Consider the following 117,769-nt stretch of genomic DNA (forward strand, 5'->3'; position numbering starts at 1 on the left):
GTGAGTGGTTCATGGCAACTGTTTGTAAGAAATAGAGATTTTGACCTGTGCTCATGATTTTTAAGGTGTGATGAGGGCTAGTTTGGTGTAGTGACAGGTCACTGTAGGAAAATCCCACATGATAATTATCAAATTAATGATTTGGCTTCATTTAGCTTCATCAGTTTGAGGGTGCATGCTGGTTCACTGTCTCAATGTCCTGACTTGCATGAAATGAACAGAGCCATTGTTAATGTAATCACTAACACCTGCACAAAAATAGCTACTACAATGAGCCTTGTGATGTTGATAATGTTGCATGTGTTTTCACCACACACTGGCATGCAATCCACAGCTTCCAATTACATCATTTACAACTGACTCTACGGTCAATTGTTTTTTTTAAACCGTATAGAAAGGTGAAGTGAACATAATTTATTTACAGTTTGCATGAAACACCAGAAAATATCTGGGAAAATAACAGTTGCTAACACTTTTTAGATTTAAGTAGCTACAAAACTCAGTCAAACAATTGTGCAGTATGGTATCTGAAGCCGGCGGCTTCAAGCACACATCATGTGTTTACTTTGACAAACACAACGTTGAATGAGACCCAAAGGAATTCATCACGACTCAGTTTACCGGTGACCGCGCATGTGGCAGATGACAGCCAGGCTTGAAGCTGCATTAAAGGGACTGCAGCAGCACACTGGGACAAAAACATGTGCTGGCAAAGCAGCCCGACGAGCTGCCGCCGGGCGATAGCAACTAATTAGAGAGTTTCCTCTCCCACTCAAGGGGCCGTCTCATGATTAAGAGAGCCCAATAACTATGTGTACAATATGAGCACAAGGATGATCTAGGTCAGGCTGCTGGTGGGTGATGAGTTCCCTGTGAAGTGAAGCAAGGAAATGTGAGGCAACACAACGGTATTCAGAGAAAGTCTCCAGAGGCATGCAGATGTGAGAGGCCTTAACTTTTGCAGATTATGTCTCTAACAAGTTGATGTGCTCTTTTAAATTCAGAGGACGGCCGTTCATCCAGCTGAGAAGCCCTAAATGACTGTTCTGGGCATCATTTCTGTCTATTAGGGCTTGGCATTTAGGCAGAGCAACTGGGAACATTGATTGGTCCATCTAATGAATGTGAAGCAGATAGTTACACACGCCTACTGAAGTGATATCATCCATTCGTCCATCTTCTACCGCGTGGGGGGGGGGCTGGCTGGCTGTGAAAGGCGAGGTACACCCTGGACAGATCGCCAGTACATAGCAGGGTGTGGTGCCATATAAAATGTGAACAATTTCATATGTTTCTAAAGATGGTTTGTGCTCACACTGATCAAAGTAAATAGAGTTAGGTGGAAAAGAAGAAGGAGGAGGAGCAAGAACCGTGCTGTCATGTTTAGGTGCTTCATCTTGCTGACCCGTCAGTTGTCTCTATGGCAAACCGTGTGCAGTGCAGATTTGCTAATGATGTTTTTCAGTTCTGTTGTCTCTGCGTGTCTCTGCGTGTCTCCAGGATCATTACTGCTGAAATTGCAACAGCTAACAAATTTCACAGCTCATAGTTTTGCCACAACACATTCCTTTGGTTATTGTTGGCGGCATCAAAAATCAGATTGGTCCAACAAACTGTGATCAATGTTAAAGTTTGCTTCTCATATGAGGTTGAAGAGAAAAGACCTGTCTTTTGAAGTGAACCTGCCACACATTCGTTGGCTGTCACAGATGCCTAACAGAGAGATCTATCAGAGGATATGAGAAATGCCCCCAATGTTATTGGCTGTTATTAAAATGTGCAGGCATTTGTTTCCTTCTACCAATCACAGTTGGGAATTATAAAAGGTAATATGATTCTGTGCTGCATGACAGCTCTCAATAAATATATCTTATTTTTACCTCCACCAGGGAGGTTATGTATTTGGTCATCTTTGTTTGCCTGTGAGCAACTCCACAATTACAGGATGAATTTGGATGGATGGATGTACTGTAGGTTATGGCACAAGGATAGAATTATTCAATTTTGGTGGTGATTTGGATCAGGGAGTGTATTGACACTGTGGGAAACTGAGCGACCTTGGTGGAGGTTTGCGCTCTGAGTGCTTTCAAAGTATACTTGGACATTTACAACTAAACGTGTGGCTGTAACACTCGACCTATTATCACAGGAAAATGTCTGAGGTCTGCAACCCCAAATGGACAAGCATACCGACCAAATGACATTCTGAAACATCGTATCTCTTGTGCACTCTATAACTGGAAATGCCTCGACTTAACTAGACTATAAATCGCTTTTCCAGCATAATAAAGTCCCTGACAGGGAAGAGCCAGACCTTCACCACAGTGAAACACTGTTTCACCAGCACTGAAAACAGCCATGCTCCAGTTTTTCACTGTCGACAGTGCAGAGGCTGCCAACGCCACATTTCCTGGTTTTCAATCAGTGTAGCAAATGAGTTTCTGCTACAGACTATGGTGCTACATGCATGTGCTCTTACACATGTGTCGTGCCTCTACAGACACTTCCATTAAGAAGCCCTGAACTGTGATGCCTCCTAAGTGTCTCTCTTGAGCAAGATAAATGAGCCAATATCTCGCACCTCTTAACCTTACATTTTTTGATGAATCTCTATTCTCCTCATTAGTGCTAGTGCACGCTTTTCTAATGGTTTTTGTTTCTTTTCAGCACTGTTATGTTTAACTGGAGATCCACTCACAGCTAATTCCACAGTAATCAAATCACCTGAAATGGAGAATGACAAATGTGCTTCCAGCAGCTCAGCACAGGGACATTGATGATTTAGAAGAATGCCGTAGCTGTTCTTAGTGTATAAAGCTGAACTTCCACAGCCCCAGGACTTCTTTCATACCTCTGATTTCTTGGTGTCAAGAGGCTAAGTTGACTCTTCACACTTTCATTGTGATGTTGTTGGATATATAGATAAGTCATAAGGTTAACTACAAAAGGATACAGATCAGATACAAATACACAAGGAACCACATAGTAAAAATAAAGCAAAAACAAGGAAAAAGCTAGAAAGATTAGCATAGTAACTGTAGCCTATTCACTAAAACATTTTACCACAAACATCATGCAATTACAAAGAATTCCACGTTTTTCTTTGCACTGCTGACATCAAAACACCATTTATTCTCAGTATTCAGAGGTATCCAGAAAGGTAGTTAGGGCTTCGGTGAATTGCACAACAGATACAAAACAAAAAAACACCTTTGACACAGTTTGCATACCTGTCCTTGAAAAGTGTCTGCTTTTCTCCAGATCTTGACAATGAAACATTTTATATCCCTTCATTCAGAGAATGTAGCTTTACAGTATTTTCAGAAAAATATAAAAAATACTTGATGTTTCGCTCGTCTTTATTGCTATCCTTTTCAATTTAAAAAAAGGAAATACCAGCAGCACACAGATGCTCGTGCTTTTCTGAATGTCACAACCCTCAGTGGCAGAACAAACATTCAGCGGATTACAGATTAAGTAACTGTGGTGGTCTGGTGACGCTGCAGAAAAGAACTTGGTTCAAGGGTAAAACAGTTCACATATGAACATTTATGTAGAGGGAGAATAAGGTGTATAACATTAAATTTGCCTCTGTGATTTAACTGTTAACAGTTTTGCCTTCATACATATTGTGAAGGTCATTTTGAGCAAACCTTGCCTTATATTACAGACATATGATGGTAGTGATGGCTGATTCTTTTGACGTTTTCATGTCTCTCTGCAGGTGTCAGAAATTGAGGATTATCACTGGATTAACAGTTTATTGGTTTGTTCTAAACTATTGCTGCGTGTCAACAAAAACAAGTTTGACCATCTGGGAAATGTGCTTACTCATTTTGCGTATTGCTTATCATTGTCTTGTGTAGACTTGGATGAGAAATGTGATTCTATATTAGTGAGTTGGTTGTCATGGCGTAATGCAGTGACTTATCATCTTTTAAAACTGCAAGACTCCAGGAAGTAAATGCACATGGGCATAAACTGGTCCAACATTTGCTTCTCTTAAACTTTGAATCTAAACTAGTGATTTTTCGTGTTAGTTTGACAACTTTAAAGCCAAACATTTCCTGTCAGTTGCTTCTTGAGTGTTATTGATTTTCTCAACTTTGAGCAAGAAAGCAGGTTGGAATACTTCCCTAAAATGTTGACTTATTTCTTTAATGCTGTTTCTTGTTGTCAGTTCAGATAGTGGACTGTGTACACATAAGACAAGTGACATCACAATTATAAAACTTTTTATATACGGTACATGTTTACACACCAGTGTAATGGAGAAATCTTAAATCTCCAGAGATAAGAATAGTGAGGTGTGAATGTAAATCTGAATTATTGTTTGTCTCTGTATATGTTGGTCCTGTAATAGACTGGCCACCTGTCCTGTCGTGTGTGTGTGTGTGTGTGTGTGTGTGTGTGTGTGTTTGTGTACACTGCTTCTCGTCTAATGTCAGCCGGGATTTGTTCCAGCTCCTTGCAACACTTAAAGTTAAAGCAGTATAATATATTGATGGAATGTCGTGGCATCGTAAAGTTGCGCGGAAAAAAAAAAGTAAACCATGCACAAGAAGGTAGATATAGTTACATAAAGTATGTCACGCTTCTGCTGTTGCTGCTGTTTGATACTGCAGGTCACCAGTGCTGTCATGGATTTTATCCCCTGTTGTCTGGCTGTCCTCCCCTGCTTATGCTGACACACGCACACGGAGAGGGTTCATACAGCACTAATTATGCTCCTGCCAGAGCTGTAAGGAGTGGTAGGCTGCAGGAGGGGAAAGTAGAGATTCACTCAGCAGGCACCACAGTGAAGGGAGTGCTAAACCAACCAACCAAGGGCCGTCCTGAGGCCTAATTATAGAGTTAATGAAGCCGTGCTCTGGTGGTGCTGTGTCCAAAAATGTGCAGCCCTCATCACCCAGTTGGCCATAGTTTCACACTCAAATGTATAACTTAAGATATAGCAGCAAACGGAGTAGACCTCCCACAATGTTTGCTGCTCAGGAATGATTCTTGGAGAATAACTGATGGCTTGTAGTGTGAACCACATAACTACAGTTCCTATGTTCCTGTATTAACATTCATGTGGGAAGTCTATGGCGAGTGCTGCTGTAATGTAGAGTGTGAGGCAGTGTCTGAGTTTAGCTGTTTTACCATAAGAGGATTGTTTTGCCTCTGGTAGTGAGTTTGAGGCGACAGTGACACGGTCACTGATTTTAAGTGTGTGTTTTGCAAGGGAGAAACAATCACTGTGCTCAGTGATCCTGTCCCCGGTGATTTCCTGGTAGTTGTTTGCTGTGACTGATGATAGTAGTGGTAACCCCAATATGATCTCTCTCTCTCACACACATGTCTGTCTTTGTGTAGTTGTGAGGACATTCATACACTGTAAGACATTTTTAGTCTGTTCAACTTGCAAACGGAAGTTCACCTGCTGCCTTAGAATTGCAATTCAACTCAACTTAAGCATTATCCTTGTTTTGACTAATAAACTCAAGTTAATAAAGTTGAGTAAAGTGCAGTGGTATAGTTATCTCAACATTCATCTATTAGTTATAAAGTTGATTCAACTTTCAATCGCTTTGTGGTTCAACTCTTTACAGCAAGTTCAAACAAATAAATGTCCTATATTTACAGAGATGTAAAAGTCACTTTCTGCATTATAATAAATTACAATTTCAAGTTGATACAACTATTTTATATTGACACAACTTGTCCTATCAAGTTAAGAAAATTTAAATTTCATTATTTGTTTTAATTTGAATGTCTATTTTATTTTGACTGATGCTATCAAGCTGAATGATTTGAAATAATCACAATCGACTCTTGCAGTCATTTATTTGAACCACGTTAAACAGCAGCTTAAAAAACAGCTGTGCTAACAAAACCAGACAAAATGTCTAAACCACACCAAAGACAAGTTGTTAAGTATCATACATTTCCATATTATAATTTGGCCCAATGTGGTGTGGGTACTGGAGGTTCAGGCATATGTTGCTCCCATCAGCATGGCGAAGCCTGTGGGCACATCCTGTAGGTCATGAAGAATGATTGTCTCTTATACCACCACAGCCACGTTGAAGACTTTGAGAGCAAATGCACCGTGCAGAGATTCCTCATGTCCAATTAACAGTCCAACCTGCATTCCTCTCATCAAGGGTTTCTCCATGAGCCTGATGACGAAGATAAAGACAATTAAAGTCTCATAAAGGATAACATGTTTTTTTTTCATTTTTATGAACGTCAAAATATACTGATAGAACAGTTGTGACATCTCATTATTTTATCAATACTTAAAACTTTTACAGACATAACCCCCTTTAATACAGCCTATTGAGGGCCAGGTTGCTGCATCTTTCTTAAATTGTACTGTTTTGTATAACATGTACCGATGCTGAACAGTGGTTGAACCTTTATTCTGACAGGGTCTGCACTAATACTCAATCTCAAATAAGATTGAGATACAGTCTGACATTAGCCAGGTTAGTCCTACATTTTATTACTGTAAATTCTGTGTAGAAGATTTTGTTAAATATGTTAAAGACTGACAGTTTCAGATTAGTCCTTGGTAGTTGGAATATTGTATATATTTTAATTATGGCAAAAAAAAAATCTGTATAAAAGACTAGGGCTGCAAATAACAACTATTTTCAAAATTCTTGATTATTCGTTGTTTCATCAATTAAATGTCAGTAAACATTGAAAATGTTGATCAGTGTTCTTCAAACCTGGAAATTATATTCCCAGTGAATATTCACATTTAAGAAGCTGAAAAATCAGAAAACTTTTTTTTTCTTATTTAAACAAAAATACTCAAACCGATTAATCAATTATCAAAGTAGATGAAGATTAATTTATTAATCGAGTAATTTCTCCAGCCCTAGTAAATACATTGACTTACATCACACATCCTTATTACGTCTGACGAATCCTCAGCCAGATAGTGCGAACGACCAAGTAAGGCAGCTGTTCTTTTGTGTTGGTTTGTGTCCTACAAAAAAAGGCAAGAGTATGTAAATGCAATAGAATCCTCTATAATCATCTTATTTTGGTACATACTTATAAGAAATTAGATTTGTTTTCCTGAACAGTCCATACCTCCTGTTGAAGACACTGTAGAACACTGCTTAGGTTTGACCTCCTCTTTGATGCCACCCCAGCTTTGTAGAGCTCCAACAGACTTGCCATTGTGGCATCTAGTCCTTCCAGAAATGACTCCAGCAGGTTTTTGGTGACAACTCTGTCGAACTCAGCACTCAGCTGAAACAAATGACAAAATACAGAAAAGGGGGCATGAGAGAAAGAAATTGGAGCTGCATAAAGCTTTATAAAGACAATGAAAATACATTAAAGGCTCCTTGAGCGCTGAAGAATGGACAAAACTTACATTTCCACTTCATTAAATGCCCATTCTTGCAGATATCTGAAAATTGGGAAAAACATATATTAATTGTTTATCTGTAGGCATATTACACAAAATTATCAACACATTTACTTTTGTGTTATGCAGTTTTGCTGTTGGTGACGGAGACAATAGACTGATTTAAATTTTGTCCCATTATTTTTCTCATTTCAAAGCTCTTATCAACATAGAAAAGTGGATCAGCTTACTTTCTGCAAATGTTTTTTTTAATTTAAACAATATTGGCATATACTGTAGTGTAGGGCTGAACAATTAATACAAATGTTATTGAAATAGCAATACAGCTTACTGCAATTTCAAATTGCAGGAGACGCAATATTTGTTCAAGCCAAAATGTGTCAAAATATTATTTTAGATTAATTATTATTACACATCTTATTCTACGAAGAGACATTACATAGCACATATACATACATGATATCAGACATATATTAGCCAGCTGCAGGTGAATATCTCTGTCACCCTGCATATTTTTGAGTTATTCCTCTTATTGTGAGAGCCGCACAATAATAAGAGAGGCTGTGTATCACCCTGCAGTGCTGTGAACAAAGTGCAGTTCTTCAACGCAGACAAAGTCCCGTGATTTAGTGTGTTGTTGCCGTAACGAGGTAACCCGAGCTAAAGGAGCTAGCGGTCTTTGGACGTATCCTTACTACGGTTTGGGGGGGTCTGCCAGCTTAGTTGATAACACTGCATACATCATTACTTGGATGTAGGGAGTGCGGCGAGAAATGATCCAGGCTGTGTTGGATACGCAGAGCCCGCTTGGAGACGGAGGAGCGCCATCCACTCAAAGCGTAACGTTCACCTACTACTCTTTCCGGTCTAGCTATATCCGGTGTGGTGTTGTAGTTTTATTTAACGTTACTAGTTGTTGCAACAGTATGTGAAAAAACTACAAATTTTGCTCGGCCAAAAGGAACGTTGATCTCGCGATAAAAAAAATTGCCGCCGTTAAAATGAGGTTTGCTTTTACTCCGCTAATAACGTGTTTAACTGACAACACAGGTTTACATTGGAAAAAAAAAAAAGAAAAATTAAACGAAGGTCTGACGCAAATGAAGGTCTCATCTCTCCGTCTAGCTAAAAACCAGACATATTAAATATATATAAAACGGACCTAATTGGTTAATGTTTTTGAATTATGTACTTTTTTAGAAAAGGCGCGGTTAAGGAAATGTGCCCACAATGAGTCTAACAAGGTCACGGTAGTTGGCTTATTATCGACTTCAATTAAGTTTTCAGCTACAGTTAAAAACTAAAATCTACATTCAAACATCATTTTAAACAACATTAAGATTGATTTACACATACTTAATCAAAATATATATATAAAAACTCACCTTCGGTAAGGTAAATCAGTAGGAAAGTTCCTCTCCTTTAGGGGTCCTGCTGCTTCAACTCGATGAGAAAATGAGTCCGCCTCTATTCACAGGTTGTTATCAGGTAGCGCTGCATATTATCCATCCGCCATGGAAAGTAGTCCTCTTTTGTTTACCACTTTTTTCTATATTTATAGATTATAGATTCATAATTGTGAACACAAAACTTAGCTGTATGTGCAGACAGGTTATTTTATATACCTTTAAACTTTGCCATGGTTTAAAGACAATTTTCTTTCAAGATTAAAAGTAATAGCTGTTTTTTTTTTTTCCATCTTGCCACCTGCCATCCCCCCTCACCCCTGCTCAATGAAAGCCCGCCCTTTTCACCACCCACGCACAATTTAATCATAACTCAGAAATTCTAGTTAAGTGAACACATCAAGATCAGCCTAAGGTGTCAAATTGTCAACACAACATAGAACTTAAAGTTTAAATTCAGAAAACGTGCACACTTAAGTTTAAAATCCAAAACTTGTCAGAGCTCTTTGAGTTAAATAGAAGTATTAATTTGACATAACTAAAAGGGGCTGTAGCGTTTTACAGTGTAGTAACAATGTATTCCTTGGTGTCTACCCTTAAAGCTGGAGTTTGTAAATTCTAAATGGAAGTTTATATTTTTGCCGCTGTCTTGATTTACTTGTGCAATTTGCCTCCATCAGTTGGGACATAAATTATTATACTGAGAAAGACCTGAACTCATTTGACAATGTTTGAGTGGAACATTTGTTCATACTTAAAAGTTACACACCTCTCTTTTAACCATAACATAAGCCTAATTATAACCCTGACCCTAAACCAAATCTGTGTCATTTAAAAACCATTTAAAATTCTGGCATCTGGCAAAAATGTCCTCACAAAGTCAGCATGACCTCACAATCACGGAACACCACACACACACACACACACACACACACATGTTCGACATTCATGACTTGAGGGGACATTGCATTGACTTACATTCATTTCTTGGAGACTTACTCTAACCTTAACCACAATTACTACTGGCCTAATCCTAATCCTAACCCTAACCCTAACCCTAACCTAACCATGAAACATATCTTCACCTTAAAATGTAGTAATTTACGTTATGGGGACTTGCTTTTTGTCCCCACAAGGAGGACAAGTCCCCATAATGTGACTGTGTAAACAGGTTTTGGTCCCCACAACATTAGTAATACCTGGTACACACACACACACACACACACACACACACACACACACACACACACACACACACACACACACACAGAGAGGTTTGCGCAGCTATTCTTTTTAGGACCCTGCATTGAATTCCGTTAAGTGTTATCCCTAACAGTAACCAGTCAATGCCTAACCATTACCTAACCAAAGCCGAATTCCTCAGAAATGAGGTACTGAATTCTAATGACAGCTCCCGTGGGTGAACACGGTCTCCCATCGGTGACGAATATACAGTACACTTGTCATGGAGGAAATAACGGATAAATGATTTTTATTATTATTTAATTGGGAAGATAAGCCGGGAGGAGACTGTGACTGAGGCTGCAGGAGTCAGAGGAGCTGTCCAGATGCTGAAACAGCGTCAATCTGCCTTTCAATTAGCCGCAAGAGCGGAGGCTCAGGAGGAACTGATGCCATTTTAACAAGCTGCAACAACAATTAATTATACAGTAAATGCCACCTAAAGGTTCAGCTTGAACATTTATTTCGTCATTAATTTGAGCCTTAGGTTTAGAACAAGACAGAAGTGGCTCAATGAAATAATAATAAAAATACACGACACGAGAGCTTTTTATTTTTCCTAGGGAAAGAAATATCCACCTCTGTGCTCGTTTAATATCAATTAGAGGCTCTCATTCCAATTTGGACCAAAATAGGGCTCCGTCAGCCACAGATCAATAGCTCGAATCTGCAACGACTGTCAGTCGCAGCCCGGCGGGATGCATGAGAATGCAGACCGGAGGGGTGGAGTTCCAGCTTTTCTACTTTTCTAACGCTCCTCAGGCAGAGGTGCGCATTCTTTGCCGGAGAAGGAGCGGAGCTGGCGCTGGCGCGTCCTGGCATGTGATCCCTCTTCAGTCCGATCAGTCACCTCGGCGCTGCAGCCTCTCACTGAACTTTCCATGCTGTTGACAGCACAATGGACAGCACTTAGGAGGTTCGCCCGGACCGTAAACCCGCTCCCGCTCATCAGTGCGCTGCGCTCCGCCTCTCCACCGTTGGCTCTCCAGGTTCAGAGGGACTCACGCGGGTCGGGGTTTTGGCACCGACTCTCCCGCACACATGGAGGGAGACGTTATAGACAAAGTGGAGGCCACGGCGACGGTCCGGGATTTCGATCCCATTAGTGGGAGCATCCCGGCCACTAAAGTGGAGATCACCGTATCATGCAGGTGAGTCCACTCTGCTGCTCCGTGTGCGTCAGGGAATGGGGAACTCCGCCGCTCCTGCTTTGCCTTTTCTTTAAGAGTGGACGTTATAATGAAGAGGCAAACGAGCAATTCAATGTTTTCTTCCTCATTTCGTCACGAGAAAGAACTATTTTCTTGAATAAAAACTTTTAAGGAGGTAAAACAGTGATTTTGTCTTTGCTGCACAACCAAGACGTCGCTGTACTATTAACACTCTACAGTCCTTATTTTATCATTTTTAACATGCATGAATCGGATATCCTGCTAATGATTGCAGTGCATCACTCAAATTTTTCCTGTTTTAGTTTTGTGTTCTGATTTATGAGATTTGAGGATATGGTATTTATTTAGGGAAAGCATATTCTCAGTCTACAGCACTGTGTGTGTGCTCGTTTTTGTTTTTGTTATCTCTCTAGGACATTTTGGACCAACCTGACCTTGTCGGGACCAGTAGATGTTGTGGGGACCAAAGTCTGGTCCTAATGAAACAGAACCTAATTTCTGAAGCTTTGATTAAAGTTAAGGCTAAGGGTAGGGATAAGGCTGTGGTTAGGCTGCCGAAATGAATGGAAATCAATGCAGAGTCTCTATTTTAGTGTGTGTGTGCTTGTGAGTGCGTGGCTCATGTCACTTGAGATATCTATAGTTTGTTGTGGTGCCTGTGAGGTTCCCCCGAGGATGCATGTGATGTGTGCGTTTATGTAACCAACTGCTTGTAAACGTTAGTTCAGAACGTGAAGATCAAAATATGATCTCAACTGGCTCTAAAAAGTAAAACCCCTTTACCATCATAGCGTTTTTTTTCCTGCCCCCATAACCTCCCAACACCATAGATGTGGGAAGTGCTTTGGGTGGGGCAGGTAGTTACTGTATATGCACAATACACTGCTGCAGCCGAAAGTGGTCTTCATATTGTACTGTAGGTACAGTTTTAATTCCAGTATCTCACTGAGGCTGATATGATTTATTATTTTTGTTTTGTTTCCATCAGCAGTGAGTCATTTGTTGAGCCCCTTGTACCTCCCGGCTACATCAGTGCAAGTGTATATGCATGTAAATGATGTGTTCCCATGTGCAGTGCTGCTGTTGAAACAGAGCACGTATAGCGATTTCAGATCTACATAAGCTACAGGCAATATTTTGTCAAACAAACACCCCACTGCCATTGTTTTCTCCTCTCATTTGCACTCCTTGAAAGGAAAGTCTTTAAAAACACTTCTTTGTTGCATTCCGCTGTTGTCATGCAGACAAACTTGTCACCCGTTCTGGATTTTAAAACAAATCTGTTAACCTTTACATGGTGGAGAGGATGAGGGAGCTGTAGGTGAAGGCATTAATCCCTCCTCACTGTAGGTCAACTGAATGTTTAACAGACATTAGAACAAGTGTGTGTGTGTGTGGCATATTGATGTTGACTATTTAAGGTCTTCGGTGTGAGTTGCAGCTGGACTTGTGTTATTTCCCACTTGGTACACAATATTGCTTTTTTTTTCTCTCTCCATAATTTAAGATGAGTCTGTATTGATACCCATGGGGTGAAAGGATCCAGCTCCATTGTCAGTCATTAAACCTTCCAAACAAAGCTCCAGCTCAGAAATTAATAAAACCATTTGTTTTGTTACAGCAGGTCATATTTATAGACCTTTTAATGGCTTCTTAAATTCTTAGCAACATTTCTGGGCATCACAAAAGTTGAAAAAAAGAAATACACAGCCTTGTATGCAGCTATGACCTTCCACTTGTCAGTGTGTGTATTCGGTCCATCCAGGAGAAGCAAATGGCAACTGTGGATGTTTTGTGTGAGATGCACACAGGCTCCTCTATTCTGTAATTGATATAGTAAGCCTTAGACCTCAGAGACTGCAGTGCACATGGAGCTGAATTGCAGTGTGCAGCCCTACAGGCATTCTCATAACCCTCTGCCAATATTGCAGCAAGCTCCCTGACAAACACTAGAGGAACTGAAGCAACCTCGCGTCAAAACAAGTGTACAGTATATTGCTGTGATTGGCTTTGCTCACAGGTCATCCAGTGAGTCCATCTGCCTCTCTGATGCAACGGCTCCACTCTAACCCAGTGATGATGAGATGGCTCTTCAAACTCAAGTTGCATCTGTCTCTTCATCTGCTGAACCAAGCACAGTAAATACAGTTCAGTGGGCTAGGGCCAAGTGTCTCTCCTGCGCCTTTACAGGCATCTTACATGGCAAAAATAAAGCATGTTTTCATTAATTAATATTTAAGCAGCGCCGTTAAATATTTTAGGAGTCATCTATGCATTTTGCTACATCATGCTTTAAATATGAGAAAAGTAGTAAATGTGATTCCTCGTGGGTTGTAGAATGTGCCCTCTTCTATATCTCAGCTTACCAGAGCGTCACAGAGTTCCCATGTACAAAGACTTCAGGGAAACTGGGGCTTCCTGAAGCACAGTTTCAGTAATGAATGCTGCAAAGAAATTTATACAGACACACACACACACACACACACACAAAACCCTTTAAAGCTTAGTAGATGGAATTTTATTCAATAGTGATTTTTTTTTTTTTGGTTTATAACGGGGATCCATGTCCTGGATTTTGGAAATTAATTTTAAATGTGCCGTTTATTGAATGTGACTAGTGACCAGTGAACAGAATCAGAGTGAAACATCTTGCTGATAAGATTGAGATCTTTTTAACACACTTATCAGAATGAGAAAAACAATAACATTTTTCCACACAGTTATAGGATTTGAGTTCTTTCACACACACATTTAACCCATCCTTATTACACACCAGTAGTGACTACGCAAGAGCAGTGGACCGTATACATCTGTGCCTGTGGAGCATTGGGGGGTAGTTACCTTGCACTGGGGCACCTAAGCTCATGACCCATGTCTGGATTTCAAACTGGCAACCCTTTGGTTACAAGCCCAAATCCCTTCTGCTTGGCCCCGGGTTCCAGTGGTGAAGCAGTGGCAAGAAAAGAGCAGACTGATCGGATGAAAAGGCCATATACTGTGTTGTATCATACATGATACGCATTTAAAGTGGGAAAACCCCCAGAGATATATTATATTAACAAGGTATGGAAATTAAGGAAATTAAGTATCAAGTATATACTTCACTGATAACAGTCTCACAATTTCAATTTTCATTTGGCCGTAAACTCTCTTAACTGTTTGGTGTGATGTTTTGTTGCACCATTCAAACAATAACACAGCGGATGGCACTTTGACAGCAGAGTTATTTAAACACAGCAAACTGCAGCTATGTGACAGAAATGCAGAACTTTACCACTTTCCCTGTCCAAGTTTTACATCTTGACCAGAAAAGGAAGGAAGAACAAGTGTCTGTAGTGCATTCAAATATAGACGACTGAAAGCCTCGAAGAAGTTGAAGACAAACATGCTAGTGTCGGTATTGTTCTCCAAGATGAGGAAGGAGCTCCGGCCAAGGTTATAGCTATAGTTATAACACTCTCGCTCTTTCTCTCATAAATGTTGATGGTGGATATTTAACTTGTATGTTTTTATAGCCTGTTGTCTTGTTTTCTTGACATGAAGTTATTGTTCTCCACTGCTGCCTGCAACCAAATAAACCAAATGGTAATAAAAATTCAACAGATGGTAGGACAGTCATGTATGTGTATGTGCACAAACACAGTGGGACACAGTAGTAGAGTATAAGAGCAGCTTTGTGTTTTGGAATGCTGAAAGGTCTCTGTTGTACATAATGTTTTATATCCCCTTTAAGTGCAAGAAAACCTTAAGGCACAATGATGTAGCTTGATTTTTATTTTTTGAAACTTCTAACAGATCAACAGAGGGCATGTAAAGCAATGTGTTGGGCATTTGCAGCAGACCACATGTAGGCTGTTAAAAGCAAAATTGGCTGACAAAGCCTCCCATCTTTTTCCACTGCCCTCAGCCTCCCAGAGCTTGAACATCAAACTTGATCTGCTTATTTCATTAGGGTAAAGATGCTGCATGTTGTTCACTGCTGCCTTGTCTCTGCTCTGCTGTCACTCGGCTGCTCACGCTTACCACTCATTTGCTGTGATAGATTGGTTGTAGTGGCGCTGCATCCAATCAATACATTCCCTGGCTTGGGGATCTAACTCAGCCAGGTCACTGTGCTCCCGAGGGGTCCATTACCTGGTGAAATACACGGGAGGTCGCATGACTGTCAACAACGTGTGATAAATGCTCGCAGGAAAGGATTCCTGCTACATGAAGCCACCGATTGCTGTTCCCTGGGGGTCAGTCTGAATACTGTGGGCATGCTTCTTGATCTGTACTCTTCCTGAGGTAATTGTTGGCGCAGAGGGGGAGCTTTTAATGAAATCATCAAGACGATTAGGATGTGTTGCGTTGTTCTTTGGTCTGTCAAAAACAATAGGTTGAGTAGGACAATTGGGATTCAGGCTGCGGAACTAACCTAGTGTTTAGTCGAGCGTGTTGTTATGTCCTGTAAGTCGGATGCTGTTTTTGTGTAAATGGCTGTTCGAGCTGTTGATCCGATTCACGTATGGTTACACATTCAATTAAACTGTGTTTTTTCTGTTTGAAATGTTTATTCTCGGTGAAGTTGGCCTTGAGATTTCGCATTGTGCAAGATTGAAAATGATAAAAGATCTCTTTTAGTAGGAGAGAAGTTTCTGTTTTTTTTGTGTTATACTTTTTGTACCATGCTCTGGGTAAAGAGTGACCTCAGGCAGCTTTTTGCATGTATTATGTCTCGTGTCTGTCAGCAATGTGCCACATTTTTTTTGAGGATCAAGGCTGAGAGGCAACAAGGATGCCAAGATTTTTTTTTTTTTAATTTTTAATCTTGGGGATGTTGGGATTGGGTCGATGAAGCGGATGATTATGCATGAACTCCTGACAAAGTGTGAAAATGAGTTTGGATCCCAGACACTTGGCTTGTGATGGTGTCAACGATATTAATATATTCTCATCGGGAAGGTATGACAGCAGAGGGGCATCCCATGGAAGCACAGTTGTGGTGTCATGCCAGTGGTTTATAACACTCTGCGTGTTGCCTTTCATCCCAAAGTGTTGAACAGAATGACAGGAAAAGTCAAGAGTGTGGTGTCGCAAAAACAATTCAAAGCGCTCCCTCTCGGCTCAGAGGTATCAGGCTGCTTTTGCCACTATTTTCAGAGAACCTTAAGGGTCAGAAGTGTGAGTCAGTGGACAGCTGTGTCAGGCGACAGTTGACCTAAGACCACAGCTTGTCTGGGAAATATGAGCGCTTGTGGTGGATTTGTACCAAGTGTGACAGGTTACTCACTGAAGTTTTCACCACGTTATGTTACATATGCTCAAGGTCTTTCACTTGTTGACAGTCTTATAGCCGACGGCATAAACGCGACACTCATTGTCGGAGTGTTAAGTCTGTTGACATTATCTGAGTGAGGAATTGTTCTGTTAGGCACATTCATGCTAAAGTGTAGATTATACTGTAGCTGTCTGTGTTAGTGAGGAATGTGTGTGCATTTACGGCAAAGATATGTATACAGGTTTTGTTGGCTAAACAAAAGGGCATTCTAGGTTATTTACATGTTATGTTACGCATAACAAATCAATGACCGTGGGTTGTTCAGTGCAGGGTGACTAAAAATAGTTAATAAATGTACTAGAGCTGAAACAATTAATCGATTAATTGATTATTAATCGATTACTAAATTCATCAACAACTATTTTGATAATCGATTATCGATTAATCGGTTTGAAGCTTTTTTCATGATTAAAACAAGATTTCCGATCGTTTAAGCTTCTCAAATGTGCATATTTTCTTAATTTCTTTGCTCTGATAAGAAGTCATTAAAAGTGAATAATTTTGGTTTGTGGACAAATCAAGACATTTGAGAACATCATCATTTCCAGGTTTGATGAAAACCGATCAACATTTTTTAAGGTTTTTTTCCGATATTTTATGGACCAAAACCAAAATGACTCAATGATTTACTCTTCACTATTTTATTTGAATATCTGATTGGGTATATTTATTCTTCCCTGGGTGAACAGATGAATGATGCATTCCACAGTGAAATGAAAAATTATTCATGGCACTGCATTCAGCACCACTTTTTGCTGACTGTCGTTTCACTGAAGTGAAAAATGACGACACGGTGTGAAGAATATCTATCCTGGGGGAAAGCGTATCGGGAAGCTGAAATCAGTTATGCCCCATTGACCGTGTAAGTGTGAGAATGCCCTTATTGAATTGAACCTGTGATTTAGGCCTTTACTCAGCGCATAGAGTTATGTGACAGTTTGAAGAGGGATTCTATACAGACATTGAAACCTTTATAGTGGGCTTATCTTGCTATTTTGAATTTTTTCATGCGTTTGACTCACTTGAAATAACTTAAAATTGATACAAGTTGCTTGCGTATCCTATTTTTTACTTAACTAAGTTTGTTTTGAAATTTTAAATATTGTCTATGTGTCATTTAGGTCAACAGTGGGTTTTAGAAGCTAGGAATGTAATTTGAGTTGCTCATATAAGCATGAATGGATGCTACATAAGCAATTTACTGAATGGACAGCCAAGAGGAAAGGAATTGAGCTTGTAACTGGAAGGTTGTTGGTTCAGTCCCGGGATGGGCCAAGGGCCGGGGTGCCCCTGAGCAAGGCATTGTTCCTTGGGTGCAGATAATTGCTGCCACTTGTATGTGTTCACTACTGATGTGTAATAAAGATGGGGTAAATTCACTATCACTAATTGGTGTGTGCGTGCGTAAAAATGACTAATTCTAATGTTGAATAAATGTGTAAAGAAGTCAGATTAATTAGCATATGTGAATTTTCTTCTCCAGACAAAACAAGGCAATGTGTACAAGGCTTGGGTCACGTTTACCATATTCACCAGCAGCACAGTGCATGTGAACAGCTCCTCTTATGGAATTTCTTACTGTCTCCCTCATCATTTCCTATAATCTCTGCGTTCATGTGACGTGTTTACAAAGGTTTGAAAGCAGTGGAGAAATCATAACTTAGAAAAATGATAACGTCCCCATCCTTGATCAGATTTACTAAGCTACACCAATGGAAAATAGTGTTTTTCATATTTATGCAGACTGCTAGTTAGTTAATGCTCATCACAGTCGGTCTACAGTACCTGCTGTGTGTGCTTTCACCTCTTTAGGCACCTCGAGGCTTTTTATCCGAACAGGCATCTAATTCCCCAGTAACATCAATTATCGTTATACTCTAACCCAAGTGCATTGTATGCTTTAATATTATGATTACTAAAAATTGAAATTGACTCCTCTGCTCCACACTTGACTGACTCCGCCCAGTTTCTTCTCATCTCTGTATAATTATCGTTCACTGTCACTCCAAAGAAACAGCATGAAATTGGAAATACGAACCGTGCCTGGCTTGTTCCCCGTGTTGTAATGCTTTACTGTATGTTGCCAGTCGGTGAAGTACACGGTAATGTGCACCTGCGATCATATTTGCAGCGTGTTTTTTTTTTTTTTTTTTTTTTTTTTTTTCAGATGGAATGTGGAGATAAAATTGGCATGAATTCAGCATAGGCTAAGTGCACTGAGCACTCTGAGCTGTCACCGTGTGCAATTAGCAGTGATATTATTCTCAGGTCAGACATTAGTCACACACCGAAAGCCACCCCGACGCAGGAAGTCACAGTGTACACACATTACATTTATTACACTGGCAGAAGAGCAGTTTTATGACTGAGTTTCTGTCATTGCCCGTGAGACAGTCAGCCGTGCAGAGTGATCCCAGATTGGAAAGAAACTGAATAATAAAACAGATGGAGGTGAAGACAAAGACACCTGGTGGCATCGCAGTAAAGGTTGGCAGCTGGGGTTGTTGCTAATAAAGACAGCAGCATTGGCACTGAATGTAACCAAGTGGATTTTGAAAGATTTAACAAAAACAAAAACAACAATACACTTTAGCATATCTGGGAATTCAATTATATTACTCTGATTCAGTGTAGAGATTTTCACTTTCAGCAGTTTAATGCGTTATAGGGCTGGCAACAATATGCTTTTGTCACAGACTCATGCTCGGGTGTGTTGTGGTTGTGATTTAATATTTTGAATCCATAGGAGCAATTACTGTGATTTTCTTAAAATTTGAATGATAGAATAACCTATGAGTCACAACACACATCACAGTCAGTGACCTTTATCGTGATTGAATGGGACAGTGGTTTCTGACATGTACATGTTTTTAAAGTTAACTGCCAATAATAAAATGTTTGTACATGCCATACACATGGAAACGTCTGTGTCTACCATAGAGCAACATATTTTTCTACACTACCATATATGATAGCTGCAATTTGTGTCTTTAGTTTGTTGGCATTTTATTGTGTGTATTTGGCACTAATGGATCACGATGACTTACTGCGTTTGCTGTGCATTCTGCTGCTGAAGAATACGTTACTTTAATTGCATCGACTGAAAGACCCCACGCTGTAGAAATTACATACTGAGTGTTTAAATTGTGAAAATGCCTCCAAGGAATATTTCAGTCTTAAAGGAATTCTACTGATGTGTAAAGGACTGACTAACCTCTGCAGCTGCATACATGCATCCCATTTAGATCTCGGACGTTCTGACCCCCGAGATGTTGCTTAAAGTTGCATTAGACAAAAAGTCGACTTTCTGACCCTGTGGTGTGTGAGTGGAAAAGAAAATGTCTATTGTCAGTCAAAATGGAGAGGGCCAAAGGCAGGAGAGAAAGTGAAGAGAGATGGAGTATACTTAAAATCCACTTCTAATGTTTTGCTCTTAGCCATTTTCCCTGGTTTGTGTTGTAAAAAAAAAAAAGAAGCAGGTCCTTCCTTTTAACTCAGTCAGAGATTTAAACTCGCATTTGTCGTGTCCTTTTAAGAATCAGTGAGGCGGCACTTCCTATTGAAATTAGCCAGGCAATTTGAAGACAATTTAAAATGACTTTCCCCTGAAATAGTGGCCGTTTCTCCAAGGTGCCAATTATGATTTGGACAATTCGTAGAAAGTGGAGAATTAAGTGACTGCTGACTGTGGGTGCAGGAATTAATTCCCACATTTCTTAGTTTGATAATCAGTCACATGGAGGAAGTAGCTGCCCAAAATGTCTCTGGGGACCTGACTGAAAGTGAGAGCTCTGCACTCTGGCCATGTTTTGGAGGTCAAATCTAAATCACTCTTGTCTGGTAATTGAAACATTTTTCAATATATTACCCAAATTAAAGGAGTTGACACATTCATATAACCACCAAACTGAGTTTAATTAGCTCATAATGAATTGCAGCGTACATGCACCAGGCTAGTATTGCTAATGCAGAAGTGAGCCAGGTTTTGTCACCAACCCTCTGTTGGTGATATTTTAAATGAATGGATGGGATTGACCTGAGCAGTTTTGGGACAGACAGAAATTGGCCTGAATGGCATTTGGGTCAGACATTTCTACAGGGGGGAATAAACATCAGCGAGCTGATTGGTCTAATTTCCACGTCGCTAAGAATATACTTCTGCACTTCCAGCAGACATGGCCGGCTTAATGGTTTACCACGGTATAAGGAAGTCGTGGTATCAAAACTGGTACACGGTATCATACGGCGCTATTTTTAATGAATAGTACAGGAATGACTCAGTAGCTGTGTCCCAATAGTGGAGGCTGCGTCCTGCATTTGTCATTCTAGATGTTGTTGAAATGCGTCACAACACTGCGACGTGGGCTGTCCCAATTGTCACATGAATCATCGTCTCCTTCACATGCGGCTGACGTCTGCCCATTCATGAAGGATACATCTGGTGTGCCCCAGCGGCGGAGCAATGAAGATGGCGCTAATGCACCTTTCAGCTATTTTGACAACCGCCATAGAAATCTTAAGAAGCAGCTTTTTTTTATCTCCCTTAAATCATAAAACACCACAACAGGTTTAGTGGAGCCTGGAGACAAACAAATGCAAACAATGACTCATTTATTGAACTCTAACATAATAACAATACAAAAAGAAGATATAATAATTATGATGTAACTGTAAATGGTTGACTTATGGTGCTTTTCCACTACATGGTACCGGCACGACTCAATTTGGCACGTTTTTGTTGCTTTTCCATTAGCGATATCTGGTACCTGCTCTGGTGAGGTTCCAAGCGAGCTGAGCCGATACGCGTGACGTCGTCAAACTATCTACCACTGATTGGTCAGAGTGTTGTCACTGGAGGAATCATGAGCAAGATGTCCGACACAAGAATCAAACTGAACAATGCCGAGTTGTAAATCAGTTAAAAAGACAACAATCCTGAAAACGTGCGTTAATCTCCAACATTTAGCAAAGGAAAGGTCTAAAATGTCAGTATTTCACAGAGGAGTCTGGTGTATTTAGTGACAGCAGTGCTGAGAGCCAAGATTTCGAGCGGTGGGCCATGTCACAAACCCTTCCGCCATATTTCAGTTCAGTGACTGTGTCCGGACATGCAGGAAGTACTGAACCATTCTGTGAACAAATCTTTTAAATTAACTGATTCTAATGATTCAGAAAACAACTGCTTTACGAGTCACTAGTCAGTATTTGTTGTGTCGCTTATTAAACAAAGTCACGTTAGTTTCGTGCAGCTGTGCTGTGGTGACCCCGCCCACGTTGAGGAGGTACTATATTGTAATGGAAAACCAACCAAACCGCGTAGAGCTGTGCCGTGCCGTGCCGGTACCATGTAGTGGAAAAGCACCATTACATATGTATATGATGTTGATAAACTTCAGTAGAAGTTGTGTTTTATTCATAAATTATTGAGGAGAAAAATTATATTTCTAAATCACATTTGTTTATGGAATGAAGAGATTGAAGGGAAATGATTTTACTTGTCCGTGGTTGTGTCTCAGTCTGAGATACATCCCACACATAGCCAGAGGAAGTGACATTTTAGAGCTGTAATCACAAATACCATGATACCATCATCTTACCATCAGTTTCTTGTACTGTCCCATAAAACATCTATATGGTTTCAAAACTTGTAATTTGGATGTTTTTTAGCCACTAAAGAGAGTCTTGATGAGAAGGAAGAGACATTTTAAAAGCAACAACAATAGACACCCATATTTAATTCTAGAGGAGGTCTGATCAGCCACAACTTGAGTACCAGTGTCAAATGTTAGAGTTTTTAGAATAAAAATGGTGTCAGCGTGAATGAATCCCCAGAATTCATAAAACATTAAATACTTGAAAGAGGAAATTATCATACTCAGATACTTAATGAAGGTGGTGGGATCAAGAGGAATATGGAAAGTGATGTTGGCCATTTTTTGATTCAGATATTTGAAGTTTTGGGGATCAGAAGGATACACGACAGGCAGCTGGATCTAATTACCTTTGTCCTACTTTTGAATACTTTATCCTAATCAACAAACCTTCTCTGCATCAGCTGTTGGGATAATGATCTTCTCTTATCCCACTGAGATCTGTGGAGAGAAGAGGTTACCCTCTAGAATGGGCTGCAAATCTGCAGTGAAAGCAGACGGATTATCAGAGATGTTAATACCCATTCTGCTCTACCGCTCTGTGCTCTCTGGCCATGTGCACGGTGAGATGGTGGATTAATATGTGTATTAATATGTATACTAATTATTACTCCCAGGAACAGACATGTTCTGCTCACAGAGGTTAAACAATGCACATGAAGTCTTTGTTGAGTAACACAAGAGTGAAACACTGTATGTCATGTTGTGTGTCGCACTCTTCCCCGCACAACCAGACGGGAGAAAGTGGTCGACAAGTCAATTGTGTGAGGGTAGCAGATGGCAGACAGTAACAGGTGGATGTAAAGAGGCAGTTAGTCATAGATGGCTTTGTTATCTGTTAAGCCCAAGGCTAATGCCCACCGAAGCTGTATCTATTATCCCCACACATATCCCTCTGGCAGAAGATTTTGTGTCCAGGATTGCAGAATTATGTTGTTGCATGAATGATGTCCTGTTGTTTGGATTCAGCCCTGAAATCTCATCAATATTCATTGAATTTCCGTCTGCCTCCTTTAGGGATGGGACCTGTTTTGCTCTGCATGCAAGTTATTTATTGACAGCGCTCACATTCAGTCACCAGAAACAAGAGATATTTACTGCACACTGTAGGCTTTTACCTTTATATTGATATGCTAATGAGGTGTTGAAACCATCTGGAAAATGTCTGTCATCTACGATGCTAAGATGATGAGTGAAGTGAGTGATGGCAGACCGGTCCTAGATTTTGAAGGTAATATCTGTTTGATCAGATCTTGTTATATAAGTGAAGGAAACATATAAGGGAATGGCTTGAGTTTTTGGGGAAAAACGTCCCTAAAGAATACACAGCATCCAGGCTGGAGGAGGCAGAAAATAGAAAATGGCATACATCATATTTGCACTGATTGCGGTTCTCATTCTGAATGAGCCAATCTGTGAGGTTTTTGGCAGCTTGAAAAGGCGTTGGATGATGATCAGTGTCAGGAAACTAGATTGCTCCACCACACCGAGGAAGGCTGTGCCTTATTAGATGACTTTGAGGTTATTGTAGGTATCCTGACATGCGGTAGCCTTGTTTTTTTGATTGTGGTTCAAAGTGTGGGAGATTTAATGGGGAAGTGAGTGAGTGTGACTTACATAACTAACTTCTGCTCTGTGGAACTGGATCAACTTAACAATGTGGCACACATGGATTGCGTATTGGCCTCCTCTGACACCAGGATGCTGCCGTGAATGTCAAATGAGCTTTGAATCTAGTTTAGCCCAGGGATGCATACTGATGCACCTGTTCAATGTATTGATAGTGCCATGTTGCAGTGAGTATTGAAATAAATCCACATGCTGAATGAAGAGTGTGTGATTGTTTGTTGCTCTCTGCCCTGAGGCCAGAAACACCAAAGCAAAAGTAGCTACACTCTCTACCTTCCTGCAGCAATGACACACAACTCCAAAAGTGCTAGTTATCTTCTATGTGCTGTATATTGCAAAAAGTCTTTGGCCACAAATAGATTTGTTATTTTAGCAATAATATAATGACCATACAGACTAATTATTTCTCAATCACCTAACTGGAATACATTAAGGAAATACAGGAAACATGTATGCATGTTCTTAAGGGAAAAAAAAACTTCTACAGGTTGAAGTGTCAAGTATTCAGTGTGACCTCTCCAACATTTGAACAATAGCACGACCCCGGAACCATAATTAATGTTACTGCTAAAACCTGTGTTTGTCCATGGCAAACAAATATCTGGTCCATTACACCAGGTTTATTCAATACATTTTATTCTCTTCTGATGAATATCGTAATTTTTCCAGTATGATTAGAAAGAAGCGCAAACTATACTAAATATTCCATTGTCGGGGCGACAGTAGCTCAGTGGTAGAGCGAGTTGTTTTTCAACTTAAAGACTGTGGGTTTGATTCCCGACTCTGCTAGTCTACATGGTAATAATACATGCACACTCACACACACACACATACACACAGTGGACAGCACAGAAGTGGTGGTGAAGACCAGTGAGAAGTGCTTTTTCAAGGTGACTACAAACACGACTGTAGCACTGAAGTGTAATCATAACCTTCACGAGTAAAAAGCCAGTAAGAGCCCTTTATCACACTGACTTGTTTAACCAAGTATAGAAATGACCACCCGCCATTTTAATCAAACACAGTGCGCCTGTTTGGCAAATAATGAAAAGCTAAAGGAGAAGCTGTCTACTCTGAATGTTGACTTCTTAATTTGCCTCGCGTCTTCAGATACATACAGTATGTGAGTTTTTTTGTAAACTTACAACTACAGGCTGAGACAGCAGCCGTCGTCTTCTTTATCAGCTTTACCTGCAGGAGATGAATCTACAGCAGCAGAGGGGGAGCATTGAGGAGAGGACACCAAGGATTTATGCAGTGTTCTTTATTCAGCCTGAATCATGGTTTTCATGTCATGAATATTATTGATTTTATTGACGTTTTACATTTTTCTCCCAGATAATAGTTATAATAGCTTATATACTGTGGTATTTTATCACATTACTGCACTGTACACCTTTCTTTGAAATCAAATCAACTTAATATGATTTCACAAATCACACTTTCCCCCGGAATAAACGCCCCAAAAACTGTTATGACATTGGAGAAAATTGAGGATACCTCGGGATGAAGCGACAAAGAAGCGATCCTCGATGTTGCATTAACTCTAATTAAACAAAAAACAGAACCACATAACCTGTACTGTACTGATATGATAAATGAGAGAACCCTCACAACTGCACACTCAACACGAGGCCTCCAGAACCTTGCAGTCACACATTCAAACAGCTGACTTCTTAGATGGACCTCTAGAGGCCCAGCTCTTGATATAAATATAAAAAATAAATAAAAATAATATTAAAATAAAATAATAAATATAATAATAATAAAATCTGTTTTCCCAAACCTTGACATGATGATGTTCTCGAATCTCTTGTTTTGTCCACAAACCAAAATGAATATGTTTTGTTTTATGTGTAGCAAAGTAACTTGTTTTAATTTAATTAGTTTTAATAATTGCTGCAGCCCGACACTGTACACATATACAAAAATGTATCATCAAGCATCATCAATTTCTTTCAAATGAAAATAATTTCATTTAAATCAAACACACTTGACCTTTAAGTCTGTTTTCAGTGCCACCTCTGCGTCTGTGTCGCTTCACTGATCTTGAATGGGTTTATTGTTCCACTTACTTTGAAATGAAACTCAAGGACAGTATGAATTTTGTGATGTTAAGTGTGGTTGGGAATCACTGTCACTGCAGATATTCAGTAGCTCTTTGCATATGGATTTTTTTTCATTTAACTGCATAAGAAATGATGTAAAAATTTATCATAATAACACCATATGTATGATATCCATGTTTCCTTCTCCCACAGGAACCTCTTGGACCGAGACACTTTTACCAAATCTGACCCAAGTAAGTTTTCTTTAAATGCTAATTGCAGCTTTGCTTTTTTTTTGACACCATCTCATTTTGCAAGGCTTTACTTTTTTTCCCCTTTTTCTTTTGCTGAGCATGGCTTAGATTAATTCTCAAAGATCAACTGTAATGACATCCTTTTTCTCCCTGGGTGCTACAGAAAGTACCTTAATGCTGGCAGGGTATAAGCACCAGCTTCTGAATACAAATGGGTGTCTTTTGGTGAGAATAGGAATCTACCATTAATAAATTTTCTTAGATCCTCCCTGCAGGACACAGAGTGAAAGGGACATTTTATATAATAGGGAGGATGGTTAAGCCCTTTGTGTAAATGGGCTTCAGTGAAAATAATGCACACTTGCCCTGTTTTGTAATAGCCTGAAGATGAAACTCTGGATGTATGGCAGGTCACGTAGCGGTTTCTCGTCTCTGCTTCACTTCAAATCTAAAAAAAAAAAGAATCAGGGGTTTTGCCTCTGAGCCTTGATCTTTGCATGTGGACATCACACACTGAATTTGATGCAGCGCAGCTTTGTCAAGTTTGGCACTGCATTATGTTGTCAGGGTGTGGCAGCGAAGAAGGGACTAAACAAACACTATGTGAATAAATGGGCTACTTGATTGAAATGATTTACTAACCATTTATTCCTCTGCTCTTTTCCTCTTTACCTCCTCCTGCTCTGTTCTCAGTGGTTGTGTTGTACACCCAGGGCGTGGAGTCCAAGCAGTGGAGAGAGGTAAGGGATCACATTTGTCCCTCTGACGGCACAACTCCATCAGCTTGTCCCCTCTCCATGACAGCATGCTCCCTGTTTACACCCACGACCAGCTCTGCCTCAGGGTAAATGCTGTGACTGCCAATCATTGACAGTCATCTGACCCCGTGAATATCCACGGTGCTGGCCAGCGCTGTGTTAGCTGTGACTGATTGGCCGATTAAGGTGACAGCTACATGTATCGACAAATATTTTTCTCTGTGTCTGAGTCCCCGCTGGCTGTAGGCCTCTGGGATTAAATTTGATCAGAAGGGCAGATAAAGTGGAGAAAGGCCGACATTTCAGTGAGACAGAGGTTCATTCTTCGTCCTTGTAATCTCTATGGATGGGCTTTCACAAGAAATAGCTATTTAAATTACACCTATACCAGCAGGGTATACTATACTAACACCGTTTGAGAACACGAAAAGTGTTTCAAAGCTAAAAGCCAGCAAAGACAGAAATGTTACACAATCAATACTGAATATACACATTTCCTAACAGAAAGAAACTTTACAAGCTCAAAGTGTTTCGCTCCTGCTTTAATGCTAAAATCATTTTTTTTTATTTAATAGAATGTTATTTGACTCCACAAAGACCTTGGTGTTACACTGGTGCATAGTTAAGAGTTACCTCAAATGTCCATTTGAAGTGAATAAAACCACTAATGTTTGACCTGTGGGAACCATCATTGAACAAACTCAACTGGAACCACTGCCAGAACCTCATTTTTTTTTTTTTTACAAATTTAACCAACATTCAACGTTCCTTTTTTTTTTAAAATCTTCAATAAATTCATTTATTGAAGATTGAAAACAATATCAATCATATTTGTAAACTTAATACTGTATCTGTATGTAAATATGAAGCTTGCAGCTCGGTTAAAACAAGCTTTACACAAAGAGTGAAAACAGGAATGGAAGAACCATGTTGCATCCACCATGTATGTGATGCACTTTGATTACACCGCCTTTATGGCAGGAAAAGCGTCTGCAAAAATGAACTCCACCGGTGCCTGTTTCAAGTTGTCAGTTCACTGAACACTTAATATCCTCAGAGATCTAGCAATTTATCACAGATCTTGACAGACTGAATATATCTGACCCCTTTAACATTCCCAGGTGCTTTGCATGAGTATTAAAGCAGCTGGAGTGGACATTATTCCAGGCCTGCAGTATTTTGACATCCTCAACTTTCTGATTAACATTCCTGCTATGGAGAACAGTAGGATATTGCAGTGAAAGCATGTAAAATAAACAGTGGTGACTTATGTACCTGATATAAAATGATCACTACTCAAGTGGAATGTGTTGCCTGTGGATTCCTATCCCTCCATCTTGCGTCCTCAACTGTTTTGGTACCTCAGGGCACAACAGCTATCCACCATCATCACTTTCTATGAATACAGCTGGTGAGGAGACGACTTGACATGTTTGGTTTATATGTCTGGATTTGAACAGCTTGGCCTCTTGCAAAAATGGGGTTGTTTTGATTCCGATTATTGCATAATGAGATTGTGTGACATTATTGTCTTGACAGTATAGTTCTATCTTGTGTATCTGTGATTACTAACCTGACTGCATTATTCATGTCCCAGCTGGGACAATTAAGCTACCTAATTGATTGATGGATTGATCGGTTGAATGTGTGAGTGACTGTAACACAGTGCTTCCAAATCGCTGGATTTAAAACCAAGTGTCACTGTTTAACATGCAAATGTGCTCAAGCATCAAGTGCAGTGTTGGGAGGGGAAGAGCCAACTTACAGCTGTCAACGCTGCTTTCACTGCCTCACCTACAGCTTACCGACTGTGGGTGCAGCTTGACTCTGTCTCCCTGACAGAGATAGAGGCCCGTGTTGTCGCTGCAGACGACATCTGGCTCTGTGAGCACCAGAGCCAAGCTGTGCAGTATTGATAAAGCTGAGCTTCTCCTTTGCCCTTCTGTCGTGTAATTTGGTTCTGTTCTCCTGAGAGCAGATACAGTTGGTCAGAGAACCGTGCACTGTGCACCAACCGTCTTTAATCCAGTTACAAACCCCATCGGCTGCTAGTCACTCAAGTTCCTCCATCAAGGGGAGAATATAAAGACAAATGTTACGGATAAATTGCGATTCGATTCCAGGAGGATGTCATCATCCTCTCCCCTTCAGGACCTGAGCCCCAGTGATTTTATTATGTCAGCATCCATGGATGAATATAAAGAACTGTAGGTGCAGCCCATCATTCTCCTTCCGCATGACACTACAGTCCTAATCCTCAGCTCCCTTGTCTGTTTTTACTCCTAGTTCATGACGGATTTTACTCTGTCCCCCTCTTTCACTCAACTGGGCAGCTGACACTGTGTAACCTGCCTAAATTCAAGCAAGGCCCTTTTCGATTCTAGTCAAAATCTTAGACATTAATCTTTCACCAGGATGAATTTTCTGACACCCCAGCTCGCAATTAATTCTAGTTGGGGATATTGGACGTGAAGAAGTGCACACTGCCAGCACCAGAAATTCACTCGTCCCATTTTTTCTTCTCCCTGGTGACAGTTAATTGTAGTGCTGAGGCAACACTGTTTTTTCAGGCTGACTGTGTACTTGCCAAGGCAGGAACAATATGTGGAGTGGGAGATCTCTTATTTCCTTAGGTGGTTGTTCTTTGTTCTGGTGCTCATTCTTTTTCCTTTAAGTTTTGGCCTGAGACCAAACTGAATCTGCCCCCTGCCTCCCCACTACTCACAGAAACAGGTGCTTGTGGAGATTTCCCCTCCTTTGCATCTGCTGGAACAGAGCAGTGACAGGAGTTCAACGTGAACAAACTTAGACATACCTCAGCAAACCCACTCTAATGTCATTGCATTTGTAGATCCATCATCTACCGCTTTATCCTCCACCAGAGGGTCGCGGGGGATGCTGTGCCAATCTCAGCTGACATAGGGCGATAGGCGGGGTACTATTTAGAGTGTCCAATTTACCTAATCCCCATATTGCATGTTTTTGGACTGTGGGAGGAAGCCGAAGAAGAGGAGAACATGCAAACTCCATGCAGAAAGGCCCTTGTTCCAACTGGGGCTCGATCCCGGGTCTTATTGCTGCAAAGGCAAGAGTGCTAACCGCTACACCAACCGTGTGGCCCGCATTTATATTAATTTGTTAAAATTATAGCACAAGTGAAATGACTCTCGCCTGTTGTCCCATACTGTGCCGCAATTAATGTTCTTTCACATTCACTCTTTTGAGACAATGGTAGTATTCAAATTTTGAACAACAGTTGTAAAAATGGTCAGGAAATACAGACAAAAATGATGCTTTAGCACCGCCACTGTTCCCCTCAACACTGATTAAATGTAATATACTGCTGTGACTGAAGGTTACTAGCTTGCTAATGCATCAAATCCACACTGTGATGTAATATTACAGAGCAGATACATGCATTTAAAAAAGGGTGACCATCCAATCCAAAAAAGTTCAAAGGTTGTTTTGTTGGTAATATACTGAATTTGAAGTTTCATTCTGTCAGAAGGAAAAATAAGGTTGTTTTTTTGGAAAACCTTGACATCTTCCTCAGAATCACGGCGAGGTAATCAAAAAACCTTATTTTTCTGTCTGACTGAACGAAACTTAAGCTCAAAGGTGAACATTATTGGTCCTGCACTGCCAGGAAATCTCTATGATGTGAACACAAAGATACTTTTTAGGAAGCAGAGGCTTCTGTAGTTCACTGTCCGTTTATTTATCAAAAGTAAAATTCCATCACTACTGTTGGAGCAGCTGGAGATGGAGCAGGTGCCTCCTGACTTGAGGCAACTAGTAAGTAAAGTAACAAGTAATTAGTAACTAGTAATTTGTGCGATGTCACAGCAATGATGGTGTCTTGAAAAATATCTATAATTTCTTTGAATTATGCACTAAAAATAGTCATAAAGTTCAGAGTAAAAATCATCAACACTTGACCCTTGATGATTGCCAGCTTTGCTATGTAGAAAAATGGTGACCTATGTTATATACAGTAGTATAAGTTTTATATATATATATGTTTTTATATATATATATATATATCTATCTATATCTATATATCTATCTCCTCATTTGTGGTGACGTGTCGTTTGTCATTTCACATTTGATGTGTTTGATTTGGAACAACGGCACCATGATAACATTCCCACACATCATGCCAGTGAGTATGCTGTGTTATACAGTGCACATGTGCCGTCAGTTTACAGACTGAAAATATTCTGTATGAGACACGGCACCCCCACTGTTTCACCCCCACTGCTTGTAATCACAAAGGTGTGAGCCTGTAATTTCATCTCTTCATTAACCCCGGCCACTGCTATTGCAAATTCACTGTGTCAGTTCTTGATGCCACTTTCTACTGGGGATCTTTTATTTATGCAGCTCAACGTCAGGCCTCTGACTTTGAAATATAAATTTTGCATACAGTTATTGTGAGCGTGCTTGCACAAAATGGTGCAAGACTTTGTGTATGTGTTCATTTGTGTATCCGCACATCATCAGAGGGTCTTGCACTGTGACACTCAAATGCTTTTTTATTTTTACAGTGTCTGTGCTGGCAAGTTCCCATTTACACAATAGGAGAATGTTTGCCATCTTCCTCCCACACAGTTACAGTGTGAAAACATTTTTCCTTTCCTTTGTTTTAGCACATCATCGCCTCATTCCTTGTTTTGAAGTGGATTTGAAAATGACAGTGGTGTGACTGTTGTAATAATACAATTAGTGTAATTAGAGTCAAATAAAGTGCTTCTCTCAGGTCTCTCTATCTGCAGCAGAATGAGAAGAGCTGACGGTGAGCAGTCATTGACTTCTGTTAAATCTCAGGCTATCTGAAGCTGTGAATTTCACTCACCTCTTGGGAGAAGACAGAGGGGCGGGGATGAGGTGATGGAGCAGTGTGTGTAGTTTTGCATGATGTGTTGTCCTAACACTCCGTTTGCTTACATGTTCCTTTTAATCCCTCTTTTTTATTTGGCTCTGATCTAGTTTGGCAGAACAGAGGTAATCGACAACACACTCAACCCGGACTTTGTCAGGAAATTCATCCTGGACTACTTCTTTGAGGAGAAGCAGAACCTGCGCTTCGATGTGTGAGTTTTTCCTTTTAACTGGTCCTTTGAGGGAAATCACTGTGGTGTGTGTTTTTTCAGATGCGATACCCTCCTCTCACACAGTTCTCAAATTCCTCCTTTTATATCCTCCACATGCTTTCACATATTCGTCCTCATTCATCCTTTCTCTTCTTCATCCATCTCTTCACCCACTACACCTCTCATTTTCTCTCTCTCGAGTCAGTTTTTCCTCTCCTCTCTTGAGGAATTATTCATCAGTGCAGTGTCTCAATAGTCGCTCATGAAAAGGCAGATTGGTAAAAGGTTGATAAATATTTCATACAAAGTTTTATCCTTAATCTCACTGCTGCTAAGAAAAGCAAATGTCTGAAAGCAAGTCCTATAGTCTCACAGAGACCCTTCCCTTCTCCCTTTTTCACATATTGCTGTCATTCTCCTCTTGAAAAGGTCAGGCAGTGAGAGGGTCGGGAAAGTGCAGGTTGATATTGAAATCCAAATAATTCAGTCAGAATCATTTCTTCCTTTTCTTCCTCTTCCTTAACAAAAGGAAATATGCTTCTGAAAATCCCTCCTTCCCCCCCTCCCTTCAAGCATGAAGTCCCTGATGGACTTCCAGGATGTATCACACAGCAGGTCTCTGTGGATTTTTAGACATTTAATGAATTAATTAGGCATGCTACCATGATACGACAGTGGAACAGGAAAGGAGGGAGTGCATCCCCTCACAATTAGTGCTCCTCATTTACATCTCTCTTTTATCACAGAGGTGGGAGCCAGTGCATTCTGAGCTTTAATTACTTTTACATTAAGATTGACTGGCAGATGTGCAAAAACTTTTTGTACTGCTAGATTGTTTCAAAATGATCCCACTGGCATAGAGGGGAAATTACATTTAGAAACTATAGAATGGCTCCCTTAATTAACTGTCACATTGTTGCTTACCATTTTTACTGCGCTATTCCATTTGCTCCCCCAATGACCGAGGTGTGTGATTGACGGGCAGAAAATGTCTGCAGACACTATCTTTTTATTAGAGTCAGTATTCGTGAGGCTGTTGTTTTGCCCACATCTTTGCCTCTTTGATTTATGGCCTTTTTTTTTCCCCTTTCAGGTTCGATATTGACTCTAAAAGTCCAGATCTGACAAAGCACGTAAGTGAAGAACTTGCATACACGTCTTTGATAATTATGGTTCTGTGCAAACCAGCGTTTGTAGCAATTTATTTTCCCAATAATGAGTCTACTCTATGCTTTATCTGCCAAAAAGATGTTTACCTTTCTTTGCTTCCCATCTGCTTCAATTTATAAAACAAGCAGCTTTATTTCTCCAGAGCGATAATAATCAAAGTTTCATTTGCATCTGGCATTAACTCGCATTACCTTTTTTGTTAATTGAAAATGAAACCATCTTTATCAAAGCTTTTCAGCACATTTCCCTGTTTGGTGTTGTATGAAATTTAGATTTTCATTTTCAAGACAGCATGTGATATTCAAAACAGTACATTTATTTTTAAATTGAACGCCGACATTGACATGGCTTTGATATAGAATGTTATTCAACAGCTCATTCAATGTAAGACGTATGTCACTGATAGTTCAGTGGTTCTCAAACTTTGTATACCAAGTACCACCTGAGACAAACACTATTAGGCAGTTAACGGCCACAATAAAATAGAGTTTTCCAAATACGCCAAACTGTAAATGTGATTTTCCTCCTTGTACCACTGGTGGTACACGTGCCACAGTTTGAGAACCGTGGTAATAGTTTACTCACAGACACACAAGGATTGTGTTTACACTACATGGTTTACATACTACCCGATGAAAAATGTGATGCTTCCATGTAAGCGATGCTTCCTTGTTATGCGTTTGCATTGCAGTCCATGCCATGAAAACTAACTGTTCCTACTGTGAAATGCTTTCATACTTTGCTTTTTCTCCTCTTGCTCCGCTCCTCTTTTTTTTCTGCTCTTAGCCTTCCACTGAACACATAATCTGCTCTTTCACATTTCCACTCTCGCTCTTCTTTCTTGCACTTGTTTGATGACAGTCTGGTATTTGAGTTGTGTGCCTTCTGTTCCATGATATGCTCTGTTGTGTCACCTCTGCCGCCTGGTCTCTATCTTTTCCTCCACCCTCTTCTCCACCTCGGAAGCCGCCCGACTTTAACGTACGTGTCTGCCTCAGATGTCCCTAATTTACAACCGTACAATGCTTAGCTTATAACGATGCTTAACTCCTCACCGGTTCTCCTTGTTACCCTCCTGTGATCCATCTTGAATTACCCCATCCTTTGCCCCAACCTGTGTCTCTCTCCGTCCCACGTTATGTTCCCCCTCCATGACAGGACTTCCTGGGCCAGGTCCACTGTACGCTGGGAGAGATCGTGGGCTCACCTGCCAGTCGCCTGGAGAAACCTTTGGGGTGAGTGTTTGCTTCAAAGTGTTCTCTCTGATTGAAGCTGCTCAGAGCTGGAAATACATTTTTGCTTCACTTGCGCGAGACAAATGGAATGCTTTTAACTTTGCAAACACAAAGCTTTTTTTGATATCGGATGATAAAAACGCAGAGCCACTCTCAGCCCATTCAAATATAATGCGGCTCTCCTGCAGGATTTCACACATTCCATCAAAGATTCAGCAGTGATGAATATGTCTGCACTCTAGAGCCATCTGTGTCATACATTACACTGTAAGATTAGAACAGTATGCTTGGAATGGTAATGGGTAATTGAACACAACCGGGAGCTTCCTCAGTGCAATTACTGTCATTAGGGTGGCCATCAACCACAGAGAGTGGATTGAAGTCGACGCCTACAGACCTGTGTGTGGCTCTTTAAGTGGGAGTGTGAGATGGAGGATTTTTGACAGACTACAAAGCTTGTGTTTGTGCATGAGACTGTGAAGTGCAGCATGTATGCTTCCGTGTGATGTATGGGGTGAGGATGGCTTCGTTAGAGGGGAGTCGGCGCGAACAGCAGGGCTTTGGTGTCGACCGTGAACTCTGCCAGTGACTGGTGCTTGTGGAATACAGAGCTCGGTGCCTGTCAGTGCTGAATATGAAGATGAGCAGGATCAAGGGACGATGTTCACCAGTTTGCTGTAAATTAGGCTTCACAAGCATAAGACGCAGCCTCAGGCAGAAATTCTACATCTTCAGTGTTGGAGCTTGACAAATGTTGTGATTCTGCACGAATACAACGCTCACATACTGTAATCTATCAACAGAGGTCGATGGTAATGATGTGGTTGCTGTTAGAGTTCAAATCTGTAGAATTTATCACTCGTGAGAACATTCTCTTGTGCTGCTGGTAACTGTGCTGGGCAATATATCGATATTATATCAATATTGTGACATGAGACGGGCTATCATCTGGATGTCGTCATGTAGTGATGTCATCTGTGATGTAGGCTGTTTGGGTACTGATTGTTAAGCTTTTAGTCAAATATTATATTAAATGAATTATCGATTTAAAGAAACCAAGAAGTGACAAAAAAATTATACAAGAAAACACCGTTAACAACTCTTCAGTGTTTTAGTGATTATATTTATTGGTAATTTCATTGTTTCATACACATGAAAAAGTGTAAATACCCCAGAAATAATTTAAAATCAAAGGGAGCAGCAGCAGCAGCTGTATTTTAAGTATGTAATACAGATCATGAACAGCTAGAATAGAGAAATTCCTCTATTTTTAGGGTACATCTTTTATTTAAGAGTATAATACAGTATTTGCAATGTACTGTATTGTCACTGTCCTGTGAGAGGCACAAACCTCTGAACAGCCAGCTTTTTATCTACTGAGATATATCTTGTGCAGTATATTGGGACATAGCCTAAAAAATATCAACATATGATTCACAAATCATATCACCCTGCCCTAATTGTACTTAAAGCCTCTATGTCGGAAATAAGTGATTCAGAAAACTTCTATTGACATTCAGGTTAGGGTGCTGTTTTATTCAGCTTGTGTCTTTCTGAATTGTTAAACAGTATCCATGGGTGACGGAGTTTCCCTCCTGTGACACACGTTGCCTCAGAAGTTGTTTAATAGCTATGTGCTGCATTTCCTTGTCATGCATCCTGACGTGACAGTACCTCGGTGGACCTCAGTACTGCATCTTTGAGGAGCGGCTCCCGCAGGGACTGAGGAAATCTGTTAGCCATGCTTAAACAAGCCCTCCCAAGGCACACTGCATCCAATGACCTGCTTAAGAAGCACGTCGGCACTCTCTTTCCCTATTTTCCACACTCCATCTCTCATTTATTCTCTCAGATTCATTTTTTTTCTCTAGCTTGACCCATTTCTTCTCATTGTGTTCGCTCATCTTTTTGTTCTCCAAACCTCTTACTCTCTGCCTTCTTTTTACCCTCTCCTCCATCACACACACACGGTTTCCATGACTTCAGAGGACATTACGTTGATTTACATTAATTTCCTGGAGACTTACCTTAACCATAACTACTACTGGCCTAATTCTAACCTTAACCTTAACCTAACCCGAACCTCCTAACCATACAACATGTGTGTACCTTAAAATGTAATCATATTTGTTATGGGGACTTGATTTTTGTCCCCACAAGGAAGACATGTCCCCACAACACGAGTAATGCCAGAAAATGTCCTCATACACACACACACACGCACACTGTAGAGACATCTTACCATTATCCATACTGTAACTGCTACACACTTCCCAAACCCTCACCCACAAATCCTTAGTGAGGTGAAGGTTTGGTTCCCAGATTGGTAATGAGTCCCCACCTGGCAGTTTAAATAAGTTTTCCCCACAATGGTGTAAATATGTCTCCTCCAAAACACTACTCATTTTCCATTTTTGAGGAAATGCAGTAGCTGTATGCATTGTGTGGATCTTGTCTTTTTTATGTGCGATGTCCGTATGCTGGAATCATAGGGAGATAGTTGTACTTGCATTGTCCAAAAGATTGGGAGATATTGAGTCTTATATTTCACCCAATTGAGGTTTAAGAAACATCAAAATCAGTTTTTTGGTGTTATTTTAAATACTGGAGTGACGTTGTATTCCTTTCTGATGTCTGCTCGTGTCTTCTTACAAATTAGGATAGTTAGGCTCGATGCCTTATCCAAACAAACGACAGTCACGGTGATTTCTTTGGTCCTTATTAACGCATTTGTCATGAAAATAACACAACAGTCATTCTGAAAGCAAGAAAGCTAGATTTTTGGATTTATTAGGACTAAAATAGACCGCGTTGCCAGCGTTGACTTTTATAACACTTAGATATGCTGTAAGGATTCTTTTATTCTAAGCAGAGTGCTTTGTCTTGTCAAAATAAATAAATAACTAATGCTGTAGCTGCTAATGAGCTGATATTGTGGTTAATGAAAGAAACCATACTTACTTCGTGTTCAGAATGTGGTTGTCGAAAATAGTCTCCCATGAACGAAACTAGGTTAGATATTATTGTGAACTGCATTCACTCCGTCTTCTTTTTATTCTTTTTTTTTTTTTAGACGTGAGCCATAACCACCACTCTTATTCATTTTTGAATCTGTATATGCAGTCACATTTAGACAAATGACAGACAGACACTAATAATATATATGTCGTTTTTCCTGCGCTAATAAATGCATGCATAAGTAAAAAAAAATCAACAATAAACGTCTGTGGGTTAAACCCAGGGTTAAAGAGCAGATAAAGAATCACTAGACGCCGTGGTCATGTATGAATAAATGATGAATACATTATATATACACACATTTTTCACATCTTATTGCCTCTATTGCTTACATTTACACTTAGCTCACGCAGTCATTTTTGAATCTGTTTTTGCAGTACACATGGGAACAAACACAAAGCTTTAGAACACATTTCTGAAGGCTTATCTGTTTTGGGGATAATAACAGGTCAGTTGTAACGTTTGGTTTTCCCCCCACGTGACTGTAATGAGATTTAAACATGTGCACACTGGTACAAATCTTTCCTGTTTATGTGGTTTTAATGAGAGTCATACATCACTGTTTGTGGAAGCTGAGGAAATGCAAAGCTCAGTGATTGATTGACGCAGGTAAATGGCATCTTTTACTGAAAAATACACGTCAACTGTCACGCTGCCTCACCTTCCTGTGATGTTATTATAGGAATAATAATATGGCCGCCTATAGGTAACATGATAATGGACTTCATTATATAAATAATTGGAACCTCTTCTATTGGTGTGGTAAATTATACCACAGTAGATGTTGCAAATGCAGCACAACATTAGCATAATAAACCCATTAGCTGCGAGTGTGCCGTCCTGCTTTATTATAACAAAGAAGTAGGATATGAACTGTAAGCAAAACCACAATGACTGTCGTGGGTGTGTTGGATGCACCATGAGAGTCGAGAGGATGAGGAGTGTAGAAAGTAAAAGCGACGTACAGTAAGTGACTTCAAAAGTGCTTCATGTTTAATTTACTCTTCAGCTCATATAAAAGATTAGCTTGTGTCTACGCCGATCTCTACTTATGTGAGACGTTATAACGGCTCCATCCATAAAATGAGCTAATGGTAGTTTACATTATGCTCATATGCTATTTAATGATCATTTCTACATTTATATGAAGATGAAGTTAAATTCATTCACTGTCAGAATTTACCTTGGACGTCAAGATACCATGCAAGTTTAATGTAATATTGATTTTTATGCCTTTGGGTCTGTTATCAGTGTGACAGTATATTGAGCCTTCATCATAAACTGGTGAAATGTGTTTTTACAGCTCAGTACAGTAGAGTCTGCACCACAGTGGTACTTTGCATGGAACACTTCAAAGTGAAAGGACCAGCAAAATTTAGATTTAAACGAGCCCGGGGAGGTACTAAAAATGAAATAACTTAACAGAAATGAAGAAACTGATAATGCTCTCTTGAATTCTTCCCTTTTTTCCCTTTGAAGATGTAGCAGATTTGATAAAAGTAAAGTGGATTTTTTTTTGTCACTTCGTAGTTGTGGGAAGTTATGGCTTCTTAAATATGTGCACTGTAGCGGGGTCACGGGTCACAAAGCTTTCAGATTGCAAATAAATAAATGCTATTCTATGATAACGATTCAGCTTCTTTAGCCGCTTTATTCCAATAAAAAGTAATCTGTCATTGTTGATGCAGAGCCAAGCTCCAACTGGTTCCAAAAAACTAGCAGAACAGAGATTACATTTTGATCACACATGGTAAATGAGTTCTCACAAGTTTTTTTTTTTTATCGTAGTTGTTATCGTAGTTGTTATCTCGTGCGTTTTGTGTGACATTGCAAACCGAGCTGCAAAGGCAAACGTTGCAAGAGAAATTGTTGGACAAGAATTTCATCTCCAACACCAAACTGCAGGTTGACACTGCTCAATGCATCACCAGACGTTTATCTAAGCTGAGGGCATTATTTCTCTTGATTCCAGAAACTCAGGTATTTGAAGGCTGTTTATTAATGTACTTTGCAGGCTGACTCTGACTCTTCTCATCAGCAGTCACTCTGTGCTGCAGATTCAAATAATGAGTGGGAGTGGAACACATTTTTGCTGTAAGTGAAATAATAACTGTAGCGCTGTGTAGAAAGAGAAGAGCAGGTACAGTGTTTGTTTGCTCTAGTGTTTGAGTGTGAGTTTGGTTAGACAGTGTTTCAGACAGCTTACAGTAATCACAATCCCCTGCCTTGGGCCATCACACACAATTAAAGCAATGTGCTGCCTCGCTAAATGCCAGTTTTGCCTCCGAGGCTGAGCACTAACAAGGGTCCCACTCTCTCTGTGTGTGTGTGTGTGTGCACTTCTGCTTCAGTTTGGAAAACTTCAGCTCCCTCATTTACTGTATGTTTGCACACATCCTCTAATGACATGCCACACACTGAAATATGACAACACATCACAGTTTGAATCTTCAATGGATCTTAAATTCTAATTTGACCCATCCCCTAATATGCAACAAAAACTTTTACATTTTAAAATGTAAAAAAAAAAAAGCCAGAGTAAAGTGTTACCTGCATCTCTGTACCACCATCAACAACACATTCAGAAAAAAAAGAGCTCCATAGAGCTTTTTTTTTATTATTTTAAACATTGTAGTTTTTTTGTTGCTGTAATTGCCCCTTGTGTGATCTCTTGGAAGCCGGGGCAGAAGGGGCAGACGGAGGTGAACTTCCCAGATCAATCTTTTCTCGAGTTGATCAAGGTCTGCTTAGTTCAGTTTGAATGATGTGCGTAGAAAGAAATTGGATGACCAAGCAACACTTTCAAATGACATGTAACCACCTGTTCATGATCCTCTATGATTTTTGGCATCACAAAATCAAAAAAACCAACAAATAAAAACTTATCACATGTATTTTTTTAGATCAGTAGATTTTGGCTTCACAGTAATAATAGAGGTGCAAGTGCAGCAAAGGGTTTTTGTACACTGTGGCTAAGCTTAGCTAATTTGTTTTTCACTCAGAGCAGGAGTCTTCATTCTTTTCATAGCCACAGGCCGTCATCTGCTGAGAAGGTGAGAAAACGTCCTTAAAGCACTTGAATCAGTGCTGTGCTGCCCCAGTTTAACACACCTATATCTAGTTAATCTATTAAACAGCTGGAAACTCTATTGTCTTCTATATTTTGCAGTAACTATCAAACACTAGGTCAGGGGAGGAGGCTAAAGGTGCTGCAGTCTCCTGACATAACAGTTAAATGCAGAAGAGTGGCTTTCATTTGATTTCATACACCAGTGTGAGAAAGTGGCATGAAATGCATCATTTGTGTCATAACAAAGAGAAGTGGGATTTTCTTTTGGCCTCAGATAGAGAAGGATGTTCTGTTCTTGCCAGGAGCAAATCAAAATGCCTCATTATTTTCTCCAGAGAAAGATTTTTCTTGTTGGCAGGATAAAAAAAAAAAAAAAGTCAATTCACTGCCCTAAATTTTCTTTAATCTTAGACGAAGAGAAAAAAGAAATCTTGTTTTTGATTGACAGGAAATTCCTCATCTTTGTGTCTAAACAAGCCCGTTTTGGCTTGCAGGTTGGTTGATGAATATCTAATTGATTTGTAATCCCAATAAATCAAACATTGTTGTGATGAAGTCCCTTGTCAGAATGTGTGTAATCAAAGTGTCCACAAGTATGTCATTATGCCACTACACACTCTAAAAAAATGGAATAAATCCAAAATGTTGTTCTGCTTCATCTTCAGTGTTCATAATTAGAGAACACATAAAAGCAAAACAGAGCTCGCATCAACAACGGGATCAGTTTCACTCCCTGAGTTTGTGGTAATGTCATCATGCAACTGACTTAAAACTGCACAACACACAACACGACAGAGAAAATGAAAGGATAATGTGTTCTGATCGTTCTCTCATCACTTGCATCTCATTGACACTTAGAAAAAAAGAAAGCACATTCTTTTCCCGTGGTTGGTTTGTACAGTATAACCACATTTTTGCCCTGATTACTTGTTTTGCGCCGATTCTAACAAAGCTTTCAGCACAGGCTGCTATTTAACACTCCTATCCTCCTTCTCGTCCTGTATGGGAAACACAGTAGATATCCCTGTGCCCTTTTGAATTTGTACACTTTTAATTCTCTTTTTTAAATCCTTGTGAGGTGAGGGATTATGGATGCTTATCAGTGTGTGAAGATCACGGGGATTATGGGGATTATGTCATTTGAAGCGACATATCATTTTGGCAAACCTTCCATGAGAGGCTTCAGAAACCTAAGGTGTTATTACAATGTGTCCCATGGTTTCTATAATAACAGTTTTCTCCGTGCAATAACCCTGCACATATTCTTTCTGGTGTGGAATAGAAACCACCCTGCAACTCTCAGCTCTCATTCATATTGTTGAGCAGATCACCCTCCCCCACGATCATATGCGTGGCACGTTGCGGCGTTGTTAAATATCACGATCATTTCTCATCCTAATGGCCTAATGTGAGTGGCATCACCAATTGCTTCCTTCTCCATCTTTGGACTTTAATCTCACCCACCTCAATGCACCCCACCTCTGCACTGAAAGGTAGCGGAGAATACGGGCTGTTGTGAATCACCTTTTCGTGACAGCTACTGTCTCTCGATGGGAAATTATAGATCCATACACTGAGCCCGAAATCCATAATACAATATGTCATGCACAATGATTTTTGATGCTTATTTCATGGTGGAATAAATAACTGGCAGCATTCTTATTGGTACGGTGCTGAACAGCAATATCAGGAACTTTACCCATGTAATTGGAGTGATGCTGAAATATGCTGCTTGATCTTTTTTCATTCACTTGATCAAACAGTGGATCTGTCAAGGCAGCTACGGCTATCTCTCTGTTTCAGGGTGAGCGAAGAGCATGATCGCACCGCTTCCTTTCTCCCCCTCTTTGGAAAGAGAGCTACTGTGTTACAAGGCCCACGTTCAATTCTGTCTCTGCACGCGTTTGTTTTCTTCATGAATTTGCGTTTGATCCCTCTCTTGAAAATGAGCAGCAGCAGCAGAGGAGGGTGCCTCACTGACATGACGGTAAATAGGATTTTTTCAGATATCACATATCAATACACATCACCATATGGAGCCGCTGTGGGCCAAGGGAAGCCTGTCGGTGTCGTTATGAATTATGGAGAATTGTGAAAAGTGCAAAGTAGTGTGTGGTTATTGCAGTCACAGCTCACCTGCTCTGCTCTGATGTTGGAAACATTAAGGCCTTTTTATTATATGCCATTAATCATTCACTGCAAGCACAAAAAACATAGATATTGACAGAAAGCCATCAATCTTTTCTGAATGATTCAATATCTGTGCTTAACTCTGAGTTTAGATGCCATTACTACTTCTGCAAATTGATCTTTTCTTACTATTGTCCCACTCAAATTATTAAAATGAAGCAAGAGCGATGCATTAACCTGACATGTCTGTTCTTTGGATAAGTTGTGACTGTACTGCAGCATGTATCACATCACTCAGGCCCGGTACAAAGATATTTTTATCCAATGACTATTCTCTCTTATGTGTTTCAAAGACATTAAGTGGTTGCAGTTATTGCCCTCTTGAGTACCTGACATGGTGCAGAGGAAAATGTTTGTTGCTTTCTGGTATTTTTAGTGTGGCAAAAAAGGTAGTTTGTCAGTATGATGATCAAATGCATTTTGACATGTAGACTTTGCCTAAATGTAATTAGTGACAACAATTGAAGGCCTTGACTTAGTGAAGAGTCAAACCTTTTTACATTGTTTCTGATTCTGTGTGATTCAAGCCACTCTAACCCTTTCTTATTTTCATCAACAAAGACGCCAATTAACTCACATTTTGTTATTATGCTGCAGTGATTAAGTGAAAGTCTAATTATTGTTGTTTTGACCAATTGGTTTGTGAGATTAACTACAATCAAGCAAAGGGTTGTACGTATCACTGCAGAGCAGAGTAGTATTTGTTGAGAGCACAGTCGAGGCGTTTTAAATTATCTCTTTAAATCATCCGCTCTCTTCAGTCTTCAGCCTCTTACTTATGAAATTGAGGTTAAAGAGTGAAGCACAAAGAACCATCTCAAAACAATCTAACAATCATCTATTTTTATCCCACCATCTTACCTACTGTACTCTTCCTTACTTATTATTTATAAAAGGAATTGCCCATTCAGCTCTAGGCTGGAACACACAATAATATATGTCCAATTAAGTTCAAGCACCATACTGAAAAAAACCCCAAAACATTTTGAAATTTGTTACTCTAGATTAATTGCGATTAAAAGTTTGCTTTTTGTCTAATGATTAAATTAATAAGTAATCAGTGTGCATTTCTGACACCATTGTTCAATTGAATCTTTCATTTTAAACACAGAACTATACATAGAACTATGTGATTTCAAAGAGACTCAGGTCTATCAAGTGCCAGGTCATCTTAAAGTAAAGGCTCAACATGGATGAGAGAGAGAGAGATAGCGTCAGCCACACAGGGTAGATGTCCAAGTAGAAGTCTCCGGGCAGCTGCCAGCATATTATGGGCACTGTCGATGCCTAGAGTGGTTCGTTTGCCACTTACTTTCCATTTGTTGACGATGCCGAGGAATTCCTCCGCACGGGTTATGGCAATTAGACACACATCTGTTTTCTTTTGACATTCAAGGCAAAGATCGCAACCTCCAGTCATTGTCGATAAATCGTGCCGTGACACCCAAGTAGTTGTCATAAAACTTATGTTTTAACGATAAAATTAAACCTCACCCTCACCTCTCTCCATCTTTAGCTACCGTCTCTCTGTATCTCCCATCCGACCGACTGCAGGCAAGTGACTATATATAATATATATGTTATATAATATATATAACAGCCCTAATATATAATACAGTATATACTTGATACATGTATATGGACGTGATGCTTTAATCTGAAATACTGATGCTGTCACATTGTTCACATTAGTAGTTTGGCTGAGGATAATGTGACTGCTCAACATCACATAATGACCTGACTGTAGTCATTTCAACATTAATGTCTTAGCCGCAGCAGAATCAATGGAGACGGATATGACACACATTTACACGACCAACTGATTCACGCCAGTCACTTTCTCTTAGCAGTCAGACCGGAGGCCTCATTCACTGCTGACAGCACGGGAAGGACGACCACAGCAACACATTTCACATCATTTCATCATCAAAGTGTTTTCCCAATGAGGAACCGTGGAGCAGGCACAAATAGAGCCCCTTGAAGCAGGAAGCCTCATTCCCAACAGTCACCTGTCAGCGCAGGCGCTGTTCTATCCAGCAAGGAAGTCAAAGCAATAACAAGGAACTCACACAGACAAACGACAGGAACATGATTTATCCATTCAGTGCTCTCTTACTCTCCAAATTAACCAGTCATTGTTAGAGAGAAACGTGACACTCACTTATGCACGCTTCATTTAAAACACTGTTGCCCTTTTGGTACTTGCTCTGAGCTGAGCTGGGTGGTTCAACTGACAGCTGATATTTTACCAATCGGTGGATCTGAAAGGTGTAACGGTCATTGCTGTGACCTGAGGGAAGACCTGTGAAGTATGTGCCGGTTCTGCCGGCCTCATTGGCAAAAGTTTTACGTCTCTTTGAGGCTTCATCAGACTGCGTGGTGGTGACTCAGAGTGAAACATCAATAATTCAAGGACAGTAAATTCACCTTGAGATTGGTCTCCATGGAGCTTGAACACCGAGCCCAAGGAAGAAGTGTACGTGCCCTCTGAGAGTGCGATGGCTTCATTTTACATTTTGCCTCACCGAAAGCTGAGACTGTGAAAGTTCTCCTGCACATACGGGTGGATGTGCAGCAGTTTCAGTTGGTATGCTTTATGTGTAGGTATTGATTAAATATTGATTCATCAGGAGATGCATTTATCATGCATGTTATGCGCTATAGGCTCGGGGAAATCTGAGAGAAGCCAGTGGAGGTTAATGGAAATAACCCATGCAATATCTCTTACAGATACTACTAATTACTTTCTGCAGAAGATCAGAAAGAGTAGCATGTTCAGTATCTTTGTACAATTCCTTTCCATTACGTCGGTTGTGTTTTACGTTTTGAAAAATAATGCAAACCTATGCTGCTCTAGTCAAAGACGTGCTCTGTGGAATCCAGTATTACTGCCAGTCAGATCAACTGCCACAGCCTTGATGAGGATCAATGGCAAGTTTGACCTTCTAACGATTGGTCTCCAGCTAAGGCCGCAGCAGGACTCCTGTGTAATTTCCTTCTTGATCCAGGCAGATGACACTCCTGTCATCTGCTGGAGTGCTGGTACATGATTAGAAAGAGGATTCAGTGTGTTTTCTTGCTCTGTGTTGGGCGGTATAGGCTTCTTCTCACAGCCTTAGTGGATGTGGGAAAGTTGCTCGGATTGGATATCAACAAAGTGTCACTTTGTTCCGTAACAAAAAATAACGGCTGAGTCGCATCAAAAGGGACAAACTCTGGAGAGATTCTGTCTTTGTTTTGCTTGCGTGCCATTGGAAATGACAAGCCACTGAATAGGTAATGTACAGAAACGGAGGGATGTGAAGAATCTGTCGTGTACAACGAAGTGTCTTCATCATCTGTCGACTCAGGAATCAGCTGGAAACAGCAGTAGGTCTACGTTTCTTTACCGTCTCAGTGTGCCGGTGACAAACGGGGAACGGAGGAGTTCTCTATCTTCTCTAGCAGCTTTATTACATGCTTCTCTTTAAAAAAAAGTTTTTACAACATTTATAGCGTATTCTGTTCCACAAAAAAATGTACTCATTAACACTGTCATTGTGTGTTCACAGTGGACGTGGTGCAGAGACACGTGGTTTATGTGTGACGTTTTGTACTAAAGCTGTAATTTTATGCAGACAATACAATTGTGTTATCAGCCTGAAAAGAAAAGAGTGAATGGAGAAAACAGCCGTTAATCTCTGTAATTATTAGGGTTATTCATATAAAGCTAAATGTACTTAAGCCAAAATTGAAGCTACTGCCTTAGGTGTTTTTAATAATCATTAAACATTACTTCATGCTTATGTAAGTTCACACTTAGAATTTATATTTTCTTTCAAACTTGATATACAGCATCCTGGAAAGGACAATTCTCTTACAGCAGCCATTTTTTAGACCTGAGGTTTGTGTGCTTCACTAACAGCACAGTGTCCTGTAAATGCAGTTTAAATACAAACCTGTGAAAGGTTCAGATTTGTGCTCATGAATATTTTTATTGTTGTTGAAAGAGTAAATCAGATCTATTTTGTTTTCACAGTGGCATACCTGGGAAGAAATGTGGGACCATTATCTTGTCAGCTGAGGAGTTGGGGAACTGCAGGGTGAGATAAAAGTACATGTTTAATGTGTGTGTGTGTGTGTGTGTGTGTCTCATTACTATGGAAGCTATCTCCACATGATTAAGTGTTAGAGTCAATTGATCTGATTAAAGATTACATACATTACATAAAATAGTCGTTGTTAAAGACTGGGTCAGGACCAACAGATATGTCGTGGGAGATTGTTTTTGTTTCAAGGCTTTAACTTGATTTATTAATTTATGGAAAAAAAAAATTAATTGGATCAAAATAATATTCGGTGTTACAGCAATGGCAGCAAAAAGTAAATCGGTTTAAATGCATGGAAAAGAACTTTATTTGCCATATTATATGATATGACACCATGAAGGACAAACAATAAAGTCAGGAAATGAAATCAAGCAAAAGGGAACCTCTACAGCCTATAGGACTGCCGACACAAATTAAAACCTGATAAATAGTTTGACTTTTTTTTTTTTATTGTGTTGCAGGACTGATGTCAAAAAACGACATCATATCAGCGTAGTAATGCATTCATATTTCAGACACGATCTGCAGCTTATTAACTAATAATTTGTCATCGTACATTAGACACGACATCATTATGTGTATGATGACAGTGTTCTCTGATCTAATTTCAAACAGGCCCTTTAACAATGGTACATTAGCTGATTGATGATCAGCGTGTTGCAGTGAAATTTTCACACACTGTTTGAATGGTGCATGTCGTGTGTGCTGCATAATGCATGTTTGGCAATCTTTTTCACAAGCCTGCTGAAGGGAAGTGGCTTGTTTAATAGCTTGTATCATTATATCATAACTGTTCCCATTAAACCGGCAGGATACGCCATGTCACTATGCAATTCTATTTGTCACCTGGAAATTGTATACATTGTGACTATGCCGTGAGATTGAATGGATCTTTAACGAGCCAGCATTCATCCCAATTACTAAAGCCAGCTTTTCCTTTTAAGAGTGGTGTGCGCTGATAACCTGTGTCCACTAATGGCCACTGGCTTTCTCTCTGCACTGCTAAATGGAGATAGTAAATAATCACACTACGCTGTAGTGCTGCTAGTAGAGCATGAGAAAGTAGCAAGACTTATTGGCCAGAACACACGACCTCCCTCAGAAGCTATAAAGCCAATCATTGAGCTGCAACTAGAGTATAAATACTTTATGAGGCTCTAATACACTAATACATGTACGCATCGAATATTTCTGAGGTTTAACCTTCTCTGATATGTGACAAGTAAACAAACTTCTATTTTAATGACAGTTTTACTTTCACTTTTTTTTTTTAAGTTTTACTAAAAGCATCATTTGTTCCCTGACAAATGGTCGGAGTGCTGACAGAAAACGCTTGCTGGTAATAAATCTGCCACGATAACTGTCATCGTCTCAGTGGTGCTGGATTGAAGTGCCAACCCTCACAATCATTGAAGTGCTGCGGCGAGTCATCAGGTGCAGTGGATCTGTGATGATGGGAGTTAGCAATATCACCGCAAAGCACCACTTCAAGAAGCGATTTTGCAATATAAATGCAAATGATCATTACTGGTTCAAAACGACCATTTCCTTTTCTCCCAGACTCAATTAGTGAGACAAAGTCTTGACTTGTCACTGCAGACCTGCACTGTTTACACAGATTTAACCCGGTATGGAAATAGCTGTGGGCTGAGAAAGGAACAGCATGAAATGAAACGATAAAATGAAAGAAATGGAGGATTTACTGTTGTCAATAAAATGCCCACACCTGTGAATTACAGCAATTTGAAATTGGCACCATTCATCTGGACGGTGTTTACTGTATAATCCACCTGTGACAAGTACATGGAGATGACATACTGTAGTTGCTGCTTTGCCTGAGGTAAACATCGCAACTCATTTTGGGTAAACTGAAAGAACCAGAGAAGGAATCGAGAGTGTGGAGTGTTCACTGAAAGACAGGATGGCTCTAATCTATATGCATCGATATAACAGATTTGCCAGGTATCATTAAACAGAGCAACTTCCTCTGCATGGTTCAAAGGTTTCCTCTTGGCTGCTGTTACCTCGGGCACAGAAGACATGCTGGGAAGTGACTGGCTCTCCCTCACATCCTCCTCACAGTCCATCTGCAGCTCTGGCTGATTTAAATCTCAGTAAACCACACTGAGGTTTATGTAACATGTATAATACTTGGTCAATTCCTTTTTTTTTATACAACCCCAAATCAGCAAAAATGAATGGGACTGCTGCTGGATTTAACCAGTCAGAATTCACTGTGCACTTTAAAATCCATGTAGATCGACTGATATATCACAAAGCTTGACAGACTGAATATATGTGATTCTTATAATGTCCCGGCATGCTTTATATGAGGTTGGAATCCGCCGGAGAGGATGTTATTTCAAACCTGCAGTGTCCTGACAACTTCAACTTCCTGATTAACTCCCCTTAATCTTACCCCAGAGAGTCACTGAAGTGAGTAAACCACAAAATCTGTTGCTTGATGGGTTCCCATCGCTCCGACTTCTTCTGCTCACTGTGAGCATGTTTCATAGCAGCCAATCACCTCCACCTTTACCGCGAGCCTGTCTCTGACTCTTTTGGTATCCATGGGCACAACAGCTATCCTCACCTTTATGATGAAAACAGCCGGCTAGGAGATGAGTTGTCTGACATATTGCCTGATGTATGTGTTATCTAGTATATACATCTATAGAGGAGCAGTGTAGTATTCTACCACAGACCTAAATGCACAGTATATCAGTTCTGCTGCTTGGGGTCTCTCAATCAAAACAGGAAACGGCGAATCATTGGAATTGTAGTATTGTCTTGTTTGGTTCCCCTGTGTGTTTGTGTAAATGTGGCAGAATGTGCAGCATATAGTAATGTGTAGTTGTGATTTATTACGTGATTCCAAGAAAAAAGAAAAAAACCTTCTGTAACATGAAAACAGGTATTCAGAGTCACCATTGTCTCTGTCATTGCCTCTGGACGACGCGTCCCACTTTCTGTAAGTCACAATATGCATCGCTTTCACCCCATGTAGCAATGTCTTGGTGGAGCAGAGCTATGAGGAGGGGGAGGAGACTACACTCAGTATTCCCCTGCTGCTTCCAAACCTCAGTGGCTGAAATGAATGTTCTGCCTTTTCCTCTACTTAATGAGAACACTACTTGGCACCAAAGTGGGTATATGTTATCTGTGCCTATAATGAGGGCTTAAGGCACCGCGTTGCCATGATAGTATAATTGCAGAGGCTGTGTCAGGTCTAAGCAGGGGAGTTATAGGGTAAATCTATTTTTAAGGGTGTTGATAACTGACCTAAGCAAATGACTCTAAAATAATATGTTGTAGTTTTTTGTTTTGTTTTTAAATCCACAAAATGAGCCACAGTGGGATTATGGCAAATTAGAGGTTCTTCAGGTACAAACTACACAGTGGTTTGCTTGATCCATAGCTCCACAAACTATTTCCATGCTCCCTCCTTAGTGTATACTGTGTAGAAGCACAGATAATGACTGATAATGAGAGAATGAAATGAAATTAGATTTGCTGTTCAATCATCTCTTTTCTTCACTTCTGTTAACATTTCTACAATATAGGTGAGAAAAAAAATCAGCGATCATGGTAAATTATAAGTAATACCATTAAATACTACATTTACTGTGTCATGGTATCCATCTCATTCTTGGTAGATGCTTGTCTAATAGAGGCTGCTTTGTGCTTTGTGTCCAAGACATAAGTGAAGTGTGTGTGTGGGGGGGGGGGGTGTGGGTCAGAGGTGGCGCATCCCATACTGATTTGGGTCAAAGCAATCAATGAAGGCCCTGCCCTGCACACGGATTCAGATATAATAGCTGCACAACAAAATGTAAAAGGCCAAGAGCTCTGAATGTGTCCTCATTTCACACCCTGAGCTGTCCACTAGATGTGTTTTTTTGTTCTTTTGTTTTTTAGGAGTGTGAACCAAAGCTGACTATAGGAGCATCACACTGGTGTATTTACTTTAATTAAAATACTCCGCAAGCCTGATAATGTTTTTCCACCAAAAATATAACTTCTACATTAAAATGAAGCTCATTAAAAACTCCCCACATCTGTTGAAGCCCAACCTTTGCCGAACTCTTAATACAGGGACCACGTTTTGAAGATGACAAACTATCTGACCCATTAAATGAATATAAACCGTCACAAGAGCAGATTTGTGCTTAGTATAACATTGCTGATTATTGTTATTGCCATTTTTGTGAGTTGCACACTAAAACTAACTGCTGTTACAAGTGTAACACCTAATGTTATTTTTGACTTGGTAAATGAGTGGTTTTTCAAGTTATGTTCTACTGCAGTGGTTTCAAACCTTTTTTCCTTGAAGCCCCCTTTGCTTTTGTCCCGAACCCGTTTCTAGGGCACACACACAAAAAAGAATAAAATAAAAAGTTCATATGCAAAAATAAACAGCAATTGTAGGTTTGTGTCCCTATTCTCACAGTGTATATAGATGAAAACTGTACCTGTACTTCCATTAACTGAAAACCAAGGTATTGCCATTGATAAATAGCTTAATAAATTTTATTTGGGTGATACTGACTTCTAATTATTCAGTGGAGCGTCTGATTGGGATGCACAAATATAATTATATTAACCTCACAAACTCAGAGCAGACAAAGCTCTGTGCTCCCTTAAGGGGGGGCTTGGACCCCAGGTTGGGAACCATGGCTCTACTGTACATGTTTGATAAATGAATTCTATAATATAATTTTATGCATGTGTTGCTTCATTAATCTTATGTAAAACTCTTCTCAAACAGTGCTTTTTTTATCAACTCTCTCTCGCATGCCTGTTTTGAAAGATTTAAAGATTTCTATGCCCTAGATATGAAGTACATCACTTCTCACAATATAAGACAGTGTAGAGCATTACAACCCTACATTTTTACTGCAGATTATACATGTTACTCATTAACTGTACACAACTGTGTTATTCCTCTTCATTTGAGCGTCGAATAGGTGGGTCAGCAAACTAGCCACATATAGCCTCTTTTTAGTATTACCTTGACCCCTGGAACACTTTCTACAACCAAGAGCATGAGGACATGTTCATTGTCCTTATAATAATGGGGGTACAGATTCAAATGCTGCATAAATGAGTATAATTATGGTAATACCAGACTTTCTAATGTATCATTAGCTATACTCACACCTGCTACATCCTCTTTTGCACACAGCCCCTCCTCCTCCAGGTCGTAGATCCATTTCTGTGCCTTTTTTGCATGGACTCCCCTGCTATTATTGTGATTATACGTAGCATAGCAAGGTAATTTCAGAATAATATCTTCAATACCATCCACTGTTTTTATGCAGGTGTTACATAACAAAGAAATGGTATTGGTATTGCCAGCCGGTGGCTGGTTTCATTCTGCTCATATTCAGACTTGGTTAGTGCTTTGCTTTTGTGCCATAGTACTTTTATATATTGGCACATGGGCTGTAAAAAACAAACTACAGGAGGCAAACAGTGTGCATGGCATAGATTTATAGGGTCATTTTTTGTTCTTTCTCTGTAGGATTACTCCACCATGCAATTCTGTGCCAACAAACTGGATAAAAAGGACTTCTTTGGAAAGTCAGATCCCTTCATGGTCTTCTACAGAAGCAACGAGGATGGCACGTGAGTTTGCTTCCTGCTTCTGTTTGTCACCAGGGTAATTCATTTTGACAGCAATGTAAAGATCGTAGGATATTATCCCTGGGTTTTTCTTAGAGTTGTGTGTTTTTTGTTTTGTTTTTAATGTTTAATTCCTAATGACCTGAGTCTCCAGGTTCACCATCTGCCACAAGACTGAGGTGGTGAAGAACACATTGAACCCTGTGTGGCAACCTTTCTCCATCCCTGTCAGAGGTCTTTGCAACGGAGACTATGACAGGTAAGAAGACTGACGATATACAGTGATGATGTTTTGCACACACACACACACACATTTTCAGATAGAGTGTGAATTTCCAGTGGAAATAAATCGTTGAATTCTAATATGCAGGGTATTTTTTTTTTTTTTTCAAAATGAGTTGGGTGAGACCAATTTAGACACCATTGATTTTCTGTTATTTTATCTGTTGCTGAAATAGAGAATTATTACAGGCCCAACTCTGACTATATACTGGCTACCTGGCTGTTCATCGATTTGGCCACAAGTGACAATAGCCTTTCAGGTTTCTGAGCGGTATCTCCTGTCTTATCTGAATGTCATCAGAGCAATAACGCCTTGGGAGTTTTGCCAGAAAGTAGAGATTCTATACTCATCAATTTATAAATGTAGACAGATGTTTACTGTGTGTGTGTGTGTGTCACATGTGAGTGTGTACATATGTGTTGACGGAGACCCCAGTGAATGTCTGTAGAAGTTATCAAAGGACTTGTCAAACCTCACCCTCTCCACCACGCTGGGTGTCAACTGAGGTTCTTCACTTCGTTCCCGTCTCGGCTCACCTCTGCTCTCCTCAGAAGCTAATTGGGTCAGACAGATGGAGTGGAAGCATAAAAATGCACCAGGATTTTGACGGCGCGAGAAATATGTAGCAATTTATTGTCTCTCAAATTTTCATAGGAACATGTTTTTTTCTTTATATGCTTTACCTACAAGATGTGCAACAGAGCTCCTGCAATTATATATACAGTATATGTGTATATATGTATATATATATATATATGATAAATTAGTTAGTTATTCTATTCATAAAAACTCTTGCCTGAAAGGACACAATCTCCAGACTATGCAATGGCTCCTATTCTAAGCCCCAGCAAATATGAAGCATATATGGATCCACAAAGACATCAAGGACACATGTGTTCACACAGACCTCTGTTCATATCTGGCATTAAGTTGCGTCTGGGGTCATATCAGAGATCATAATCAGAAAGTTCTACATAAATCACTTCACATCTGACATTAGAGTGTGTCTCTACATGTGAGTGAGAGATGTGGATAAGAAGATGCTTAGCAAATCAATGCGTGGTAAAAAAAAAAAAGAAAAGAAGGCTAGAAAGAGAGTAAAATCAATATTGTGGTCAATAGCTGAATTGTGGCAGGATGCCACCAATAAAAAACACTCCAAAGAGGAAGATATATTCAGTATCATTATAAAACTGAGTAGGAGGTCCTTCAATGTGGCCCAGAATGCATTTGTGTTATAACATCTGAAATGATGTGGTCTGAAAATGACTCCTTTGTCAGGTGCAATCTCAGGTGCATTCACACCTGGATTAACAACTAAGACAGATGTTAAAGCCGGTCAAAGAGTTAAAAGATACAAGATATGAGGCCGAGTCTCCTGGAGGATGAAGATCTAGATCTGAGATGAACAAAAGACACTCCACTCCACATTTATTTTCCTCACGTTGCGCTACATGTGAATCTAAAGCAGGAATAATCATGTTTTCTTCCTCTCCTCGCTCACATCTCTCTGCCTCATGTGTGTCAATCAAATCTATTGTAATGATTAAATTTTATCAGTGATTAGCAAGTGAAATCTTCTCGGTTTCCACTCCAGCACGCTGTGGGTAGAGGAACTAAGATGAAATTGATCCTGGAACTAATTTATCTCCTCCAGTTGATTTGATCATTTGGTGATGCTGCTTATAACCTTGATTATTAGTTGCAAGAATATTACATCACAGAATATGATGTTGAAATTTCAGTTAATTGTCAAAAGAGGATTTGATCACTTCCTCGCTCTGAGACTGTGAAACATGAATTGACTGTGTGTGTGTCTGTGTTGTTTTAGTATTTTGAAAAAGAAAAGAGGTTTAGTTCACAGAACATATCTTGCCTCATGTCTGACACATGTGTGATGTGGGGGAAATATGCAGACAGAATGAGTTCAGGTTATGACAACAGGGCAGCAGCTCCATCATCGTGTGTCCTCCAGGATGTATTGACACATGATTGACAGTAGCTGGTGTGAAGACACTGATCTTGACATCACATTGAGTAAAAAGTCCTCCTTAGTAAATCCTCTCAGGCTTACTCTTTTGGTTTATCCCCCTCCAACTTTTACAGGAAAGCGTGCTTCTTCCCATGAGTTTATGATAAACTGCTCCACTTAGATTTTTGACAACTGATCACCTTTCTCCACATACATAAACATGAATTTGGCTATTTATCAAAATCTTTGATGCCACTTTACTCACTCACTCACTCTAAATAGGCCTCTATTTTTTTTTTAGAATAAGATTAATCTCAGTGTGCAACAGTTTAGCTTCACAGATTTACTAAACTGTCACCGTTATTATATCTTCAGTAAGACGAATCCCTCAGAACACAGAGCAGAAACTAACTTGGAATGATTTAATTCAATCTTCACTAACAACTAATGAGTTTCAGCAGCTTGTTTTGGGCTGCGTGCTTTCAATATTTCCTGTGACGTTTCCCCTCGAGGCTCACGTGTGTCACATAAACCAAGACTTTTTGCTTTGTTTCCCAGGACAATCAAAGTGGAAGTGTATGACTGGGACAGGGATGGAAGGTAAATGATGCACAAACTGACAAACATACTTAACTTCAAACTAATTGAATACTAATCTCATAAGTCTCGCCTTTAACACCACTTCTCCTGAGATACTCAATAGAAACCACAATCACAATGATTTGAATTAAACTCATTTTCATTTTTCTATTAACGCAGATAATAGGACTTCTGCTCTTCAGTTATTATTATTTAATTTGTGTAGCCACTTGATCGTTCACATCTCAGCATTGTCTGCAAATGCAAAGCACAGGCTGTGTTATATTCCCCTTTCTTTCTTCCAGCCATGATTTCATTGGTGAATTCACCACCAGCTACAAGGACTTGTGTCGGGGTCAGAATCAGTTAAACGTCTATGAGGTAAGTGAACACAATATTTAGTCAGTTCTTTTTCTTTCCATTTGAGAGGAGAAACGTCATGTGACTGCCAATGACTCTACATCTCTGTGCTGACTTTTAATTAATGAACTGTGGATATTGCAAGTTATCTTATAAGGGCAAAAGACTCTGTAAGAACTACTTCAATTTAAGAGCAAATCAGTTTCCTCTTTGTCTCAACAAGGCCTTGTTATCCAGAGTTTAATAACAGAAGCTCTCCAGGTCTTGGTTTTTTTTCAGCTACATTGTGGCAATTTGAGATTACCAGTGAGCTGATCCCATCTCCCCTTGTCCAACCGCACATTAAAGTAGGATTTCCTCTCGGGTTCCCCCCGGTTGGTAAATGGTATTTTTTGTTACTACTGTCAGTGAACTCTGCCGCAGAATGCAACAACCATGTCTTTAGATCAGGTACAATAACATATGTTTTAGCATTTTACACAAATATGATTACAGTATTTTATTTTTCAAGATATTAGAAACAAAAACTAATGTCAAAAATGTTAGTGCCTTGGTTTGCATAGCTTGTGTTTTCAACCAAGCCTATATAACCTATGACTAAGTGTATGTATATTGTTTGAGGTTTTTGTTCAGCAAACTCAAAGGCTCCAGATATAGATGATAAACAAGGGGTTCCATGTATGCCATAAAATGTTATAGTTCTTTTTTTGGCATGGAACCAGAACTTACATAGTGCCAGTGCAGATGATGCAGACCTGCACAGGCTTTGACAGAGGTGACATTCACCTTGTTTTTTGCTGGGACAGTTCCTTTTAGGGTCAGATTAGGTATTACTTTTGTTTTTTATCAGTCCCTGCACATTAAAACACTTGTCATGTCACATTAGCCACTGAATTAGTCATGGCAACGGCTTAACGAAGGAACAGCGAATGGAGTGAGTAGATGAAAAAACGGTGAAGACATGGAGAAACAGTAAGGACAGAGCAAAAGTGGCGTGCAGACATGGTAGAGGGAGGTGTATCCATTTCCCTTCATCAGCCTTGTCTGTATTTTAATCAGAACAATGAACCACAGCAGTTTCTTTGTCCTTGAAAGTGTCTCAGAATGTGGCCAACAACTCCACAAAGCCACCTTTTCTCAGCTGACAAAGACTTTGAATAGGTCACAGGCTGAAGAGTTCCTTTGCTCTGTGAGTCAACATGACAGCAGTCTTATATCTAATTGGAGAATAGTTTCATTTAGGGTGATGTCTATGTAAGGTTAATGTTAACCTGGTACAGTGACTGAGTGAGCAATGCAGCATTGGGAGGTAGTGTATCTTTGTGTTGGAGGGGCGGAGCTGTAACCACAGAGGCAGAATGGAGGAGCAGAGCCTACAGATAAGAGGGACAGTGTGGTGTGTTTTTCATCTCATAGCACACTTTGCTGCAGGCTTGTGCTTTATGTTTTTGTTGAGGCATGTGACCCTGACTGCATACTGTCACGTGATTAAGGGTCTATAACCACCAGCCCCTATATTGGTATGTTTTGTGTATCTGTGCACGATGAATGTGATTGCACAATTGGGAACATTTTCACACATATTCCAGTGTGGATGTTTATTACAAATAAACACTTTGGGGAGAGATGAGGGACATGTGTTCCACTATTCTTAAGCATAGTGTGTGTGTACAATGTAAAGCCTACTATTCTGTAGGTGCTCATAAAAATTCCCGAGAATAATCTGAGTGTTGCTGCCGGGTGTGATCAATGCTTTCTCATTCTCACCCACTGCAGTTATTGGATTCAGTCCATATGCTCCATTACCCTCATAGACATGGAATATAGGAGGACAAAGATGTTTTTATTATTTTGCCCAGGGCTGGATAAAAAGAATTGTGCTGAAAGTTTGCATTATACATCTTACACTTTTTTCTTTATTCCGCCTTCATACCAGGTGATGAATCCCAAGAAGAAAATAAAGAAAAAGAGATACGTCAACTCTGGGACGGTAAGTGCAGATTTCTTGGTTACACTCACACACTGACCTTCCTTGCTTTGGAATTCATCAGGAAGTCTCCCCTAAGTGGTTTGCGTGAGGCATTTTAGCTCTGTTAAATGTTTTTGTCCCCTTTGCAGTCTCAGAGCTTTTGAGCTCTATGTGAAAACCAAATCCACAGCTTTCTCACCGTCTAAGTGTTTTGCTGGTCTTGCTGTGTGTGCGCGACTCTGTGTTTAAAATATGTGGCTAGTTATCCGTCATACTGTCATCCATCAGTGCACAGTCACACCAGCCATGAAAACGCATTCTGTGTGGATTAGTCATTTTGTGGGTTGTTAGCTCAGAGCATGACACAATCTGTTTGTATTGTTTTCCTCAGGTTTCCCTGTTGTCATTCAACGTGGAGTCAGAGCACACCTTCCTGGATTACATCAAAGGAGGGTGAGTATAGTGATTGCTGGATACTGTTTGTGTGTGTGTGTGTGTGTGTGTACGTACATGGTATACAAATGTGTGGTAGGTTCCTTGGAGCGGTGACTTGGAAAGTCTGACAGCATCCAATTAATTTTCTTAAAAGTAGTTTTTCTTCTTGTTACTTGAGCTTGACTGTGCAGAATAAAGTATGTGCAAAGTGTTTCTTACTTTAAATCCAAGCTTAACATTACAAGTAGATTTGAAATCAAACTGATCCAATAATCAACTGATATATTTCATGCTCAACCTAATCCAGTATTTGAAGTGCTCCACTGCACACACACTGAGAAACCATTTTAAACGAGTATTTGAAGGAAGAGAGGATATATTTATGTCTTTGCTTTTGGGACAAAACAAACCAGGCATGTGTTTACACAGAATGTATCTGGAGAGAATCTCTAATGGTAGCTTTGGTTCAGTGGTAAAGAGGGATCAACAACTGAAAGTTTGGGGTTTGATCCCTGCTTTCTCTTGTAGTCTACAAGAGAAATATTGCCCAGGGACCCCAAATTGCCACTGGTGTACATAATTGTACGGCTACTGCAGGTCCAAAGCCTAATGGAGAGGTGGTATCAAGGTGGGAATCCCACCTTGATACTACCTCAGAACAACTCAGAAACAGAGTTTTTGTTTTGTTTTTTTAAATAAAGGTTTTGCAATGTCACTAGAAATAATAAAACCCTGGTGAGTGCCACATACCAAAACATAAAGAAGCATTCATCCTTGTCTGACAAAACACAGCAGGAAATTGTGTTTAATGTTACAACAAAAGGAACAAGGCCACTTTTGTTGAGGAGGTGGTGATAAAGAGAATTCAGCATATACTGCACATTTTTGATTCATGTTTTGATACTCTGTGGTGACAGTGGTCTGGTCATTTCTTCAAGGAAATAATACATAAAGGGGAAAATCGTAAGTATATAATGTCTTCTATAGCTACATTCCCATTATTGAGCTTAGGTTTCGTTCAGAAGTAGATTCATATAGTGTTAAATAGTGAAAATGATTTCCATACATTACATACATACTTTGTGTAAAAGTTTCAGTGTTCACACATGCAGTATTGGGAGTTAATAAGTTTGGTGAAGCTTGCTGCAGCAACACAGAACATTAGCGAGTGTTACGGGCTTTGCACACATTGTCGCTGTGACTAATGCATGTAAATAAGGCACGGCCAAATTTAATACAGTGGATTTAAATGCATTACCGTGGCTCCTCTGATTCATCGCTTTCCATTTCTCCTGCTTCCCACTGCAGCGTAAGCACACGTCCATACTTTCCCTGTGTTATTGACTGCAGTCCCTGGTAGTGGAATTTTACACATGCAAGATAAGTGTGGTCCCCGTGTAGAAAATCCTGGCCAAAGCCAAAACTTCAGTGTGAATGAATATGGATGACTATGATAAAATATGGAGAAGATCTGCGAGCTTAATTAAGGGTGGACAACCTGTCACATATGGAAATGTTTCTCAGTGGAATAGTGGTTGCCCTGGTTTTAGGTTTCTGCTGCTTTGCTACTGATGTCTGAGTGTCCCAGATCTGTCCTGCTGCTCTGTTCTCAGCTCAAACAAATGGACACACGTACTGTAACCATGCATTGTACACTTAGAGTAACAGCATTTTCAACCTTACCTTTTGAGACTTTGAAGGAAAATGTACAGTGCAATAATACACCACAGGTCAGAATTTTCATTGGTTTTTGATGCATGCAAATGTCTGAAGTGAGAGATTACACACTCACTGATTTTGGGTTTAATAAATGTTGTGAAATCGAATGAAACCTTATAATTAGATTAATACCTTGTCTGCAAAGACCACATCATCCCATTTTATCAAATTATCAAATTATCAGGAATATCACAACAGAAAAATAGGATTTTAACCATGATGTGATAAAACCATGATTTTTATGCATGGATCTATTTTACGGATGACATGAATATAAACATTCATTTAAAATTGTCTCTGAAATAGAAGGCGAAGGACAACACCATTAATCTGTTAATTTAAATATGTCAGTGCCAATTAGCCTGACAAACTGTCGGTACAACAGAGTCAAGAGGAGAACAATATACTAAGTTCAGTATATCCAGCCACTAGCAGAACACACTTCATAGAAATGGACCTGATTCTATTATCAACATTTCCTGTGCACCTGCTGCACATTTCCACTTTATAATAATTATAAATTAGTATAATTATCGCATTTATTGCGATAACTACTGCTGGAGTTGAACAGAAGGAACAAGTTCTGTTTAGTAGTCAATTAGTAAATACTGTGCAATCATACAAGGTTCCCCTGAGACTGACTCCTCACTGAGGACATACTGGACTCGACACAAGAAGGTGAACACAGTGACATGAGTGGTATTTTATTCTCTATTTCTGAATGAGGTGTTAACAATAATCAGATTCAAATACAGAAAATAGTAAAATGAAGCCCCGCGTTAGTTCATGCAGGACATTGTCGTCAGGCCCGGCTGTAATCGGCTCACTGCCAGTTGACCTAAGTGCAATCTTTTTTTTTTTTAGAAATATTTTCATCTTTGTGTTTTCTCTCATAATTGTCTCTGGAGGCTCAGAGCTTACCATTAGTGCTGTCAACAGTCATTTGCAAATGATAAAGCAATGTATATTTTCTCCATACAGAACATTAAATGCAACATTTGGCTTATTACGCTAAATCACTGATGACCCCCAAGGCACATCTTTTTAAATTTGTCATGGATCCATAAATTAACTTATATGATTATTAACCATTATATCATGAAAGAAGCAGCAAAAAAGGCAAGATGGCTGCAAACAGATTGAAGTATGACTGAAAAAACTAAAGCAACCATGAAAAGCTTCAGAAGTGAATTCTACGTCTCAGAAAACCTGGTTGTTTAGCAGTTTGACAGGAAAAACATTTAATTTCCCCACGGACACCTGATCTACCAGTGTATACAAACAAACACTCCCTCAGTCTGATCTGATAGTATTGCTTGACAGAGTCATTTTAAGATGAAGGACAGATAATGTTACATTATCTCTGTTCATAAAGGACTAAACGGAGACAGAATAACAACAACAATCACCAACATCACACATTGCAGCTTTAACATATAAAAACACTCAGAGGTTGTTTTATATTGACAAAACAACTGTATTTGTTTCTATGCATCATTTAAAAATGCTGTGTAACACCCACTATGTACATGTTTGTTTGATGAGATTTAACCCTTTGTGCTCAAATTGCCGTGGGAATAATACCCCCAAGATGTCCATATAAGGACTTGTGTGTGTGTTTATAGGTTACATCTTCAGGCTTTAAAAATGCATTTTTTGTCTTATGTGTTGTTGAGTCAAAGTTAGGGATAATTGTGTAGAAGTCCCAAAATAGACCTTTTTTAACTGTGTATTAACGTATTTCCAAAATTCATAAATTATTTTGAATAATTTTTGCTAAGGTGTATTTGTATAGTTGATGAAAATGAAAATCATCATTTTGATTGCCTAAAGATTGTGCTGAAAAAAGGATAGAAGACACTATAATATATATACATATATTCTTACAGCCATATGTTTTAACATAGTAATTGTAAAAAAGCAGCCTAAATTCTCTGTTTTAAGGGTTAATATTATAAAGTTTGTTTTCTTATAGTGAAAAATTATAAATATCCATGCTGTGTTAGCAATCTCATGTCATTAATGCCATTATTGTAGGGGGTGGGGCTTCTGAAGAAGCACTGCAGATAGGGATGCATTTGTTTTTTTGCTATTGAATTCAAATATCAACAATCTGCTTACTCTACCTTTTGTGGTAAAAATTGATTTGAGCATGTTTTCCCATTAGCAGAAGCTCTTTGGTTAAACAACTGTCTGTTTGTTTTATAAATTAGATTTGCTTTCAACTCCACTTTTATTTAAATTTTATGCATTCACGTCCACACACGGTAATTATTGAGTTCTAGCCCAAAGCACAGTCACTGCTGCGCATCAAAAAGTTTCTAGGAGTTTGAAAATGTAATCCAACTACAAACAACTGCGCCTGAAACTCTGAAATTCAATGTGACAAAATGACAAATACGAACACCAGACTTAGATTTCTCCTTTCATGTGTTTGTTTTCTTAAAAAAAATAAAGAAAACTATTATAGAACAGACTGGTTTCAAGGCATTATCATTATTATTATTATTATTATTATTGCTGTTGTTGACTTTATGATCAATAATAATAATAATTTTAGTTAGTATTCACTTGGGGCAGAGATTAAATCAAATAGAGGTAATTGAATTCCAAAAGCCTACTGTTCTGAGTCAGAGAGGCTAATGAAAGATTTATATTCTGTTCATTACATGTTGAAACGGTTCTTTTTAAATTAAATCTGAAGCAAGGTCAGCTGTGTAGTCTCTTGGAGCCTCTATCATGTGGAGAGCTTATTAAGATTTAATAGTTTCATCCCAGAAACATTGTGCTGTCCTGAAATGATCAAGTGTATGATCATTTTTGGAGGACGCACAGTAGTTATTAGCTCTGTTAAACTATACTGCTGTAAACAAAATGTGTGTCTGTAATTTAATGATGAATGAAATGCACATAACAACAACACTTGTGCTTTTATATCAAGACATTGATCTGGTCTCCCAAAAATCACATTACTTCACAACTAAAGTGCATTCTCAATTACATTTGTATATTCTGAACCAAAATAAGTTATTTATTTACTCTATTGATTCGTGCAACTCATTAACTGATTTATTTTACCAGGGAGTCACATTGAGATTAAAATATCTCTTTTTCAAGAGTGACCTGGCCAAGGTAGCAGCCGTACAAAATCAGCAAAACGACATTAACACACATTAAGATCAAAGATCAGTACAACATATTGTAACATAAAACACACAACTCACAGCACGTCTTTAAAAAATTTACATTTTCAGTGATCTTTCATGAAAAACACCCTCAGGCGTGGTCTCAATACGTGTATGTAAGCTATCTGCTCTCCTCTGTTCCAAGTCTTTATGCTAAGCTAAGTGCTAATGTAAGCTATGTGCTCTTCTCTGTTTCAAGTATTTATGCTAAGCAAAGTGGTAATGTAAACTATCTGCTTTCTTCTGTTTTAAGTCTTTATGCTAAGCTTAGTGCTAATGTAAGCTATGTGCTCTTCTCTGTTTAAGTATTTATGCTAAGCAAAGTGGTAATGTAAGCTATCTGCTTTCTTATGTTTCAAGTCTTTATGCTAAGCTTAGTGCTAATGTAAGCTATCTGCTCTCCTCTGTTTCAAGTCTTTATGCTTTTACATTACGTTACATGTCATTTAGCAGACACTTTTATCCAAAGCGACTTACAATAAGTGCATTTAAACATTTGGGTACAAATAAGAGCTAGAAGTAAGTAAGAGCTTCAAGTAAGCCAAACTATGAAGTGCTAGTCATAAGTGCGATGATGCTAAGCTTAGTGCTAATGTAAGCTATCTGCTCCCCTCTGTTTCAAGTCTTTATGCTAAGCTAAATGTTAACGTAAGCTATTCCATTGTTGTCTTATGTGGTGGTTGATTTAAAGCACGTTGTGTAGTTGTACAGCTTTCAATGCAATTCAATTTCCCATTCAAAGACATAGTGGTTGTGTACCCGGAGGGAGAAAAAAAGTCAACATGATACTGTTACATTTGTGTCTAATTTAAGCTACTGCTGTAATTTAAGGTGACAGGCAGACTAGCGAAGGAACTGTCATTTTAGCGGAGGAAAGCTGAGCAAGGTTGTAGGAGATATCAGGGACACAGTTAAGCCTACAGAGAATTAATGGCCTCCTCTGAAGGATTTTCACTGAATCAGGATGTAAGAGGCCACTCAAAGGTTGGCATCAGATTTACGAAGTTATGATCAAATGCAGGAAATGGGGATGGTACATTTGACAACAGAGCGATGTATCACTCAAAGAAGAATCTTAGAAATGAGAGATGGCTAAAAAACGACCTGCTTTCAAGGACTATGGATTGCAGGATTGCAGGGATAAAAATGGTATCTACACACGGCAGGTTCTCTGTGAGATGGTCAACAAAACCAACAACACTGTAGTATCAGTGAACATCCAACCATATTGATTGTTTGGTCTGAAAATAAACCAAAGCAAGTCGTGAAATTCAAGAAAGGCATTACATACAGTATGTATGTTGAGAGCTGTAACCCCTTCACCTGCACTAAGCCACAGACAGACAGCAGCAAATACTGCTCCCAGAGTGCAGAGTGTTTTCGTGGTCTGTTGACTTGTTTGTGTCAAAGTGATTTTCTTTGACACAAAGTGGCATCACTTGGGTATGCCCTAATTTCTGGACCTGTTTGTCAAGCTCTCATAAAAAGTTAAACCCTGGACAACTCTGCCAATCCTGGGATTTGCTCAGTTTGCAACTGACAGCTGCTTAAATTTTGGGCCAGTGTTTGATAAATAGAAATGGGTTTTTTAGTACAGGAAAAGCTCCCACCTCCATTTAATTAGAGGGTAAATAAGATTTTGAAACGAAGTTTGATCTCCTACATAAATCACCCTGACTTCCACTTGAATTTGAATAAATAGATCAATCTAGTGTGAATGTCATTTTATTAAAATATGTTAAGACTGAAATATATTATGTTTTATTAAATTGACTTCACCTGAAAATCTGATTAGATGTAATAATTCTCATGTTTAATCTACCTATGAGCTAACCTTATAAATCTATCTACACGGGTGCTTTTATCAAAGTTTATAAGGTTGTTCCTTGTGAAGACTTTGTCTCTTTTTGAACTGTGATCGGTCATGTCATGAGTAATTAATGACCTGTTTAGTTCTTGAAAGCAGCAACTGAAGATTATCTATTGTCAAGTTATCAATTGATATGATTTTTGTTTAGTTTATAAAATATGAGGAACATTTGAATATAAATCATAGAGAACCAATGTATGAAACAGAGAGAATTTGGTTGTTCAATGATTTTAATAATCAGTCTTTTAAATAATCATTGATCTTTCAATATTAATCTGTTTAAACATGGTTTCATTAATCTTATTTAAACTATTTAGGTACTTTTATTGTTGTAATTTGATAATTGTTTATTTTGAAATAATGTTTTCTCTTTATATGCTGAATGTAGCTCTTGATCATGCTGTGTATTTGGTCCTTTAAACTTCCAGACTAAAATGTGTCATATTGTGGGTAGTTAAGGTGACTGCAGATAACCAGCTACTGTCCACACATGGATTTCATCCTCAGACAGCAGCTAATTGGCAGTTTGACTGACAGTTCCCTCATGGATATATCTACAGTCCTGCATCCAGCTTTCACTCAAAATCACCACCATGCTTCTTTCTTTTTTTTTTTAACCAAACATTCAAAACTGACCACAGAAATCAGCAGAGACTTTCAAATCGAGGCAGCAGTCCATTGTTACAATTCCCCTTTGTCAGCTGAGCAGTCCAGCTCAATGCTGATTAATGAGCTGGGGTCAGACTCTCCTCAGGAGGAAGCCGCCATTATCTCTGATACTGTGGTTTTGATCATTTCAGAATGGAGGCAAAGTCGAACAAGGCAATCAGGGCTAATGCCAACGAAAGAGCAAACACTTTGATCTGAGCTCACCTTCCCTTATTTGTCTTTCTAGAGAAACGAGTGAATGCAGCGGAGGTTTTGGCTATCAGTGTAATTTCAGGCCACTTTTTACTAAAAAAAAAAACATGTAGTGAATAGAACACCTATTTTTGTCCTTTGATTACACAAAAGCAACAATGTAACATGAAGAAAAATTGGTGATTATAATGATGAAAGGGGTGATCAGGCTCGATATGGCCGTAATCTGTTTAATATGTTTAATTTGATGCGCGGTGTACAAGATTCTGTAATGGTTCACATATAAACAAGACAAATGACTCTGCCTTCATCAGCGTGCCAGTGATTCTGAGTTTATGTTTGTGGTTTTGTGTGTTATTCAAAGACCAAAATACTGGTTTGGATGCAGTTTGACCAAAGTAAATAAATGTAATAAATGTATCACTGTTTCCTCTGTTTCATAAACTCAATGACAGAACTCCAATTAACTACAGTAAAGAAACATCTTTTAGACATTGTTCGTGTAGAAAGTAGGTCTGTTATCAACACTGTCTTGGGTTTAGTTTTGTCACACCTTGTCTCAGATTGATTCAGAGGCAAAGCCCAGAACACAGTCTCATTAAACTGCAGCCCTGAGATTTCCTGCCTCTCTTTTTGTTAACAGTAACCTTTCCCCTATCAATCTGTTTCAGGACTCAGATTCACTTCACAGTGGCCATTGATTTTACTGCATCAAATGGTGAGTGTTTTGCCTGTGATCAGCCTGCACTGCCTGCATTTGTCATTTGAGTATTGACTATGGGATGACAGAATGATGTTCCTCTGCTTGTAAATTTAAGAGGGTGAGATACAGCAAAGATGATGATAAACACAATTTTCAAATTGCAAAATTCTAACCTGATACTTTATATTGCAGAAAATACAAAGCAAATATAAGATGCGTATTTTAGGGCACTGTGCAAATCAGTCATACAATGGCATTGTACGTCTGCTCAAAATGAAAGGGAACATTCACATCTATATTGTTCTTTTCCAATCTTGACCTACAGAGAAAACACTCAGTCCTCATGTAATAACTTTCTGATTTATAAAGACAGTTCACAGTAACATAACTGCTAAAGCTGGATCTGTCCTGAAAAACAATATATGAATCAGAATTGCACATTTGAGAATTCAAAAGTCAGTGTTACTTATATATTTATTTATGTGGTGCTGGTCTCAATTAGTGGACATTTGTATGTGGTATAGGAACCTTTATTTGTCTAGAGTTTCACTCAGAAAACTGTTTTTGACTTGGACTAATTGTTGAGGCTAAGCCAAGACTTCAAGGCACGGAGGTGTCGCACAGGTGTTTGCCAAACTATGCCGAGTTTATGGACACTAAGAGGCTTTGTGAATGACAATAAATTGACTAAATGTAGCCATTTGGGAATTACGGTGCGACACCTCAGTGACTTAAAGCACCAGCTTAGCCAGTACAGTCAGTGTAGCTTCAAAGTAATAAACATGTCCTTCCCTTCTCGATCGCTAACAACACTTTTCCAACAGAGTATAAGTCAGACACTGCACACCAAACCTCACCTGTGATTTAAAAAAAAAAAAAATCCACTTTATTCATGGTTCACTCATGCGTCTCTCACCGCAGCTGTCAGTTCACTCTCACTCTGACTTGTCTTGAAAGGAAATCCGTCCCAGTCCACTTCACTCCACTACATGAACCCATACCAGATGAATGCCTATGCCATGGCCCTGAAGGCCGTAGGAGAGATCATCCAGGACTATGACAGTGATAAGATGTTCCCTGCACTGGGTTTCGGTGCTAAGCTGCCTCCTGATGGCAGGGTCTCCCACGAGTTCCCTCTGGTGAGGTTCATTTCTGACGTTGTGGTATAAAGTATGTGTCAGGATTCTTGATCTGAATGAAAGTGAAAATTATTGTATGTGGGAAAATATTCCAGTGGAGCTCATTAGTGTGAGCTCTCATTTGTGTGTTTATGCTCTCTCCAGCTTGTACGCATTCGATGTGCCATGTTTTCATGTGCAATATGGATGTGTGTATTTTGCATTGAATGCTGCTACACCTCTCTGACATGCATAATTCAGACTGAATTCCTTTTAACTTTTATAGTGCAAATGAGGTTGTGTAAGGTTGAAGGATTCTTAAATCAATTTGGCTTCTCTCAGCCAGCTAATGTGGCTTTGGCTGTGGCTTAGTGCAGGCTAACAAAGAGTCTGTCTACATCGTAATGCCCGCATCACTCCATATTTCCAGTAGAATTTGCCAACTGAGATTCATCTCACCATATCATTGAAGCTTCATTTTTGTATGCTTTAATCTTGTAAGTGGTATAAATGCAACGTCACAGTCCTGTGTTAAAGGTCCACTGTGTTACATTCAGGAGGGTTTATGGGCAGACATTGAATATAGTACTCATACGAATGTATGTTCAATCAGTTCAAAGTGAAAATATAAGGTTTAGAGTAAGGTTTTTGTGTGTACTTTAGGCAAGAGTACATCGGATTAACTGATTTTTAAGAACAGTAGTGATTTAAGTCACTTTGAACATGGCTATGGTTGTTGGTGGTGCCAGATGGGCTGTACTGAGTATTTCAAAAAAGGCTGATCTCCAGGTGTTATGCTCAACCATCTCTGGGGTTTACAGAGAATGGTCTAAGTGAGCAGCAGTTCTCTGAACAAAATGCATTGTTGATGTCATTGGTTAGCAACCAAGGTATGCAGAAGATCATCTCAGAAGAACACTTCATCAGCAGAGAACCACAATTTATTTAGTGTCCTGTGTACCTAATAAAGTGGCAATTAAGTGTAAATACAAGAACTAGATGTTATATGTTATGTGTGCACTGTGTAAGTGCAGTGTCTCAACAATCATGCTGTCTACACGAGGATGTTCGTATATGACAATATCATAATATATTATAATTATATCAAATGATAAGCATTATCGTTACACTCTGCCCTGCCACTTCCCTACATTATTGTTATGTTTGCTGTCTCAGAATTGTGCAGGAATCTGGAGCTTTATAGCCCTTGAAGCAGCCGCAGCTACATCGTGCATCGTGATACTATTACTTTTCTAAATGTTCTGAGGCCAAGGTTCACTCGAAATCTCTAGAGTGGATCTGCACAGCTATCAGACTGTCAAGAGCACCTTATAAACTTAACAGGTGATTGATTGTATGACTTCATGTTCATTGTCAGGCCCCAATTTCAATTATTTCAAAGGTTAGTCCCGAACGCAATGTTTTTCAACTGAAATATTGTTTTATCACATCAAATATATCGTTATGCCAAGCCCATTGTATTCCATACTGAATGTCTTTTGCTGTGTTTCATTCATGTTGTTTTCCCCAGAACGGCAACATAGAGAACCCGTACTGTAACGGCATGGAAGGGATTCTGGAAGCGTACCATCAAAGCCTTAAGACGGTTCAGCTGTATGGACCCACCAACTTTGCACCTGTTGTGAATCATGTGGCAAGGTAAACACTGTCAGATGTATTCAGACACCGAGTGAAGGGTTCTCTATGAACTAAGCAGACCCAGGGAAGGGATGGTAGATATTTATTTTTTTTGTCAGAAGAATGTGGCAAAGTGAACTGGTTGTATTGGCATTGTAGAGGTAAGGTTTTTTATGCTTTTCATGAGTTTCCTGAATTTGAGATTATGAGAAATGAGAACTTTGACTTTAAGATGGACCTCGCCTTTAGTGAGTCAAAGTTGTAAGATAGAAACAGATTAAAAAAATAAATAAATAATACAAGCTTTGCAGACCTTTGCAGACTATGCTACTGAGAACAAGTGAAATTGGTCAAAGTGAATTAATTGTTGAAAACAGGCAGATATCTTTAAAGGGTAAATAGTGTTGGTGGACAATGCATATACTGTTAAGTAGATTTACAGTATGATAAATAATGTATGATTCTTTGTTCTGATCTTTGTAGATTGTACCTTACAATATCTATGTTGCGTTCGGCGCTGCAGTTATCAATAACGTGGCCAAATGTGTCCAGCAAGCGTTGTCCACATTATTGCGGAACAGATATTATTTATGTCAAATGACTCTTTAATCTCCTGAAGACCAGTCATTGCTCTTCCCGTTGTCACTGACTCGGGCTCCCGTCTTTGATTTAATGTCATCACTTCACTGTCAAACTGAACGTGCAGTAAGGGCTCACCTCCGACCTGCCCTTGGCTCTCGTGCTGATCCAACATATCCCCCCCCCCACTCGCTCATCAAGTCTGGTCAGTTGAGCTCTGGGCAATCAATAATGTTCTGAAAGAATAAGACTGCAGCACTTGCATAAACAGTTTAATAAATTATTCATAGGGCAGCCAGCGATGGTCGATTGAAACTAGGCCACCCTCTCTGTGGTGTCTCTGATGGGTTTTGTAATAGTGTCTGGATAGACCTCTGCAATGTGAAGCGTCTATATTAAGCTTCTGTGTCACATGCTGGGAGGAGTGGGTGGGGGGGGGGGGCATTGTCTGAACAGAACTTTTTTTTCTAATATTTTTATGCATTTTTTTTTGATAACATGCACTGTGATTGCCACCCCTGGCAGGAGTGATTATTCAAATGAGTCTGAGTTTGATGTAAATCCATGAACACGTAGAATATATCTGACTTTTCTTCGCTTCCATGTTTCAGATATGCTGCAGCGGTTCAAGATGGATCTCAATATTTTGTCCTGCTCATAATCACTGATGGTGTCATATCAGATATGGCTCAGACCAAGGAAGCCATAGTGAACGTAAGTCCATCTCTAAAAGTAGCCAGAAGACATTCACATTTTCTCTCTGGTCCTCTGCACGGCATTGGCATTACAGGTGCTCTTAACTCACTGTGTCACTGCTCTCAGGCTTTCTGTTACTTTGAGGGCTTCATAATCCAGCAGTAGATTTGAGGATTTATAGGATGTTTTCTGCTCCACTTTTCTCACGTCCAGTGCTTTAGTCTCCTGTTTGTCCAATATTTTCCCTTTCTTATTATACCACTTGGGAGGTTGGGGGCTCAGCTGGGATTTAATCTCAGGTCAACAGGTTCACCTAATTAGAGACATGGGTTTTATCCATTGCTCTACATGAGGCACCTGATTGGTCATTTGTGTTAAGGATTACATTTTTTTTTATTTAAAATGTGTCGTTTGATGTGTCTACGGTGGTACGGCTGGCGCTTTGTGAGTCTTTGTCATCTCGGTACACTCTGACCCACAGCAGACTGGGTTTAAAGGGAATTTGCGACTGTTAATCAAACCATTCGAACAGCCACACCTTCCTTTTAAGATCTTGTCTGCTGCTCTGCACCACTCAGGCCGAACCTGCTGTGTCCTCCTGTCACCTCTCACCTCGCAGCCTGGACCTGCTACCTCATTTTCTCTGCCACAGAGCAAAGAACCAAATGACTTGCTTCACCTGGTGCTTAACCTTTGCTCTGCAGAGATGAACCATAAAAATGCTTAATGCTCATCCCTCCACCTCTGCTTTTTCACATGTGCTCTCTGGTGCTCTGATGTATCTTTAGAGATGTCTTTAAAGCAGAACTATGCAGGATTTTTACCCTAATTTAACAGCTTCTGAGTCACTGTGATGATTAAATGGCTTGTTGCAGGGAGATTAGGGGTTCTCTCCACTCCCCCTACCATCTGTTAGCAAGAAACCAGCTTTGCAAGATCAAGGCTGCCGACTCAGAGTCCTCAGCATCAAGAGGTCTTGTGAAGTCTCAAGTCTCACCATAAACACAAAGTGCTTCAGAGATCCACACACACACCCTATAGCCAGCTACCGGTTATAAGACAGTGATAGTGTTATTTTAGACTTTCATTATGGCCAAGCCGGCAAAAAAACTATCCCACTGTCATGGACATGGCTCCACAGCTTGTGTTCGTCAGCTCCATTTAAAACAATTGCACATAGCCAGGAGAGGGGAAGGGAGGGGGAAGCGTCAGTGTTGAGTTTTCATGCCAGTGAGAATAAAACTGTACACAATGGACAGATGGATGTTTACGGTGGTCTCGTAATCGAGCTCTGTCCACAATTGAGATTGTTGTTGTTTATTACAATCCACAAAACAAATGTAATGGTGTCTCTTGAAACTTAATTCACTAACAAAAAGTGTCAAATGAATTTATAATGTGACATTTTTTCCACTTATTTTAACAAGCTGATGGAAATTTGTTTTCAAGAGGTACAGGAATGTGCCATCAGTATGTGTATTATAGGCCTGTGCAGTGAGAGCATTGATGTATGACTTTAGATATTGATAAAGTGTGATCCCCGGAGTGATGGTGCACTACAAAGTAACAAATGGTGTAGCCTGAATAATTCAGCTCTGGATACAGAATCTGATCATGCAATGATAGGTGTGCCCCTTTGCGGTTTTCTGTTGCAGCAAAGGGGCAAAAACAATGTATGGTTTGTTTGTGTGTAGAGAACACAAGGTCCTGAGGAATGAGCTTAGGGAAAGATAAAATGGGACATGGGATGGAGATTGAAAAATGACAGAGAACATGAAGAGGGTGGACCTTGTCTGTCTGTTTACTCCTATCGGTGACAGGCTTCTCCCCTCGGGAGGTTTTTCCAGGAAAGTTGACCTACTTTTACCTCAATAAATGCACTTCTACCACAAGCATCATTCATTCATGCCAGGGCTTTCACATTCTCCACTTCAGGACCACAGTCTAAAGTCATTCAGTGGACTGAGCTTCACACCACAAACTGTGGAGAAGATAAACTTTATTAAAGTTTCATAGGTTTGGGTTTTGGACATGTGGCATTCTTATTTTGACTTTAACAGAACATAACCTTATTTGCTTTTAACGTTGTCAAAGGAGCCTGTAACATGGCAATATTGTATATATTTCATGCATAGCCAGCTAAAACATTGTCTTATATGCTGTTTCTATATGAATTTGAACATGATTGGAAAGCCGTGATGCTGTGTAGCATTTATTTTCTGTCCTGTTATTGCTTTTACGGTTTCTCTGGGGAATTATATCACATTAATACCAACAGAATGCAGAATGAAAAGTGAATTGTTGGAAATAAACATAATTGGAAATGTAAACCCCTCATTGATCTGATAAAAATGATTGTGTCAGGGGAATATGTGTTCTTCCATCTATTTAAATTAAAAGCTGACTATATATATTTTTTTTAAATGTGTTTTTTGTAATAACAGGCAGCCAAACTTCCCATGTCTATCATCATTGTTGGAGTTGGTCAAGCTGAGTTTGATGGTGAGAAAAACAAAAGTTAGTGGTAACTGGCACCGCCACTAGTGTGTCAGCAATTAAATTAAAGTGAAATTGTTATCATTCTAATTATCATTTTGCCTCTGTTAGTTTTGTCATTAAGTATATTAATGTGTGTATATACCAAGGAATATTTTTTTGATATATGTTTTATCTCTAGCCATGGTAGAGCTTGATGGTGATGACATCAGGATCTCCTCAAGAGGGAAGTTGGCAGAAAGAGACATTGTACAGGTGAGATGTTTCACTGTATGCTCATTGAGTAAAGACTCATTTCCTGAAAGCACAATGGTTTCAAAGCATAAATGGAGTATGTTTTCTTCCAAAGCAAAATACATCGTCTTAATATATGATCATTTTGGTCACTCCCCATTGTCTTTCACCTTGTGCCACAGTCTTTACGTGTATAATATGTATAATATCGATTGACATGACATTGACACTCAATCAAAAGAGGATCTCCCATAATGGACATTTTCTTTTTGACAGCTCACTCTTAGCACGCACCAATTGCCAACTTTGAACAAAATGTAAGAAATGAACATATAGACATTCTCCTCTTTAGAGGCTAAAATGTAAATCATGCTCCAAGTTGTGCAATTTAAACTTGCCAATTTATATCAGTTTCCTTGACATATCTATGCCCAGAATAGACTCAGCTATTTGAATGTCATCCTCACTGCTATCTATCACAAATGTGTCTTACACAGTAGCTCATCATTATGCTGATTTTCAAATACTTGATTTATAGTCGAGTATTTAGGGTTGAAAGCTTGTACACCTCAGTAGTTGGCCTCTTCAAAAATGTGAGTATTTTCTTAATTTCTTTACTCTGGATAACAAAGAAATCATTAAAAGTGAATCATTTTGGTTTGTGGACAAAAAAAAGACATTTGAGAACATCATCATTTTCAGGTTTGACGAACACCGATCAACATTTTTTAAGGTTCTCTGATATTTATGGCCCAAGCGATTCATCGATTAATCGAGAAAATAATCGACAGGTTAATTGATTATGAAAATAATCATTAGTTGCAGGTCTAGAATAATGTCTGCTGTGGCTGTTTATATACTAGAGAAAGATACTCAGTCTGTCTGGTGCTGTGATTCCTTTTTTGCTCGATCTCTGTAGATTTACAGTGAGCAATTTGAGTCACATGATGTCCGGAGCTCTATTGTTAGTTTGGGGTCTTCTTCTATAGAACATGATGTTGATTTAGCAAATGATATACCTATTTGAAAGACATCAGAAGATAAAGCACAGCAAGTGGGTGCGTGGTTGTGACTGACAGCTGGTGTTGTCCAACAGTTGTCTGGTTTTAGGTCAAGTCTGTGAATTTCTGGTTTCACAAACAGTCATGACACCAGTTCAAAATGGGAGTTTGTTTTGTCTACCTCCACATTTTGTCCATGGTTATGTACTGTATGTAACACAATATAAATTAATTGATGTTAATATACAAAAAGCCAGGATTATAACTACAGCACAAGGCCTACAAGGCTTACAAAGAATATAACTGATCAGTGGATAACAACTGAAGACAATTGCTGCTATGTGTTTTTTGTGTCACCACAGTTTGTACCATTCAGAGACTACATGGACCGCACAGGTAACCATGTACTGAGCATGGCGAGGCTGGCAAAAGACGTTCTAGCTGAGATCCCTGACCAGCTCATCTCCTACATGAAGAGCAGAGGTATTAAACCCAACCCTGTCCCACCACCTTACTCACCTGTTGACCACTCCCCAACCAACCCTGTCTGAGTCCCACGCTCCACTCTGGGTCGGTGTGGGACACGGTCGGGGTTGATTGGTTGATTGATTGATTGTTTGAGTGATTGATTGATTGATTGATTGGAAACTGCTTCCCTCCCTTGAGGGGGAATTAGGATCATGTTCAAGGGCCTTTCATGAATATTTTTAAGGCTAGATAAAATGAAGATAAGACTCCATTTTGTTTTGGAGCATGAGACTGTTCTAGGGGAACGTGCTGATGATGAGAGAGGGTTGTTTTTCTCTGACAGTTGAGAGGAGCCCGATAAAGACGGAGGTTTTAGTCGTTTGCTGTCAAACCTGTCAAAGTGGTGATGTAATGGATAGTAAACCTGACTGAAGGCATACATATATTAGGATGTGCCAGTGTGTATCATGTTTGTGATACCGTTTGGAGTTGATGTGTGTTAAACTAGGAGATAATGTGTGTATTTATTCATTGCAGAAATAATTTATTCCTTTAAAGAGGTTTAAAAGCGTGGGGGATTAAAGTAATATTTCCCCTGTAGTTTTCCATCTTATATTTTGTGACCAGTGTAATTAAGAAAAATAAACATTTCTACTTTGATAAGGACTGTAATATAAAAGCATGTGATAATAACCTATTCTGCAGTTTAGGAAACATTTTCTCTGATGGGTAATTTTTGATTGCCAGCTGTAATGTAGAAGACCTGCTGTGAGCTGTTTCCATACTAATTTACAAGCGCCATGTCTTGTATGTATTTGTAATATTTATATCAGAATGCACTAATTATTGTCCAAATAAAAAGCACAACGGTTACAATGTTAATAAGCTGAAAAGTGACAGAAAAACGACCACAATGAAAATAATGGAAAGGATCCCACATCATATTTTTCAAAGTAGCTTGAACATTGTCTTCCGACATTATTTTACCCAGATTACAATGGGCAGTATATTTAGACATATTCTATCATACTAATGTATCATAATGCATTCATAAGAGAAATCTGTATGTTTACAGAGAAAGATTAACTATTCAAAGCGCACACACACACCTTCCTTGTTAGTATGCACCCATGCTGCCAAATCTCATTTGTTATCTTGCTGTTTGAGTTTCTTTCCATTATGTTTGTTGCGGTTGCAGTTTATCAACTGGGATATTGGTTTTAAAGGACCCTATAAATAGTCTTTTGAAAGACTGATGTCAGCAAACACCTTCCACTTTTCTGCTTGGTAAATTGATTTGTTTTCCGAGAAAGAAAACCAAACAATCATAAAACCTGCAGAAAAGTATGAGATATTTGGGATTTGGATGTTTTTCTTCATCAAGAAAAATTAAGTGAGTGATTGCACAAAACAAGAAAGGTATGAGTCCATCTTTTCAGTCTGAATTTCTTGCTTCAGCACTGTGTACTTACTTTTTCAAATGACAATGATTCCATAGAACATCATGTTACACAAATGCACATAGGCCTATTGTATTTAAAAAAACAATGTCACAATTTGATTTCACAATTTAACGGCTATATTCACTGCATTTGTTTTTACTCTTTATACAGTTATAGCCATCTGTTGTGTCTATTCTGTTATCTATATATACAATGGCCATTCTTTTCACTAGTATCTGTCATTCTCACGATATCTCAATCCAAATGTGCCTATTATATGGAAACATATCCAAATTCAGTTACCCAGGTGTTGTTCTGCCAGCAGCAGCAGGTCTCATGTTTAAGATGTACACACAGAAAAATGTTGGAGCTAATGAAACTGTTGCAAGATTAGGACTATTACAGCCCCAGTGACTGATATGCACTGTCTCGACCAGTGTTGTGTGCTTTTTATACTTACAGCTCTTCACTAATAATCAAAATGATGGTAATGAACAATGTCGCTGAGCCTTGTTCGATATTCAAAGTCAAGACTTGTTTACAGTTCATCTGGAAAACGTAAACATGAGAAAAATGAGTTCATTTTTTTTGATTTGTTGTGTTATTCAGTTTCCTTGAATGACACCGGAGAACTAACTACAACAGAGATCTGTGTTGTTGTCTGGGAAAGTGAAGCTCTCACATATTTTAGTCATCGTGGTTCTTTATGTACATGTAATTCATGTTGCTTTATGATCTCTGTAAGCCATTTAATGTCCTCTGACTCCCACTGTTTTGGTGATTTTAAAGAGTAGAGTTGGGTGAAGTAGCAAGAACTCAATCCGGAGGCAGTGAATTTCTCTCTCATGGGCCCAGATCCACATTTCTTTTTTTTAATTTCTTGATCTTTTTTAATTTTTCATCAGTGATTACTTTATTCCCTCAGAAGACAAAGCAGCATTTAATCTCCTGCCAAATGAGGCTATTAAGTTCAGTGATACAACACACACAAATACCAGTATACCTCTACAGAAAGCCATTCAAGCCAAAAAGAAACCATGAATATACACTGAATACATTTCTCTTTAAATCTATTTAAATATGTATTATGTTAAATTATAAATATATGATATATATTTATTAACTTTCCTTGGAAGTGATCTCTCTAGAATCTACTTTTCAATGCACGTTTTATTGTTTATTTTATTTATTTGAAATCAAAAATAATGATATGGTTTTCATTACTCAGAACATTGGCAGGCACAATGTCAAGTTAAGTCAGTGCCAGCATGCAGCTCTTATACTAATGTTGCATTATAATCCTCGTTCTAGACACTGTTATCCTCAAAATCTGCTCTGTACCTTTAGCTAATAAATGAATAAATATGGAATGAGCACAGTGATGACACTTATGCAACTGTGAAACATCAAATTATCATGACACATTTTCTGAGTCTAAAAGAAGTCTTTCCAACAATAACAGGACTTATTTTCTCTTGGTGGAAATGGGATTGATTATCCCTTCATTTAGAATTTTCCATGAGGCTGAACTCTAATTATGTACATAAGCCCCATATAAAGACTCTTCAGTGCCAAACGTGTTTAGATGAACTTGGCCTCTATAGACAATGTGCATGTTTGTGCCAAAACGGCAGGAAGTCTCGTAGTCAGCCTTCATTTCACCTGATTAGTGCATCTGCCATGTGCTTTGTTTGTTTCCTTCGATGTTATTGAGAGAAAACAGCCACTTTGAGCATGTTGTATCTCTGGGTTCTTTCCATTCTGTTCCTATGAGACACAAACTGTATTGGTTTTTCTTGCCACTAATCCTGTTTTATCCCAGGTTGTTTACATACCTCTCTTGGTCTCTGACTTGCATGCTGAATAATTTCCAAACCAGGTGTTGGACATGATATTGTCGTCATACTGTGGTTTGTGAAATGCTTTGTAATGGATTGCCTTAACTGAAGATTAATAAAATACTGAAAACTTTGGCAGAATTGGAGATGTTTTTGTTCATCTGTTTGATCTCTGTGAGATAATGACATGCCAGATACGGACACATCATCATTATGAAAATAACTTTTCTTAGCATTCGGCAAAGGATAATGCAAGAGAAACATTGAGCAATCATCATTATATTTAGCAGTTATAGAACAATTTAATAATCATTGGAGTCCTGTTTTTGATTACAACAACAGGAAATGAACACTGACTGCTGTTTGGTGCTGTTTGGCAGCATACAATGGGTTGTTTGCTGCTGAAAACAACACTAGAGAGAGTGAGACATAACTGTGGACTGGGCTGCTAAACAATGAGCAAAAAGTTAATAAAGCTCTGTAAAGAAATTAGTAGACTGTGAAAGGTGTAGGTTCATCCCTATGAGATAACCACTGCCAAATGCTGAACTGCACTAAAAGTGGAAAATAGTGCAACTTTCAATATTTAATGCAAAGACTTTCTGTAAATTGAGTACCCACAAAGGAATATGGAAAAAACATCTGAAACTGCTTTTCCACTAGACAGTTGCGGTCATATTTAGTGACCGCATTGCCAAAAGCAGCCCTTCCGCAGTATTTCAGTTCAGTGACTGTGTCAGACGGAGTCTGTGCTCCGGTCATGCAGGAAGTACTGAACGATTATGTGAACAAATCTATTTAATTGACAGTCTAATGATTCAATACAGCGAAAAATGTTGTTGTTTAGTCAGTAGCCGTGCCATGATGACTCTACTATAGTAATGGAATACGAACCAAACCGTATAGAGTCGAGCCATGATCGTGCCGGGACTGTACAGTAAAAAAGCGCCATAAGTTAATATCTCTTCACCACACAAAACCACACATATTTCAGTGTATTTTAATTAAATTCTTGCTTGGTATAACCTGTATAACCTGCTGCTCACAATGCAAAATAACAGAGGACAGTTTGGTTGGAGATTCTGGTGTGTTTTGTCAGTTGTGGCTGATTTTGCCTCAAGTCTCTTTAGCCTCAGGCAGAGATAAACAAGAGATGACAGAGAAGCTCAAGTCTAACTCCATAACCCCAGATTTCTTTTTTTTTGTTAAATCTTGTGCTGTCGAGCCCTGAACCACTTAGCTGTCCATTTCCCTCTGGAGCCACAGAAGGCTTTACACAACCTTTTTTCCACATATGTGGTCGCATTCCCCAGGACATATAAACAGACTTTGATCATCATCTGAAGTTCTCTTTAAGCCCAGTTTATTTCCCTCGTTTTTTTCATCCATTGTACATTAGAAAAGCTGGTCTTATAAGATTTTCATGGCAGGGTTTTGCAAAGTGCAAAAGGCAAAGTGCAAAAGGAAGTACAGCCGGCAAAAACGTATCATGAAAATGGTTTCACTTACACTTCATTCATTGTCTACAGCTTTATCCTCCACATGAGGGTAGGCGAAAGGAGGGGTAAACCCTGGACAGGTCACCAGTCCATCGTGTGGTCAACACTTAACCTAATGTGCTGTTTTTGGACTGTGGGAGGAAATCGGAGTACTTGGAGCAAACCTGGGGAGAACATGCAATTATTTCACTTAACTTGATAAAAAAAAATGTTATGGCAATGAAACAAGTGTACCTACTTTTGGACTTTTATTCTGCTTTCAGAATAAAAGGTGTAATTCCTAATTAAATCAATAACCACAAGAATATCCACAAGAATTCTTAGACTAAACAAGATGGCTGATTTGTATCTACACAGATTTATCCTAGAGAGACTGTGGTCCTGTCAACTGTGAGTGCTATCCTCTCACAGAATGTGTTCCCTTTTAAAATGTGTTTTTCCCCCTTTAATAAGATGCACTGCTGATGAATCAAGCTGTCCACCTGGGGAGAAGGAGACAGCGCAGCTGGAGCTATAAATTACCAGCTTAAGACACAAACACCTCCCTCGCCCACCCACTTTCTGACTGAACAATAATGATGAGTGGAAGCCAGGAAGAAATCCACAACTAATGACATAGAATTACACTCAAATACTTAGATACTGTATAACATTTCACATATATAATATGCAAAACATTTGCAAGAGATGACTGCTCAGAAAGTATTATACTAATTACTCTGGAGTGGTTATAGGCAACATTTTATGAGCTGAAATAGATGAAAAATAATTAAAAAAGAAACACCCACGAGGTTACACAGTATATATTGTCTGCTTCATGTGTTTAGAAACCACAAATCGGGTTTTTAATAGAGATTATGTGCTGGGTTACTTCCTGTTTTAACCATATGTCTTCTGTCAATGTTTCCAATTAAACTACATTAAAGTAACTCTGCTTCTTAATTGCACATCATTGTATGACACTTATTTTCACATTGGATAGGTTGAGGGTTTATTAGTACTTAGAGGTTCTCAGAGTAGAGTATACTACCAATATGTGCATGTGTATAATACATAATCATAGTTTAAATGTTTTGGTTTTTATAGCTTTAGAATGAGCCTTTCATATAACTTGCTCATGCCTAAAGGAAGCTGCCATTGCTATAATGATTTTGCTGCAACCCACACGTACAAAGCACTCAGGACATGCCTTTGAAGTGGAAGCTTTTTACACACATGAATTATAACATCCTTTCTGGTATGTGCAGAGAACTGTAGTTCCCTGATACACTTGGGAAAAGGAGGCGTGAGCATCGTCTATTTGTTACAATTTACTCAGTGCGTTTGCATGCATGTTAAAAGTCCGATTTAAGTCGGACCAAGACGATCATTTGTTTTTCTTAATGTCATGTAAACACGTTAGCCTGAAAAGCGAGCTAGTCTTAGTCGGACTAACATACCTGGATAATGCAATTCATAGTCCAATTACTCCTGCCTGTTTACATTTATTTGGACTGCGCATGCACCAAAATCCTGATCGATTAAACTGTGCATATAAATGCCCCATGAGGTGTCACAAATGCCTTGTTTGGGAAGCTGACAGTGAAACAATGCTCCTTATTTCAACAGTTTGACTGCATCAAAACTACATAAATAAACCCAACATGCAGCTGCCTGAAACTGTGAATGTGGCAGAGGATATCATGAACAATCTATGAGTGTGTTTGTGATTTAATAGGGTCAGCAGTTGTTTTTAATCTGTGCTGCAGGGTGAGGAGGGAGCTGTGCACAAGCTGCTCTCAGCTCATGCTAATCAGAGATGAAGGTAGACTCCGTCAGTGCTGACCTGGAAACCAATGAGAACCAGATCCTCTCGTTATATATGACAGCACTGTCAGCTTCGTCCTATTAAAACTGCCTGTAGCTTCATGTCTGAGAGCGGTCTGATTTCAGAGCTCTGGCCAATTGAAAACATCTATCAGTTTCTTTCATTTGGGCTTTGCTTTGAGGGAAGGTTGGTTACAGCTTCTACTGCTCACTTCTAACACTAACGCTATCGCTCTCTTCAGTAGCCTTTCTGCTCCGCTGATCAGAGTGAACTCCACTCACCACTCACCTTGGGCTGACAACACAGCACAGCCACACAAATGGACTCACCACTTCGATTCATTAGCCACTTTTGCATTGGCTATAAATCATCGTTAGGTTACCATAAAGACCGATATTATAAGAATGAGTGTGTTTTCGGTGCACTGTAATGGAGTCAGAGGCGAGCAGAGGGGGTTGCTTCATATTAACCGTGAGATAATGTGTTGGAGATTTGTCATCTGGGATAGTAATCCACATAGAAAGCCAGTGTGATGAATCATCATAATTAAAATGTCAACAACACAAAAACAGGTAAACAACGCCATGTTCGTATCACAGTTGAACTAAAGGACACATACAATGTATGGATCTTAATTTAAAAAAAAAAAAAAAAAAAAAAATTGTATTACCTCAGACACATCACATCACACATTTTACAATTTCATATACATATATATATATACAGTATATATATATATACAGTATATATATATATATATATATATATACACATATATGTATGAAAAACAAAGCAGCAGATAATGGAGTGACCGTGAACATTAAAAATCAACAAAATAAAGATGGGAAACATAAAACAAAAGGGCTGAGCATCCACATGGTGAGAATGCTGACTTCTCCGGGGGACGTCTGATGTGCTGAATGCCATTATGTGTTTGGCAGACTGAGGCTTACTGTTCGCTGCATGCTCGAACAACCTGTTCCCCATAAAAATGCATTCCAATTATGGACAAAAAAACACAGAAATTGAAAATGTCAGGAGTATTTCATTAATTTTTAAATGCCGGCACAAAACTGCACAGCACCAAGAGGAAGCAACTCTGACCCAATCTGAACATTTCAAACTGAAGAACAAGGCTATCTTAACTGCCTACAGAAATGAATTGATTGATTGATTCGTCACTGAACAGGAAATTGTACTGCAATGATATTGATACGTCTTCCAGGGCTTTAGTAAAGTGTGATTCATTTTCTGACATTAAACAAACAGAAAGTCAGCAGATGAATTGATAATGAACGCATTTAGATGCTGCACTAAATATATTTAGATTATGAATATTTTAGGGGGGGGGGGGGGGGATAGATATGGTCAGTGTTGCGTAACACAAGCCTTCAACAGTAATGATCCTGAACTTAATGTTCTCACCATCTGCACAAAGTTGCACTTGAAGTGAAATTAGCAATTAACATTCCCACATTTATGGCAACAAAACAACATGAATTACATTCACCAACAAGCTTTTCTGGCTATGTAACACATAGGTTCAGGTTTGGATGCAGCCATATCCAGGAGCTAAAATGTTGGTGGGATGTCTATGTGGAGTTATAGACGAATAAAACAATGGATTTACACATAAGTGACAGCTTTGCATGTTCTCTTTATAAATATAAAACATGTGAAGATGTTTCTGTTAAAGCCCCAGTATTCTTGACTAAACGTCACTGAAACTACGATATTTCTCCAAACCCAGCCAAACATCAACCACTGCACTTTAATCAATAAAACGTCATTTTGTAAGGGTGTGTGGACACATTTTGTTACATCGATCTTTTCTTGTATAATAAATGACAACAGTGATTGCTTGATCGAAGTTTAAGTATGGATTCAGGCAAAGACTCCCCTCCAGTGCCTCCTCCTAATCAGTGTCCCCATGGAACTGTGTATCCACGCTGACTTGCCCTCATGCACATCAAATGGATGGTGCATGTGTGAGCGCTGATGCTGAAACCATTTCAGCAGTAAGAACTATTCCCTTGTTGATCCGTGCCATTTAGCAGCAAACTGAAAAGTGCATGTGATGTCTGATTTGACCAACCCTGTCAAGCAGTAAAAGGCATTGGACATCTCAAAAAAGTAGAAGCATGTGGCCGTTTCACAAAGGGATAAAAAAAATAATGCCTCTCTCTCGGCTGTGCCCTTTGTGTGTATTTACTGTGCACCTTAGATTACCTCCAGTGTCTCTGAGTCAGGTAATCTTTGTGACTGCAGAAGGGGGGGATGAGAAAATACATGGATGGTAGGAGACGGTGAAGGGGAAAGAGGCGAGTGTTGACTTGAGTGGTGACTTTAAAGATGAGAGCGCAGTATCAAAATGCAAGGAAAGCTGACAGGTGGAGAAAGCGCGGGGGGGTGGGTGAGGTTGAGGCTGAAGCGAGGAGTAAAGGAGATAAGGGAGTGCACAAAGAAGGACTATGATGAGCCGATGAGAGCAGGAGGAGGACGGTAGGAGAGAGGAGGGAATATGGAGCCCCCCCATGGGGAAGCCCTCTCCTGTCAGTCATCCAACAAGTAGCTGGATTTGGTCTGATGGGATATTAACAAGTGAGGGAGTGATGAATGACGGCTCCTTGGGTGAAGAGAAAACGGTGAACTCATGGCTGCCTGATTATGGCTCTTTTGATGTGAAAGGGTGTGATGGATTGGACTTTGCACTGGAGCACTGCTGTTTTCTTCTGACATGAACACAGGCAGAAAAACAGCATTTAACCATGAAGGGATAGATCTTATCAGCTGATATGTCCCCAGTTTGATGCTAGGCACTGTTGAAAACGCTTAGTTTTAAAGATGGATTGTGTAAAAAACATGATATTAGTTCTTAGTACAGTTGCATAAAAAGAAACACCCTGCATTTGATTGTTGGGCTTAAAACTGCAGTATGGCTTTTGTACATTTTCTGTTGATGCCTCTGTTCGCTCTTCTTGAACAGAGATCTGTGTGTTTACTGGGGCAGACGAGGGCAAGACAGGGGCAGGAGGCATTTATCACATCAAACTGCTGAATGACTGGGTTTTGTGAGCAGCAGTATTTATACTTCTGAACCTTTTTGTGGCCACTTCTTTTTGTGTTCTTTCACTCACACTGTAACCTGCTCGCAGTCATCTCACTTTACTAATGCAGTATTGCTGCCGTCTGTCTTGAATCGAGTCGCTGGGCAACACGAGTTCTAGACACGACTATACTGAATAAACACTGACAGGCTTGATCATCATTGTGTCAAGTCATTTGACAACAGTTTGAATGTAATGTAACAATGTGACATCTGTTTGTATTTGGACAGTACGCGTGTGCTACACATTGAATAGTTTCTTTATTGTTTTTCATCTGGTCAGGAAATCCTCGTCTGTCTTCTCTTCAGTCAACAGAGATGTTTTGTGACTGCTGAGATAACTCTCCTCCCTCCTGCTCATCTTTGTGTGTTTACCCCCCGACGAAGACACAAAAGACATAACATTGCCATATGTGTGTCTTTGTACACCCACACACAAAAACATTGGCAGAAATAGCAGTAGAGTGTGAACAAAAAGATAACAGCCTCTGCTGCTGTGTGGGTTTGACACAGCTCAGCTGCATTGTTCCAACTCTTTACAGTCTAGGAAAAGGGGACTGAGAGAAAATCATTACAAAGTGCAGAAGCCTGTGGCTTCAGCACTGGCTACCCTAGCTTTGCTGAAGGACTTGTACTCCCCTCCTGCTGTGACCCTAAAGCCATGAGCTGCCCGTCCTCTCCCCACACAGCTCTGACAGAAAGGTGTTGTCTTTGAAGAGCCACCGGAAACTGACACACTCAGCATTTTGAGACATTAAAGTGGGAATGAAATAAGGAATCAGGGGTTTCTCCAGGCCCTGAGTTATAAGGCTGCCATGTTGCTCATTGGTTTTGCCTCCAGCAGAGTTTCAGCTGAGTCAAGTCAAGTGTTCTGTCAAGTTGATACGTTTGGTTTAACTTTGCTTCGCCTGAGTACAGCAGTGACGTGCTGCTCCAGTGACGGTGCTGCAGACTCCTTCTGCATCTCAGATGAGCATTTCTCTACGCTCCATAACATAACCCTGTGGAAAATAACATTCATTTGACCCACTGTACTCCACAGAAAGCAAAATGAGAAACATTGCCCCAGGCTACAATCATTTTAGAAAGATTTTCAGGGAAGATTCATGGTAATGAATTCACAGGGGTGATGTCCCTGGTGCTGAAAAACTACAAAAACTGTGAAGAGCATGAGTGTGAAAATCAGGTCACAGGTTTGTCAGCCTCATTTTAGTGGTAGTTCTGTGATTGCCAATTAGGGAATAGGGTGACGGTCAGATCACATGTCCAGATTACCGTGCCTCACCTACAATTGCAATCAGCTCCACATTTGTTTTACTATAATAGGGGGTGTTGGGATTTTCTCAGCAGGCTGGGATCATGGTACCATGGGACCTGGATCAGAGAGTACATATAGGGAAAAATATTTAGTTGACTGACAGAGAAATATCTGATCTGTCCGCTTAGATGGCAAATGCAAAGCCGCATTTCTGATTCATATGTGATTTATTTCCACATACAAAGTAGGCCTTTGTAATGTTGCGATCTCTTGATAAAGATACATCTGTATTGATAGCATCAACCTCCGGAATGGATATGATCTTGAAAGAAGAATTGAGTGAATTGCAAATTCCAGAAGCAGTTTTACACCAGGTAAAAGGGCTTGGCCTTGCAGGTAGCAGCATCCTCTGATTTCCACTTTGAAGTAATGGCGTGTGTGAGAAATCCATTAGTTGAGCCCCAATACCCAGCTGTGATGCTAGTAGGAGTGTGTGACACTCCATTTCCTTTATTATCCTACAGCCACTGCTTTATATTCTCTCAAAGTAAAATAAAAACATGAATAATTTCCCAAATTATCATGTTTTTTCTCACAAACATGTTTTCTGTACTTGCAATAAAAGTGTGGCGCTTTAAAATAGCTGTATGGGTTGCAGAGGGAAAACAGGCTTGCGTAAAATATGCAGGGATCGTAATGCAAATCTAGTCTATGGTGTTGTTGTGTGCTCCTGATTACAATTCAGCAAATCTCGAGAGTGCAAGAGTCCTTCCCCCACTGCTTTCAAGAAAGATTACAACGATAATCTGAGCCGCAATATCTGCAGACTAAAACAATCCATCTATTGTATGTGAATGTGATTATCCGGAGTCCCAGAGAGCAGATTTCATCCTACACATAATACACTATAGGAAGATGGGGAATCTTCCAAGAATTAGTCATCACTAGGCATCAGTGAGGGAAGATAGTACATTTACACATATCACTACACCTTAGTACAATTTTGAGTTATTTGTACAGACATTTATTTCATACATTAAACAACCGTTTTGCTACATAGAATTGACAAGATTCACTTCACTGCATATAAAAAAGAAATACAGAGATGATTTGTTGTAGATAATACACAGTTTACAAGAGTACAATTGGGCAATTAAGCTGAAATGATTAGTTGATTAAATGATTCAGAAATCTATTATGATCATTCATCATTTCCCACCTCTGCATTATCTGCAGAATAATAAACCGTGTATTTATATCTACTTCTATGATTTTGTGGTTTGGACAGTTGGCAGGGGCAAACCAGCATTGTGAAGGAGAGAGTTTGGCATTTCTCCCCATTTTCTGAATCTTCACAAACGACTGATTTATTTAGAAGTTGCAGTTCTCCATAAATTATTGACAAGCTTCACATTCGGCAGCCACGGTATGAAAATCCTGCTGCACAGTAATGCATCTATAATTACAATCAAATTTTATAAAAATTAACAGCGTTCACACATCTCCGTCGTCCCACACAAAGAAGCTGATCATTCATCCTTTATGAGAACAAGAGTAGCTCCTGCTGGCAGCTCACGTCAATCTGACAACCCACTATTGACGACTACTCAATGTCTCTGCAAGATGCTGTTGAGGTTTTTGATCTTCACATGGGGAGAACTTTCATAAGGCACTTCAGCATCAAGGAGGATGCAAACTAAAATTTATGTAAAAGTGGGATAAAAAAAAACAAAACTGTGCAGACAAATTACACCACTAACTGTGAAAGCTATGCTTGGGAGGTGATGAGGAGGAATGTTGTTACTTTGCAAATGAACGTCCTGTCTAGAGCTCGACAAGACTGACAAGCTTTGAGGACATTTTGAGGAGGATGAGGATTTTGGTCTCCAAGAAGTGCAGATTATGTTTAATGGGATTAAACTGGGCCAAGTCATTGCAGTGCAGTATGTCACTGGAGACAAAATATGCTTAATGTATTATTATTATTTCAACAGAAAGCCAATTATATGAGAGGCAACATTTCCAAAAAACTACTGCCATCTTATGGAAGAATAACAGCATTGCAATATCATGATTCTGATACCATGCATTCAAAAAGGGACGGACATTAATTTGTGCAAATGTATGTAATAAACAAGTGGCAAATAAGGAGACACAAATATTACAGAAAAACACATGACATCACAAATTTCCCACACAACACTTGTCAGAGTAGCCACATCATAATATAACCATGTATATTACACAGGGGATTTTAAATTTCCACTTAATGAACTGTGTGAGGAAGCTGGAGCACACGAATAAACCCCCACGCAGGCACAGAGGGAACATGTTAATTCCATACAGTTGGGGGGCAGACTTCAACCCAGAGTCTTTGTGCTATAGGTGACAATGATGCACCGCGGTTCTGCCCCCCGCTGGTCAATGTCAACTCTAAGCAAAACATGCACAAAGGGATAATAGCAATCATGGGAAACAAAACACAACTCAAACAGTAGTATGAATACATTCAGAAGCAATACTGCTATTCAGCACACACGCATCTGATGATTCTAAAACAGCCTCACAAGCCTTTTCTTTCCTGTGCTGTATTTTCACATATGTTTTTAAAGTAATCTCATTATCCTTAGTGGTGAAATTTAACTGAATACTGCCATAATAATAATAATAATAATAATCATTATAATAATAAGAATGAAATATAAAATGTATTATTATCTTCTCAAAACTCAGTTAAACATTCAAATGAAAGGCAACATGAGTAGGGCTGGTCTGAAATATGGCAACAACATTTCAAAAGGCTCCAAATAAATGAGTTCTGCTACTGACATGTAAATAATACAGATGTATAAATGGATCAACAGACAAGCATGATTTTCTAAATTCCAGGCAATTGACACACAATTAAGGCACCACAAAGAAAACTGTAACTAAAGCTACCAAAGACAGAGCATGGTAAATAGTACTTAGGGTTTTAAGAGTTAATGTTGACACACAGAAAAGTAAGGCAAACACATGTCAGGTCACATTATTTGCTTGAGGTGTCTAATGCATCTTATTTGAAGATGTGGAACTGGAGGTCACAGGCCTGAAAATCCTCATCTTGGAAAGGCAGATGATTTAAAAGACTATTTTCAAGCTCCACTAGATATTCCTCCTTCAGTTCATTTATGCTACACAAAGTACAGAGATGTTTTTTTGGGCTGTTCTGTGTTAACAATGAACAGTTTTGCTGATCATTTCCACATCTTTTGTGTTGACTCGTGCTACCATCATGTGACATTATACTGCCCTCCTGATCAATTCCATTTCCACTGTGCACACTGATGCTTTCATCATTCGACAGTGTGAGGTCGGCATATCCACTGTGTTGAATACTGTGGTTTTTATGTAATGCTGTGACATTTACTTTGGCATTCGTTTTAAAAGGCCCTTTCATTTTCCTGACAGGCTTTGAGCAGACCTTGGTGTTTGCAATGTCAACTGAAGGAAAGTTGCTTTGGGTAAATTGAGGGAGTGCCACTGACTCCTCTATTACCATATGATCAGAAACTGTCGGGACGATGTTGAGGCAGCATACATCTCCAGCCCCTTCTCTGCTTTTGTTAGGGGTGAGTTTCTTGTTAATGTCAGGAAAGACACACTCAGAGTCTTTTTCACTATTTTCTGTGTCCAGCTCATCTTCACAAGCTTCCTGTTCCAGGCTTTGTGATCCACAGACGTCACCAAATGACCTCTTGGATCCCCTTACAGGAGAATCAAATACCACTCCCTTGGGAGCAAGAGGCTGGAAGTGTCTGCGGCGCAGGCTGGTGTACACTAACGAGCAATTCTGGATCTCAGGCTGTCTCAGCATATAGTGTCGGACTGAATCAGGCACCAGGATTTCATGGCGCTTCTTGCTGGGCAGTAAAGCAAGGAGACTTCCTGGTAAGCAGTTTCCTACAATAGGTGCGAGGGAGGTAGGTTTCAGGGCTGAAACAAAATCCTCCAGCTCTTGATAAGAGGAGTGGTCGGAGTATGGCACTACATGAAGGTTGGGGTGACAGGAGACCACAGACCTGCTGGTGGGCAAGATGACCAAAGTCGGTTGTTCTTCGTTCCACTGTTGCAAAGAGGCACGACAGATCTGTGACTGGTCCACCGCTCGAATACGACCAGCTCCCACATCGGTGGTGAAAACGTCGGGCAGCTCTAGAGCTATGAGGGTCTCCATTCTCACAAAACTAACCTCAATCCAGGTTTTAAACTCCATTGCCAGCTCCACCAGCAGGGCCTCCTTTCCCAATGCATACAAACCTGAAATGCAAAACCAATTAATGTAAATTACAAAGGGATTTTATAATTAATTTTTTTTTTTTTTTAAATCTTGCACACAAAAGTACAAATTTCACTTCACAAGGCTGCCATTTTCCAGGCTTTCCCCCCAATAACAAACTCATAATGGTTGTTTTTTAGCAACTTAAGTTAACCAAAGGTTGTCTTGTTGCGACTCTTGATGAAATCATTCATACACACGTGGGTTAGGTTGTTGTCAAAAAACAAAGCGACTGGAATTACCTATGACAACACTGTGGTGAGGATGGCTGCGAATGATCTCTTTGATTTGCAGAGTGGCTTGCTTTCTGGAGGGGAGGGTGCGGTTGGGGTCACAGTTGGTGTTGTCCAAGTAAAGGACATCAATAGTGGCGTTTGTCCTCAGACAAGGCTCACGCAGCATTGTGGGGGTATATCTGAAGTCCCCTGAAATGAAGAGTGTCACTGCTGACTATTATACAATACAGGACATGTGTAAATATTTCTTTCAAATCATACATCACTAATACAAATGTTAAACACTAAGAGGAAGAAAACACACTACAAAGATATATGTTAGCATTTCCTATATTTCAGAGAAACTGTTTTCCCAAGTGCATTCAGACACTGACCAGTGTACAGTATAGAACCAAAGTAGCCTTCGAAGAGAAACATGACAGCCCCTGGACAGTGGTTGGCATCTATCAGAGTGACCATCAGCTTCTCCTTCCCGATGTCATCCAAGGGCAGAAGGTATTGATCACCCACCTCTAATGGATGGATCCACTGCTCTTTTACCTGAGCAGAATTAAAATGGTCAGCAGAAGTGAATTCACATTATGTACATAACATACAGCTATATTCTATATTCGCTTATTTTATGACTGACAAATTAAAAAGGAAAATATTGCTAAGATATTTTCTTACAGACACAAAAAGTTAAGTACTTTTCATTCATTGCCAGTCCATCACAGAGCCAACATATAGAGAGAAACAATGATTCACTCACACACCATATCAAGTGGTCAATTAACCTCTGCATCCCAGACTGGAACCAGCAAACTTCTTGCTGTGAGGCATAATTAATATACTCTTGTTCTCCTTTTGCTTGTCATCTATCTGAATCTACTAAAGAAATTCAAAACTAAAATGCCTTTTGAACAGTGATTCAGTTTCCCCCTGCAACACACATTTAGGTTTGTTGTAATGAACATGTTCACAAGGTAAAAGGGGTCTACACCCAGTATATGTTCTGAAAATTGTTAAAGAAATTGTTGGAGGGATCCCCCTTTTTTAAATGTAGAAGTTAAAATGGCTTTGTAGAGCCATAAAAAGGTAATTACAAATAATATTAGTGTCTACACAGTGGTATGGTTGTTAGCTCTGTTGCCACACAGCAAAAAGATCACCAGTCCAAATCCTGGTTCAGCGGAGAACCTTACTCTGTGAAGTTTGCATGTCTTCACCAAACGTGCATTGTTTTCTCAGTCCAAAGATAAGAAGATTGGAGTTAGGTTAACTCTAAATGGTTGTTTGTCTTTGTATGTTGGCCTTGGGAGAATACTCATCAGCAGCTGGGATTGAGATCCCCTCAACAGGACAAGTGGAAGATAATATGTATTTTTTAAGTGAGTTAGGTGTATTTGTATAATACTTTCCACAGTTAAATAATTAGTCAATATATATATATATATATCAATGAAATGTCAGATGATAAAGAATGAGTTTTGACTCTTTGTGAATATTGAAGAAACATGCAAATTGTGGTATTAGAATTGTTAAATCTGAGGTAAAATATTCAGTCATTAGAAGTGTTTGTGCAGTGAAAAACATCATATCAATACATTATATACACTATAGTGAATTATCGCTCATCCCTGATTGCATCAGTAAAAATACACTAGAAAAAGGATGAATAAACAGCTCTTTGTGTACAAAACTAAATGAGTCATTCTTTTTAAGATCATATGTGACACATATGTCACACATGTGTGACACATGTGCTGTCCCTGAGAGCTAAGTGTTATGTTTTAACTGTCAGTGGTGCCATATCCACGCGTGTTTCATCCACTGTGACACGCCCCCTCACCTTCAGTTTAAGCCTGAGCAGCGTGGCAGTGGTCGGTGAGCAGTAGATGGGCCAGTTGCTCCAGGTGGAAGTCAAACTCACGGTGTGGTCACTGTGCATGTGGGACAGGAAAAAGAGCCGGCTGTTGGGACACTTTCGCACCTGCCAGAAGTCGACGGCCAGCGGTGTGTGCGGGATGACTTTTCCGTTGACGGACATGGTTTCACTGGAGATGTACCGAGGACCGACTTTGGCCGAAGGTAAGTTATCTATTTGAGATATGAAGACTCTCTACCACACCGACAGAAGCCTGAGGAGAAATTGCAGTATTATTGAACACGGTACAAGTTACTAAAAGGAGTGTAGTGGAAGCTAATTTTGAAGGTATAACGAGTGAACAATAACGTTGGCATTAACCGGCTCGAATGTGAACGACACAAGAATTCTGCGGTTTGAAAATCTTCTCTCTTACCATTGGCGTCGTTCACAGTTGTCAGTAACAGATAACACACACGTGGATGTACGTACATAGTCGATGTAAACACACACTACTCCCGCCATTTATGTTTTCTGTCGTTCTTCTTCTTCGTCCTCGGGCTCGCGATGCAGCTGCAACTGGTAGTCGCACTTTACTGCCACCTGTAGGCCATACGGTTTGTAGAGAAAATAAAGATGAGTGGGGAAATACACATCCCATAGCCACAGAGAAGTACGGACAATTATAAAATAAAATAGCGATTGTTGAGAGATTGTGTGGACCCGCCGATAATCTGAAGAACAAAACACACTAGAATACAGTGTACAGTTCAGTGTACAGTTGTACTTCAGTCTGACCGCGCTGGACAATATTTTCCACAAGATGGCGTCAACAGAGAGCAAACAGGAAATTGAGTCTGCTGGGCTTTTATTTTGTTATTCAGTTTTTTTATTGAATTTTTTTATGATTCTCTGAGGAATTTTATTTTATTTGTCCAGCACAATACGGGGGAAAAACATGATTCTAGACATGCTCTTTCATTGTTAAGTGCCACATTTTTTTTCCTCACAAGTGACGTACATATTGATTATTTCCTACATTCTTTAATATGGTAGCATTTTTTTAGTTTTCAAAGATAAACATATGTTTATCTGATTGTGATATTGGACAATGGATTAATTCCAAGGTTTTCCTTTGTAAAACATTGGTGGTCTCATCTGTTATAATGCTTGTGTGTGTGTGTTTTGGGGGTACGTTGAATTGGGTCGTTGCTATGGTGACAGTCATCCATACTTATTGTAGCTCTCTTCCCGTCTCCCCTCTGCACAATGCTCACTTTTTTGGGATTATATCAGGGATTGGTGCACATTTCTCTCCCATCACACAACCTGTGCCTGCTATTCATGCCCAGAGGCACATTAATCACACTCCGGTTTACTGTTAGTGATCAGTGTGTATAAGCTCAGACACACACACAGACAGTCACTGAGGAGAAGATACTTTATGTCAAGTTACACAGCTGGATGCCCTTTAGATCACTGCACAGTGTCTAAAGACATGTTGACAGGTAATTACAATTTTGTGTCAAGTGGATGATGCTGACGTTAATTTTGAACAGTTGTTATTACACCCATTTCCAGCTGTACTTAATTTCTTAGTCACTGAAAACTATTTTAGCCTGTACATATTTAGAATAGGAATTGTGAACATAGTCACAATGTGTATCTGGCACATGCCGTTAACTGTGGATACTTAATCACTGGTACGGTGCAGGAGCTGTGTTTAGTCCTAGTATATAGCCATGTGATCAAATGTTCTGAATAAACAGTAATAGATACATGAACAAATATGAATGACCACATTTGTTGTATGCATTAATATCAACCACTTACATATATAAAGGCAAGGAAAATCAAATTCCCAATGTCTTCATAAATGGTCTCAGCGCCAGCACTTTACTTTTATCAAGAAAAATCTCGGATCACCTCTCTTTCTCAAGAATAATATCAGCATGAGAATCAAAACAGTAGCTCTGTTTACATGTGCCAAACCGAAGGTTGCTGAGGCTGGTGTCAGGACTCAGGAGGATAAGTTGTCTTTTCTGTCATCTTGTTATGCAGAGGAAACAAAAGTGCCTTCAGACAGCAGCAGTGATGCTGTAAGAACAGATGGCTGCACAGTCTGTGATCTGCCTCTGCTGTTATTACACTATTGTTGGTCTCAGTATGCCATTGCCATGTTTTGTTTATTTTCTATTAATGCTTTAGAATACTGATAAACTTGTTATGAGCGTCTTGGTTTCAATAGTCAATGACCAACTTAAACTAGGTGACTCTTAAAATCTATTCTTTTTAAATAAAAAAGGCTGTATTGATCAATCCCACTTAGATAATGGAGCTGTCTGTCTCCATTGCTTCCCCTCATTTGTCAAGTAATTGGTGCAGGCTCCATGACAATAACCCTCCTCCTCCCTTTGGCCATTTCACATAGCCTTCTGCCCCTTGTGATGATGAAGCAGTGGAGTACAATCTCCATCGCCGATATGGACATGTGTGAGAAGCTGATGATGTCCTTCAGGGGTTATGGGCAGGTTGTCAGCTATAGCAAGCTAATGAGAAGCAACACATTTATTTTGTCATGTTCTCTTGCTTATTACATCTGTCCTTCTCTGTCACTCTCATTTCTCTCCACTCTCTCTTCTCTGTACTGATGTGTCTGCGGTATCTTCTTGATGTTATCTGTTTCTACTCTGTCATCCTTACAGGGTTTCTATGATCTCTCTTTTGTGCTCTTGCTTTATTTTATTTTTTTTCATTTTGACAAGTTGGCACAAACACTCACACATGTTACAGAAGGACAGCAGACTGACTAATCCTCTTCACTGCCAGCCTTGGTGACCACCCTCTTTTCCACAAAGTTGTAACACCTAGTGTCAGAGGTGGCAATGATGCTATTTCTGGCCGGGTTTAATGTCACACCACAATGTGCTGTGGGTTTCAAGAGTCAGTTTACTCTCCCACTCACCTAATTTGATTACCACAGTTCATTAGGATTTTAGGAGTGGTGTGGCACGCAGTCAGCTTGCTGAAGATCCTCCACGGGGTGCAGTTTTAGGGGCTGCATTATGCATCGCAATATGTTCATAGCTTGCTGTCACGGCAACGCTGCATACTGGGAGATGTGAGAGATGAGTTTAATTGTGTTCCTGGAGGGCTCCACATTTTTTTTTAAGTTTCTTGGTAGGACACACGTGGCCAAGAATCACTGGAGGCTCCCATACATGGTGCCTTTAATAGGCATCACAAGCTGAATAAGGCCACAGCCCTCAATTTAGCTTTTCGATGGGCTGCAGCAAAACCCTGGTCAATTTATCAACCATACAAGTCTCCCGTTAAAACAGATGTAAGATAAGCTCTTGAAAGAGAAAATAAGAGTCAGGCAATGAACCCTGGGCATACAAGAAGGATAGCAGTATGAGTAATGTGACAATAGCGGAAGAAACACTATTGCTTTGCTTTATTAATTGATGGTATTTGTGCTTCAAAAAGTACACACATACACACACAGACAACATTTTGTCCCACTAATGCACTGAACTAGTTCTTGAGTGTCTAACAAAAGACAGCAAATACGTTTCTTGTGATGTATTGAATTTGTGTAGTGTTGTGTGTAATGGTCCATTTCCTTCTGGCACAGACATGACAAATCTTCCTACTGACTCCTAGTAGTAGATAAATGCTTTCAGGCAAAAAGGATTTAGTTAGACTTAGATTTAGACAGATTTCTTTTTGTTGGAAAGAGATCTTTTTGTCACTCCCATGACAAACTGACTACAGCCCACAGTGTCCTGTCAATAACCGCAGAATCCTCAGCAAACGGGTATCTTTATAAACATTGCCTTAGTCTTCATGTAACACACTCTGCACACTTGCTTTGCTTCCGTGAAGTGATAATACATTTTCAACTGCTTTCATCTCAGTTCTTTTGGCTCTCTTCCATTTCCCCCTCCCATGAAGATTAGGACAGGTTCTTCACAGAGATTGTGTGGAAAACATAAACTGAGGTGAATAAAACTGGCTTTAGGACTAAGAGACTTATGTCTTTTTAGAAAAAAGAACCACATTTTAATTGTATTTCTGGTCCAGATGTTGGATGATGGTAAGAAAATTAAGACATGCAGTAAAATCATCATTAAAAAGCCTCTTCTATTCTCCTGTTGGGGAAAAATTGCTTTATACGTATAGGTTTAAGTCTGCTGCTGTTAGGCGCCAGTGAATGGACAGAATAGTGAAATAAAAGTCTATATCAGGGCAAAGCATGAACCACACTTGTGCCAAAAGTCTTCATGTGAAGTGGCAAAGAAAATCAATGTCTGTGGGAAATTGACAGACCACTATATAAAAATTACAGGATTCTACCTATAAGACAATTTTTTACAGATCTAAGGAATAGTATTATTCGTGCCAGTTGTTCCCAGAACTGTAAACCATAATAAAAGTTCTGATAAATAATTGACCACAAAGGTCCCAGAGAACTGCAACGTTTTTTTAGTCTATCAATGTGCGTGACAAATCATGCGTGCGTACAAGGTTTAGCAAAGTGCATGCTCCACATGTGCATAATGTATGGAAAAGATCTGCAAAGAGCTGCGTTTCCTGCAGATGCTCTGTTTGATTGTTTTCCAACATTGTTGCAGCACTCATGTAGCTATAAGGGCTTCTACCCCACTTGTTCCACACATTCCATGTAATATAGTAACCAGTGGGAAATAGGATTTGTTGTTTTTGTGGGTGACTGTGTTTGTGTGTGTGTGTGTGTGTATGTGTGTGTGTTTTGCTGACAGCAACCTTAAAGGGGTTGGCACTGAGCAACTGCAGAAAAATGGGGATAGCCTTGTAACAGTTTCACTTAACAAACGTCAGAACAACACTTTTTACAACTGCTAATAAGGCACCTGGGTGCACATGTGCTCACACACTAATACACAGGATTTTTTGCAGCTATCCTCTGCATTGATTCACTATTTATTTATTTATTTGGACAGTCTAAGCAAAATCACATCCATAACCTTAACCATAACCAGTGAATGCCTAACCTTAACCTGACCATAATTCACATCTTATCTATAACCTTTACCATATCACATAACAGTGAAATGCGATTCTGCCTCATCAGAACCAGGCGCTGGTCTTCATGACGACTACTGGTCCTGACAAGACCGTAAAAGGTCTGAGAGAGTTGAAAAAAGGCATTCTCACACACACGCACACACAAACTTGTTTTGTATATTGTAGTGAGGACACCTCATAGACGTTATTCATTCTTCTAGCCCCTTAACCTCAACCTTAACCATCACAACCAAGGCCTAACCCTATCCCTAACATCCTCAGTCAAAATGTCCTCTCAAATGTGTGCTTTTTGGACCTCACAGAGGTATAAATACAAGTACAGACACACACACACACACATGTCTGGGTCTATTAAGCTGATGTGAGTTCCATTGTTAGTGTTGCTTTGAGGGCAAAACAGCTGGTTAGAGAAAAAGCAGGTATCTGCGTGTCAGTCTGCATAAGGCTGTGGATAACAATTCCTCATTAGCCGTCTTCATCAGCCATTCAGCCGTCAGTCTTTGGCATCTCTGGATGGGGCTTTCTGCCCGATACTCCCACATGCCTGCAACTGTAGATTGATTTGCAGTAAATTAATCTGTATTATTAGTAATTGTATTCTCACAGGACTACAAGACAAATCAATACACTGTCTGTACAGTATTAATTTGCTGTACAAAAGCATTTTTTATTTCATGCATAATCAATGAAATAACATTTTATAGCAACAATGAGCTTTGGAGCCACATGATGATTCATTTGTCAGCCCTGCTACAGTGGTGATAGCGACATCTGTCTGCAGGGTTTACGATCACTTAAAAGTTAATTTTACTAAGTAAATATCAAATTTGTTTTGAGCACCACTCACTTTGATAGGTATTTAACTCCTCCCTGTGCAGTACAAAGCTGTGTACATTTGCAGAGAAAGATGAAAAGGGACGGAATGAGAAAGTCAGTTATGGATTAAATGACTGTCAATTTCATGTTTTCTGACCTAGTTAGACGATGGATTTGTATTTGTGTCTTCAAAGTTCACATTTTAGATGTTCCCATCACATTGTTTGAGCTCTTTCAGCTTCCCAGAGGATATGTTTTTCAGCTGCTATGACAGGGCTGAGTGCAATCAGAAATTAGTAGTTTCAAGGATTTCCTCTGGATTTCGACTTGGCTCTCTGCCTAACCCACTTTTTGTTATGTGTTTGCTATCATTTATAATACTGTGGTTTCATGCAGTGCAACAGAAAATTATTCATAAAGCTCCAGTTGGGCTGACATAAAAGACACTCTCATGGTATTTCTCCCTGTTATTTTTTTCCCCAGGTTGCTCCTGTTCTTGCTGCCTTTTTTCAGTTACAGTATGCTTTTTGTTGTTGTTCTTATTCATCTGCCCTCAATTTTCTCAGTTCTTAACCCACAGTTTCCTTTATAGCATTTCCACAAACCCATATATACAATGAATCTTAATGGAATCTTGATTGTGGTGGAGTTATTTATCTTCTTCATATTGTACAGGCTCCTAACACACACAGAATGTGCGTTTACTCCAGTAGTACAAGAAACACAAATCTGTTGATCTATATCCATAAATCTAAACCAAATGAATTGCTTGTGTATAGTATGTATTATATTTCCTGTCTTACTTTTATCATTATAATTATGAATAAAAGAGTAAGTCTGCATTTTATCTCTTCTGCATGATAGATATTAATATTTAATTATCTAATTTCCTCCCTGGTAAATCTGCTAAAGGTGATAGTAAAACCTTAAAGTGAACCATCACAGTTGACTAAATCTGCATAGCTTATAAAAGAGCCAGATGTCCACACATACAACAAAAAAGGGAAAGTGCTCAGGTAAACACCACAGATAGGGAGGCAAATGAAAAATGCTCTTTTATCTCATCCTTGGTCCCTCTTCTGTGCCCCAGCCCAGATGCCAATTTTTCAATGCTCATGCATGGCCTGTTCAGCATCAGTCACAGCGTAAACAGAGTAAACTGAGGTTAATCAGTACACATGGCTTCACCATGGACTGAGACAGCTGATGCAACGGTTTTAAAGGTGATGCAGAGAGGTCTTCATCTGACATTGGCAAGAACAAGGAATGTAAATTGAAGCTCTGTGTACAAGCACCTGACCCAGAGTTCATGACTGCACTGGTTGCGTAAAATGTGATAAATACAATTTATAATGTTATAATGTTCAGACACTGTGTCGAGATGCGATGATTCACCTCTTAAGTTATTTTAAAGCTGTAGTTAGTGGTGCTGTTGTGCTCAGTGTTCACTACATTTCATTTTATTGACACTGACTAATGCCAAACACCACAGCACTTATGACGCAGGCATTTTTGCAACGCCCGTCTACTGATCTTTCTGTTCACCTCTATATAAATGGGCAGACAAATCGTTAAAGATGTAATGCAGTTTAATACAGCACCACGTGTTAATTATCACACCACAGCAAGCACCGACAGTTATTATAGATGTTAATTAAGTCCTTGCACAAAGTTTTTATAGTAGGATTATGGAATTGTACTGCATCTAATTAGCTGTTATTGAAGTGGATGTTATTCAGATGAACAGAAATGATAAACATGACTCAGTCGTGAAGCAAATGTCTGGAAGAATACGATGCATGCGCACGATTCCTCTGAAGTCCTCTGAAGAAGATTGATTTCCAGTAATGAGCCACAATGGTAAACGTTTGTTTGTCTTCATTAACTCATGTCTGGTACTTAACAGACTTCAAACTAATAATAATAATAACTAACAAAATAATAATAATTAAAAAAAAGTCAGCTTAAGCAGAGAAACATTCACTTGTGTGAAAGCACATCTGACAACACAGATTACACATAAGGTTCAGCTATATGTGCACTGCAGCTCCAGTACATGTGCTGTATTTATTAGTTTGTGTTACATCCACTCAAGTAACATAATTATTAGAAACCAGACCAAAAGCAAAAAAAAAGAAATGTGATTTAAAACTGTCTTGTCCAAAACTCCCAAAGTTTTGGTGCTAAAGGTTCAAAAGCGGTTTATTATTTATTTAACACGACTTAATCAAGTCACAGCACTGCTCTCAAAGCTCCACACTTTAACACTGCTCAGGCACAGGAGCATCTTGAATGTAATTTACACAGGTAGAAGCACAAAAGACACATTTCCATATTCTCCTCCACTACGTTTAAAAAGGTTTAGATCCATGTTCATCTCTCTCCATCTGTGGTGTCAGCTGACCCTTTAGATACACACCCAGTCAGTTTGATGGTCTTTGAAGTTTCATCGTATGTACACGGAGTGAAATATTTATACCTTCAGAGAGCTGAGGTCCTGCACAGGTCTCAAAGTGTTAACAAAAGATGTTTGCTTTCCACTGGGGGCTGCAGCAAAGAGCAGCTTGATTAAAGACACAGCAGCCAGAGCACTGTGGAGCTCACTTCACTGGTGCTAGGTTATGTGAAATTAATTTGCTGCTTTGATTTCTTGCTGCTTTCAACTCGTGGCTGGGAATCACAATGAGCTGTAGGCACAGTAACTTCACTCTGCTGTGAATGACATGTGATGTTATCCAATTTACGAATGTTTAATTAAGAAAAAGTGAAAATGACACCGTCACACATTGGAAAAACTACATGCTCCTGTGCCGGACACAGCTCTCTCCCTCACTGACTGCACTGTAAAAGGTCACTCACTAAATTAAAGTCAGTATGTTCAAGATACATTTAAGGGAGCATAGTTTTAGCACATTTCCTGTTATTTACATCAATATTACAATTATAAATGATTAATTATGCATGTAACCGCTTTACATGTTGTGGCTCTTACATTGACTTATTTAGAGATAGATACATTACTGTATTTTAGTTTTCATACCAATTTTGCTTGGTTATGAAAGAGATTTTCACACAACTAATTTAAAAAATTGCACAAATTTGATCTCAACAACTTGTTGCACCATTCAAAATCCAAAAACATACAGATTAGTTTAAATTAACACTCTGAATTGACTGGATGGTGTCCCTGACTGACCTACGTCATCAGGGATTGGATCCAGCCCCTGCCCCCGCAACCCTCATGTGGAGGATAAAGCCGTAGACAATGAATGAGTGACCACACAGTGCAACTCTACATTGTAGTGAAAAATCATACTGAAAACCTGTTCAGATTCAGAATATTCAGCATGAAAATCACACCTGACAGTTTAAAGTAACTATCACGCTGTCAAGCAGAGAGTGCTGTGAGCACAGCTTGGCCTCCATCCATGCCCACTTAGCTCACCAGAAGAAGACAACAGTGCCGAGGTGTTGGCTGTGTCTCAATCCAGGGGCTGGATCCTCCCACGTGTGCAGTAGACAGAGAAGATGACTCTGTTGGCTGCTCACTGAGGAGGAAACGTAATTCATGCGCCGTGTGAAATGAGACAATCTCGCTCACACAGGGTTCCCATTCTTCTTCATCTCCTAATAAATTCTTGCAGGCTGTACAGCGAGAAGTTAAACGCTGCCCTTCACAGTTTGAAGTCTTGAATCACAGTTCTTCCTGCCCATTGAAACCTGACTGTGGATTTAAGCCCTAAAATACATCCCAAAAATCATATATAAATATATCTTGTGTAAAATAAATATCTGTAAAATATATTTAATTTTTCAAGGTCGTTGTAGAACTAATAGTATGTTTTACGTCAGTTCTAGTTTATGTTAGTTTTGTGATTATTTATTCGTTTTGATGGACCCTCAAGTTATTGTTGTTATAATGGTGGAGGAAATAGAGATGCATCAACACAGACACTGGCATGTGACGTATCTCAGGCTGAGAGACAAACATGGGCAAGTAAAATAATGAATTCCCCTTATATGTTACTAACCTTGAATATGATTTACAATTATAACCACACAGATTTCTGATTTGAACAACAGATAAAATGTGTACAACAACATTGTATGTCAACTCTTCAACAAATACAGTCAACTCTATAATAAATAATTATTCACAGCAGGTGAAGTATTCGGACAAAAACAGGTTTGACCTGGTCAAATAAACCTGGTAAACCACCTTTTCCCAACATTTTTAATCCACAAAGGCAAATTCTTCAGAACGAAACCCTGTTTAAATCCTATGAAGGATGAGTTGAAATTACTTAGTGAGTCCCTGTTAATATTAAAAAAATATACAAACGCTTCAAAATAGTATCTAATCATATTATATCTCCTTTTTTGTATTATTATTTTAGAGCGAATTTTATTTCTTTGTTCTTTTGCATTTGTGTCTCGTTTGCAATTATACAGGCTCCACCAGGCCTGTTTACGTGTTGTTGTAATAAACAATTCCAAAAAAATAAATGACTCCATCCGCTGGCATGCACAGACTTCTGGGATATGGTTGGCTGCGAAGGACACAGACACATTTTGGCAACATCCGGACAATGACTCCACACTTGGGAGGATCCAGACCCTGGATTGAGACGCAGCTGTTAATTGTGCTGTTTTGTGGTGAAAATAGAGGACACAAACAAGCTAAACGGTCCACTGAGCAGAAATTCACAAAACCAAAGCACCTGAAAAGAGATGTCTGGAAGTGTTTTTGGTTCCACACTGCAGATGGTAAAGTAATCAACAAATCTGCATTCTTTGTTGTTGGCTAACAGCTTGTGGTCACATGGTCATGCTAGATTTGTGCAGAGGACTCAGGGAATGGCAGATATTAGAAGATGGATTTAAATATTTTATCGTCACTTCTCACATCAAAGTGATTTGTGTTACTGAAAGTTTGAACAAATATATGATGATGATTCTGTTTTCCAAGATGCAGCATTTTTCGAATAGAATGAATGAAACACGCAGCCTATCCTGATGTACTGCCAGTAGTCCAGAGACAGCAGTGTTCTCATTGTCATTTTAAAAGACTCAGTTAGCAGAGAGTTTTTGGCTACTGTACCCTGAAGAATCCAGTGGGTGAGGATTAGCTTAAATCACAAAGTGTGTTAGTGTGTTCTCAGGCTGAGACTGGAACTCAGACAGTAAATCGAGAAGTTGGTCCTGGGACATTTCCTGCAGAAACGATAGCAGCTCAGGACTGATGTTGAAGCTTGTAGATTTTTTTTTGACTTTCACACTTTCTTGCATTTCTCCTTACAGGTACTGAGATAAAACTCTAATACCCTCAAGATGCCATCAAGGTGAACCTCATAAGTTTTTATTGATTGCAGCAAGAAAAATCAATACAAGATGAACAATATTTTTTAATTAGACAAGGCAATACTGCAAGTCCTTGTGATGCGACGCTGCAGTGAGTTATACATTTGCTCTTTATAGGGGGTAGATTAGAGTCTTTATTGTTTTGGAATAAATTACTCTCACCCCTGAGTCAACTCCCACCATACTTTGTACAAATCAGCAGCAGCTTTCACCGTGCTGGAAAAGCTAAGCCCACTGAACAATGAAATTATTGCTTGAAATGGCAGCGCTCAGCACTTTTGAAAGGGCTCTTAGCCTTTTCTCTGTGTCCATTTTCTTTGATTATGGGACATTCTCTGAGACGGTTTTCATGCAGGCAGGCAGAGGTCGAGAGTAGCATAAAAATAAACTTAAAACAAGAGCTTTAGGATAGCTGTTATTCAGTGGGATGTGCAAAGACTTGCTCAGGCAACATGTCACTTTTGGTGTGTTTCCACCGAGTGCAACAGTTTGGTATGATAAGGTATTATTAGGAATAATACCAAAATAACTGGCTCAAACGGTGCAATTTTTCTGGATTATTGAATTATTATTGGATTATTGGGTTTGTGGCGTGCACTCGTGGGTGTGTGTGTGTTAATATTCAAATATATAATATTTTCCGGATCATTATATATTCGTTCAAACTTATTTTGGGGAAAAGTGACAGCCCTAATGTTAGCTGAGCTTTGTGTACCTCTTTTTTCTCTGACATCTGGATCCGCCGTTCTTAATCACATTCTTCTGTGATTGTACTGTGATGTAATTCTTCTGCTGCCAACCGCAATGATGACCCGCCCTACTCTGCCTCGGATTGGCTCTGACCTAGGCGTTTAATTGACCAATCAGAAAAGAGGGGGGGGTTACGGGGCATCTATTCAATGCCCACCCCCAGAGTGCCAAAACTCAGCAAAGTCGAGCGAGCAGAAGGCACAGCGAGAGACAGCGAGTGGTCTTTTCTGCACTTTCTGCGGAATATGGCACTGTAATGACGCCATACCAACAGCCACAAACCAAGCAGAAAAAAAAACACGAGCTACTGGATGTCTTCCTTGTCCGTTGTGTTGTTGTCTGTTGTGTCATGTTCAATGTCGTCGTTTGTTGACGGTGCACCGACACAAAGTCACGCTACGTATCTCGCTGACGTGGCCAGCAGGCACAGCGCACACCAAGTAAAAAGGTGCTGTTGTACCAAACTGAACTGTACCATGATGGAAACACAACTTTTGTGTGAAGTATGTGGTTGTGGAACAGACAAATTGCTCCTCCTTTCTTTAAGATCATTATATCTGGTTATATCTGGAAAGAAGAAGCAGAGACCTCCAGGAAGATAAGGAAAGAAACTCCCACATTCCCATATTTACCCATATTTGCATTACTTGGCTCATTAATTTTCATCGTTTACCGCTTTATCCTCCACGTGAGGGTCATGGGGCCGCTGGTGCCAATCCCTGCTTACATGGGGCGATTGCCCAATTAATGCTGAATGAAAAACAAGCCCTCAAGGGAAGACTCACTTAATGAGAAATCTGTCTTTGCTTTAATGTTTTCCTCAAGGCCAGCGTTTCTCATTGTGAATAAGAACTAGAAGCGAACAGTGAGATAGCAAGAACACAGTTTTTTTCTTCCCTGTTTCACTTTTCAGTTGAGAGAAACTTAGCTTTTGCAGTTGACAGAGTGCTGAAAAGGTGCAGTCCAGTCTCTCAATGACCTTGAATGTCCTTGATGTTTTTGGTGCATCAGATTTTTAGACTGATTCAATGACCTGCATGCTATCGATTACAACAATATGAGATGCAATCCGATAGACAGCATCTCCCTATGTCATGCTATGCTCGCGGCACGAGATGACATTAATTATTCATATGGATGTAGAGTGCTTGCTGTTTGTATACATTTAATGTAGATTAGAATGTGTTTTACTGAGCCTGAACTGATCATTGTTTTGCTTGTCGTGTGTGCTTTCCCATTACATTTAAATTTGGTCCAGTAACTTTTTAAGCAAAGGAACTGTCCTCTGCAGCCGCTGGTCACTTCATCCATCACCGAATAAAATGTATAAGGGAGAGGAGCTGCACAATGAGGCAGTGACATGTCATGAGCCTGGATGTGTGTCCCTGCCTCGAGGGACAGAGGCATTTATATTGAAACACAGGTTTGCGAGACAAGTGCTCCTGAGAGCAAGCAAGGAAACTCGCCTGTTAGTAATGGAGCTGAGATAGGAACCTCTCCATGGAGCACTGCTGTGCATTGCACCTGCCACCAGGTCAAGGTCTATGATGTTTGCTTGTGTCATTGAATACCTATTAGGAAGTGACATTACACGTCGTTGGCAGGGAGGAAATGAAATCACACATGCGAATACAGCACACATACATATATATGTCAAGTACTTTATTCAATAAAATAATGTAGCAGTTTAAAATGGAATAACCATAAACAAAGATGCAGAGAGTAAATTCTACCATCACCATTAAACTGGCGTTTCTTAATGGAGTGTCAGGGATTAGCTGTCAGAATCATGGTTAGTGTCTTTGAAAAGGCACTTAGCCTCCTGTTGTGAGTCCTCCAGGGTTTTTCATTGGAGGCTTTTTTCTAATTCTCTACGCCCTCATGTCAGCATGAGAGTAATGCTTACACTGTGTGTCAGTATATGCTTAAATACAAAACACTGGCTTATAGGAGCGCATAAATGTGTTTGTGGGACTGGAACTGAAGTAGTGAAAAAAATATCGACAGTTAAAAGAGCGGAAGAAAATGTCAGTGAAGTAGAGGTCTCAGGCAGAAATGAAAAATCTGTCAGCTGGGCAGGTGAAGCGAGAGGAAAAAAAGACATATGACGGACAACAGGGAGAAAAAGGCCAAAGTTTGAAAAATGAAGTTGGTAGGGAAGTAGCAGTGTGAGATCATTCATTCATTCATTCATCGGCTTCTATTTTTGATAGTTTCTCCCTTTCTCTCACTCTCTTCATCGCTCTATGTTGCATAAAATGTTTGCCATTAAGACAAAAATGCTCTTTCAGCTGTCCATGTCGTTTATAATTTAGCAGACTTGTCCTGTTCGGCTGCTTACTTCAGAGAGTGTGTGCTCTTTCCGGTGTCTGTCCATGGAACAACCAGGAGTGGACCTGCCAAGTACTGCTGATTTGATTTGAGATCAAGTGCAGCCTCAAGTGCTCTAATTAGCTCAATTTGACCTTTGGGTATGGAAATCAAACCTCTGCTTTAGACTAAGGATTTATAGATTTTTTTCTGGAAAGACACAATGTGAAAATGAAAATGATATTTAAGTGAGAATACATCTGTCAGCTTATGAAAAGGCCAAATAAGATGTTTATTGCTTCCACCAACAAGCAGATCCACATTTAACCTTGATGTTAATGGATCAGTACAGGTTAACAGACCCGAGATTCACAGCTGCTGTCACATCCTCACTTTGTTCTGAAAGACTAAACACAGCTGGGATCTACAGCGCTTTAGTGGTTCTGCTCCACTTTGGTTGCTGCCACTGTCTTTTCTATCCGGTAATTCAAACATAGCAAACTAAATTGTCCGTAAATACCCTCCAGGATGACACACCACTTTTTCCAAGGTTGATTTCCCTATTTAATGTACAGCACTTTGTATATTGTAATGTCATGATTAATACAATTGTCACACTATCATGTTTAGATGGGTCTTATATTAGCTACAACAATAATCTGTCATAATTGTCCAACGATGAGTTCAATATCTAATGTCACTGGCCCTGTTTGTAAAATGATATGGACTAAGATGTTAGTTAGTAATCAGTATGTGCTGAGGGAAGATAATAATCTCTTTCCCTTGGGTAAGACAACATTGTTAGCTTTAAAGAAAATTAATAGACAACCTTGAGCTTAGCATGTATTATTCATGTGTATTTGCTTGCAACACTTCTAGAACTAATCACAGTCGTGCCCTGAGAGTGCAATTTTACGTATCGCATGAAATTACCACACATGGAGCTGTGATAGCTCAGTTGGCAGAGCTGGTGCCCCATAGGTCAAAGGGCAGAGGTTCAGTTCCACCCACAGTCCTTTGCTCTGAACCCAGCCGTGGCAGGGTCACATCCAGTGCCAGTACCTGGACATTTATCCGCTCTCAAGCCTGGAGAAATTGAAGGGTTGTATCTACATATCTCTGCCTAATCACAGATACGGATAAATGCTCCCCTGTGGCGACCCCACAAAAAGGTCCTTTTTTGAAGAAGAAGATGTAATTACAGCAGAGGAGAAGAGAAAACTACGATTTAATCCATTCAAAAGACATGCAGGATGTCAGGACCGAGACGAAGACTTGACCGGATAAAGTGTTTCGTAGCAGATACCTTAACTGCATTGGGATTATCCGGATCCTGTATGTGTGTGCGCACACACACATTTGTGTACACGTGTGCGGGTTTTAATCTGTGTCCTCATTTGTCAGTAAACCAACATGAATCCAGCTGCAATTGTATTCCTCCTCAAAAGTAATTGCTCAATGTGCCGGGCCACTGAGGTTTTTATGATTTACAACAATACGTGATGCCAATAATAAAAAAAGAAGAAAAAGAAACCACAGTGCACTGGTTCATATGCTTTCAGTGATGAATGAACATCTATAAAACAGAGACTATCTTTATTTTGCTGTGTGGCAGAAATATGGCCCCATATAGCTATGAAAAACAAGCAAACAAAGACAACGAGAAAATGGAACAGCGATGACCATCTGCATTATGACATGGTACAAATCAATAAAGTACATTTAACACAACTGATGGAAATAATGAACAATAAAGCTCCAATGGTAGCTTCTGCAGCCTGAGTTTAAGTGGAAAAATAAATGTTACTAAAGTAATGATAGTAATGGCACATAAAATTTGATAGTGTATTTTAAATAAACATTACAAAGTGCTTTACATGGTAACAAAATAAATACAATTAAGCAGCTATAAACCCAGCAATTAAAAGAACACAGTAGTGCCCCCTCATATAATACCAATCACAATCTGTGTATATTGTGCTGAAGCTGACCGGAGTGTCAGGCACAGAAATACGCATGCTGGTTCCAGAAATTGAAAGCCACAAACTGGAAAGAAGTGGGTAAAAAATATTCACCCTTCATTCGATCGTTGTCTACCACTTTATCCTTCACATGAGGGTTGCGGTAGTCATATAATGACTAAAAGCAGGGAAAGCCTGAGTCTATACTGCAATTGAAACAACATATACCATTATATATGTGCATGATGTCTTAAAGCCATATGTAATGTAACTTGGCTGGACATCTTAAGCAAGTTCATGTTTTTCTTTTTAAATTATGAGAAGGAATTCTTGTTATATTATGGAAATAATCCCTGTTGTAAAACACTGACCTTAAGGTTAACACTTTAGTCACCGTCATAGTCACGTTCCAGCCCCACCTCTCCTGGGAATGTTCATGTTTTTTAAAATATGTATAGATCTTTGTGAGCATTCAAGCAATCCCCTGAAACTAATGTCTGAATATAACATGGATATATACAAGAATAACACAAGTCCTGACAGAAGTAAAGAAATGAGAAAATGAATAACAGCTTGTGTCATGAATATAAATCGTAAGTGCTCATGACATACGCTTGGACATTATTGCCAAGCCCTTGGCTTCCTGAACCGTGAATATGTACCAGCCTGTGTGAATGGAAATGCACTAATGAAATATTTATTTCCTCAAATTTTCATTTATTGTGCATACTCATGCATCATGAATTAAAATGCATTTAATATCACACACCTCTGAGGGACTTCTTTGCCTCTAGCAACTTCAAATGAAACACGGCAAGGAAGCAAGACAATATATTACTCTCTTCCAAAAATGTAGTTTTAAACGTCACAGTTTTAATGACTTTATTAACAATTGTATAGTATGCATAACACTCATTAGAGTAGGATGGAATAAATGAATGGGAACTCACTGACAACAGAAGGAAGCTCTGACAGCTTTTAACTAAAATGTAATCAGTTCTGTGTTAAAAATTCACTAATAAAATCTTTATTTCTTAAATTTCTTATTTATTGTACATACAATTTTAACAGAATTCTTTACATTATTTAAATATGTCAACCTGATCGCCAGGGAGCATGGTTCCCTTTTTATTTACATTACTTGTGGATGAGAACACATGGTAAATTGCCATGGGAATAACTTACAACTCCTTTTATGGACATCCTGTGGGTGTGTGTTTATAGGTCACATATTCAGGCTTAAGAAAATGTGTTTTTTTCCCCCGCCTTCTTATGTGTTGTTGATTCATTTTTAGTAGTGATATAAAGTAGCAATAATTGTGTAGAAGTCACATAAAATAGACAGTTTTTCTTTGAACTGCGACGTTTTTTTTTCAAATTTCACAAATTCAATCCAATTTAAACATTTTGAATACTTTTTGCTCAGGTTGCACATACCTATAGCCTCTGTATATACTGTACAATTTAACATAGTAATGGAAAAAGCAGCTGAAATTCTGTGTTCTAAGGGTTAAATTTGTTTTGAAGGGGAACTTTACATCCCATGTAAATATTTACAGTTAGAATTTGTATTTCCTTTAATGAGCTTTGTCCCTGTTTTGTATTTCACAAAATATGTAAATCTGTGTCAGATAAAGATCAAAATTATAATGCAAACGTGAATGAAATGGGATACTGAAAGGTCCTCTAAGGGCGTATATCACGCTCACCTCAGGTATTATTAATATGTGTCGACATAGTTGGCCTGTGAGGGAGAGGGTCAGCTCAGCTCAGTCCTTAACTGACATTGCAGTACTACTGCAATTGTATGAACTTGTGTATAGATATGGTTTGTAATTTGGCACCTAAGAAATAGGCTCTCTTAGCGTGCACGCATGAAACGTATTCACACTCAGACTCTTTTGCCGACACTCTCTGCCAATCAGTGGCCGGCAGTCCATTGACGCCACCTTTCATTATTGGCTGAGCTCGCTTAGAACCTCACCAGACCAGGTACCATAAAAAAGGTCCAGGTCCTAACCCTAATGGAAAAGCAAAAAAAAAAGTTGAGCTGGGCCGGGCCGAGCCATGCTAGAACTGTATAATGGGAAAGCGCCATTATAGCAGGACAAACAAGACAAACGTAAATGTACTAAAGGTGTATAACAGCACTTCTGTGGTGAGGGAATATAATGCATGTCCATGGTTATGAATTCTATATATCATATAAGGTAGCACAAAGCCTTAGGGTGTGTGTGTAATGTGTGTACAGGTATTACTAATGTTGTGGGGACCATCAAACATCTGTTTACAAAGTCACATTATGGGGACAAAAAGCAAGTGTGTGTGTGTGTGAGAAGAATAAATTCTAGAACATCAACTATCTATGCATATAGAGGAGGAAGATGCCACTGGCTTTTTCGCAGCCTTTGTAACACATCAGCTTTAGAAAGTGGTGAGTCCGTCAGCACTTTGTCTGCCCAACACTGACAGTGATTTGTTGTAAGGCACGGAGTGTCCTTAATGCATTCCAGCGGCTTTGTGATGACCGATAATGACCGTGATGACTCTCGCTCTCTGTCAAACTTCGTGTAATTAAGCATGAGTGCTCCACTCGCCACTGTCGACTGCCAGTTAAAGTGAGTAAGATAAGATAGTCCTAATGATACTGAAAATACTGATTATTTTAGATAAAATCCTGAAAACACTCTATTTCCCTACTGATTCTCCCTTTTTCTTATTTCTAGTGTGAGATATTTGGCCTTGTTGCTACACCCACAGTCTATCTAAACTTTAATTGGCTCATACACACCTGCAAATATGAAGTTCTGATCCCTGAAGTCCACCTTACCGTGTCCCTTTATTTATTTTCACAAGCCTTAGTCTCTACACTGCTGTGTGAATAGACTTGGATTGCTCATGCATAAAGAATTTAAGTTGTTTGCAGCCATGGTCCACATGCTTGGGTTAAAAGGATTTGGGGCAAATGAGGGGGAAATATGCTAACTGGGTGGATTTGCAAAAGCAGTGTCAGATTTTTCCGGGTTCCACTGAAATCTACAGAACTTTGCATGCACACGTGTGTAAGAATGTTTGCGCCTTTGTCTGTATGAGTGATTATATCACTTAACAATGCAAATGTTTTCTCCACTGAACATATTAAAAACCACCCATTCCTGTTTTGATATCCGTTGCCATAGAAACACCCAAATTACCATATGAGGGTGGTAGATGAAGGGGAAGGAGGCATACATCACTCCACGAGGAATGCAGTTCATCCCAAACAAAGCATTTAATCAAGAGCCTTTGCATGGCTGCACTGTGGGTCAAACTGTAATCAGAGAGAAATTGACACAAACATGCAAAGCCATGAAAGCAATCTGCATATGGAAATGAGACATAACTACAGACAACATACACTATGTGTACTGTGACCTCAGTCACGTCACCCTAACTGTATGTCATGTTTGTGTTGGTGCATATTCATGTTGTGGGAGAGACTTAAGAGGTGAGTAATATCTCACAAAAGTGCCATTGAGAATCTCATCATTTCTGTACAAACTAGACAGAATCAATATCACTCAATAATCGGACAGAAACACGGATGGATCAGTCACTGTTTATATCCTAATCTTCCGATCTGCAGTTCTGGAGAATATGAGACAAAATTAAAATATCATGTGATTTAAAAGCTAAATACAAATGTGTGTATCTTCATATCCTTCGATAAGGGTAAACCCAGTAAGGTCTATATCAGAGTAAAGACACTGAAGACTGCCTTGATTTATTCATCACATTTCAAATGACAGACTAAAATGGTTCCCATACTCACTACTCTCCAAATGTTAATAATATACCCTTATATTTTACCATGATTTTATACCCTCCCTGTGGCAGAAGCACTCACAATGCAGAAGTCTTAATTGCTCAGTGACTTCCAGCAACCACACCCTGGCAAGATATAATGCATTTCACATTGCTGTCATTGCTTCCAGCCCTGGCTCCAATATTTACCTCTCCTTTATGTGTTAACTCTCCTAAAAATTGTATTTTATAATCCCAGCTCTAACAACATTTTCCTTCATTTACGGTATTGCATTTAAATTGAAATGGGAAGTGGGCTCAGAGTGCAGGGATTTATTTTATTACAATACTACCATGCCTCGTCTTTGGCCGCAGATGATTGAAAAGACCCCAGGGTGACCTTTGAAATTAATTTAATGTCTCAGTCAGGGAGTGTGAAGGATGTGGGCATGCTCTCAAATTCTGATCTGTCTGGATAAAACTATAAGCACGCCTCCTTTTTCTTTTTGATTCAAGTGGTTGTTTTCAAGTATTACAAAGAGTAATGTTCTCTTTCCCCTGAGCCAACTCATGTTAATAGAAAGGCAAAAGTGAATATTGCTTTTTTGGAAATGAAAATTATGGAAATTATGGAAATCATTTGGTGAGAGTATGAACAGCTAATGTAACCATGCATGTCTTCCCCACAGTGTTTACACCATGTGCTGGATATTTCAAAAGCTTCAGTGGAGGCCACATAACTCCCTCATGCATGCATTTCCAAGTTACTGCTTTTTATTCAGGGATTTGTACCATTAGGAGGCATTAAGAAGGAAAAATACTGCAGTTGCATGCTGGCATGCAGTGTGAATGTAGCGCACATCCAATGAAGCAAACACGTCCTGCCTCATGTATTCTGTAGGAGGTGCAGATGTTGGCCTTGAGGCTGGTCTTGTACACACTAGCAAATCCCTTCAGGTTGTTGGTGGTCTTTGTTTTGTGACTAAAACACAAATTTCTCACACACAGCTGTGTCTGTGATGCAGTAAAGAGAGAATTTCCTCCAGTAAGGAAAAAAAGAACGCCTATAAAAGCAGCACCCCTGCAGTTTCAGTGAGCTCCAAGCTCCACACTAATCATGGATTGTTATCCGTATCTGCACATATTTAACCATAGATATTAGCCCTCTACATACAGTATGCCTGATTTATATTTATAATGAATGAATTTCTCAATTTCTCTGAAATATGCCTTATCTTGCAATGTTTTTGTTATTCCCGAGTTTGTCATTGTTTGTTTATGTGAGAACATTTAGGTTTATTTTCAGTTATTTTACAACCCTTGACATTGCATTAAACTGTCCAGGGTGTACCCCGCCTATCGCCCGATGTAGCTGAGTTTGGCACAGCACCCCCCGCGACCCTCTGGCAGAGGATAAAGCGGTAGATGATGACTGACTGACTGACTGACATTGCATTACCTGAAAGGCCAAGAGCAGAACCTCGATTGCCCCCTGTGGACTTCTGACCTACTTTTGTGCGCCCCAACCCTCCCCACTCACACACACACACACACATGCACACACATACACAGAGAGAGAAGCAGTGCTGTTTTAAAATGTTTGTTTCAACAGTAATTCAGTAAGCGATCTGTTCTCTATCTGTCTTTTAAGATGCCGTTTAAGTCCAGAGTGCATCCAGGAAACTTGGAGCTGCGGGGTGAAGGAACAGCAGCAGCTGCGATTGACACATGCAGGCACATACTCGGGCAGCTGTTCAGGGAGGGCTTGATTTGCTTCATTTTCAATATCGGCGGACAATCGTGTGCGTGAGAAGCCAAAATTATGAACATGTTTAAAATGCGATTGTGCTGTCCTACTAAATCCACATCTTTTCATGATAATTTCTTGCTGTTTTCAGCCACAGTCCAACCACCTGTCTCACTTTACTAGTGTTCTGTAGCGGCTGCTTCTGCCTTGCCTCTGTCATTGGCGACAGAATATGTGTCACACTGCAGTATGGGAATGTCACTGAACGTCACATAAACAAATGAGAAACGTGGAGAGAGTCGTGTGGACCTGATAGGATTAGTGACTTTGAATGCCAGACATTTGTTTATATTTAAAAGTGACACGCTGCACGTAAAGGATGATGCTTTTTTTGTTGAATGAGAGTAGCAGTTTAATTTTAATCCAGTCAGTACTTGAGTTTATGAGACCCAACCATACTGTAATATTTGCATTTTTACACTCCCTAAGGCAGAAGATAAGGCTGGTTAATGATTGTACAAAATAGTTAAGTGAAACCAACATAGATTATTGATAATGTGTTTATTGTGACCCTGAGTGAAGCTTTGCAGGTATCATATCTTGGCATTTGCTTATGAGGACTGATGCACTTGTTTTTCTTGGAAGGTCAGTCTCAGCTGGCAACCTGAGCATGTTTGACTCATGTTCCTATTGTGGAAAGCCATGGATGAGTAAACCTGGCATCTCCAGAGCTGACAGAATGTTTTGGCATCTTAGTACAATGAGGCTATGGTGCCAAATCAAGAAGATCACAAAGACAAGAAAAGGCTTTTTTACTAGTGGTAAAATATAAAAACTGTAACTGACACTGTCACTAAATTCATTTCCTTATGATACTTTAAATATGCGATAAATCAAATATTTTTTTTCCTCACAATATAAACAGTAGGATATTTCTTCCAGCTAATTATTATAGTTTTAGAAACGAACAATGAAGGGCATCAATTTTAGTCAAACACAGTAGTCGTTTTAGTATGCAGACTGCACACTGAACAGTGGAGGTTTTGATGTTCCCTGCTGTAGAATTAAGCTTGATTATTAATTCTTTCTTTTACGACGCTGGATCTTGACAACCTCCAAAATCCCTGAGATCATAGCAAATAAGCTGGAGCATCACAGAGAGCCAAAACTACCCATTTGACCTAGTTTTATTTTGCTTATCATGAGACTTTTCACTGGAACATCACTGCAAAGTGGGCTGACAACAATCCTGGCACTGAAGACACTTTCTGAGGAGATTAATGTACAGGGAGTCACATGAGGACCTCTGATTAGGGACTGACCACACTTCTTAAATAGATTAGATTTAGAATTAGGTCATTTACCCACACATTTTCCACTTCTCACTTAATTTACTTTCATCTGCTACCTCATCCATCTCGTCCTCACTGGTGCCTCGCTCCTGCTTCTCCAGCTAATTATATTATCTCTCTCTCTCTATCTGTCTGTCATCCTCTCTCTTTTTCCATGAATCTACACCACTTCCCTCGTGCCGTCTTGTTTTTCAAAGCTGAGACCACAAACAAGAACAAGAGTCTGATTTCAAAGGGAAATGCTCACTAGAGTTTTGGAATCCATAATTATTCAGGTCTTTCTTTATTCTGCTCAAAGTCAAAGAGAACCAATTGTCTTGTGAGACTTGTTTATGCAAAACATGCCGTTAGTCCCTTTACTCCCTTAATTATCAAATGTATACAAATGTAAAAAATTGATATGATGTGAAGCATCAATATTTAAAATCTAGGCTGTGATATTATATGTATTATAATTATAGTGTGTTACTGTACAAGTTCTTTCAATTGTTTTTTTATTCAGCAGTACCAGGAGTGTGTGTGTTTGGGAAATACATTCTATATTTCTTATTATCTAGAACCCTTTCCATTTGTGCGTAACCATGAATTTCAACCAATCATAAATTGTTTCTTCCCCTTTGGCACAGACTTAACCTGGCACGTGTGTCAATTAGTAGTCAAGTAGTCAATTAAAAATAGCACTGTGAAGCACCAAACAAAGTCAATAAGCCCACCTTCCTGAATGTGGTTTTCACACTTACTTTTTTTTTTTTCACTAGGATCTACAAATAGCTCCGCATGCTGTAGTTCATCAGTAGACACAAAGGCAACTGCAATGACTTTCTCTTGAAAATCATCTGTGGGGGAAGCTGAGAGACTTTCACACAAATCAAAACGTTGTCTGTGTGAAAACGGTGAAGAGCTGTGGGAGATGAAATAGAACATTTGCCACTCTGGTTTTTATACAAAGTAAGCTTATGGACCTGGGGACATAGATAACTATGGCAGCTGACAATAGCATACAAATATCTACAGAGGAAGATATTATGAAGGAAATGCATGTTTTACATGATGTCATCTGCTTAGTTACTTTTAAAATCATAATGTGCTACTGAGTAGGCCTACAATTTGAATTAATATCCAGACCTCTCAGCTGCAAAACGCTGCAGCAGGCACAGGTTTGGAGAAGTGACCGTGACCACTGTGCAGAACAGAGCAGGACAGCAGAGAGTCACAGACGACGTACCACCGCAGTAATGGCGGCGCCGCTAGATGGCGAAACACACAAACGGCTCGCCATATTCGTCTATAGACACACAGGCCTCCTCCACTTTGCGCACGGTACAAAAGGAGCAGATGCTGTGGGATTTCCTCCTGATGAAGCAAGTGCTTGGAGAATTGTGATCACTTCATTTGGAGAAATGTTTCCCGCCTTCAAAACTCTACCCAAAGTGGCGCTGCTGATTCTAGTCTCAAGTGTGGCAGCAGAGCGCAGTTTCAGCCTTCAGAACAGCATTTTAATGGCCATGAGAAGTCGTCTGTCTGAGACAAAGACTCTAAAGAACCTAATGACAATCGCCTCTGCAGCAGTCTCTCTCTCTCTCTCCCTGGATGCACTTTATGACACTGAAGCGAGCACCAAGTTTAAGTCCCTGCAGCGCAGGAGGAAAGTCTGAGTTTATTCTGGGCAGGCAGAAGGTCAGCTGAGTTCAGTTTCATTTCTTGTTGAAGCCCTGTAAATGTTATTCCGGTCGGGTTGTTTTAAAAATGAAATACTATTAGATGGACTATGTGGCCCTGTTTTTCCCAGTGCTTATTAGCACACATACAGAGTGCACCCCATAAACACCATGAACAACATTTTTTATTTTCAGTACCATTACAAGGAGTAATGCCTCCAGGAGTACGCCTCCTGGAGCTCTTCAAAAAAAGGCCAGTTGTCTCTTCAGCATGACACTATAGCTGTTGACGTTTTTCATTTTCACCTTGTCTACTCGAGATTCCAGTGGGTGTGGTGGTTAAATTCACAGGATCACTGTGGGCTCGGAGCAGGTGAGGCGATGTGGAGCGGCCAGCTGTACGAGTGTGCTACAGTTCATTATAGTGCTCTCTGTGAGTGTAAACAAATAGGAAATTAAAATATAATTAAGCACTTCCCACAAATAGCTATAAACCTGAGTAATCCAGGCCTGCCATATATACTGTACCTTTCAGAATAGAATGAATAGTATAATGGAATTATTAGGGATGTAATTCACTCTGTCTTTGGTATAATGCTGTCACATTTTGGTTGTACAGCCACAATATTTATCTCCTCAACAACCCAACTTTAATTTTAATTAATTTCAATTAAGACTAGTTGCTTTGAGGAACCAAGTCAAATGCAATAGCTGTTTCTGTTTATTTAAAAATTAGAGTTTCTATGGTAAATATCATTTTGTCACTTCTTATTTTGCACCACTTTCCACATGAATATATCAAGGATTATGGTTTCCCCGCAGTTCAGTGGCTGTATGGGTGCTTGTTTGGTTGTCTAGGGAATACATGGAAGAGCTTAAGTGCTCTCATATTACCTCATATGACAGTCTTGTATACAAGAGTTGAGGTTGCGTGTGTTGTATTTCCTCCAGTGTTCATTTCACAATATCTGAAGTAGTGAATTTAAAAAATGTGTGAATGGTTTTCCTGGAAAGAGTCTTTGCTAAAAGGTCAAGGTTTTTAATAATGCTGTCGCTGCCGGCAGTGTTTTGGTACTCGAGAAGGTCTCAGTCTTGTCTTGGACT

General features: G+C 39.4%; 2 protein-coding genes and 1 long non-coding RNA gene across 4 annotated transcripts; 1 reads left to right on the forward strand and 2 right to left on the reverse strand.

Moving 5' to 3' along the window:
• Positions 1 to 5,814: 5,814 nt before the first annotated feature.
• On the reverse strand, positions 5,815 to 8,830 carry LOC131468790 (uncharacterized). The gene is made up of 5 exons (XR_009241740.1): positions 8,758 to 8,830; positions 7,379 to 7,414; positions 7,090 to 7,251; positions 6,893 to 6,982; positions 5,815 to 6,164 (listed from the first exon to the last, which is right to left on the reverse strand). It is a non-coding gene; the product is annotated as an uncharacterized LOC131468790 (long non-coding RNA).
• Positions 8,831 to 10,415: 1,585 nt separating this feature from the next.
• Positions 10,416 to 77,928, forward strand: cpne5a (copine Va). 2 transcript variants are annotated; one of them, XM_058643527.1, is made up of 21 exons: positions 10,418 to 11,171; positions 26,054 to 26,094; positions 26,788 to 26,834; positions 31,842 to 31,945; positions 33,039 to 33,078; positions 34,082 to 34,096; positions 34,274 to 34,350; positions 46,647 to 46,710; positions 52,241 to 52,344; positions 52,496 to 52,600; positions 55,155 to 55,196; positions 55,481 to 55,556; positions 57,472 to 57,525; positions 57,896 to 57,957; positions 66,246 to 66,292; positions 67,235 to 67,416; positions 68,927 to 69,054; positions 70,224 to 70,326; positions 72,753 to 72,810; positions 72,986 to 73,059; positions 74,402 to 77,928. In XM_058643527.1, the coding sequence occupies exons 1-21, from the start codon at positions 11,062 to 11,064 to the stop codon at positions 74,588 to 74,590; spliced, it is 1,722 nt and encodes a 573-aa protein (XP_058499510.1). In that variant the 5' UTR covers positions 10,418 to 11,061; the 3' UTR covers positions 74,591 to 77,928. The 2 variants fall into 2 exon arrangements, with proteins under 2 accessions (XP_058499511.1, XP_058499510.1); XM_058643528.1 differs by lacking the exon at positions 34,082 to 34,096 and having other exon boundaries at positions 10,416 to 11,171.
• A 9,640-nt stretch (positions 77,929 to 87,568) lies between these two features.
• On the reverse strand, positions 87,569 to 92,659 carry dclre1b (DNA cross-link repair 1B). Its single transcript, XM_058643163.1, has 5 exons — positions 92,294 to 92,659; positions 91,843 to 92,131; positions 90,386 to 90,551; positions 90,018 to 90,200; positions 87,569 to 89,756 (listed from the first exon to the last, which is right to left on the reverse strand). The coding sequence occupies exons 2-5, from the start codon at positions 92,038 to 92,040 to the stop codon at positions 88,513 to 88,515; spliced, it is 1,791 nt and encodes a 596-aa protein (XP_058499146.1). The 5' UTR covers positions 92,041 to 92,131; positions 92,294 to 92,659; the 3' UTR covers positions 87,569 to 88,512.
• Between the last annotated feature and the right edge of the window lie 25,110 nt (positions 92,660 to 117,769).

The sequence above is a fragment of the Solea solea genome, chromosome 11 (genome assembly GCF_958295425.1).
Source record: "Solea solea chromosome 11, fSolSol10.1, whole genome shotgun sequence".
NCBI lineage: Eukaryota > Metazoa > Chordata > Actinopteri > Pleuronectiformes > Soleidae > Solea > Solea solea.

Excerpts from the sequence above, each read along its gene's own strand:
- dclre1b (XM_058643163.1), bottom strand. The coding sequence starts at position 92,040 with ATGTCCGTCAACGGAAAAGTCATCCCGCACACACCGCTGGCCGTCGAC. Across the intron at positions 90,552-91,842 it reads TGCTCAGGCTTAAACTGAAG|GTAAAAGAGCAGTGGATCCA; the intron begins GTGAGGGGGCGT and ends AATTCTGCTCAG. Across the intron at positions 90,201-90,385 it reads TGGTTCTATACTGTACACTG|GGGACTTCAGATATACCCCC; the intron begins GTCAGTGTCTGA and ends TCTTCATTTCAG.
- cpne5a (XM_058643527.1), top strand. The coding sequence starts at position 11,062 with ATGGAGGGAGACGTTATAGACAAAGTGGAGGCCACGGCGACGGTCCGG. Across the intron at positions 26,095-26,787 it reads TTTTACCAAATCTGACCCAA|TGGTTGTGTTGTACACCCAG; the intron begins GTAAGTTTTCTT and ends CTCTGTTCTCAG. Across the intron at positions 31,946-33,038 it reads CAGAACCTGCGCTTCGATGT|GTTCGATATTGACTCTAAAA; the intron begins GTGAGTTTTTCC and ends TTCCCCTTTCAG.